The 121,896-nt window shown below is 41.1% G+C and overlaps 9 protein-coding genes and 2 pseudogenes across 11 annotated transcripts in view; 7 read left to right on the plus strand and 4 right to left on the minus strand.

The window, feature by feature from the left end:
- Positions 1-23,135, plus strand: part of mast1a (microtubule associated serine/threonine kinase 1a) — a 50,407-nt gene extending 27,272 nt beyond the window's left edge. The window contains exons 4-28 of one of the 2 annotated variants that reach the window (XM_087799647.1): positions 2,625-2,713; positions 3,124-3,199; positions 3,270-3,342; positions 4,766-4,926; positions 6,140-6,215; positions 6,616-6,825; positions 6,914-7,015; positions 9,414-9,546; positions 9,725-9,792; positions 10,043-10,119; positions 10,769-10,977; positions 11,613-11,751; positions 12,038-12,170; positions 12,654-12,819; positions 12,905-13,006; positions 13,327-13,449; positions 13,571-13,680; positions 14,614-14,777; positions 15,727-15,971; positions 18,542-18,793; positions 19,037-19,269; positions 19,560-19,682; positions 20,049-20,185; positions 20,430-20,617; positions 21,158-23,135. In XM_087799647.1, coding sequence (XP_087655773.1) covers positions 2,625-2,713; positions 3,124-3,199; positions 3,270-3,342; positions 4,766-4,926; positions 6,140-6,215; positions 6,616-6,825; positions 6,914-7,015; positions 9,414-9,546; positions 9,725-9,792; positions 10,043-10,119; positions 10,769-10,977; positions 11,613-11,751; positions 12,038-12,170; positions 12,654-12,819; positions 12,905-13,006; positions 13,327-13,449; positions 13,571-13,680; positions 14,614-14,777; positions 15,727-15,971; positions 18,542-18,793; positions 19,037-19,269; positions 19,560-19,682; positions 20,049-20,185; positions 20,430-20,617; positions 21,158-22,650 — 4,882 coding nt within the window. In that variant the 3' untranslated portion in view covers positions 22,651-23,135. Of the gene's footprint in view, positions 1-2,624; positions 2,714-3,123; positions 3,200-3,269; positions 3,343-4,765; positions 4,927-6,103; positions 6,216-6,615; positions 6,826-6,913; positions 7,016-9,413; positions 9,547-9,724; positions 9,793-10,039; positions 10,120-10,768; positions 10,978-11,612; positions 11,752-12,037; positions 12,171-12,653; positions 12,820-12,904; positions 13,007-13,326; positions 13,450-13,570; positions 13,681-14,613; positions 14,778-15,726; positions 15,972-18,541; positions 18,794-19,036; positions 19,270-19,559; positions 19,683-20,048; positions 20,186-20,429; positions 20,618-21,157 lie in introns of those variants that run through there. The other variant, XM_087799641.1, reaches the window with a different exon arrangement.
- Positions 182-1,801, plus strand: LOC148088714 (uncharacterized; annotated as a pseudogene).
- A 3,677-nt stretch (positions 23,136-26,812) lies between the features above and the next one.
- On the plus strand, positions 26,813-33,661 carry atg4da (autophagy related 4D, cysteine peptidase a). The gene is made up of 11 exons (XM_087799705.1): positions 26,813-27,082; positions 28,090-28,329; positions 28,697-28,780; positions 28,923-29,096; positions 29,952-30,303; positions 31,048-31,112; positions 31,193-31,338; positions 31,414-31,492; positions 32,535-32,611; positions 32,755-32,874; positions 33,002-33,661. Exons 2-11 carry the CDS (start codon positions 28,164-28,166, stop codon positions 33,176-33,178), a joined length of 1,440 nt encoding a protein of 479 aa, XP_087655831.1. The 5' UTR covers positions 26,813-27,082; positions 28,090-28,163; the 3' UTR covers positions 33,179-33,661.
- Positions 33,662-34,757: 1,096 nt separating this feature from the next.
- smarca4b (SWI/SNF related BAF chromatin remodeling complex subunit ATPase 4b) lies at positions 34,758-56,702 on the plus strand. 2 transcript variants are annotated; one of them, XM_087799063.1, is made up of 33 exons: positions 34,758-34,982; positions 35,053-35,185; positions 35,991-36,509; positions 36,588-36,686; positions 37,728-37,983; positions 38,476-38,602; positions 38,679-38,852; positions 39,069-39,242; positions 39,299-39,472; positions 39,548-39,595; positions 40,230-40,360; positions 40,485-40,542; positions 40,606-40,715; positions 40,876-41,023; positions 41,438-41,601; positions 41,669-41,735; positions 49,690-49,800; positions 50,140-50,382; positions 50,440-50,553; positions 50,613-50,720; positions 50,997-51,083; positions 51,141-51,187; positions 51,253-51,419; positions 51,800-51,963; positions 52,036-52,296; positions 52,378-52,455; positions 53,295-53,513; positions 53,599-53,861; positions 54,001-54,109; positions 54,224-54,325; positions 54,506-54,638; positions 54,723-54,862; positions 55,842-56,702. In XM_087799063.1, exons 1-33 carry the CDS (start codon positions 34,773-34,775, stop codon positions 55,875-55,877), a joined length of 4,974 nt encoding a protein of 1,657 aa, XP_087655189.1. In that variant the 5' UTR covers positions 34,758-34,772; the 3' UTR covers positions 55,878-56,702. The 2 variants fall into 2 exon arrangements, with proteins under 2 accessions (XP_087655189.1, XP_087655199.1); XM_087799073.1 differs by having other exon boundaries at positions 53,602-53,861.
- Positions 56,703-57,743: 1,041 nt separating this feature from the next.
- On the plus strand, positions 57,744-65,243 carry ldlrb (low density lipoprotein receptor b). Its single transcript, XM_087799084.1, has 18 exons — positions 57,744-57,916; positions 60,217-60,339; positions 60,550-60,672; positions 60,988-61,359; positions 61,447-61,569; positions 61,643-61,762; positions 61,847-61,969; positions 62,146-62,274; positions 62,333-62,504; positions 62,735-62,962; positions 63,037-63,155; positions 63,221-63,360; positions 63,466-63,607; positions 63,676-63,828; positions 63,893-64,015; positions 64,259-64,336; positions 64,391-64,551; positions 64,607-65,243. Exons 1-18 carry the CDS (start codon positions 57,850-57,852, stop codon positions 64,643-64,645), a joined length of 2,535 nt encoding a protein of 844 aa, XP_087655210.1. The 5' UTR covers positions 57,744-57,849; the 3' UTR covers positions 64,646-65,243.
- A 3,715-nt stretch (positions 65,244-68,958) lies between these two features.
- Positions 68,959-73,987, plus strand: ap1m2 (adaptor related protein complex 1 subunit mu 2). The gene is made up of 12 exons (XM_087799095.1): positions 68,959-69,145; positions 69,952-70,108; positions 70,174-70,241; positions 71,161-71,291; positions 71,719-71,866; positions 72,000-72,126; positions 72,190-72,332; positions 72,439-72,510; positions 72,574-72,732; positions 72,807-72,932; positions 73,065-73,140; positions 73,227-73,987. Exons 1-12 carry the CDS (start codon positions 69,104-69,106, stop codon positions 73,250-73,252), a joined length of 1,275 nt encoding a protein of 424 aa, XP_087655221.1. The 5' UTR covers positions 68,959-69,103; the 3' UTR covers positions 73,253-73,987.
- A 1,137-nt stretch (positions 73,988-75,124) lies between these two features.
- On the plus strand, positions 75,125-77,125 carry cdkn2d (cyclin-dependent kinase inhibitor 2D (p19, inhibits CDK4)). The gene is made up of 3 exons (XM_087799116.1): positions 75,125-75,264; positions 75,544-75,686; positions 76,210-77,125. Exons 2-3 carry the CDS (start codon positions 75,546-75,548, stop codon positions 76,546-76,548), a joined length of 480 nt encoding a protein of 159 aa, XP_087655242.1. The 5' UTR covers positions 75,125-75,264; positions 75,544-75,545; the 3' UTR covers positions 76,549-77,125.
- Positions 77,126-78,772: 1,647 nt separating this feature from the next.
- On the minus strand, positions 78,773-82,898 carry LOC148088720 (volume-regulated anion channel subunit LRRC8E). The gene is made up of 3 exons (XM_087799106.1): positions 82,820-82,898; positions 82,279-82,437; positions 78,773-81,813 (listed from the first exon to the last, which is right to left on the minus strand). The coding sequence occupies exons 2-3, from the start codon at positions 82,417-82,419 to the stop codon at positions 79,525-79,527; spliced, it is 2,430 nt and encodes an 809-aa protein (XP_087655232.1). The 5' UTR covers positions 82,420-82,437; positions 82,820-82,898; the 3' UTR covers positions 78,773-79,524.
- Positions 82,899-95,393: 12,495 nt separating this feature from the next.
- Positions 95,394-110,474, minus strand: keap1b (kelch-like ECH-associated protein 1b). Its single transcript, XM_087799128.1, has 7 exons — positions 110,393-110,474; positions 107,977-108,775; positions 101,061-101,306; positions 100,296-100,972; positions 98,722-98,927; positions 97,639-97,815; positions 95,394-97,569 (listed from the first exon to the last, which is right to left on the minus strand). Exons 2-7 carry the CDS (start codon positions 108,286-108,288, stop codon positions 97,331-97,333), a joined length of 1,857 nt encoding a protein of 618 aa, XP_087655254.1. The 5' UTR covers positions 108,289-108,775; positions 110,393-110,474; the 3' UTR covers positions 95,394-97,330.
- LOC148088722 (uncharacterized) lies at positions 101,918-103,014 on the minus strand (annotated as a pseudogene).
- Positions 110,475-112,756: 2,282 nt separating the features above from the next.
- On the minus strand, positions 112,757-116,323 carry s1pr5b (sphingosine-1-phosphate receptor 5b). The gene is made up of 2 exons (XM_087799139.1): positions 116,206-116,323; positions 112,757-115,372 (listed from the first exon to the last, which is right to left on the minus strand). Exon 2 carries the CDS (start codon positions 115,228-115,230, stop codon positions 114,010-114,012), a length of 1,221 nt encoding a protein of 406 aa, XP_087655265.1. The 5' UTR covers positions 115,231-115,372; positions 116,206-116,323; the 3' UTR covers positions 112,757-114,009.
- Between the last annotated feature and the right edge of the window lie 5,573 nt (positions 116,324-121,896).

A 121,896-nucleotide genomic window follows, 5' to 3' on the forward strand; every position in this document is an offset into this window, starting at 1 on the left:
ACCCTGAAGATTTTCTGGATTAATGAGGGTTGGTGTGCATATGTCAGATTCCAAACCTGGAATCACTGATCATAAACTGTCAGCCGGTTTTATTCGCCGCGGGAGTTTGCGTCTTTCATAATAGCTGCTGTTTACATCACCAAGCTGCGCCAGCTTTGCAGGATTAAGGAGGTTCAGGAGCATGGACCGGGACCACTACAACCAGGCCCGAAACTCACTGAACAGAGACATCAGAGCAGACAAGAGGCACTACTCTGAGAAGTTGGAGAACAAATTTGCATCCAATGACCCTGCTTTAGTGTGGAAAGGCCTCAGAGACCTGATCAAAACCTTTGCTTCTGAGCTGGCATCTGTCCTCACCGGGATCTTCAACAGCTCCCTGGAGAAGTGTGAAGTCCCCTCCATCTTCAAGCGCTCCACCTTCATCCCGGTTGCCAAGAAACCCCTCATCACTGACCTTAATGACTATAGACCGGTGGCCCTGACGTCTGTGGTCATAAAGTCCTTCGAAAGACTTGTGATGAACCACCAGAGGACAGCAACAGGACCCCTGCTGGACCCCCTGCAGTTCGCCTATCGTGCCAACAGGTCAGTGGATTACGCAGTCAACCTCGCACTGCACCACGTCCTGCCGCACCTAGACAGCCCAGGGAACTACGCCAGGATCCTGTTTGTGGACTTAAGCTCGGCGTTCAACACCATCAAACCCGGCAATCAGCACCGGCGCCCCCCAGGGATGCGTCCTGTCACCACTGCTCTTTTCACCAACGACTGCACCTCTGAACACCCTGCTGTCAAACTCTTGAAGTTTGCAGATGACACAACCGTCATCGGCCTGATCGTCTTGAGGTCGAGAGACTGGTTCGGTGGTGCAGCAGGAACAACCTGGAGCTCAACACGGTCAAGACTGTGGAGATGACGGTGGACTTCAAGAGGCATCCCTCACCCCTGTGCCCCCTCGCCATCAACACCAGCTCTGTGGACTCCTGATAACAATAATCTCCCGGGACCTGAGGTGGGAGGCTAACATCTCCTGCATCCCGAAGAAGGCCCAGCAGACGATGTACTTCCTTCATCAGCTGAGGAGACAAGGCCTGTTGAAGCATCTGTTGATTAACTTCTACAGTGCAGTCATTCAGTCGGTGCTTTCCTCCTCCATCACTGTGTGGTTCGCAGCGGCCACACAACAGGACAGCAGGAGACTTCAGCGGACTGTGAAGACTGCAAGACGGATCATTGGTGCCCCCCCCTGCCCTTCATTCAGGAACTGTATGAGTCCAGGGGATCATTGGTGCCCCCCCCTGCCCTTCATTCAGGAACTGTATGAGTCCAGGACCAAGAAGAGAGCAGGGATCATCATCAAAGACCCGACTCATCCCGGATTCTCCCTCTTCTGCCCCCTGCCCTCAGGTAGACGCTACAGAGCCCTACGGACAAGAACCAACCGCCACAAGAACACTTTCTACCCCTCTGCCATCTCACTCATGAACATCATGATGTTTTTTGCACTGTATTTATTAGTATTATTTTTATTTCTCTTGTATATTTTTTACATATTGTTTATACCTATTCTAATTTTTGTTACAAATTCTGGAGTCGTCCACAACCACGAAAAATTCCACGTATGTATACCAATATGTACTGGCGAATAAAGCTGATCTTGAATCTTGAAAACAATAGGATTATCTAATTTATATTTTAATGAAAGTAACTTACCATAATGGTAATTGATTAATCATTCTTTTTATATCTATCACTGTTGTAATCTCTGACAGTTTTTCTGAACTGCATGAAAGCATAAGCAGAATTTATTGTTCTTGTTCTTCTTTTTTTCCTTTGAATTCATGAGAAAACACACAAATCAATTTGACTAGGTTACGTATTTAAACAATTAGATGGAGATAAGACGCTCCTAAATCAATGTTTAGGCAATTATAGTACAGAGGTGTTTAGAATTTTCACATTTGCATAGTATTTTAAATCCTCTTAAAACGATGCGTTTTGTTACAATACTTAGGGGACAATTCAACAGCGATGTTCCATTAGACGTCGGCTGTAAAGCAACACATTTCCTGTCAACAGCTGCTGTGCTAAAATAATTTAAACACCTGTTTTTTTTTCTTTGTGCAACATTGCAAATACAATCTTTTCAGTTAATTCATTTCTGCTGGTCATGAAGTCTATACGATCTGAAGCAGGGGTTCTTTATTTGGCTACATCAACATGCAGGGCTGTGGTAAATTAATTCTTTAGTGAAGCGTTTAAAGTATCTTCCTGTAGCTAATGACATGCTATGTCTGGTGTTTTGGTATTTGCTGATGTAGTTAAAAGAGTGATTATTCTTTGTTTCTATTGCATCATTCCTTCAGCCTTGTTGGGGCAACATTTTTGCAATTGTCTGCAGGAAGGGTTTTCAGTTGCATGTGGACTGATGTCACTCCTGCTCACCAGGATTAGAATACAGAGCTGTTTATTTCATCTTAGTCCACTTGTGATAATGGTGAGACACACACAGAGAAGACACACAAACTCACAGATACGTTGTTCATTCCGTTCATCAGTGATCAATCTGGAAGTTGGTGGGCCTGTTTCAACCGTTGTTTTGTGTTTCTCCTGTGGTACAGTTGCAGAACCAGCAACAGGAAAAGTCTCATCATGACCAGCACATCACCGACCTTGCCACGACCTCACTCTCCACTGCCTGGACACATAGGTCTGTTTCTCTAGATTCATAGATAGAAAAAGCATACACGTTGTCAATTGAAATACCCTGACTTGCTGATGAAGTGTATTACTATAGTATACAGTGGTATGAAAAAGTTTTGGCACCCCTGTACATTTTCATGATTTTCCTTTATAAATCATTGGTTGTTTGGATTAAAAATCCCAGTTAAATATATCTTATAGGAGACAAACACAGTGATATTTGAGAAGTGAAATAAAGTTTATATGATTTACAGAAAATGCTCAAGAATTATTTAAACAAAATTAGGCATGTGCATAAATTTAGGCACCCCTATATCTTATTGATTTCAAACTTTTTCCTACCACTGTATATACAGTATAGGCGTATTATTGTGATATTTACCATAATAAACTGTCTATTCTTGTGTATTTGCCTAGGAAGTAGCCCATTGGACAGTCCGCGCAACTTCTCTCCGAGCGGTCCCGCCTACTTTTCCTTCGCCTCCTCAAGAAGGTTGGAAAGTTTTCACAAGTTTGTCATTTAAATTTTACCTGAATATGTGAAAGCATTTTTTGGTTTCCAGACCTGATGGCCGAAGATGGTCATTGGCTTCCTTGCCCTCCTCAGGGTATGGCACCAATACACCGAGCTCAACGGTGAGAAATTTCAGTTCATTGTTACACTTGTGTAATTTGTGTGAATGAAAGAAGATTGTGTGTTTTGTCTCGACATTCTGGGCTTGTCCTTGGTCTCGGCCATCAGAGCACCCAAAAAAATATTTATAAAACAAATATAACAATGTACAATAATAGTCAGCTAAATAATAATTTGAGCATCTTATTTAATTGAATTAGGTTGGATAAAATCTTTATTTGTCTAACTGTGTAGTCACACTAGCAAAGTTCAAAGGGGAATACGGAATACATATTTCTTTAAATCATATTTGTTTTGTTGAAAATACTACAATGTGAAAATATGCAATAGTACAACCCCCCATCGAAGGCCAAATCTATAGTACTTCTAGTAGTTATTTTCTTATAAAACAAAATGAAGGTGACACTCAAAGACTCTCCAGGCAGGTCGTCCAGCAGTAAAGAGCATCAAATCATAGCTAGAGAGAGTTCGACTGAGACGGTTCAAAATAAACCATCATTGCAATACATTGTTTCTATTTCATGTGTTATTTGGCCATGTAAGTAATTTTGGTTTTAATATTTTATTGAAAACCACTCAAGCTTTGTGCAGAGTATAACATACACAGTATAATATCATATACAACATGATTCATCCCCATGACATCATGCAAGTTGACTCTTGCTTCACTCTGAAGTGATTACACAGCTCAGATTCAAGCTTATCAAAGCGGACACGCGCACATTAAGCACACACATACACGTAAACAAGAACATGTTTAAGAAGTGCCACGGGTCTATATACAGTATATTAAATCAGTGGCTAAGATATTATCAACCAGATTCTAAAGATTAAAAGCAGAACCGCTGTAAAGGAAAGTCATAATTTTAGCCTTTAAGCAATGAACAGTCCCACGTGTTTACATGAAGATAAAGTGACTAGTGCAGCAGAAGAGGATGTCGCGTTTCAAAATCATCGAGGAAAGGTCATAGACCATGTACTAACAAGTATGTTGTTTTTTGTCTTTCCTGGATCTGCTCCATATGTGATGTGTCAGAGTCTAGATCAAACAAGACTTGAAAATGAGTTTTCTCGTCCTGGATCTGAAGCTATAAATAGTCCTGAAAATCTATACAGGCATCGATGATGAAACCAGAAGATGGTGTAAACCTCTTCGGTGGAGGATTTTCCATGTGTGAGCTGAATCTGTCTGCAGGGAAGAGCTGAAGTCATTCTATTGACTATGACGTTGTGCTGCTGCTGTGATCCCACATATTGTGTCTTTAGACTCCCATTGATCCAGTCTCCCCCTTGACTCTACAGGAAACTTCTAACTGAGAACCCATCAGGCACCGCAGGCGATCGATATTTTTATTCACTTTCTTTCCACACTGTGATCCATCTTGTCCTCCCAAACTCACATGAGATCTCTGTGTCTGCCTGCAGTCGTCTAGCTCGTCTCAGGAGCGTCTGCACCAGCTTCCCTTCCAGCCCACCATGGACGAGTTGCACTTTCTGTCCAAACATTTTGGCAGTACTGAGAGCATCACGGACGACGATGGCGGGCGCCGCTCGCCGCACATACGTCCTCGCTCTCGAAGTCTCAGGTATGAGAGGCACAGGAGGTTCACGGTGATGTAGTTCATATTTTCCTGATATTGTTGCTGTGATTCAACCTTTTGTCTAAAGTCACTATTAAATAAATATGTCTCATAAAAAATGTCAGAAAAAGATGTCAAACATATATTAGTATCACTACTGATTTGAATGTTTGAGTGTTGTAATGAATGAGGCCTTCAACTCTTTCTGCAAAGTTTGTGGACATTTTGAGGGCTAAACTGTTGAGTTTTTCCCAATTGGACATGTGTCCAGATGCCCAGTTGACATGACAAATATGTCTTATGACAAAGCTAGGCAAATACATTTTCTCAGAGGCCATATTATAGGATTTAATAAAATTAAATGTAATATATTTTAAAATTTAAAATTAAATACATCAAAAACATAAAATAAGTTATTAGTTATTATAGTAATTATTAATAAGTTATTGATTTAATTTAATATAAATTCAATTTTTAAATGTGATAGAAAAGCTCTTCATTTGATAAAAATGTAAAACATTACCTAATATCTTTAACAAGTTACATGTAGAGCTGTAGTAGTAATACAATTGTTACATAGCTGGAATCAGTGTTTGACTTAACAAGAGGGCCACACTTTGCCTAGGTCTGTCTTATGAGGTTCCGCTTAAAGATGCACAAAAAAGTAATTCTTGTCTGAATATGCCCCCCAAAAAATCCATCCATCCATCCATCCATCCATCCATCCATCCATCCATCCATCCATCCATCCATCCATCCATCCATCCATCCATCCATCCATCCATCCATCCATCCATCCATCCATCCATCCATCCATCCATCCATCCATCCATCCATCCATCCATCCATCCATCCATCCATCCATCCATCCATCCATCCATCCATCCATCCAGTGCAGGCAGGTCACATGGGAAAAAAGAACGTCACTTGAGATAACTGTTATGATAAGACACTTTAAATTAAATTTAATCGAATGGAAAGGTAACTTATTATCATAATGACTATGCCAAAATTTGAAGTGAATCCTACAAGAAATACATGAAGAAATTCTTTCATTTAAAATGTAACAGTTGATTCAATTGATGGAACAATGGGATCACTACATTCATCTATCCACAGAAATGAGGAATTCACTCCTCGGATGAACTGCAGAAGATTGATTTTCTTTTTCCAGTGCTTTCATGTTACATGGCTGCTTTGTGTGTTTGTCTCTCGGCAGCCCGGGGCGCTCACCGTCCTGCTATGACAATGAAATAGTGATGATGAACCATGTCTATAAGGATCGCTTTCCCAAGGTCAGCTGCGCACAAACAAACACTGTACAGTGATTAATTCCGTTTACCTGGGATTTCATTGGATCATTAATGTTTCTTTCATTTAAAATGTTCACAAATATCACATTGCCAAAGACAGTCAAGTAGAAACCAAAAGTACAGGAAATAAGGCTTAATGTATTTCTGGAAGCCAAGGAGGTCTTTCACCTTGAACCAGCACAAGGGATACCTCAAACACATTTGTTTTCGGGGCCAGTGGGTCACCTTGACCCAGAGATAACACAAGGGTTAAAGGGCTGTAATGTGATGTGAACTACTTGAATGCAACAATATATATCCAGTCAGAATAAACTGTTGAATAATCCCTGCTGAGTAAGTTTTCTTACTCTACTAAAGGTTTTCTTTTTTCTTTTTTTTTAAGGCCACAGCTCAGATGGAGGAGAGGTTGTACGAGGTCATCCAAAACTACTCTCCGGAAAATGCTTTACCTCTCGCTGATGGGGTCCTCAGCTTTATCCATCACCAGGTGGCAGAGCTGTCCAGAGACTGCCTGACCAAATCACGCGAGGGTCTTATCACCGGTGTGTACTTCTGTGAGCTCCAGGAGAACCTGGAGAGGCTGCTGAATGATGTGAGCGGAGAGGCTTCCTTCCTTTTCCTGTTTGAGTGAAAACAAAACCAAAATAAATATCACGACCATCGTGTTTTACCACCTGCAGGCCTACGAACGCTCAGAGAGTTCAGAGCTCACCTTTATCACGGAGCTGGTCAAGAAACTCTTCATCATCATATCACGACCTGCCAGGCTGCTGGAATGTCTTGTGAGTCACGCATGTCATATTTTACTCTTACTGATTATATATACAAGTGGGGCAAAAAAGTATTTAGTCAGCCACCGATTGTGCAAGTTCTCCCACTTAAAATGATGACAGAGGTCTGTAATTTTCATCATAGGTACACTTCAACTGTGAGAGACAGATTGTGAAAAAAAAAAAATCCAGGAATCCACATTGTAGGATTTTTAAAGAATTTATTTGTAAATTATGGTGGAAAATAAGTATTTGGTCACTTCAAACAAGGAAGATCTCTGGCTCTCACAGACCTGTAACTTCTTCTTTAAGAAGCTCTTCTGTCCTCCACTCCTTACCTGTATTAATGGAACCTGTTTGAAGTCGGTATCTGTATAAAAGACACCTGTCCACAGCCTCAAACAGTCAGACTCCAAACTCCACTATGGCCAAGACCAAAGAGCTGTCGAAGGACACCAGTAAAAGAATTGTAGACCTGCACCAGACTGGGAAGAGTGAATCTACAATAGGCAAGCAGCTTTGTGTGAAAAAATCAACTGTGGGAGCAATTATCAGAAAATGGAAGACATACAAGACCACTGATAATCTCCCTCGATCTGGGGCTCCACGCAAGATCTCATCCCGTGGGGTCAAAATGATCATGAGAACGGTGAGCAAAAATCCCAGAACCACACAGGGGGACCTGGTGAATGACCTGCAGAGAGCTGGGACCAAAGTAACAAAGGTTACCATTAGTAACACACTACAACGACAGGGAAGCAAATCCTGCCAGACGTGTCCCCCTGCTTAAGCCAGTGCATGTCCAGGCCCGTCTGAAGTTTGCCAGAGGGCACATGGATGATACAGCAGAGGATTGGGAGAATGTCATGTGGTCAGATGAAACCAAAGTAGAACTTTTTGGTATAAACTCAACTCGTCGTGTTTGGAGGATGAAGAATACTGAGTTGCATCCCAAGAACACCATACCTACTGTGAAGCATGGGGGTGGAAACATCATGCTTTGGGGCTGTTTTTCTGCTAAGGGGACAGGACGACTGATCCGTGTTTTAAGGAAAGAATGAATGGGGCCATGTATCGTGAGATTTTGAGCCAAAACCTCCTCATCAGTGAGAGCTTTGAAGATGAAACGTGGCTGGGTCTTCCAGCAGGACAATGATCCCAAACACACCGCCCGGGCAACAAAGGAGTGGCTCCGTAAGAAGCATTTGAAAGTCCTGGAGTGGCCTAGCCAGTCTCCAGACCTGAACCCCACAGAAAATCTGTGGAGGGAGTTGAAAATCCGTGTTGCTCGGCGACAGCCCCAAAACGTCACTGCTCTCGAGAAGATCTGCATAGAGGAATGGGCCAAAATACCAGCTACTGTGTGTGCAAACCTGGTAAAGACCTATAGTAATCGTTTGACCTCTGTTATTGCCAACAAAGGTTATATTACAAAGTACTGAGTTGAATTTTTGTTATTGACCAAATACTTATTTTCCACCATAATTTACAAATAAATTCTTTAAAAATCCTACAATGTGAATTCCTGGATTTTTTTTTCACATTCTGTCTCTCACATTTGAAGTGTACCTATGATGAAAATTACAGACCTCTGTCATTATTTTAAGTGGGAGAACTTGCACAATTGGTGGCTGACTAAATACTTTTTTGCCCCACTGTACACTGTATATAATTTTTTTTTTTTTTTTTATCAACCACTGAGATTCAGTTGTTATCACTGGAATATAAATAGGAATAAAAACATACCCTAGAGTTAGGTATAATGACGGACAGTGTGACGTTTAGGTTAAATATTATTTCAAAATATCATATCAAAAATGATAAAAAGTAGATATCTTGCTGCTTTGTATTTAACATGATCCAAATAATACATAAATTTAGATTTTATTTTTTATTTACCTGCCAACCTGAGTTGTAAACAAAACGAATTACATCCTTTTTGTTAAAGCCTGTGTCTGTATACTGTGGAATATAATCCAGGAAACGATTGGCTACGAGAAAATATATTCACTACCTTTTTTTTTCTAGAGGACGAAGGTATGAGAGAAAACAATATGCTCTACCTCAGGCATTTCTTTCAAATCAAAGTGATTTTCATCATCAACAAGAGTGAGGCTGGTTTGTCACTCGGCACCAAAGGGCTTGCTGCCTAAAGATAAACATGTCGGAAATCCATGTTTTTTTGGATGCATATGATGTAAGATACATAATTTGAAAACACTAGGGAACACTGGAAAAACTAAAAGAAAACAACACAAATAACAAATATTTATAATGAGTTGTAAAAATCAGTTACATCAAACAATTTGTATAATAATAGGTCATTTTTAAAAAGCCAAATGCTTCTGTGTTTCTATCGAAAGTTTTGAAAATGTAATTCTCATGGCATTTTTTTTACCCCCAATGACAGGAGTTTAACCCAGAAGAGTTCTATCATCTGCTAGAAGCAGCAGAGGATCACGCCAAAGAAGGACAACTGATGAAGGCTGACATCCCACGATACATCATCAGCCAGCTGGGACTCACCAGGGACCCTCTGGAAGGTAAAAGAGACTTTGAGGACTGGGACACTCAGACCATGGCGCTAACATAATCTCTGCAGTGATAGTCTTGTTGAGAGGCACATTGTAAAACACTTGAACTCTGTTTTTTTGTCTATAATGTGTTGCTCCACTCAGTAAAAGTCTAATGTTCCTGCTTCAACCTGCTTTCTTATTGCAGAAATCGTAAGTCCTGACAACTACGACAGCGAGGTTCCGCAAACTCCAGAAACTGATGACTCAGCAGAGGTGAAAGAGAAAACACTATCTCAGAGCTGTAAATACAAATTAGACTTGAACTACACTTTTTGACACTGTACAAATGAATGATGCTCCTTATTGGAGTAAGTTATAGAAAATGTACTTTTATTTTATTGAATTTAAAACATAAGATTTAAACTGATCTGAACTCTTTATTTGCACCTTTATATGCATGTTTATATATGTTGTATTTGTATCCATATCTTATAACCAGCTTAACGTATCTTTCTGTCAGCAGGGAAGGGGGAACCCAATGAAGCCACCTACTGAGGAAGACTTTCAAAGCATCAAACTGATCAGCAATGGAGCGTACGGGTAAGAGGTTTAGAGCGGGAGAATACAAACAGATCCAAAGTAAAAATAAAAACCATGAATTAATTTAACACAAGACATAGAAGATCATAAAAAATTTCAAAACGTTTTTTTTTTTAAATATTGTATACTGATATGTTTTATTTTTAGAATGTAACAACTATACAATAATCTTGTCTGATTTCATTGTATTTCTTGCATTTAAAAAGCTACAAGCATCATTATAATGAGAAATTTCAGTGTGATGCTATATTTTTGTTGTGCCTGAGATATGAGGAGTGATGAAATAACTGCTTTTCCCTTAAATGCTTCAAACTTTTATTCCTCTTGTTTTGACATGCTATTCCTGCACTAAATATAAAACAAAAATGCTGCTATTCTATTCAGTCGTGACATTTGACATTTAATATTAACTGATTAAGCTCTGACCTCTCTCTGACCTCTCATAACAAATAGTTGACTCTCGAGTCGCCCGTGATCTTATTATTATAACTATGATCCTCATTGTTATTATTCCAACTAACAAATACTATATGGTTAGTCCTACTTTTAATCCCAACTGGAATCATGTTATTTGAGAATACAGGTCCATCACTTTCTGCCGTGACACTGAGCAGTGTTGTACCGACGCTGCTCTCTACTTTCTCTCCAGCGCTGTCTACTTGGTGCGACACCGGGAAACACGTCAGCGGTTTGCTATGAAAAAGATTAACAAGCAGAATCTGATCCTGAGGAACCAGATCCAGCAGGCCTTCGTTGAGCGAGACATCCTCACTTTCGCTGAGAATCCCTTCGTCGTCTCCATGTTCTGCTCTTTTGAAACCCGAAGGCACTTGTGCATGGTCATGGAGTATGTAGAGGGTAAGGTTATTAGGTTAAAGTTAACAATTAGAGACTACAATCATCCATTCATCCATCCATTCATACTTTTTTTTTTAGTAAGTCGGGAGAGTTGGGTTTTCACATTAATTGCCCTTTCAAAAAGAGTCCGATGCTAAAAGACTGAAAGGTTTTAAGATTATAGTAATGGATTACATTTACCGTAAGTGCTTCAAATAAAAATAGAAAAGTATTTTGGAATTTAAATTGAATTTACCACTATAGCACCCAGCACTCCTGTTATAATTAAAGCTATCTAGCTGTGTGTTTTTTGTTTTAAGAAAATCATGTCCTAAGTAAATGTATTGCAATATTGATCATTTCTTAAAGTATAGAATGTTATTTAAGGGTACTATTTAAAAGTTAAAAATGAAAATGTGCTATATAACCAAAAGGTCAATATATACAATCGACATTTATTATTATTAAATAAAAAGGAATTGAAAAAGTATCAAATGCTTTCAATTAAATATGTTTGTGCTCTTCTTTTGATTGTATTATTTAATATCATTAACTTTGAGTTACATCCCAATGGCTCATTACTTAACATATCACTTTGATGAGAGAATAAATGAGATCAAATACTTTCTAGCGCATGCAGTTTCTGTGATCTGCAGGTGGGGATTGTGCCACTTTGTTGAAGCACATCGGAGCTCTGCCCCTGGAGTTGGCGAGGATGTACTTTGCTGAGACTGTTCTGGCTCTGGAGTACTTGCACAACTACGGCATCGTGCACAGAGACCTCAAACCTGACAAGTGAGACGAGATCCAAGTCTTGTGAAATATTCCCAGATGTTGTGCCGTCCTCATTTCACCTGATTGTCGTCATTATGTTCCTATTATGAGTGATTTGAGGTGGAAAAGGTGTCCATTGACAACAAGGGGTTGTTAATTGTTGTTAAAAGTCCTGCAACGTAAATGACTGTGTTGAGTTCACTGTTACTGTGTTATTGTGGGTAATGTATTAAATACGTGATTTTATCAAGAATAATTTATGACCTACAGAAACTTCCTCAATGCTGTATTCTGTTACATCTTTCAGCCTGCTGATCACCTCCATGGGTCATATCAAGCTGACTGACTTTGGATTGTCCAAAATGGGCCTGATGAACTTGACCACTAATTTGTATGAGGGACACATTGAAAAGGATGCAAGGGAGTTTCTAGATAAGCAGGTAATGCAACCAGAGAAGATTAAATTATTAAAAGTTTAATAATTGATTATAAAAAAAGGTTAAAAAAAACAAACTTCTATTTGACATAACTTCTAATTGATGACTAATGTAAGACTTCTGGAATTCTTGTCTTTTATCATCATTGTGCTTTAAATAATATAAGGAAGTAAGTATTAAAAAATCTAATGAAAAGTAATCATCCAGAATTAATGATGGAGAATCGTGCAGGATAAAATAATAGATGTTAAAATAAGCCATCAAATCCAAAGTGAAAAATACAGATATATAAATATTGAGACATTCATATGCTACGTTAATAATGTGACGAACTCGAAGCAGCACAGGTCTTACAAGTCACATTGCTGTAATCGAAAACATATTAAAGGTGTTTCGGCTAATTCTTCTAGAAGTAATCAAACTGACAAAAAAGAATTGCAGATATTTTGTCCACTGTTCTTATCCTGTGTCTTATGTCTACTCAAGGTGTGTGGAACTCCAGAGTATATAGCTCCTGAAGTGATTCTCTGTCAGGGATACGGGAAGCCAGTTGATTGGTGGGCGATGGGCATCATCCTGTACGAGTTCCTGGTGGGTTGTGTGCCTTTTTTTGGAGACACTCCTGAAGAACTTTTTGGACAGGTCATTACAGGTGAGAGAGAAAATGGAATCTAAAACATTTATCAATCGATAATTGATACAACCTGCCTGTCATTGCTCTTCTTTGAATCTGCCAGACGACATTGTTTGGCCTGATGGAGATGAAATGTTGCCACCGGACGCTCAGGCTCTCATCTCGGCCCTGCTGCAGACCAATCCTCTAACCCGTTTGGGCTCAGGTACGTCATATATTGAGATCATTACTCATCGTCATAGATGCATGTTTAAAAAAAGAAAGAAAAAGCTTAGCTTAGGTTTGAATTGTCTTGTAACTTATATTTTGTAAACAAAAAATAGGAGCTGTCCACATAGTCTTGAAGATAATGCAATATAAATCAAAATAATATGTCCGAGAAATTAAAGTTTCTGTTCAGTTGTATATATTTCAGAATTTTTGGGGGGACATTTCCCTTCATTGACAGAAATTTCTGTTTTTACATGGCACATGGGCACATGGGATATATTCAATTGTTGGTGTGTTTTCTACTTTGATCAACAGGGGGAGCATTTGAGGTGAAGAAAAACTTGTTTTTCTCCGAGTTGGACTGGAACAGTTTGCTGAGGCAGAAGGCTGAATTTGTCCCTCACCTGGAGTCGGAGGAGGACACCAGTTATTTCGATAGTGAGTGTGTGGATTCATGTCTCCGTCATGCTCGTCATGGCTCAACAAAGATTCTGTGTTGACTCTCACAAGAAGTGACGCTGCATATATTTGAAGCCTGCCTCACCTCCTCTTCTGACAGCACGCTCCGATCGCTACCACCACATCAATACATACGACGAGGATGACACCAATGATGACGAGCCGGTGGAAATCAGACAGTTCTCCTCCTGTTCTCCTCGATTCAGCAAGGTGAAACTCTTCCTCCTCGACTGCTCCTGACATCTGGGTCAAAGCAAAGATTTCAGATAAGGGTTTTTTAACCTGTACTCACGACCGAGTCAGTGATTTAGTGTGAAGTTCATTCTGTTTCAAAATAGCTCGAGGTAAGGGAATGTTGGGACTTGACAGACACAAGTGGCTTACTTCGAATGGGTGTATTTCAGGCTTTTTCCCCAAATCAACCATGTAAACTAAACGTAAATTAAAAATGAAAATGTATTGTTAAACAGGGTTAATATAACAAAAAATAAGATGCTGATGTGAAGCAAAATTGGGACACGAACAATACTTTGTTAGCTGATACCTGAGATAACACGAGGGTTAAAGTCATTGACAATATGCAAATAAATGCTCTCCTTCTTAAACATCCACAAGCCTCACGCATGGTGACTTTCAAAATAAAAGCTCAAACATCCAAAAAACTTAAATGCACTTCCAACTTCACAATAATAAATAAATTATCCAAAATCGAAAACAATGTACAACAACACTTAGATACATATACACATACATAATACACTGGGGCGACACAAAGGTGATCAGTAAGATGGTTTTGCTCCAGTTAGCAGAGTTGAGGCTCTTTACCGTGGTCACTGGTAAATATACGCAGTGCCTCCTACTCATGTCTCAGTCAGAGTGCTGCTCATGTGGTTGCAAAATATAATGGCTGCACTGTATTAAACTAAAGCTGTCTAATGGAATTACGTTTTCTTTTTTAACAGATTAAATAAACATTTTGCACTACTGTTGGCAATAAACATTTCTTACACTAGAATCGAGGGTAGAGAAGTAGCTAACTAATAATCTACTTGAGAATGTGTGGTCAGCACTTTGTTTGTTTTCAAATATTTTTCAGTGTGTGTGAACGTCAATCATTTCTCTCTCTGACTGTGACTCGGGCAGGTTTACAGCAGCATGGAACATCTTTCTCAGCTGGAGCAGAAAGCCACAGCTCCTGTGTCCCGGCGGGAGCACAAGAGTGCCCGTGAGGATCGGGTCACCAAACGGGAGAGCCTTGGCAGCTTCAGCTTGAGGGACAAAGGCTGGAAGACCGGGTCTCCTGAGTTGTAAGTCCCAAGAAATAAGTGTTAGTTCACCCAAAATTCGAATTTCACTCATGTTCTACTCACTAAGGGTTGGGATTATTTTCAGTAGTCCATTCCCTTTTAGAGTTATAGGCAAAAATAAAAAACAAACAAATACCTCCGTATTGCTTGTCTGTAACGTGCCTCTTGTTGTGACACCTTGACAATCCCAACCCTTAGTCCATATGATGATGAGTAGAAAAAAAGTGAAATTTGAATTTTGGGTGAACTATCACTTTAAAGTCAAAAGATTAGCTTTCATTTTAGCTCTTTGTTTTATGTTCTTCACCTCAAATGTTGTCTTTTTACAGCAGTCATGTTTCATATATATACATTTAATAATAGACATAATGGTCTTGTTAAGTTTCTTCAAAATAACATATTTTGGGTAGTCTGATGAAGTCACTGCATCAACTCTGAAGAGATTCACAAAAGAGATTTTTTCTCTCATTTTTGTTTCTCACATTCCTTTTCTTCTGCTGTCATCACACATTTTCTCCAGTCTCTTGATAAATTATAGAAATATTCCCGCTTTGACCTACTTAAGTTGTGCGCGGTATTTGGGTTGCACATGTTTAGTGATGGATATAAAACAACAGCTTTTCCTCATTATTTGACTTTCTTCACACTAATTAGCTGCACTTCATTTAGAGATGCAGTTTCGTTCTCACTGATGTCAAATATTCACCCACAGCAAGGCACCCAGCGTCATTAAAACCACGCCGGCATAGCAGCTTAGAGGGATGACGAGGATCTGCTGGGTCTGCACTGACAGCTGAGATCAAGCAGCTGCAACAGACAGTTGTCTTCGGCTCAATTCAATATGTATCATCAGGAAAGCTGCTTTGAAAGAGAACGCTCATATACTCTGTGTTTATTTTAATATCTCGTCCTTACATAAACAGTTTGATGTTATGGCCTCTGATTGCAGGAAGCGCTTGTCTTGTTCAGAGTCCATCTATACTGAGGGGGATTCCAGCCCTCCTCTGGGAGCTCGTAGACGCTTTTCAGCCCTGATGGACACGCACCGGTTCGCCTCGCACGTTGACGGAGAGCCGGACTTCCTGTCCCGCCAAGCACCCGTCAAGGTTCGGGGCACCTCACTGGACGGCAGCAATGTTCCATCACCCAGTCTGCTCTATCAGAAGAACAGCCTTAAAGAGATCAACGGAGCCGGTGAGAGCTGCTTAGAAAATCATGTGTACTGGTGATGAGACAAAGAACTCCTCCAGCAGAGCCTGAGTCAGTCCTTCATCAAGCTTTATTGTGGTTTAACTCATAGATCTGAGTTTAACGATCATAACATCCTAGAAGGCTGATATGTTTGTATGAGATCAATAATGTATGTTGGTGTTACCATGTAAAGCTTTCAGGAGTTTAAGTTGTATTCCAAATTCTAGAAGCCAAGGGAAAGAGGAGAGCACAGGAGAAATGTGATCACGCTTCTTAGTCTTAGTCAGAACACGAGCTTCAGAGTTCTGAATTGATTGGTTGATTGATTGATTGAGATCTTTATTGACAACAGTTAGATGTTTGAACATACATAGACACACCTGCTGCCAAAGGGATGAAAACACAAGAAAGCCAAGGCTTATTTCCAGTGTGGTCCCTTTGTGTGAGAGTGTTAGTGTGTGTGTAAGGTAAGGTAGAACTTTATTGATAAATAAATTGTTTTTTTCCAATAGCCACATGACACACGACACATAGGACACATCAGTGTCCGTGAGTGTCTGCAAGTGCATGTGTATAATGTCAAGTGAGAGAATATGTGTGTGTGCCTCCACAGAGAAGTTGGGGTAGGGAGACAATTACAAAGTGCAATAACTATAAAACAATATTAAAATATTAAATGAAATAACAGTTTCTCATATTTCTTGATCCATAACGTGCTCCCAGCAGGTGTCGATAGTGTTCCTACAGCTGGTTGCAATCATCGTTAAATAGAAGTAGAAGAAGAAGCTGTCGTGTAATTTCCTGTTAGTACATAGCGGCAGTGTTTGATTTGAGACATACTATCTGTGGAGAATTTGCGTTCTAGTTAGTATGGACACTATCCTGATGCATACTAACTGCCAGTGCACTGTCTAGCGAGCTTCTGCGCTTATTCTCTATAGTAACGAAATAATGATTACGATTATTTGCTACACTTATGTTTTCAGTTGTACTGTAAGTGAACCTCCTCTATCTAGTTGGATGTTTTTAGCTTTTAGTTTTAAGCCTGTTGCTATACCCGGTTACATTTAGACACTCTCATAACTGACGGGGTTAGACCTGTGTTCCGATATTTTTTCATTAAAAAATGCTGTCTTAGCTCTCTTAATGAGTCTGTTCACCTCATTTCTGAGGGTCTTAAAAGCTTTAAAAACCTGTTCATCCTTATTTTTCCTGAACTAAGAAAGAGTATAATTTCTTAGCTTAAAAGATCTTCTGATTTATTCAATTACCCAAGGTTCAGGTCTAACTTTCAGAGGAAGCGCTTTAATTGGAGCCATTTCATTAACCACAGTTAGAAACATTGTTTTAAAAATTATTTACAGACACACATCTGATAACCCGAGACCAATCCATATTCAACAGTTTTTGGTTAAGCTCCACTGTAAGACTTAATTTATCTTATTCTGACTGAGTTATGCTAGCCCAGAGCTGATTTCTGGATCTTACTCGTACAGAAAATTAAGGAGTGGTCACTTAGCCCCAAATCAATAACCCCACTATTAGAAATGTTGTATTTATCTGTCACCAGCACCAACTCAACCATAGTACTGTATGATTTAGTTATCCAAGTGGGCATCTGCATTAACTGAGTAAGGTTAAAATTGGAGCAGAGATTTTGGTGTGCCTTGAACATGAAGTGGTGCTCATCCGAAACATCGGTGTTCATATCGCCTAGTAAACACACCTCCCCAGTAACACAATCATCAGACCTATTAAATACTTCCTCAAGGTGGGAGATGCCTTTTGGTGTTGTTGTGGTCCATTTTTTGATTGTGTTTATACTGGATAATGGTGTCAAACCATATCTAATTTCCATATCCAAAGCGTTTACTGACTCTAAAGCTCTCAGCATTAATATTATGATACACTGGGTGAGCCTGTGCTCTTTTCTCAGATATGCTATAATTAAGAACATAACTAGTATTAAAAAGTGTGAAAATAAAACCATATGTTAAGAGATCAATGAATATTCCAAGGAAACCTGCTGTAATATCAGACATTAAGATTTGGCCACATCACTTACTTTGCAGTTATTCTGATTCTCCAGCCACAGATCTAGGCTAAAAACGAGTCACACTGGACAAGATCAGGTGCTAGGCTTTAAAGGTTGAGACCATGGCCAGACGCTTGATGGATCTAATGGTCCGTAGCTGTAGCCGTAGCCTGGTCCACATGGTTGAAGCTGAAGCCTAGGCTTGGTAGTCGATGGCTAGAGCCTGGGCCTGGTTATCGATGGCTGGAAGTGTCAACAAGCGGAAAGATTCTTCTTCCGTTTGTTGACATCCTTTTTCACTCACATGAATGATACTCAAGATAATCCTGAGAGAAGAGAGTCACAGTAGTCCACCCTGGGCTAAAAAGCATAGATGAACTTCTCATCAGCGTCCTAGGGAGAGATATGCATGATTTTTAAAATGTTACGAAAATGGAAATAAGCAGTCTGATGTCTTATGTTGTTTTATGTTTATGGGTACAAGACAAACTATGTTGATCATATTCTAAGAGCTTATACATTGATATCATTCTCACAGACAAGTCACCAAAGCATGGGGAGACACCAACTATAACTAACTCCACGATATCTTCGAGCCCAGCAGCTGTGGCCAGTGATGTCATCACTCCATTGTGTGACCCGGTGGGTCCACGTGCTACCAATGACCTGGTGCTACGCAGGGCTAGGCACCAGCATTTGTCTGGTGATGCAGATAAGCGCAATTCTAGACCAGGCAACAAGGTCATCAAGTCTGCTTCTGCCACAGCACTGTCAGTCATCATTCCTTCAGGTAAGAAGACAACCCTTGCTTTGGATTTAGAAGGTACGAATAAACGCTACGGGTTTACACAGTCAGTATGAAAGTACTATAAATACTTGGCAAAGGTCTGTATCTAATTTATTGGGTATTTTTCTACTTAACATAATGTAATCTTTAAATATACTGTCATTTTTAGATTTTCTATATTGAATTAATGAAAACATATGTTTGAAAAAACATCCGTGTTCAGCTGTATCTGCTCCTTTCTTTCAGTTGATCAACATTGTGGCTTTTCTCCTCTGGCCAGTCCAATGTCTCCTCACTCTTTCTCCTCCAACCCTTCATCGCGTGACTCTTCACCCAACAGAGACTTCTTCCCAGCGGTCAGTGTGCTTCGTTCCCCGATCACCATCCATCGGTCCGGGAAGAAGTATGGATTTACACTCAGAGCTATCCGAGTGTACATCGGTGACAGTGACATCTACAGCGTTCATCATATTGTTTGGGTAAGAATTGTTTTATATTTTCAACTGGATCTTTTCCAAGTTTAAACGCATACAGGATTATTGTCTTGTTGTTTTAAAACAAGTGAAAGACAAATATAAATGAAAGGTGTGATTTTTCAGGTGCCATCACTAAACATGCCCTCACATTCATGCTTTTGTTTTCATTATATTTATTAAAGATGTCTTTTCAACATGGAGGATGAGTGACTTCACACTCGTCTATATGAAGGTCACTGCTAAGAATGAAGCTATATTCGTTTTACCTTTCACATCTGATGTTTGTGTCTCAGCATGTGGAGGATGGTGGGCCCGCCCAGGAAGCTGGACTGTGTGCAGGGGATCTCATTACTCACGTCAATGGCGAGCCTGTCCATGGTCTGGTGCACACTGAAGTTGTAGAGCTGATTCTCAAGGTAGGCATGTGTTCAAGTGTTTTTTAAATCCTTTTGCCAATCTTGGTGTACTTTTGAAAGCTCCTCTGCAATATTGATCATTTTTTAGCGTCAGATGTTTCATTTTTACTTTTTTGTCATGATGTTGCTTGTGTTGACAACTTTTTAACTCCTTTAAACACTGTTGGTTAGAACTCTTTCAATTACAATGTTGGATATTTCAAGGAAGTTTTCCTGTGTAAAGAAATTGTAAATCTGTCTTAAAATTAACTTTATACGATGTTGCAGTGAACTCTTTATGTCTGGGTTTCTAGATTTTAGTCCACCAGAATATGTTGCAACAACTAGACACAGATGAATGACTAGACACTTTCCTTGGGTTTACAGAGCGGCAACAAGGTAACTGTCACAACTACTCCTTTTGAAAACACGTCCATCAAAGTGGGTCCAGCTCGTAAGGCGAGCTCCAAGTGTAAAATGGCTCGACGGAACAGGAGGACAATGGGCAAGGATGGCCAAGACAGGTACACCTCCTCATGTGTACTTTATCTTCAATTCCTCTATTATTCTTGTTTTTAAATAAGGTTTTTGATAGTTTTATTAAGTAAGTAAGTAGGTAAGGGTTATTTCTACAGGACCTTTCTAGACTAGGGTCACAAAGTCTTATTATTCATGCATAGTTAATTATATTAATTTATATACTGCCAATAACCTTTTACTGTTTCATATAACTTTATCAAACAAACATGGATTCTCCTTCTTCTGCAGTAAAAAGCGCAACTCACTGTTTCGCAAGATCACCAAGCAGTCAAACCTCCTGCACACCAGCCGCAGTCTGTCTTCACTCAACCGCCCTTTGTCCTCAAGTGAGAGTCTTCCTGGCTCGCCGACTCACAACCTGTCTGCCCGCTCGCCCACGCAAGGATACCGTTCTACGCCAGAGACCTCCTATCTTGGTGGGACAATCTACACAAATCACTCACATTGATCTGAAATTGACAAGGGTCTGGAAAAACATCAGGGATCATATCACTGAGACAGAAAACTGTGGCAGAAATTTGACAAGCTGATTTAGGAAATGAATCATGATATTATAACGTACATACGGTATATTTAAACGCATGGATAAACCAGAAATAAGTAGACAGGTAGTGATTGTACCATAGTGGCACAAGTTCAGACTTTCTTGCATAGTAATAGACATTCAACATGTATTTGAAAAATAGAGCAATGATTCATAGCACCACCTCTCACCTCTGAACTTCTATGGCCACACGTCTCAATTTAACCACATAATAATTCAGACAAAATTAGACATGCTTAAAGTTTCATTAGTCCCGGTTTGGTACTGGTCTCTCATATAATTCTCTGTTATTTTAAGTGTCTTCGAGGTGTATAGGTTAATCTTTTTGGATCAAAAGCTTAATTTTATTTTTATAAATATGTTGTATTTTTGATCGGTTTTATGCTTTGTTCTTTTTAATTTGTCTTTGCAGCTTCTTCACAGAGCAGTTCTCCAGCCTCTAGCACCCCAAACTCACCCGCTCCCTCTCAACACATGAGACCAAGCTCACTCCACGGACTCTCCCCCAAACTCCACCGCCAGTATCGCTCGGCCCGCTGCAAGTCTGCGGGCAACATCCCCCTCTCACCCCTCGCTCACACACCCTCGCCCACAAAGTCGTCACCGCCACCCCTGCCCGGCCACACTATAGGAAGCTCCAACACCACCCAGTCCTTCCCCATCAAGATGCATTCCTCGCCTCCGGTGGTCCGACCCAGACCCAAGAGTGCAGAGCCTCCCCGCTCTCCTCTGTTGAAGAGAGTGCAGTCAGCAGAGAAGTTGGGTTCACCTCTGACCCAGTCCAGTTCTACAGGAGGACTGGGCGGGCCGCTCAGGAAGCATAGTCTGGAAGTGCAGCATTCAGAGTTCCGTAAAGATGCGTTCCTGTGCGACCTCGGGCTTCAGAGTTTGCTGGAGACTGATGGAGAAACCCTCCCTCCCAACCCCCCATTGAAGCCAGTGAGACGACTGGGAAGACAAGAGTCACCACTCAGCAGAGAGACAATTCTAGCTGGAAGAGAGAGGGAAGAAAGAGAACGAGGGAGGGACAGGGAGAAGAGGAGGGTGGAGGACACTGAGACAATCCAGGAGAGACTCAGCAGAGTTGAAGCTTCAGCATCTCAACCAGCCAGGAAACCTCACACAGGGCCCCCCTCCAGGATAGGAATATCTGACGCTCCAGAGGGCCGTCATGACTTCACTAGCAAACATCCAGACCTGAAATCCCCCAAAGGTTTGTTTTCTAACAGTAAAAGTCTTCAAGAGGAGTTGTCTGAGGCACATGAAGAAGAGAACAGGACTGTTCCAGCTCGTTCTAGTTTGCCCTCCAACGGGCCAGGAAGTCCATTAATTAAAACTTTTAAATCATTAGGTTTGAGTGAGAGAAAGATGGAAGCAGAGAAAGAGACAAGAACATCAGATGTTGGCTCAAAGAGTCCCAAGCTTCCCCCTCGGGCGCTGGCTCCTGTCGTCCCACCTCATGGGCAGCCGCTACTCCTGGGGAAAGTCAGACCAGGACTTGGATCTGGCAACTGCTACCGTGGCACGCTTGACTGGGAGGACAAATGTCGCCTTGAGGTGGTTGAAGAACATTCTCCTTCTCCCTCCCCCTCGCCAACAGGAGTCACCCCCTCCCTCTGCAGCCCCTCTCTGTGTAAAACTCGTCTGATGTCACCTGGTGACAAGACTAGCTTCGTCAGTCAGCTTACAACTGTGGCCAAGAACGTACTTGGACCCATCAAGCTTGGTTCTCAGGACAGTGGGATCAGAAACAGAGAGCAGCAGAGTAAAGCAGCAGAAGAGAAGCATCCAGCACTGAAGGAAGCTGCAGTCACAAGCCGTGTAGATCTTTCTGGTGCTGCTGAAAATCCCACAAGCTCACCAATAGAAAAGCCTTCAGGTGGCAGGACCCCTCCAAATATTTGACACCTCTGACCCCTCAATCTGTGTGTCATTTGTTCATTTGAGCTTTTTTGAATGCAAGATGAAACTGAGCTGTATTTAGAATCAACAGTCTTCTTCTTCTTCTTCTTTTCCTTTCGGCTGCTCTTTTCAGGGGTCGCCACAGCGAATCAACCTCCTCCATCTAACCCTGTTCTCTGTATCCCCCTCTTTCACACCAACCAACTTTATGTCCTCTTTCACTACATCCATAAACCTTCTCTTTGGTCTTCCTCCAGACCTCCTGCCTGGCAGTTCCAACCCCAGCATCCTTCTACCAATATACTCACTGTTCCTCCTCTGTACATGACCAAACAATCTCATTCTGGCCTCTCTGACCTTATCTCCAAAACATCTAAAATGTACTGTTCCTCTGATTGACTCATTCCTGATCCTATCCATCTTCGTCACTCCCAAAGAGAACCTTAACATCTTCATCTCTGCTACCTGCAGCTCTGCTTCCTGCCTTTTCCTCAGTGCCACTGTCTCTAGACCATACAGCCTCGATGGTCTCACCTCTGTCTTGTATATATTTCCTTTCATTCTGGCTGATACTCATTTATCCCCTGACACTTTTCTCCACCCATTCCACAAGCTTGAACACGTTTCTTCACCTCTTTTCCACAATCTCCACTGTTTTGGATTGTTGACTCTAAAATCCTCCACCTCCACCTTGAACTACTGACACACCTACAGCACACCTCAGCGCTGTCTCACAGTTGGCATACATGTCCTGCACCGGTCTAACATACTTCTGTGCTACTCCCTCATACAGGACCATAGTTCCTCTCTCTGCACCCTGTCATAGGCTTTTCCAGATCTACAAAGACACAATGCAGCTCCCTCTGACCTTCTCTGTATTTCTCTACCAACAATCTTAAAGCAAATACTGCCTCCGTAGTAGTCTTTCTAGGCATGAAACCATACGGTTGCTCACAATGCTGACTTCTTCTCTCAGTCTAGTTTCCACTACTCTTTCCCATAACTTCATTGTATGGCTCATTAATTAGAATCAACAGTGTTATTAAATAACCTGTTTGGTCGACCTTCATCTGGCCTTGTCAACAACCCCTCATTGACATTTTTAAAAACAATGTATGACCCTATTTTCTATATGCCTCTCTTTACTCAATTCTCCAATAACACTTGATACACAGATGTTTGTGAGTGAAACTATGCCTTTATTTGAAAGACAACAAACGTCACCAAGTGTACATTCCAGATTTAGAGAATAACAAATTATTTGTATTTATTTAAATCACAAAATAGTTCTACTCTAGAGTTTAATGAACACTGTTTTTTTTATCGTGATATATGATGTATGAAGATCTATTTCAGTTTGTGTGTGTGTGTATGTGTGTGTTTGGACATGTTAACCAGATACACTGAGGTCAAAAGTGCTTGAATGAAAACCAAAACTTGAATTTCTGCAGCTGCAAAGTGAAATCAAGGTGGAGTGTTATGATAAGCTGGCGTCACAGGTCATCGCTTGTCTGAACCTCCTTAGAAATGACAGAAGGCTCGTTCACTTTAGCAAGCTGTGTTCTCAACCTTCAAAGAAATGGACAGTAGCTCTATCCATCAGCTCAACATGTCACTTACACACATGTAACAGTTGTCAATGAAATCACACAATGTAAAAACAGGAGCTCTTCTAAGAGTTAAAACTAAAAATGGCATTTCTTAGTTTTGTACCTCAGACCTAGGTCTAAAAAGATGATCAACCTGCCAGGTAACCACACTGATCGCTAGCTGAGATTTGGGACACCTTGTGATCGCACCTGAAGCTTCATGAAAAATCATATCACACTTATAAATTATATTGATGTCTTTGATTAGTTTTTCCTCAAAGACTGTTGTTAAAAACAAGAGAGAAATCATGTGCGTGTTTAACCTAAGTAAATATGCATCATCAAGTTTCAAATATAGAAAATACAGCCTTCATAATTGATAAAGGAAGTTTTACACACAAAAACAACGTGGCCTTCATACACAGTGATGTGATGCCACATTGAGCTGGAAGTTAAGGTGCTGAAAGTCTGGTGGTCCACGTCTCCGCTTTAATTCTGACCCTCTGGTAATATATATATCCACAATAAATGTGTCTTTTTTACACTTAAAGTATGTTTTTTAAGGTGTGCACTAGTTGACCTTGAAAATAATTCACAATATTTTGTGGCAGCGGTCTCATGTTCTGATGCTTGTGATGATGCCTCCTCTGTTTCTCTGTCTGCAGCACACTCGCATCATCACACTCCGACAATTAGTCCAACAAATAGTGTACTTGTCTCCTTCAAATTGAGCTGCAACAGAGTCACAGATGTAGCACAGATTCGTTCAAGGGCTCAACTGTAAACAATGCAGAGGTAATTGGGTCATTAAGTGTTACACAAGACTGTATGTACCCACAGTGACTGTGTTGTCAAGTGTAAGTCGAACAGTGAAGATTATAATGTGCATCTTGTAATATACTGATATCAAGTCAAAAGATTTATAGATGCAAGGCACGTGCCTCTTCTATCCACATACATGGTAGCAAGAATTTCTTTATGCAAACCGTTTACAAAATTGAAATAAAATGATCATTTAGCGCAGTCGTGAAGTTCTGTGACTTTGTCAAATATTCATGTTGTTTTATGGTTTATATATAAGTTTATCATAATTTCAGCCACAGAAAAGTTACAGTTTCTCATTAACTGCGACTTACTTTATTAAATAAGTGGTATATCACTGCCCCCTAACGGTCACCACATGCCATTGCTCGTCACGATTATTAAATAATAAATATATATCGCTAAAACGAATGTTTAATAAATAAAATAGTTTCCCCGTCCACATTTGGATTTTTGTTTAGAATTTGCACTTTTTTCCATGACATTAGTTCCACCATTGAGAAATTTGCATAAGGATCAGATAATCGTTACAAAAAGGAAAAAGTGATCTATGATTTATAATACCAGAATTAAAACATTCACTTGACTGTTATCCACTGGTGCTGGATAAATGTTTGGATTCATGTCTGAAGCAATTTAATGAAATATTAATGCACTCAAGCTGTCAAAGTAGATCACCTGAAGAACTTAATACTATCTGTAAGGTAAGGTAAAAACTTTATTGATTTTGAAATTGTTTAATGTGTTTTGAAATTGTTTAATGTGTGATGTAAAGGTTTGAGCCTTTTTTTGTCATTGGTGATGAACAATCAAGTTGTTTTGTGGGTTTTATTCGAAATTTGTCTACAGAGGTTATATGTTGCTTTTATGGCGGTTCATAACCAGTGTATTTACAAACATTCCACTTTTCCTGTTCACTTAAAGTGTATTATTTGTACAATAGACTCTTTGTTGTGATTGATATAATTCAGTTGCAAAAAAATTGAATTGCAGTAAAAACGTATTAAAGTTATATCCATTCCCTTTTTCTCTGTCTCTTGATCTCAGACTCTTTATCCACTGCATCACTGTAGCCTGAAAAGAACAAGGTGGTTATATCTGCACTCCAGAGGCCTTAAAGGTTAAGCCATGCTCACTAGGAAGGATAAGGGGTCAAAGTTGTGATGGAGACTGGGTACCAGTTTAAGCCGATCCGACCCCAGCTTCTTATAAAATGACTCTTGGGGCATGTATTGTCCACGAGGAGGGTTGTGGGGTGAGGTTGGGTCATAATAATAGTTACAGTTTTACTAACCTTAACACATAGTTCATGCTCTAGCACTGATCTGTTCAGAGGTGTTGCAAGATTATGTTGTTTTCAAACCCTTCATCTTGACCTTTAAAGTATATATTTTATTGAGTGTTGTTTTGATTGTTTAAGCTCTTTGTGACCCTGGAAAAGCGTTATATAAATACAAATTACTTACATCATGAAGAAAGCTGTTTGTTGGTGTAAAATAATGTGATAATCCAATACGATTTTTAAAAAGTAATCAGGAAGAGCATCATTACTTGTTTAAATATTGTTTAAAAAAAAACAAAAAAAAACACTAACTGTGAGTGTGACATGTACTGACGTTTTCGGTCACATTCCATAAGTGCTGAGGCCCTCATTTGTTGACGTCATCTAATCACGAGATTATTAACCAATCGCTGCTCTCTTAGGATGTTCTGACCAATCAGATAGCGTGGGACAAGGACAACAGGAAGTGAAATATACCAAATATGACGACGGGGACTGTTTTGTGAGGATTGTTGTAGCAGCTGTTTGAACAGCTTTGCAAGTTTTCTTATTTATCCTCGTGTGGTTGTTTTCTGTTCATCAGTCCTGGTTATGACTCACTGACATCGGCCCTGACTGATCGTTTCTGGGCTAACTGTAGTGAAACACCGGCGTCAGGAGCAACGGCAAGCTAACATTCATGTAGCAGCTAATCGAAGAAACCTTGAAAATGACTTTACCTGGACGTCAGCTTCTAGAGCAGGTATGTATTCAAACCTTTTATTTTACCTTAGTGCTCACAGTTTAATGTTAGGATCATCAACAGATCATTGACAGAGGAGATGCAATTGTTAACCATTGACATCTCATATGACATGTCTGCGGTCATTCTATTTTAGTTGAAGTGAAAAGCTGTAGTTTCTGTTCCTGTGAAGCAAAAAGGGAGAACCAATAAAGAGATGGCGAAAGATAGTGTTGAAAAAAAGGGAATAGTACCATAGAAAACATTGTTTATATTGTCCAATATCACGACGACTAGTAATCGTTTATTATGTTTCTCTTTATTGCACTTTTATTAGATGGATCCGCAGCATCTTTCTGACTAACCAGATTATGTTTATTATATTATAAAACATTTTATTATGTTGTATGTTATTATATATATTGGCTGATTATACCTCTGTTGGTTGTGTTGTAATGCAGTGTCTAGACGCAATTTCTTGCACATTTTTACATGTTGTACAACGACAATAATGACTTTTGAACAGTTTACTTGTAAAGCTCTGTGATCAACCATTAGTTACGGTGCAGAATGTGAATTACGTGGACTCCTTTAACTGTAACTAATGTCAATATCCAACTTTTCTAACTCACTTGCATATTTTAAATGGCGATCTTCTAAGAAAAGGTTGCACTTAAATGTAAGTAAAGGGATTAGTAGAAGGTATGTCACTATCATCATGAAAACATGAGGCAGGGGAGAATTGAAACCTATTTAGCTTAACTTGGTACGTTTTTCCTGATCTCAAGAACTTGCAATATATGTTTTGACATAAATACGTCTGGGGTCCATTAACTGTATGTTTGGACATTGATTAACATATTTTCTAGTATAAAATATCAATACAAGTGTATGGCAAAATGCTGATAAATCTGAAAGTGACCCGTCAATAAATTGATTCCATAAATAAATACATATTAAACCAGAGCAGAACTTTTGTTGATCTGTATAAATTATCATTCTAAAAACCATTTCTTCTTTTTTTGCAGTTCTCTACTTCAATGAGTTTCAAGAAGTTAATTTTCAAGTTTCCCTGAGCGCAGCTCAGTACATCGGTGGAACGATGCAGTCCCAGTTAGTAGAGAATAGAAGACTGCCGGAACAACAAGGAAGCTGTGGCGCCAGGCAACCGCAAAACCCAGACCCAAGCAGGGAAGCAACTGGGGAGCCCGACGAGGTGGACAAACTTAAAGCCAAACTTATGTCAGCGTGGAACAATGTTAAATATGGTCAGTGTTTGTCTTGAAACTTGATACAAAGTTTTTACAATTGCACATGTTATAGTAAGTCTAGAAAGTAAACCTGCTTTAAATGCATAATGAAACGTGATTGTTTGCTCCTTGATTGTATTTTTTCCATCCTGGAACCTTTATAAGTTAGTGAGTAAGTAAGTCATTACTAATCTAAAAGCGGTTTTCTCAGACCAGGTTAACTCAGCGCTTAAACAACAGAAGAAACACAGTTAAAATACATGGTTTATAAGGCTAAGACAAACATAGCAACCCCAAGACAATTAAGAAAAATTCTGCTCAAATAAATAGGTCTTAAGATGCTTCTAGAAAATAACTTGAGAGTAACTTTATTCTTTCCTTGTAGGATGGACAATTAAATCAAAGACCTCATTTAACAAGATGTCACCAGTCACCATGCTTGGACACAGCTACCTGCTCAATAGTGAAGGTGAGAACTAAACTTTCGAACCAGATTACCTGTGAGAAAAAAGCTATATTAATAAACCTTGTTTTAGATATAATATATTTACTTTCTTCAAAAAAAATAAAGTAAAAATGTGGTTTCTTCTGTGGTTTTTTTTTTTTCTTAGACGAGGTGCAGCGGTTCAGTCTGGACTTCATTTCCAGGATCTGGTTGACGTACCGGAGGGAGTTTCCGCTAATAGAGGGCTCTACCTGGACCACTGACTGTGGCTGGGGCTGTATGCTGCGCAGTGGTCAGATGCTTCTGGCTCAGGGACTCCTTGTCCACTTGATGCCTCAAGGTTTATTTCTCTGCCTAATACGGTGCACTTTATTATTAGATTAAGTGTGTTGATTAATGACAATTAATCAGTCAATGTTAATGTCAATCGACTTACCTTGTGTCACCTTGGGTGGAATCATGTTCACTGCCATTCAAAAGCATTATTTATAGCACTGTATTTTTGAGAAAAACCTGAACCTATAGTGGGCATGTTCACGGTGCTGCATGTCAGTGAAGAGGTCGATGAAGAAGATTGTTTATTGTCGTTTTTGGCTTAGCATGTCACTTTGATGTCAAATTTCTGAAATGTTTATTTTTAATGCAGATGGTTTCATTGCATTAACTATTTCAACAGTGCTAGTTGAACACGTATAATTAGTCTTAAGAAACATTTTATAGGCAATCAATTGAGCTATAACGTCAGTGATTACTTAATGCGATTCCCCTTTTTTTAAATGGTCTCAAATTTTGATTTTTTTTTTTTTTTGCTAGCTTTATTTGATTTGATACAGATTTATTATTTCCACTTTGTTGCAAACTGCTGTGACAACTAATATTTCCCAAAGAGATTAAACTTGCATAGACATTATATTAAGTCGTATAGTATAAACATTTAATAAAATAACAAACAATAAGTTTGTCAGTAATAATAATTATAATAAAATAAATACAAATAATTATATTAATATAAAAAACATCTGCAAGTACTCTTGCAGTCGCTACATAAGTGTTAAAGTGGGAGGAGCTTAAAACAACAATTACAATTAAAAAAAAAAAAATGTTTTAAAAGGAAATATTTTCCTTCGAGTCTTATTTGAGTCAACTAAGTGTGTTATTAATTTGTTTTGATTGTAAGATTCTTTCTTGTGGATAGATTGGACTTGGCCTGATGCCCAGCCGCTAACTGAGGTCGACTTTGAGCTGTTTCATCCACGCTCCCCTGTTCGAGCTGGCGGAGTACCCATCCCTTCTTTTGGCTCTTCAAAAGCACCCAGTACCCCTGAAAAGACTCTGACGGCGAAACAGGCGTCCGAATGCAGCCTCAAGAAGAGGCCTCCATCAGTGAGGGACCGGCAGGCAGAGTCCACCCACCTCAAGCTGCTCACATGGTTCGGAGATTATCCTGCCGCTCCTTTTGGGGTTCACCAACTAGTGAGCATAGGCAGAAGTTCAGGCAAGAAAGCCGGCGACTGGTACGGCCCCTCAATCGTTGCTCATATAATACGGTAAGAGTCTAAATATCAGCTTAATTTCTGACACGCTTCCTAAAGAAGAGACTAAAGTAGTAAAATATATCACCAGCACTGACATTACTGGTGTTTTGAAAGTGGCTTATAGTGGCCATGTAAAAAGAGTGCAAGTGCATGTATTTCTGTCGCTTGTGCAAACCAAACGCATGTATTCATGCACTGTAACTTTCTGTGAACAAACCAATATTAATCATGTGCAATTCTATAAATGTGTTGTTCAAGCGATCACATGAGGAAAAACTGCCTCTTGCTGCAGCTTGCACTGTAATTAGAACCCGTTCAGCTTTATTTAAATTCAATATAACTGCTGTCATGTGGTTAAGTCTGTCTCAAAAGACTGACATGGTTGAAGCGACGCAGATAATTTTGTTTATTATGTTATTTTAAAAAGCCTGTAATTCCTACGCATTTATTGCTGAATTATGGGCTAACTGATAAAAACATGCAGTATAAAACGCTCATGTGTTGCCATAATGAACAAGGCTCAGATTGAGACACATATTTATATTTATCCATATATCCACTCATTTAACTGAAAAAAATGTTTGTCTTCATTTTTGATTAATGTTGATAACATAAATGTGTCTCTGATGTACACATTAATATATGTAAACGAGACAATGTAAGCTTGTTGAACATTTTCTATCAAGTCTAAGTAAACCCATGGATCTGCGTGAAACTGGAAGTAAACCAATGAAAAGTTTGTTTGATCTTTACCAGGAAAGCAGTAGCCAGGACACCAGTCGTCCACAATCTTGCTGTTTATGTGGCTCAGGACTGCACAGGTGAGATGTTCTTCAGTTTTCATGTTAACCTGCTCAAGTTGAGTACCTGTTGTTGTTTAAGTGATTTTCTGTTTTTCTAGTGTACAAAGGTGATGTTGTGCGTCTCTGTGACCCAAGTACAACTTTACCTGGTTCCACAAGTGATTCCTGGAAGTCCGTCATTATTCTGGTGCCAGTTCGGCTCGGAGGCGAAGTCCTCAACCCGTCCTACACGGAGTGTGTCAAGGTCTGATCAGCCTGTCGACTACACCTTTTCGTCTTGCTGCCTTCTATTAACTGAAGGAAATATCCTTGCCTACAGAACATTCTCCATCTCGAGTGTTGTATTGGGATCATTGGGGGGAAACCAAAACACTCGCTCTACTTTGTTGGCTTCCAAGGTGAGAACCAGCTGATGGAAATAACAGGTTCTACTTTTGTGAAATCACGAGAACCTCAGGCAGAAAGTCTGTACTCATCCTGCTTTGTCTTGTTTTTCTGGTTCACTTGTTTGAAAACCCGTTGAGTCCCACTGCTCCAATTAAACTAGTCAAATGCATCAGACACACTTGTGTTAACACATAATCTGTACTCTTCAACTGTCACTCATCGTCATTTGTGTTTACCAGTGAAACCTTGATTCCGAAGTTTAGTTTCCTTTTTTAAACTATAAATCTATGTCTACACTATGTGTGACAAACAAACAACATGTTGTGTTAGTAGTGACTTGATGTCAAAGTGGAGGCTGCAGTCATATTAATAACAATTATAATTTAATGGTCTTTGCTTTCTTTCATGATATCTGAAGCTTTTCCTCCAACCCAAGAATCAACAAATGGGCGTCGATAATGATTGATTTATCCTTCTCTTTCAATGATTCTCCAAAAAATTCCTGGGGTTTTTCATTTTAAACATTGAAAAATAGCTGCCATTGTGAGAGAATGTTTAACTTCTTACTGTCACTTTGCACTGAAGTGGTGTTTGTTTTTTTTTGTTGCTGGAATCAATATGACAAAATCTGAACTAACCCTTTTTATCTTGCATAAATGTCTTATATCGGCTTTAATATCACAGTTAACTGATATTTAACCTGCTGTGTCATTTAAAAGTTGATTTGTACACTGATGTGATAGATGGCTCAATGTCAAAATTAGAAATCACATCTACAATGTTCAAAAGTCTAAACATTTGAATATGTATTTATGCAATGATCTTTGCAACTTTTCCTGGTTTTGTATAGGTTTTAAAGCAAATGAACGATTTGCTATAATAAATAATACATTTAAAATGGTTTCTTTGTGTACTTTTGGATTTAAGATTTGTAAAAATTAATTCATGACATGTGTGTATTTTGTTTTGGTGTTATGAAGGGATTGATGGAAGCATTGATGGATTTCTTGACGATGATCTGATCATGTTACTTTTACCGTTTTTATCTATCAGATGAGCAGCTTCTCTACCTGGATCCTCACTACTGTCAGTCAGTGATGGATGTCACTCAGGCCAATTTTTCACTGGAGGTTTGTGTCTCTGCTCGTCCCTGTCTTATGATGCATGTTTACAAAAATGTGTTTGTCATCATTTATCCTATTGTGCATCTGCACAGTTACAGGTTTGTTGCGTCATATTAACCTTTGTTATCTTCCCATCCACCTCTGAACAGTCCTTCCACTGTAGCTCTCCTAAAAAGATGCCGTTCAACCGCATGGATCCCAGCTGCACTATCGGATTTTATGCCAAGAACAAGAAAGACTTTGAGTCTCTGTGTTTAGCAGTTACTTTGGTGAGTTATTGTTGTCATCATTATTTCATAATATTAAGAAAAAAAAGAGGTTCAAGCTGAAAACCTCAGGGCTTCACAATAGTGAGAATTTGTTATGTTAACTTTTTATTTTAATTCCCTCTTGCAGGCTGTCTCATCATCCATGGAGAAGTATCCCATCTTCACCATTGTGGAGGGTCAAAGTCAAGACTATGGACTCGAGGGACTCGGCTGTCTCCAAGCTGACCCCCACATTCTGCCCGAGACCATAAAACCGGCCATGAGCAACAACAGAAGAAGCAGCGATGAGTTTGTCTTCTTATGATGAAGATGATGAAGGTGCTGGAAGATGCACACGCTCCAGACTCTCTTGACTTTATTTTGGTTCTTGGAAGATCCTGGGTTAGAAAATTATTTTTATTTAAAAGGGTCCACACAGATTAGATGAAGGACACAAACGGCTGTTTGTATGTAGGATGAGGTGTTAACCGTGAGGGCTGGATCATGTACTGAGATTGTGACTACTACTGAACTTTGTTTCTTAATCATATTAATTCGGGTAATGAATGTGTAGTGAGTATTTTTGTGTAGTCTTTGTCCACAGCTTCTTCTTTTGGTCTTCACTGTTGAGTAGTGTAGCTCAGAGTCTTCACACATGGTCCTGATTGGGCATTTGTGACCCATGAACAACTGAAAAAAACTGACCTGGATGTCACTCTGTCTTTGACTACTGCTGCTGCTGCACTACAACTGTTATCGACGGATTAAACCTCCAACCATGGAATAAAGACCTCATCCTTTACACTGATATGTTGCAGTACCTGTTGTAGTACTTTCAGTCTATGTTACTTTATCCATTATAATTTCTTAATGTGATGAAAACTGCTTTCGTCTCAGATACTAAGCACCTCTTGTCAAATGTCAGTGGTGAACACAACCTTAAACTCTCTTAGGAGACCTCCCGAGGGATCAATAAAGTTTGATCTATCTAATTTGAAACTAATTTTAAAACATCTCATCACTAGCCTGGATTAGCCATTCTACCACTTACGACATACACTTGTTGTTTTTTATAACACAATGATATTAGTGATCAAATAAAAGGCTTCCATTTCTTTTCCTGTTATTTATACTTTATACTCAGAGAGATGAGAGGTTTTCATTATTATATAAAGGAAATAATAAAAATATAAGATATACCAATATGGTTATAATAAGATATACATGTTGGCTTATTTCTCATTTTACTTTTATTTCAAGTTCTATTGTATTACTTTAGTGGTACAGACACGGTGTAGGCGCATGCGCACCGCGTCCTCGCAGCATTCGGTCATGAGTCGGTGAAGAAGGGGGGTGCTCCGGGCACGGCGGGGAGACAGACCAACGCTTGAAGCCACATCACACCCTAGGGTGAGTAGACTTCTCTCCACGAACGCCGCCTCGTTTCTTAAAGCCGTCCTTGAAGTGGGAACACGCCCACCTACGGTGGTGTCCTCACTGAACCGGCAAGTCAGTCGCACCAACACAGTCCGCCATTGAACCCTTTTTTCAATCTTTCCTAGACTTGTGTCGCAGTCAGGGATGTAGGAGGACGTCATTGGTGCTGGTGCTTCAGGCTTGTGTGTTATGTTTGAGGACATTGCAGGGCTCGCATCTGCAGGTTTGGTGCATCGCAGCAGAATAGAGGGGGTCAATCTCTGACATGGGGGCTAATAAAAGACCACTGCTCAGTTTGATTGTGTCCGCATATTATGACAAGTATCATGGCATATTTGACTTATTATTTTTTAATAAAAGCATTCATTCTACCTTATTGGTAATTATCTGCACCCCAAATAAATGGTGCTCATGGACTAATAATCTGTTCAAAGGTGTGTCTTAAATTATCTTATTCAGGCAGAGCAGGAAGGTCGGGGGTCATGTCCTCATCAGACGCAACGCTGGGAGGCACACCTCGTGCAGGACCTTCACCTGGACCAGGACCTACACCGGGGTCTTTGCTGGGCCCCAGCGCTGGTCCATCTCCTGGTTCTTCTCACAGCATGATGGGTCCCAGTCCTGGTCCTCCAGCCTCTGGACATCCATTAACAGCTGGATACACGGCAGACGCGTTGAACACGTTGCACAAAGTAACGTTGTTGTTCATCAGCAAAGTAACATCATTGACTTGAACCCCAAGTTTGTTCTTTCCTTCTGCAGAACATGGAGGGTCTTCACGAAAAGAGCATAAGTGATGAAAGTCGCTTCAGTCAGATGAAAGGTCCGTCCATGAGACAGGGCGGGCACAGTGGGATGGGACCCCCGCCCAGTCCTCTGGACCAACACTCTCAAGGTGCGAGGTCAACACGTGTGGACGTGAAGACTTGCCGTGGTTGTCACAGTTGTGAAGTACATTTTCATCCACATGTGTCACTTGTGTCCCTTCATCAAACTGAGGATGTCTTAATAAACATGGACTGTGTTTTTATAAATAAATGTATGTCTAAATGATAAGTAAACATGCTTTTATCTGATCTAAAAAATGGCATACTCTGAATCAAAATATATTATGATCAAGGAGGTCATATAAGACTTTTACTAAATGTAAATTACTTTCCTAGATTTCTTTAAAGATAAATTAAATGATGACCAGTCTCTTGCCTTTGACTCTTGAGTCAGCTTTTTATAACTTTTCAAATAGATAAGATCTTTAATGTCACCAAAACTGTATTTCAGCATTCCCTTCATCTATTTGTTTTAGACATTAGTTACTGCTGTATTACATAGGAACCATTATTTAAATGACTGATTAGCAAACATTCACCCTACTTTCAGTTTCAACCCTCAATGTCCTCGTGGTGGTCCCGCTTGTGCTCTCTTTGCTACAACTGGATTAAAGGAGGCTCACACTAAATGAAACTTCAGAATTTCGCATGCGTCTGGTCACTTTATTATCTTTTATCTTTAATACTTGATTGCTTATCTATCTTTTATTTGTATTTTGGTTTCCTTTGGCTCTTGATCCTGAGGGGTAGGACAAGAAGATCTTGTCTCTGTCTGTATGTGATCGTATTGTTTATGTGGTTGTTTTTTTAAATAAATAAAAAAAGAGCTAAATGTAAATGATCTTTATATATTCCATCTTGTTTTGTCTTTAGGTTACCACTCTCCATTAGGTGGATCCGACCATTCTAGTCCGGTCCCTTCCAATGGCCCTCCTTCCGGACCTCTGCTGCCATCATCTTCTTCTTCGTCGTCCTCTGTTGGTCCTGGCTCTGCCTCCACACCTCTTGACGGTTCTAGCGGAGAACAACACATGATGGGATCCAACAACCGTCCTCCTGGCCCTCCCACTTCCGGCTCAGGACCCAGCCCCGGGCCTAGCCTAGGATCAAATGTGTCAAACATGGGATCTGGTATTGAAGTGAGTAGCTTACCTGGACCCGGCGGACCTGGTGTTGCCACGCCCTTCAATCAAAACCAACTGCACCAGCTCAGAGCTCAGATCATGGCTTACAAGATGCTGGCCCGGGGACAGCCTCTACCAGACCATCTTCAGATGGCTGTCCAAGGGAAAAGGCCGATGCCAGGTATGCAGCAGCAGATGTCAAGTCTCGCTCCTGTAGGAGGACCTGTTGGACTAGGGCCAATAGGCTCCAGCTATGGTCGAATACACGGTAAGACTTGCTCGGTGTGTGTCGGAGGGAGGGATGTCATGTCAGCTACAGTTCGACCTTAACATCTCTTCTCTCCAGGAATGATGGGCCCCAATATGCCTCCTCCGGGACCCTCTGGTTCCTCACTTGGGATTCAGGTCCAAAACCCCAATGGACCTCCTAAACCCTGGCCAGAAGGTTGGTTGTAGATCAAAGAAGATGGATGCCCCTGAAAGTCATCCTTCAGAAATAATGGAATTTCTTGGCATTTTGATAAGCAGTGAAACCTAGTTGCCAGTTTGAACAGATATCAGCTTTGATTCCTCAGCTTTATAACATGCCTAATTCAATTGTTTCCATCTCTATATGACTAATATAGACAGCAATGCATTTAGTTTGTGATCCTTGGAGTCATTACAAGCTGAAACCACTCAATTGTAATATTTGGATATGGGCATCTATCATGACTTTTTTCATATTGTGCCCAACAGCGATTGTGTTTTAATTGAAGGTCATTTGTGGTTGTTTTGATCCGCTGAATATATACAGCAAATATAACTCTGAATGAATGTAGTACAACTTGCGGTTGGAAAGTCGTTATCCTAGGAAGTCCAATTATTTGTAAGCAAGTCTGGCCTTACTTTTGTTACATATACACCTACTAAATTGTTCGCCAAAGATTTTTAAGGGAAATTATTTGTTAGTGGATGAGCTATTGATTAATAATTGTAAAGGAATTTTGATAGAATTGACATTTTAACTAAATGCATTCTTTCAATCATGGATATGGGGAAATTGTTCCAGGGATCTTCTGTTATATCTTTTGGTAAAGGTTCTAACGGTTTATTGGCAGATCAGGTTTTGATGTTTAAATAGGTTTTGGAGTAGTTTGGAGAAATAACGTATCAAAACCATTCACTAGCAGTTTTTATTGTCTCCCTTTCATTAGGATAAAATAATGATAATGATTAAGAAACATGATCATATATTTTGAAGTATTGATTTTATTTACAGAAATGTTTCCTCAATTATTGTCAAGAAATTGTGGATCGTATACGATGGTCCTGACCACCACTTTTCATACCTAATATACCCAAGTGTTCTCTAACAGCTACAAACAAAAATAATAGTTGTTTATTTTCTGCTTGTTTGTTACTTTTTTCCCACGACTCTGAATATCTGCTGAGCCACAGCAAGATAGACTGCGTCACACAGTAATGTGTACTGTCATGCTTCTAGGTCCGTTGGTTAACGCAGCAGCGCCCTCTACTGCCGCACAAAAACTGATCCCGCCGCAACCGACTGGTCGTCCCTCCCCTGCTCCACCCTCGGTCCCTCCTGCTGCCTCCCCTGTGATGCCTCCTCAGACCCAGTCGCCTGGCCAACCTCCACAACCTACTCCCATTCCCTACCACACCAAACAGAATCGAATCACACCAATTCAGAAACCCTGTGGCCTTGACCCAGTAGAGATTCTGCAAGAGAGAGAATACAGGTGAAAAGCTCGGTTGAAAGTCTAGATTCAGAAATTCAGTTTTTTTGTTTGTTATTTTTTTATCTATAGTTTCTTATTTCTCAACAGCACCGTCACCACTGGAGATATAAAGAAAAAAGTATTCATTAATTAGTCGGAAAATGTAAGATTTTGAAAGTACTGTTTCATGTTTTTAAATGTGACTAAAAAAATGAAGTTGTAGAGAGTATCTCACAAAACCTATTTAGACCCAAACAATGAATCAAAAACAAAATTAGGCTTCAAGGTGGTCATGTCTTGCGAGAAGATGAAACACTTGCTTTCATTGACATATTAACAATCAGTGGTCGGCAGGATCAGCTAAGAGCAGGTGGAAGTTGTCACAGCCAGGAACAGTGGAAGCTGAGGGACAGAGGAGATTCTTTTTTGATTTATAAAACTAAACATTGTAATGTGCTGTTTCGTCAGAATGTAATGATGCTAATAACCATTACAAATATATTGTTTTTCTAGATTACAAGCTAGAATTACACATCGAATTGCTGAGCTGGAGAACCTGCCGGGGTCTCTGGCAGGAGACTTACGAACCAAAGCTACCATAGAACTTAAAGCATTGCGACTATTGAACTTCCAGAGACAGGTGTGGTATATACGACCACTCAATGTAACTTTTGTTGAAAGACGTGATTTATCAATTTCATATGTGTTTGGTACAGCTGCGCCAGGAAGTTGTGGTGTGCATGCGCCGCGACACGGCTTTAGAAACCGCCCTCGACGCCAAAGCATACAAGAGAAGCAAACGACAAAGTCTGCGTGAAGCTCGCATCACAGAGAAACTAGAGAAGCAGCAGAAGATCGAACAGGAGCGCAAACGTAGGCAGAAGCATCAGGTACAGCAGTGATCCCTGATTGACAGACACTTGACTTGTTGACTTGACAGTCGAGCTTACCACTGAACGACTAGATGAACACACGTCCCATGAGGTCCGTGACAAATGAACACTTAACTGGGTACTTTGAAAGCTTAGTTAAATCTGTATGTTTAAAATAGATGAGACACAAAGTTGTAAACTGAAATGCATAACATCTGATTTCTGTTGTTTTAGGAGTATCTGAACAGCATCCTGCAGCATGCCAAAGACTTCAAGGAGTACCATCGGTCCATCACAGGAAAAATGCAGAAGCTGACCAAATCGGTAGCGACGTACCACGCCAACACTGAGCGGGAGCAGAAGAAGGAGAATGAGCGCATAGAGAAAGAGAGGATGAGGAGGCTTATGGTATGTTGACAATACTCGTCACTTATGAACGCACCATCACTTGCATGTGTCTCCAGGCTGAGGATGAGGAGGGTTACCGAAAACTGATCGACCAGAAGAAGGACAAGCGTCTGGCTTACCTCTTGCAACAGACCGATGAGTACGTGGCCAACCTCACTGAGCTGGTCCGCGCTCACAAGGCTGCACAGGCGCTGAAAGAGAAGAAGAAGAAGAAAAAGAAAAAGAAGAAGGTGAAAACGGCACAGCAGAGAAAAAATGTGGTGTTTCTGCTGCCAGTGTTGCTCAATTGTCATTTTTGGTGGTAGATGGAAAGTGCAGAAGGACCAGCTGCTGCTATGGGACCGGATGGAGAGGTGGGAGAGGTTTGACAAAACAAAACCATGTTTCTTAGATAATAATAATGAGATTATACGTCATAGTAATTCATAGTAACTTTTTTTATACTCCATTGATATAATTGAGATGTATAGGAACTGATTCTGATATATGTCAGATGGTATGATCATCTCATAAATGTTATCTATAATATCGTAAAATTGAAAATGGTTTGACCTCTGGGGGCCCCATGGTCAGTTGAGTTTTAAGGCTCTTCCTTTTAATATTATGCACATATGAAAATACAAAGAGATTCAAATTCAGAATTCTGTCCAACTGGACTAGGCATAAGTATGCTTGAAACATAAATGTCAAACTGGAGTAAACTGCGAATGTAACCTCTTAGGAGATTTTCAACATTTTATTCCATTTATTTAGTATTTAGTAGTATTAGTTTAAGGACAATAATCTCATCACATAAATTAAATGTATTTTTGTATTTCCTTTTTCATAGTCAATCCATTAGTCACGCTTGCAAAACAAACTTTTGTGGTTAGGAAAATGTCTGTTTGAAGGTATATTTCAGCAGCACATTTACTTTTGCTTATATTGTTCATGTTTTCACATTGACTTGAGCTTAAACTAGCCTTGAATGTTTCTGAATCTTCTCAGCCTCTAGACGAGACCAGTCAGATGAGTGACTTGCCCGTGAAGGTCATCCATGTGGACAGTGGGAACATCTTGACTGGGATAGATGCTCCTAAAGCTGGACAACTGGAGACCTGGCTGGAGATGAACCCTGGGTGAGGCTGTTCAAGATGTGGTTGAACAAGAGTTCAATCTGTTAGCCGCATGGTTCTACAGCAATGATCTAAATAGACAGTATCGGTAAAAGAGGAGAGGGTGTTTCAAGACACGTCTTTGCAGATATGAGGTGGCACCTCGCTCTGACAGTGAGGACAGCGAGGAGGAGGAGGAGGAAGAGGCCAGTAGTTCTTCGAAACATTCCTCACTTTGGTTGTGATGTAAAAGTGATGATCTCACACAGGAGGAGGAAGAAGAGCCACAGCCGTCAACAGCTCCAACAGAAGAGAAGAAGAAGATCACAGACCCTGACTGTGAAGACGTCTCCGAGGTGGACGTCCTACACATCATCGAGTTAGTGCACTTTTAAATGTACCAGGATCTGAGAGCTTGTTGTTGTCTTGAAGCTAATGAGGAGGACTATCTTTGGTTTTTACACTTGCACTAGTATTAGCTGCATTTTGTTCTGAGTCATGTGACTGTAGTGACTTGACATACATTGTGGAACACACAGGAACGCGAAGCAGGATGTAGATGATGAATATAGCGGCGCAGCATTCGCCCGAGGCCTCCAGTCGTACTACGCTGTGGCTCACGCCGTCACAGAGAAGGTAGACAAGCAGTCCACTCTGTTGATCAATGGCCAGCTCAAGCAGTATCAGGTAAACATGCACATGCAACCTTTTCTGTGTTGGTACTGGCTACATTATTTTTTATTATTAACATACACCTGTACAAATTGAAGGGCATTACCAATAAAAAGGACAAATACAAGCAAGAAATGATGACAAATTGACAGCGACCTCATGTACAGTAGATGGAGTCCCAGAGTATGTTGCCCAGGTCTGATATAGATGGACTGTAATATTTGAAAACTTGAATGAGAACTAATCCAAAAATACTAGTACAAAATAATGATTATACAGAGAAAGACAACTGTTCATTACTCTGAAGGCTGAGGGAAAGACTTCTGCTTTCGATGTTCTCCTTCCAGAAGTCTGATGTTCCCTTAACATGTTCTGGATCATATACTGTATGTAAATGTAACTGCATGTTTATTCTATTCTTTGCACCAGGTTAAAGGACTTGAGTGGCTAGTCTCTCTGTACAACAACAACCTAAATGGGATCCTGGCAGATGAGATGGGGTTGGGAAAGACCATCCAGACTATTGCCCTCATCACATACCTCATGGAGCACAAAAGACTGAACGGACCCTACCTCATTATCGTACCTCTCTCGTGAGCACAGCTTCTTTAAAATAAAGGTGTTTTAAATGCAAAGTTCATCACTGTTTCTGCCTGGCAGGACTCTTTCTAACTGGGTCTACGAGTTTGACAAGTGGGCACCAACAGTTGTAAAAGTGTCCTACAAGGTGAGGTTCATTTTTTCTGGTGTCTCAAAGGAAAAGATTTTGTGCAGTCTGCAAAATGTCTTAATATGCTTTATTTATTAAATTAGCTTCCATTAATGTAACTAGGTAAGTAACAAACATATTTTATCAAGGGTCTGATGTGAAAAGAGCCAAACTGCCAAAGTAAATCAAGCAAAACCGCACTTTTTCCTTTTCACTTAGCGTATGTTTTGGCCTATGTCTTTAGATGACTTTATTAAGGTTACATTATTACTGCACTCAACCACAGAGGCAAAAAACAAGAAATCCCCTGAGTTAACTTCAGGTTCTATGAATTGGTGCGAAGCCCTCTAACTGCTTCGCTTCTGGTTTACCCTTGAGGCTCTACCTCGACTGAGAAAGCTTATGAACTCACCACCGCACTTCCTCCTACTGAAAACTCAGCCGAGAAAAGGCGTCAGAGGGCTTCGCTCCCCGAACCAAGGGAAGTCGCGGAGAGGGAAAGGCGAAAAATAGCCTGGCCGGCCTCGAGTGGGCCAACGCGTCCACGCCTAGTGGTGGGCAGTCCGAGGCCCTGGACCAAAGAGGAGACTTGAAGTTCTCCTTGGTGGCGAAGAGGTCCGCCACCGGGTGACTGAACCGAGACCAAATCTCGGCCACCACCAACTCGACAGACCCCATTCCCCCTGGATAGCCCCCCTCGACACTCTGTCTGCTACTACTGTATATTCAGCTCGCCCAGCACATGCTGAGCTCTGAGCTCTGAGCCAAATCTTCTTTGCCACACTCAGAAGGGCTGGGGATATGACCCCACCCTGGCGGTGGAGCTGTTTGACAGTACCAGGACATTGGACTGTAAAAGTTGGGGGGGAAAGGTGAAGCAGGACGTTGTGAATTGCTTTCAACTCTAGCCAGTTCATGTGTCTGTACACCGGTCTGTTCCAGACCCCGCTGGCATAAGTCCGACCTGAGGTGCCTCCCCAACCTGTCAGAGATGGGTCTGTGAACACCTGAGTGTGATGAAGGACGCAACCTAGTGGAACTGTCCACCTGAGGTTGGCGAGAGAGTTCCAAAACTGGATTTCTGCAAAGCCAGAGCGGGAAGTAAGTAAGTAAGTAAGTTATGGTTATTTCTAGGTGCACTTTCCTTTCCTTGGTCCCGCTTGGTCTAGCTTGAGAGGACCAAACTATCTCTGGAGCTCCCACATGTGCAGCAAGCCCAGCCGCACCGCCGTGTGAGCTGCTGCCATGAGCCCCAGGAGGGACATAACAGCGCCTGCTGTCGTAACACGAGCAACTGTGTTGTCAGTCTGAGAACGGGCTGGATACGCGTGTCCGGGAGGCTAGAGTTAAGACACCACTTGCTCTCATTGGTTCCAGTGATGCCTCTGCGCACTTGGTGAAGTATTGAAACACCCGACCCTTGTGGGCGAAACGCAAGTATTTCCGATGCCTCTTAACTCGGAACGTGAAATTACGCGTCGGTCAGGGTGATAGATGTCATCCAGTCTCCTGGACTTACACCTGTCAACATCCGAAACAGGCGGGTAGCTATGAACGTGTTTTCTTTGGCACTCGAAAGTACCAGGAGTAAAACCAACTCATCATCTCTGCTGCTGGAACAGGCTCTACCACCACCTTCTGCAGCAGAGTAGAGACCTCGTTTTTTAGGCATTCATTTTTCCTTCTCCACAACGTGTGTCCAGAGAATCCCAGAGAAGCGCAGGTCGTCCCTGTGACTTTCCCGGGATGGGCCGATGATGAAAGGGCATCACAAGAGCTGCGTCTCTTTCTTTTGAATCAACAGAGCATGTCATCAACCTCTACTCTCGTACATAAAATCCGGCTGTGTGGGAAAAACGCGTGAGCACGCATGGAGAACCTCAGACAAGCGTTGTGTGTGTACCCTCTTCCCCCCGGAATTTTCCTTAGCTCCCCGAACATCTCTTAAACGCCAGTCTTTGTTGATAATGCTGTGGGGGAAGGAACAACCTCTGGTCAACATAGACATGTTCAGTCTATTTTCACTCACCTCATCAGGACGTCTCATTCCGGAAGCGGAAGTAAACACAGCTGACTGAACTGGCCTCTTGGATATCCGTTTGTTTGGAAATAAATCAAATGTGGTTGAAGTCTGTCCCTCATCCGTGTGGAAAGACTTTATAACAACTGTTATTGCAGTCTCGGCATGACCCGGACGAAGGCCTTTAAAACCGCCTTTGAACCCCGTATTGAGAGAAAGCAATCGCCGTCTATGAACAGGAGCACGTTAGCTTAGCTTTAGTGGCGAAAGCTTCTAATGACACCTGAGAATATGTTACTCTCAAAGGCGGAACTACTTACAACACTACTAACATCACTCTCAGAACAAATCCCAGAAACGTCATGCGTTCTATCATTTTTATTCGCATAAACGAAGGAGTAGGGAGCCCCTGGAAAGATGCCTTGCCGCCTCTGCTGTGCGATTGTTGCTGCTGATGAGGCGGTCGCCGAACCTGCTGCAGCTGCTGCCGGTGCTGACTTCCTGTCCGCTGCCTCCACAGGAAGACAAATTAGGATTTCTCTCAATGGGGGATCGTGGCACAGGGAACTTGAAAGAACAATTTGGCCGGAAAGGATGACCCCCTGGGCAGGAAATTTGCCTTAAATATAGCGATGTTTCTACAGTTCGGGACCAGTCTGCCCGGGGCTATTGATCTGTACAGTCTCCGGGAGATCGTGGGTCCGGCCGATCGTAATTGAAAGCTTATTACGTGTTTTGATCCTTTTACCATGCAGATGATTCCGGAGCTGCACTGACTCCTGATGCAACGCCTCCTAGCAAGCCACGATCTGCCGGGGCTCCGTACCAAAAAGATAGTCCTGCGCTGTGGCAAATGCCGGTGGCCCAGCTGTCCAGCGTAGCCGAGTCTCCCTCCCAGGATCTTATATGCCTGCGACATCCGTAGGAGAGCGGCCACAGAGTCCTTGACCTCTCCCACATCTGCTGGTCCCAGCTCATCACATTGGGACGTGAGCTTATCGAGCTCACCGCATAGGAGAGCCATGTTGTTTGCGAGGCACGCCACCTGCATCCCCCCGTATATGCTATTTAACAACGTCACCGTCAACCAATCTTCAGCTCAAGGCAGAGCTACAGGTGGCCTGGCCAGAGCTGAGCTCCAGGATCGAGGGCGGCTCGCACTGCATCCAAGGGTTCCGGGACCCCGCGCCTCCAGTCCACCCCATCCACACAGCAGTAGGACCCGTAGGTTGCTACGGGAGGCTCCACAGCCATGGAAGAGACGGTAGTCTCAGATCTCATCCATCTTTGGGCAGACCAAATCCGAATTTGCAGTTTTGCCATTTTTCTTTTATTCTTCCTTTTCTGCTGAACTTCGCCTTATCCTCCTGATTTTGGCTATGTCAGCTCACATCCAGGCCACGTACTCACAAATTGTGGAGATGTCAGTCCACATTCTAACCATAGCATAGAGTAGTTGTGTTGGCCGCCCTCGCGCCGGTTTGCTCGGCAGCAATCTTTCTTGTTTTCAGATATAGAGCGAAGATCCCAAATCCCAGGACGTTCATTGTTCATGAATGAAAATACGTACACCTCCTCGACATCCTCCACATCCAATGCAGCAAGGCACAGGACTCTCCACTTTTCCTAACCATCCAGGGTGTAACCGGACATGAAGATGTAGGCTCACCAGAACCTGCACGCCTTGTTGAAAACACTGTCAATGGCATTCAGTGACCAGCTTAGTAACTCCATCGTGAACCGTGTGGATTTACAGGACTCTCAGACGGGCTTTTCTGACACAGTAGTGTCACAGTCTATTAAACCCAGTTTATCTTGACTTTCATGAAACACATCATGTAACATCCTGTCATGTACAAACTGTCTCAGGTTTCTCAGGCTCAACTCATTGTTTAGTTACAGAATATTATTTTGCTATCCTCTCATGCCTTCTCAACATCGTGTCTGATTTGCGTCTCTGACCTTTATCAGCCATCGAGTATCATTCTGTATCGGTCAATGGTTGAATTTTTTTACTTTTTCTTGAAGACATTAAGTGTTGCTGAATGTTTGACATCCTTTTCTAGTACATCCCATTGTTTAACACCTGTGATCAATATGGAAAGGATTTTAAAGTAGTCAGTATCTTTTGTCTGAAATTCATATTTCCTGTTAAGATTCTGTTTATTTTCTTTGTCATGAAAGATCCTTTGCACGTTACGAGGGAGGCTTTTTTTTGCGGCCTTGTACATCATTTGTACAGTGTGATAATTTATCAAGTCATTTAAAATGTTGGATTTGATATATAATTGACTTGTGTGTGCCCTGTAGCTTGCATAATGTAAGAATCTCAAAGCTCTTTTTTGAAGTATTTGCAAGGAGTGTTTGGTAAACTTGTATGTATTACCCCAGATTTCAGTGCAGTATTGGTGGTGTGGAGAAATTAGTGCACAATACAAAAATGGAGAGATTTTTGTTTAATATTTTCTGTGCCTTCCATAATATGGAGACGCTTCTGGCCAACTTACTTTTTAAATGTCTGATGTGTGGCTTCCAAATTAACATTTCATCAATTATAGCTCCCAGTACTTTATTCTCACAGACCCTTTCAATATTCACTCCATTTACTTGAATGTTGACACTTTTGTTGAATCCTTTTTTCCCGTATAACATGCATAGTTTTTTCCTAGATTTAATTATAATTTATTTATATTAAGCCACACATGAAGCTTGGCCATTACCTGATTTATTGTTTCCATGAGTTGGTTCAAGTTACTCCCACAACAGAAAATATTGGTATCATCCACAAATAGTATTAATTTCAGAATAATTTAAACTTTGCATATATCATTTATGTATAGTATAAAAGGTTTTGACCCCAGAACCGAAATTTGTTGGACACCACTGACTATGTCCAAACAGGTTGATGTATTGTCACCTATTTTAACATATTGGGATCTCTTGTGTAAGTAGCTCTTGAGCCAATAATGCCATACCTATATAGTTTAGCTATTAAAATATCATGGTTAATGGTGTCAAATGCTATTTTCAGGTTTATGAAAATTCCTATTGAGTATAGTATTTTGTCGATGGCGTCGGTTATAATTTCCACAGATTCAGATTTAGATTTAGAGATAGGGCAGTCGAGTGATTCCTTCTGAATCCATACCGGCTGCCATAAATCAATTTGTTTTTGTTGATGAAATCTTGTAGCCTATTGTTAAATAGCTTCTCTAGTATTTTTGACAGTTGTGGCAGTATTGAGATTGGTCTGTAGTTGGTAAACCCATGTGTATCCCCATTCTTGTGGAATAACTTTGTCCGCTTTCATTTTGGTGGGAAATGTCCCAGTTTGGAATGAGAGATTGAAATTGTAAGTTAGCGGCGCAATGATACCAGGTAAGAACTTTTTAATCAGTTTCATTATCATTAATTTCAGTGGATGTTTTTGCTGCACATTTGTTGACCAGGTGTCTAATCTTGTGTCCTTCACTGGAGTGAGAAACATGGAGCTTGGATTCATAGATAGATTGATGGAACTTTATTGATCCCTCTGGAGGTCTCCTTTAGGAAATTGTTTATCCAGCACACAGCAACATAGATCAAAGAAAATACAAAGGATACAAAGGTTAACATGGAACAGAATCATCTTTTCACTCCTACCCCCAAACTCAGAATTATACAATCTTATGGCTTGAGGAACGAATAAGTCCCTGAGTCTATTAGTGTTGCATCTGGGAAGGAGCATTCGTGCACTTCATCTGCTTCTCTGCTCACTGAGTGTTCAGAGGATGACTGTCATTATCCATGATGGACAGTAGTTTGTCCAGTGATCTCCTCTCTGCAACTGTCACTAGTGAGTCCAGCTTCATTCCCACCACAGAGCCAGCCCTTCTGGTCAACCTGTCCAACAGGTTGACACCCCTCTTGGACACATTCTCACCCCAACACACCACAGCATAGAACAGGACACTGGCCACCACAGACTGGTAGAACATGCAGAGGAGTTTCCTGCAGATGTTAAATGATCAGAGCCTCCTCAGAAAGTACAGTCTACTCTGAACTTTCTTATACACATGGTCAGTGTTGCAGTACCAGTCCATTTTACTGTCTAGCCACACACCAAGGTACATATAGTTGTCGACTATCTCCACCTCATCACCTCTAAAGCACACTGGATGTGGCTTTGTCCTTGACCTCCCAGAGTCCAAGACCAGCTCCTTTTTCTTTGAGGTGTTCAGCTGCAAGTGGTTCCTCTCACTCCAGTCCACAAAGTCACTTATCAGACTTCTGTACTCGTCCTTGCTGATGTCCCTGATGCATCCATTAATGGCAGTGTCGTCAGCATACTTCTGGACTAGACTCAGCTCTGAGTTGTAGCAGAAGTCTGAAGTGTAGATGGTGAAGAGGAGAGGGGCCTGTCCCCTGAGGTGCTCCTGTATTACACACCACAGTGTGAGACGGGAAGTCCTTCAGCCTGACATACTGTGGTTGATCAGTAAGATAGTCCAAAATCCAGAATACCAGGCCAGGGTCCACATGCATCTTTGTTAGTTTGTCCTGCAGCAGAGTGGGCTGGATGATGTTAAAGGCACTAGAAAAGTCAAGGAACAGGATCCTCAGTGAGCCACTCCCTTTATCCAGGTGGGAGTAGGTGCGATGCAGGAGGTGAAAGATGGCATCTTCTACATCAACCGCGGGCAGGTAGGCAAACAGCAGGGGTCTTGCGCGTGCTGGACTTGTGGCCTGAGATGTTTGAGGACCAGCTACTCCAGTGTCTTCATCAGCTGTGAAGTAAGTGCCACTGTCTGTAATCGTTCAGCTCGCTGAGCCGGATCTTTTTCAGGACTGGAACGATACAGGAAGTCTTCCACAGGGTTGGCACTTTCCCCAGCTGAAGACTGAGGTTGAAGACATGCTGGAGCGGCTCAGCTAGTTCACGCAGCGCAGGTCTTTAGCAGTCGAGCAGACACGTTGTCAGGACCAGCAGCCTTCCCTGGACGAATCCTCCGAAGTACATCATGTACCTGGAATGAGGTGAAGTTGGGAAACGGTTGTCTGGAGCTGAAGGGGGCACAAGAAGGTTCGATAGGTTCTGAGGCGGGCAGCAGTGAGGGTGAGGTGACCTGCTCAAAACTGTTGAAAAAGTTGTTTAGACTGTTTGCCTCCTCCACCGTGTGCACTGCACACCATCCCAGACCTGATCCCAGATGGTTGTATCAAAGTGGTCCCAGTGTAGGGGTGAGACCAGAATATCCTTGGCTTGCTCCGGCCAGATGTTCATAAAAATTAATTGTATCTGTTTTATGATTTCTGGCTTCTCTTCCTACATGTTGTTGTACTTGAGGTAGGGGGGGTAACTTGGTTTTGAGCGTTTACTGTCAGTAACATCATTTAAAATATCCCATTAGTATGACTCATGTTTTCTGCTAATAAATTGCTGTGGTATTCTTTCTTGTGTTTATTTAGGATACTGTTTAGTTTGTTTCTGTACCTTTTGTATCTTATTTCTGACTGGATCGTCCTAGATTTTATGAACGTATCATAATGTCTTGCATATAACAGTTTTAGAATTGTATCAATGCTGCTATTGTTTGTCTACTTCATGTGTAAGGAAGGAATTTGGGGAGTTTTCTCTGTGTCAGGAACTAGACTGAATATAAACCACCCGTGACCTTGAGGGTAGAAATCATCCAAGTGTGTTATTGTATGGAACCTTTGGAACAAATAATTGACGGCTTGTGCAAGTTGGGATGGGTCATAAAATAGTAAACTGACATGTCATTCTTTCGGAAAGGAAAATTGTTTAAAGCGTTAAGTCAGTTTTTAATCTGACAAGAAGAAAGGATTTAGATAAACTGGCAAAGATATCAGATGAAACATGAAGCTACCTGGAATGCATTATCCTCCAATGATGACTTATTCCAGACCAGACTGAATATTTTTATATGTTTTTCTTCTGTTGGGCTCCAGGGCTCACCTGCTGCCAGGAGAGCCTTCGTCCCTCAGCTGCGAAGTGGAAAGTTCAATGTTTTGCTCACCACTTATGAGTACATCATTAAGGACAAACAGGTGTTGGCAAAGGTGAGTCCAACGCTCAATAGAAAGTTAACTTTTATCTGGTGTTTGCTCCTTTATTGCTACTTCTCACAAACATCCCCAGCGCTCAGAGCTGCTTCTCAGTGTTCTAGGTGCAGCCAAACTTGACTAAATGTACTCTGGTCCTTTCGTTGTCTTCTTTAACATCATGCTGCTGTGCTCTCAGTTAGACCACTAGACCATGCTGCACGTTCTTCATCTCCTGCCTCTAGATTTTAGGTTCGAGCAGAGACATGAGGAACATTTGGGCTGAAGATCCCGATCAGGGACTGGATTCGTGGCTCTCATGCAGTTTCTCTTCTATTGTCACATGATTCCTGCTAGATCCGCTGGAAGTACATGATTGTGGACGAAGGCCACAGGATGAAAAACCATCACTGTAAGCTGACTCAAGTCTTGAACACACACTACCTGGCACCAAGGCGGGTTCTGCTGACGGGGACGCCTCTGCAGAACAAGCTACCGGAGCTGTGGGCGCTCCTCAACTTCCTCCTACCCACCATCTTCAAAAGTTGCAGCACGTTTGAGCAGTGGTTCAATGCTCCTTTCGCCATGACAGGAGAGAAGGTTGGACACTACACAACATTCACCCTCAACATTACTCACAGCTTCTTGTTTACTCAGGTGGACCTGAATGAGGAAGAGACTATCTTGATCATCCGTCGTCTCCATAAAGTGCTTCGTCCATTCCTGCTGCGCAGACTCAAGAAGGAAGTGGAGGCTCAGCTTCCAGAGAAGGCACATGAAGGCATCATCAAATCGACCACCTCGATAGTGACAACTTTTATTTTGTGTAGGTGGAATACGTGATCAAGTGCGACATGTCGTCTCTTCAGAGGGTTCTGTACCGACACATGCAGGCCAAGGGGGTCCTGTTGACCGACGGATCAGAGAAAGACAAGAAGGTTAATATTGTTTCACAAGTTAAAGCAGCACTACATACATCATTTCTTCCACTTGACTGTAATGATAGTTTATTGACTCAGTATAACTCTCTTTCCAAATATTTTAACAATGTTATTCTCTATGTGACTTTTCCTTGACGATTAGTGAGCAGCAAACTTCTTAACAGCAGTGACAGAGAGATTCACCTACATCATCATCGAACCATAAATAAATAAAAGCGGTTCTGAGGCTCAGTTAATTTGTTTACAGTGTCACCACTGTGTTCTCTGTTGTAGGGAAAAGGCGGGACAAAGACACTGATGAACACCATCATGCAGTTGAGGAAAATCTGTAACCACCCGTACATGTTTCAGCAGATAGAGGTAAACTGTCAACAATAACCGGTGACGTTGTTGAAGGACACTCGATTATGTCTGCAGGAGTCCTTCTCAGAGCATCTTGGCTTCTCTGGTGGAATAGTGCAGGGGTGAGTGCTGCATGGATGGAAAATCATATGTCAGTAATCTGTGCTGAGTTCTCTCCGCCTCTTAGCGCGGACTTGTACCGAGCGTCAGGAAAGTTTGAGGTGCTGGATCGAATTCTCCCAAAGTTGAATGTCACGAACCATAAAGTGCTGCTGTTCTGCCAGATGACATCACTCATGACCATCATGGAGGACTACTTTGCCTACCGCAGCTTTAAATATCTCCGTCTGGATGGTAAACATAGTTGTGTTGTACTCGCAAATCTAAATTGATTTTAAACATCATTGTTTTTTACAAACAAATATTTATTGACTTTCATTTTCTAGTTGTTGTGAGTTAGGCTAAGATGCTGTGGTTTCATTAGAATAGAACAGAATCTCTTCATTGTCAAAGTAGAAGATTGTTGGGAAAGTGCTGTACAAAGAAAAACAGTTTCCATAAACAATTCAATAGAGTATGAAAAATGATATTTAAAATAAAAACAAATATAATTGGAAATAATTAAAATAATAATAGAAAATATTTACAACCAAAATACCATTAAATATACCAATATTTAACAGTGCAATTAGTTCCTTTGCCCTTTTAATTGTCATCCTCCGTTCCACTGTCAGGCACAACGAAGGCCGAAGACAGAGGGATGCTTCTTAAGACCTTCAACGATCCAGAATCCGACTACTTTATCTTCCTTTTAAGTACTAGAGCTGGTGGTCTGGGCCTTAATCTGCAGTCAGCCGACACCGTTGTGATATTCGACTCTGACTGGAACCCTCACCAGGTCAGCTTTTCTTACCGAACTCAGTAGGATTGAGATGTCATGTTTCACTTCTCGTTTTAAAATGGATCATAGGATCTGCAGGCCCAAGACCGAGCTCATCGCATCGGCCAACAGAATGAGGTGCGCGTGCTGCGTCTCTGCACGGTCAACAGCGTGGAGGAGAAAATCCTGGCTGCTGCCAAGTACAAGCTCAACGTGGACCAGAAAGTCATTCAGGCTGGCATGTTTGACCAGAAGTCCTCTAGCCACGAGCGAAGGGCCTTCTTGCAGGCCATTCTAGAGCATGAGGAGCAAGATGAGGTCTGGGGTCAGGAAGTGTGTATCCGCATCAATGTGAGTTCGACCACCTGCAACACACAATGAATATAAGTACACATTTTTATACTCTCTTTACCAATGTTTACTTGTATTCAGGAGGAGGACGAGGTGCCAGACGACGAGACGGTCAACCAGATGATTGCTAGAAGTGAAGAGGAGTTTGACCAGTTCATGGTGAGCATGTGTGTATGTGGTTAAAACTGGCGATCTCAAGATCAAGAATGTGTTCAGCCAATAATGCAATAAGTGGCTACTGATGATTTCAGAGCATAAGGGAGAAATAAAGCTGAATTTACCATAAATACAACAGCCTGGTATGCGAAGATAAAGTACACAAACTTAAAACTCCGGACATTTCAGGATTTCCACCAGACAGACACAGCAAAAAGAGGACTTTTGGGTAAAAGAGGATGGTCAATCTATATCCTAAAATTGAGAAACACATGCAGCAGTTGTGAGCTTGTATTTATAATAACGTGAATCCAACATGCGTTATTTGATCGACGGTTAACTTAAATCAAAGTATTTGACTCAAAGGTGAACTTAACTGATCTCGCAAAGCCTCGAGCCAGCGCCACTTTCCCCCTTCTCCAGTTTTACTGTCAGTGACACTGAAAATATGAATGCAAAAAAATATAAATAATGCTTGAACAAAATAAAAAATGGAGTAAGACTTTTGTTTAATGAACCAGCAACACAATAGGACACTAAGAGATGTGTTCTACCATTTGAGCTATGAGGTTCTGCTGTCGTAAGGGACAAGAGATGGATTGGTGAATGTACCGTAAATACAGTGGTCTGTGATTCTATTCAGAACTTTTTTTTTGGATACATAACATTTTTTTCTTCCAATTAATCTTAATGATACTTTATCGATCATGATGGATCATGCTGCCCCCCCCCCAAAAAAAAAACGTTGCTAGAAACTGCCACTGGTTTAGGCAACAGTTTCGTGCAACTGGTCTGCTGCTAACAAAACCTTCAAAGTGAAATTTAAAAATTTGAATCCTTAGCGTATGGACTTGGACCGTAGGCGCGAGGATGCTCGTAACCCCCGGCGTAAACCACGACTAATGGAGGAGGACGAGCTCCCTACTTGGATCATGAAGGACGATGCCGAGGTGGAGCGCTTGACATGTGAGGAAGAAGAGGAGAAGATGTTTGGTCGAGGTTCCCGCAATCGAAAGGAGGTGGACTACAGCGACTCCCTTACTGAGAAGCAGTGGCTAAAGGTTTGTTGTATAAGCCGATCGAGGATCACTCCTGCCGGGTCGTCCTCTCTCTATCGTCTTTAAGTTGCCTGATTTCTTTTTGGAGCAGGCAATTGAAGAAGGCACATTGGACGAGGTAGAAGAAGAGGTCCGCCACAAGAAGACGACACGCAAAAGAAAGCGAGGCCGAGAGATGGACCTCCCTGCACCTTCCTCATCAAGGGGCCGAGCTGCTCTCGAGAAAGATGACGATGGAAAGAGGCAGCGGAAAAGAGGGAGACCACCCACCGAAAAACTTTCTCCAAATCCACCTGGTCTCACAAAGAAAATGAGAAAAATAGTGGACGCCATGATAAAGTATAAAGACAGGTAATATCTGCCATAAACAATGATGGATCGTTAATAATATTTACACAACCAAAGATAACATCAAAGACCATTCAATAATGAATAGATCCAGTGTCAGAGGATTTCAATCTAAACTTGAAGCTTGTTTGTTTCCCTGCAGTGCCAGTGGACGTCAGCTGAGTGAGGTTTTTATTCAACTTCCATCTCGTAAAGAGCTTCCAGAGTACTACGAGCTCATTCGCAAGCCTGTGGACTTCAGGAAGATCAAGGTACGTTCACAGATGCTGAATCAATTATAATCTAATGATAATATTATTTATTATTATAGACACATCCTTTCGCAGGCATAAACATTTAAACGCAGTTCTCCTTTTCACCACTAGGAGAGGATTCGTAATCATCGCTATCGCAGTTTCGGCGACCTGGAGAGAGACGTCATGCTGCTTTTCCAAAACGCCCAAACTTTTAACTTGGAGGGATCACTGGTGAGATAAAGGATTTCTGCTGCAGCATTTTAAGCATTAAAACCTTAATCACTTTTTTTCAAGTGGCCATGTTTACTCAACATTTTAACAACTTCAAATAAGACAAATGGCCACAAGATAACTTCCACAATATTAACTTTGTCAGCATCAACAGAGCTTCTTCTTGTGTGCTGTGTGCAGATATATGAAGACTCCATCGTGCTTCAGTCTGTGTTCACCAGCTTGAGGCAGAAGGTGGAGAACGAGGAAGAGAGTGAGGGTGAGGAGAGCGAGGAAGAGGAAGACGAGCTGGATGAAGGTTCAGAGTCTGAGTGTAAGCCAGGATACACTGGGGAGTAGTGATCATCGCAAGACTCACCTCAGCCACACGTTTCTTTGTCGTTTTTGCTGTGATCAGCACGATCTGTGAAGGTGAAGATTCGTCTCGGCAAGAAGGAGAAACCTGGAGATCGAGGGAAGGGGCGGAGTCGACGTGGGGGGCGCACTAGAGCCAAACCTGTTGTTAGTGACGATGACTCCGATGAAGAACAAGAAGAGGTATCCATGACACTCTGATATGTGAAGATCTTTGGATTGTTATCGTTTTATCTCATAAACTAGACTGAAATTAAGCATATTTTTAAGTCAGGCCTGCAGGGGGCGCACTTTATTGAGTTTCTGTACGGGTTGGCCATCCCTGTTAGCTGGACAATAGTTATGTCTTGTTGGAGTAACAGGCAGAAATGCATGTCCATATAACAGTCAATTCTCATTTTTATAAAGACACGCAACACAAATCTAATAGCATATCTGTAACACCCCTCTTGTAATAAAGCCATAAAAATCATGAAAAAAAAAAAACTATGTTATATGCATGTTTGGAGCAGAAGCTACATAGGAGCTTAAAATATACTTATTTATATCTTATGTATATATTTATATATATTATCAAATTTAAATTTTGGGTTAACTATCCCTTTACCTCAAATGAACAAAAGTGGAAGAACCTGAGGATTACTTGAGTAAATGAAAAATTCAACATACAACTTTGATATTGAAAAGCTGAGAGAAGGTCGATTTTTTTAAACTATGAAACTATTAAATATTTATTCTGGTGAACTCAAATGTAACTAAACTACTTGCAATTTAAAAAACAATTTGCTATGTGATATGCATTACGTGTCTGCTCTACACTGTGTGAGCAGTGATGCAGGTTTTTGTTCCAACCAATCAAAAGGACTCCTTTTAACCCAATCAGGAGTCTTCAGACTGTAATCATTTGACTGTCAGTCTGGTGTTGCTCGTTTCAGCTGAAACCTCATTGGTTAAACTGCACATGCTTGGTCGGTTGGAACAAAAACCTGCACCACCCCGGCCCTTTGAGGACCGGTTTCGATACCCCTGACTTTAACACTTTTAAAATCTCATAGATGAATAATGTTTTTATTAGATACACTTCCAGAAATAATTTGAGAATCTTCAATAATTATGCCTTAAGAGTCATCAAGTGATTTTTGCTGTGATTCATCTCCTCTAGGAGCGATCTCTCAGTGCTTCTGGCGAAGACTCCTGAGCTGCTGGGAGGACAGCCTTGAAGCGACACGCTACGTTGCACAACATCAGAAGTAAACCACCAACTGTCTCCTCCATCAGTCTTCAGTCAAATCAGTGTGAAAACAAGCAAAAATCCAAAAGTACAGTCAGCAGAAAAGATGCAGCCCGGGTCTTTTTGAGAGCCCAACCTCACTCACACATTGACTTGTAAATGTATCAACCAACTGTTTCAGACTGTGGGAGGACGTGGAGGAGTATCCCGGAGGATACAAATGCAAGCACAGATTGAAGCACATCTGAACTCCCCCGACATTGACTGACCCTGCATTGAATCATTGAATGTAAACTAAGAATTATTTAATGACGCCCTGTGTTCATGTTTCACCTTTCTGTTGGTTTCTGTACGTTTAGACCACCGGGTGTTTCCTCAGAAGCTCTTGAGCTACGCGTGGAAGATATTTGCCTGAGGTTTGATGGAGGATTGAAAACCACCTGCTGCAAAACTTCTGTCACTTAGTTACTCTTCTTTCGACTGCTTCCTCCTCTGTTGTTATGGTGTGCACAGATTTCTTAAATTACAACTTGTTGTTCTATATTAGCGCTTTTATGGTTTTAGTTAAAAGATAGAAGACATGAGGGTCTCGTGGTGACTTGTGGCTGACTGGTGTTTGATATTCCATATAGACTCATTAGGATTGCAAAGTTGTCTAAAAGCAAACCTGAACTTCACATACTATGTTTGGTAGCTGAAGTCAAGAACCAAGGCATCAATGTACTTCTCCTCAACGTGTTCTGTTTGTTATGTTGCTGCAATTGACGTAACAATAAATAACAATGAATGTGAGGTGCCTTTTTCTCTTAACCTGCTGTTCTCACTTCGAATAATGCAATCCTTGAACACAAAAAATATAACATTTTGTCAGAAATTAAAGACATTAATGAAGCACTTGACGATGTATAGGATGTAGATAAAGCATTCCTGAAATACTTTCAATGGCCTAATTCCCTTCTTAAACTACTGGCACGAGATGCTCACATGGCGGGACAGGAGCAGCAGCTTTAATCACGGCTGAGGCCAATCTTGACCTTAGAAAACTCATTTAAAAACTCATTTTTTAAATCACTGCTGTATCATATTTAATTCACTATTGGATGCGAGCGTCCACATTGGTTTAATGTTGTGACAATGTTTGATTTGCTAATGTTCTGCCTTGAAAACAAACGGAAACGGATGACATCAAATCTTACAATCATGTCACAAATGAGATTCAAATACTTCCTCTATACTCTACCTGTGCAACTTAATTGCAAGTGTTTCTTGTTCCTCTATGATTTAAAATATTTAACTTCTCAATGACGGATAAAACTGTTAGTAAACCTTTTACCTGTCCAGACTTCTTTCAGTCTTTTTCAGATTTTGAGCATGTCCTGATATACATGTGGCCATTGTTATTTAATATTTTGATTTGACATTTAAATACTGCTCCAGTATGTCTGCTGACGTAGTACTACTGATGGTTAGTTGTTTATGTTTGCTTTAAACAAACTTTTTGTTGTTTGCTTGTAAATATGTCAAATATTTGTAACTTTTCCTAGTAAATAGAGAAACAGTTTCCGTTGTTACACGTCAGTGTTTAATTCAACTGACGACACATTTCCGAGAGAGCAGATGAATATATATTTATACTATATTAGATCTGATCATTCATCTGAACTCGAGCTCAGATAGTCAAGTGTGGGGATAAAAATAACACATCTTCAACACGCACGCGCGCACGAGTGGGTAGCCTCGCCCTGAGGACACGCCACTCAGCATCACGCCACAGTGTAAGCCCCGCCCCGGGTGATATCAGCCCACGCCCCCTCACTCGTGGAGGTGCTCAAATGCGCGTAGGTCTGGTCAGTACCTCCACTCGCGCGGGCCGGCAGCACGCACCACTTTCCACGCACGTCTTCGAGAGAGAGAAACGCGAGCAGCCAGGAGGAGAGCCATGTTGGGGTCTTGGAGGACGCTGAGCACATGTTGCTGCCTGTTGATGCTACTTCATTCATTCGCCGGTAAGACTCGTGCGCTTCCGGTTGGGCTCGTGCTCCGTGGAGCCGTCATCTCCAGCCTCTCGTCCGAGGCTCTTAAACAGGCTGTGACCCTGAATGGTGGCCCCTGTGAAGCCCCACACTGGACCCACGCCTCGTGAAGCGAGCGGGTCCTGGAGGCGCAGGAAGTGGTTCACAGATGTCGTTGATGAGGAAGGGCGCGGCTTCACCTCTGATGCGAGGATGCTGGGAAATGTCATTCCTCAAACTAACCAACTAACTAAACTGAATTAACTAACTCCAATCTTAGTGATACTTTTGCACATGTTTTAAGGGAGATTTTCTTTTATTTTTTGTCGAAATTGTTTTCTTTAGTCAATTTATAATAATATTTTATTTAAATAAATGTTTAAACTAAATACTGGCAGGACAAATAAAACGTTTTATAGTAGTTTCAAAGGATGTATTTTATTTTTACTACGCAGTACAAGGCGCCAACTAGAAAATGTCTTTTTTAACTTAGAATATCTGCACAGGTGTTGCTGCAGTTTAAACTATACGTACCTTGTCCGCAATAGTGACCCTTTTTTAAATTATTTATATATTTACGAGTGAACAATGTAATAGGCAATCTTGGTGTTTTATTGTAACCTTAAAATAATTTCAATGTCAGTCCAGTTGGTTATGATGGTGACTAAGTTAACTCAGAATTTAAGTGTCTTCTGGCCTCCAGGAGAAGTGTGTTTAAATCTTCATTTACACATTGGTTTTGAGAAACTACTGTCAGAAACCATTTCTTAATCTAAGACCAGCACAATATAGGAAGTGTTTAGAGTGAGTTTTGACAAGACCACTAACCTTCTGCAAATGAATGACCAGCACCAAAGGGTGTATGTCGTCTGCTTTATGTTCAAGTCGATAAACGCAGATTTGTGCATTGTTACTGACTCATGTTGTCATTTGTTAAGGTGACTCGTCGCAAAAGATTGTGTGCAGCGCCTGGTGGTTGAACCACCTTAACATCTGTTGAACCAGTTTAACTTCTGTGACGTGCTTCAACTACGACGGTTTCATTCAACAAATTCCTTTATTTTTTACTAATGATGAACTTGAGGGAAAACAATGTGTCAATGTCAGCATAATGCAATGTTTTCTAAATCATAACATTTTGAATTATAGTTTTCCATCAAAACTTGATTTCTTTTACATATTTTTTTTTTTACCATGGTAAATTGCTGTTCCAAAGGAAAGAATGATCCTATGAGCTTGTTCAACTGTAGGAATTGTGTTCCCTCCTCAACCTCAAATTTGATTTGAGTTTTAGTTTTCACTGTCCCCTATTCCTGGTAAGCGTTGCCAGTCAACTAGTCCAACCTACATTTACAATATACCCGGTATCCTCCCAGTATGTTGACTATTCAGATAAGTATGGATGACTTGGTGTTAAGTCATATTATCGAGAAGGTGCTATTAAAGTAAGAACCATTTTACCTTTTATTCTTAATGGACTGATCAAAATGGTAGCCTAAGTTGCAGAATTCTCCCTTTGAAAGCCACTAAGAGTCCTATGTCATTCTTTATTACGTTTTTATGGCAGATGAGGTAATGAAAATGTCCTGTAGTCATACACCCCAGACTGCACCTGAAAAACAAACGCATGCATAAACTTTTCTTTTTTTCCCCTCCTCCCTTGATGCACTTTCAGGTGAACTTTTATCACAAGAGAGAACCTTAGACTTGAGAACATATTCTCATGCAAAACTGACATTGCTAATGTAAAAAAGGCTCAACAGACAAATGCATTTCAGTTTTTCTCGCTCATATAACTAGTCCGATCCAAAGCAAACTTTATGCTAACAAAATGGTCAAACATTTATTCTTTGAAGCTTACCATGTATATTATTCAACACAACAGACTGGCGACTAGCATAGACTTGTGTTGGTTACACAAGTCTATGCTATCATTGCCTCAAATCGATTTTAAGTTGCGCAAAAGACGAAGGAAGTGATCTTCACTTAAGTATTCATTTAAATAACATGTTTTCTACAAACTTGACTTGGTAGAAAATCTGTCTGGCAATTAAAATCTGTTTTTAGATTAATATTTGAATTTACTTTACCTTCATTTGTAGCGAAATGTTGTCTCCACAGTGAAGATTACAACAAGGCAGTCATTTAACATTTTTGTTTCGCTCTGTGTTGCGGTGTAGACTAAAAGTTCTTAAGCTTTATCAAATGAGCTAGTTAGTCTGTGATTAAGGGAGTCAAATCTGCAGGTGCACATGACTTGGGTTTTAACCTCGGATATTTTTATTTTCCTCCAGATGCATACTCGTGCAGCTCCAATCAGCTTGAGTGTGGAAACGGACGGTGCATCACTCTCAGATGGATTTGTGATGGAACAGACGATTGTGGAGATGGAACTGATGAGCTGCCTTCAAAATGCAGTAAATAATATTGAATCATTTTTGTCAAAGCCGTTTTTTTTTTCTTGTTTTTTTTCCTTTAAAAAAATTATACGTTTGTGTACTGAATGAGTGATTGACTTGTTGAGACCATTAGAAAGTGTGGGCATGAGAAACAAGAAATTGTTATTTCTGATAATTTATATCTGTTTAAAAAAAAGATTTACTTCAGGTGTGCTTCTGTCTCCCCAGTGAGCAAAACTTGCAGAGAGTCAGAATTCAACTGTGGTGCACCTTTGAATAAGTGCATACCATCAGGCTGGCACTGTGACGGAAAAGAGGATTGTGAAAACGGAGCAGACGAGAAGAACTGCAGTAAGTTTTTATACAGACGAGAATATTTGGAAAGCTGCAACAAAGACATTGTTCATTTGTTTTAGTTTTTTAAGTTCAAGAAATTAAAGGGTCCGCCTAGTATTGTTTGTTGTGTTGCTGCTGTGTCAAACCAGAAATATTTTAAAACGATACTTTATATATTCAGTCAGTGTATTTTTATTTAAGGTTTTGTTTTTAATTTTCTTTCAAGAAATTGAAACTAATAAAATGGAAACTTTGACCATTTATTGTAGTCAGTAATTGGATGTGTAAATGTTTCTCATTATTAATTGTGTTCTTTGACTGTCCTTGTAGCTAGCAAACCGTGCACACCAGATGAGTTCCGTTGTGCCAGCGGTCAGTGCATCTCTGTCAGCTTTCTCTGTGACCGAGACGATGACTGTCCGGACGGATCTGATGAAAGATCGTGTCCCGAACCCACCTGCAACACGCGGTCGTTCCAGTGCAACGATTCTGTGTGCGTCCCTGCAACCTGGCGCTGTGATGGAGACCCGGACTGTACCGACGGCTCGGACGAGTGGCCACAGAATTGCGCGAGGATGCAAAAGAAGACGTCTACTTGCAGTTTTCAAGAGTTCCAGTGTGCTGATGGTCAGTGCATCCACAGCAGATGGCGCTGTGACGGAAGTACTGACTGTCAAGATCGGTCTGATGAGGTGGACTGCAGTAAGTCTTCTTACTGGGTCCTTTGAAAAAAATAAATCTTTTTTTTGACTTGACTGTGTTGGCCTTACAAATGGTATCGTTCTCCAGATCATCCTACTTGCGGTCCTGATGAGTTCCAGTGTGGTGATGGAACTTGTATCCATGGCATCAACAAGTGTGACTCCATCTACCATTGCAAGGACCACAGTGATGAGAACAGCTGCCAGAAAGGTTCCACAGAACAACATTCACTGCCAAATGGATCCGGTTTTCTTTTTTTTAAAGGTGTTTCTCTATTCAATAGAAAATGCATGTGAAGGCCAGAATAAGTTCAAGTGCAGCAGTGGTGAGTGCATCAGTTTGGAGAAGGTGTGTGACAACAAGAAGGACTGCAGTGACTGGTCAGATGAGCCTAGCAAGTGTGGTGAGTTTCATTCTTATTCCATCAATATTACTCTCTACATTAGAGTATAATTTGGCCCCCGTTAAGCATCTTCTCTCTTTACAGATCATAACGAGTGTTTGTCTTCGAATGGTGGCTGTTCTCACATCTGCACTGATCTGAAAGTTGGCTTCAACTGCACCTGTCTTCAGGGATATATGCTCAGGAGTGACAAGAAGACATGCGATGGTGAGACAAGTGCATGTTGTGTCAAAACGTAATGTCTTGACAGCTGTATTTTAGTTTTGATGATGCAAGTATGATGTGTGCGCTGACTGAGTTTGAGGCTGGGAACTGAATCACTAAACCCCTTTTGTTGAGTTTGACTCATTGTCATGATTTTCTTGTTTTCTTTGCATCTCCAGATATTGATGAATGTGCTGATCCAGACATCTGCACTCAGGTCTGCACCAATTTACCTGGAAGCTACAAGTGTCAATGTGATGAAGGTTATATGATGGATTCAGTCAGCAAGACGTGCAAAGCTGAAACTGGTAATTTGACAGACTGTCAACTGTCCAACCAGCACAAGCTAACTGTCGTTTGTTCCAGGTATGATCCCCACACTATACTTCACAAACAAACACGAGATAAGGAAGTTGTCCGCGGACCGCCGGGAATACGTGCGTCTAATTCCTCAGCTGAAGAACACTGTGGCTTTGGATTTGAACATTCCCAACAAGGTCATCTTCTGGTCCGACCTCTCTCTGAAGAAGATCTTCAGGTTGGTGTTTAAATGCATCTTTGGTAACTCTTAAACCATGATATGAGGTGACATGCAAAATAAGCAATAGAAAAACAGAACCAAGCACCAAGGCGTCCCTTCTGCAGCACATTCAAACTTGTATTTATTTGCGGTTTTATCACTCTTTAGTAAAAATTGAAATGGTGTTATTTCAAAGATGGAATTTGTTTCTGAAATCAAAAGGCTAAACTACACTCCTGTTTTCCCAGCTCAAAGCTTGATTTAGCTGGTCACTTTTCCAACCATGTGGCAGTAATTAGCAGCGGGCTTGAAGCCCCAGAAGGCATTGCGGTTGACTGGATCCATGGAAACATCTACTGGACTGACAGTGCCCTGAAAACCATCTCTGTAGCAACAACAGACGGGGGTAAGAAGAAGACCCTGATCACCGAAAACTTGCAAAAGCCCAGAGCCATCACACTGGACCCAGTCAATAAGTCAGTTTTATTTTGTCTATTTACCCGAGTCATTGTTGGGTTTTCTGTCGACTTCATTCTGTGTTACCGTGCAGCTTCATGTACTGGACCGACTGGGGTGACCAGGCCAGGATCGAGAGAAGTGGTCTGAATGGGGCCAGTCGTACTGTCCTGGTGTCGGACGACATCGCTTGGCCCAACGGCATCACTCTTGGTATGCTGGAAGTACATGAATGAAATCAGTCACTGACTGTCCTCGTCTTCACATGGTTGCTTCAGACACGGTAAATCAGCGTCTATACTGGGTGGACTCCAAGCTGCACACACTGTCCAGTGTGGATGTGAACGGTGGCACCAGACACCGGCTGATCCACAGTGAAGACAAACTGGCACACCCAATCTCTCTTGCCGTGTTTGAGGTGAGGCAAAACGTCTTCAATCTGACTGGATAAACTTCTATTAATACAAGTTTTTATCACTGCTGTTAATCATGTGTCAATTTTCTGCCTTGATCTGTGGCTCAGGAGAAAGTGTTTTGGACGGATATCAGTAATGCCGCCATTTTCAGTGCCAATCGCCAGACAGGAAGTGACATCACAGAACTGGCAGGAGACCTGAACCAGCCAGAAGACCTCGTTCTCTACCACAACCTCAAACAGGCGCCAGGTACATCAAAGCGTCTTTTTTTTCTATTTTTGTACCACAGGATTGAGCTCACTATTCTTGCCTTTTAGGGACCGACTGGTGCAGAGAAGGCAACAGTATGAATGGAGGTTGTGAGTTTCTGTGTCTCCCTGCTCCAGCCACAAACCAGTTCTCTCCTAAATACACTTGTGCCTGTCCTGACTACATGAGCATGGGGGCGGACCTGAGGAGCTGTGTGGCTGGTAACTATCACATGCCTCTTCTATAAATATTTATCATAGCTATGACGTGACTTTCTCTCGCTAGGCCCAGTTATCCCTGACATGAAGCCCCCTAAACCTGCCGCAACAACTGAAGTGCCCAAAACCACAACACCATCAGTCCAGCCGGAGAAGCCCAGCAGGTCAAAGTCTGATGCAGCTGGTCAAGGTATGATTGAAAGGTGTCAAGAGGCATAGACTAATGTGACATCAGCAAATGAAAACCCCTTTCAGACTTGAGTAATCGGAAAAGAAAATTGCACTCTAAATAGGAAAAAAAAAAGCTGCATGTGCTTTAGTTGATGTAATGGGTGGGTAAGATTAAAATTAACTAATTGCTTAAACTGTATTTTCTCTAGTCAAAAATGATGATGAAATGCACTCCAGGCTCAAACTCTTCAATTCCCTCCAGATTCTAACAGGCTTGCAGCAGTGCCTGACGATTCTGGGTCATCCCACTCCATCACCCTCTATGTGGTGGTGCCCCTTGGTAAGTCTGATGTCACAGGATTGTGGAGCTCTTACTCAACCTCTTTCTCTCTAGTCATGGTGTCGCTGCTGGTTGGTGGCGCTCTGTTGCTGTGGAGACACTGGCGGCACAGGAACACAAACACCATCCACTTTGAAAACCCTGTGTATCAGAAAACCACGGAAGACGAAGTACAGATCTGTAGGAATGATCCTGAAGGCTACGTTTACCCTGAGGTAAGTCCCAAGGTGACCGAGCGTGAGGCAAGATCTAACGCTTTCTTTCATGCAGAGGCAGGTGGTGAGCATGGAGGACATGGACGCTGTGTGAAATGCATCCGAAAACATTCATAAATGGGAAGGAAAATCTAGTGCTTGACAATGAACGCCCCCCCCCCCCCCCCCTTGTGGCTAATATTTGACCTCACTACTGTGCCGACCAGGTTACCTGCAAAAACTTGATTTAGTACTTAACTGCTGGTCCGCAGTTTATATGAAGGCCTTGACTCCTATTCTTGATGCCAGGAAGTGCTTTGAACCTCAACGTTGTTGCCTGTTGCACACAAGGCACTTTCCTTCAGCCCGACTGGCTTCATGTTTGTATGTTGTACAGCTGCTCTACTCCGTCTCTTTAATGAAGATTATACAAACTGCTGTAAATATTTTGTAAACTTTACTAGTTTCACCTTCGTCCCCTTTTTTACATTCGTAAATATGAAATCAAAATATTGTAACTAAAATATATTTATTAACATAATTGTTTGAAGGCCTTTTGAGTTCCTGGTGTTTTTTTTGTTTGTTGTGGATCACTTTAATTTATTTTCCATCGATGTTTTTGAATCAACTTGAAGGCACACAACTGTAGTGCACAAGAATGTCGTCTGATGCACATTTTTTGGTTTTATAAATAAATCTTGTGTATAAATGTCTCTGTGGACTCTCCCTTGATGTGTAACCGTTTTTAGTCAAAGGGATGGTGAAAGAGTAGCTCAGGTCCTGGAGGTTTTGGAAATTCAACAGATTTGAATTTGACCTCGTCTTCAATCTGTGTCTCACAAACATGATGCACACTTGTTTATGTCTAGAAACAAACATTTGATCATATATGCATTTTTATTTTTGGTCTTGCCCAGTGTTTCTCTAATCTTCTCCCCACAAGCTCTTATTTCTGAGCCTCTCCACCGCTTGTATTTTGTTGGAAACTGAGCAGGTTGCACTATTGTCAGAACTTCACTTTCACACCTGCTGCTTCTGTCTCAAATCAGCCTCCACACTCCTTGAACCCCTATTTTTAATTTCTGATATTGATCTGCGACGGTGACAAATTAAAGCACCAACCAACATGCTTGGCCTTCATTTAGTAATCCTGTATGTACTGAGATGAATTTTGCAAAAGATCCAGGTTACATTTTCCACAGATTCTTATATTGATCTCATTTAGACCATTTTAGAAATGAGTGACCAAATCAATGTCAAACATTGTAGTGTTTTTTCTTAATACATGGACTGACAACTTCACTAATGACAATTTCCACTCTGACATACTAGTTTAAAAGTAACCCAACACTGGGTCCACAAGGGACGGAGAACAATGCTGGGTTGTTTGAACCCAGCGTGTTTGGTAAATATTTAACCAAGCATGCTTGGTTGAAGATACTTGTGTTAAAACTACTAAGAAATGGGTTATTAGTATAGATATTGTTATTTTCCTATTCCTTGTAAATCAATCACATTTTAAAGGTCATGTTAATGCTACTTTCAAAACTGTAAACATTATTTTACAAAAAGATTAAAAATGAATTCTAACGGATAATTGACCACAATGTATGGGTAGTTGTCCGAAATGAGGGGGTACTGGGTTTAAGCTGGACAAACGGACCCCTCCTCGACCCCAAAAGAAAGACACTCTCAGCATTTTGTACAACAGCCATATATGGCTTGAATTTACTGGACTGACTTTGCCCTTTTACTCACCACCTGAAAATAGTGGCTGTTCAGCCTACAAGCTTTAAACTGTGTACAGTACAGCTGGGAGCAGAACAGGTAGCAGCAAGAAAGGCGATATCCCCCTTCTTTAAAATGTTACATAAAACATTTATGATTTAACATGACATTGCTTAAATAATATGTTCCCCTTGCTCGACTGGAATGAAGGCCCAACAGTACCACGAAGAGCTAATAAAATGAAAAGAGTGAGATTTTTCTAAATTGTATTGTCATTAAAAGAAAGCCTTTTTAATGTTTATTCTACCATAAGACAGATGTCCTCAGCTACAGCGTCATAAAACCGCCATCTTTATCAATACCATATAATTAACATTGCTAAGATATGTTTTAATTTTCAATTTCTCTTAAAGTCTACATTGAAATGTTATGTTTTGGGGGATAGTACTCTAATACAGAAGGCGTTCAATTGCCACCTGCAATGACTGATTACAAAAGACTGTCATCTGAGTCAGAGTTGGTATTTTTTGCATAATCTGTGGTATGTTGTTAGTCAGGAACTGGGACCCACATTCCAGATGGTGGACTAGTCCACACCTACCAGGAATCACCTGAGAGCAGTGCTGTGTCTCAAATCGCATACTAGCGTACTAAAAGTTAGTATTTTTAGTACGTTAGTGTGTCTCAATTCTTAGTATGCGAAATTTAGTTCGCCATGCATACTAAATTGGCATACTAACACGCCCACAAAACTAGCATGGTTCGATGGACACTAACCATATTAAACAGCCGCCATTTTAGTGACGTTTTAAACGGAAGTTACGTCATATATAAATGCATATATATGCATATACTTAAATGTGTATTTTCAGCAGCAGTAGGAGGATAAACACGTCTTCGCTGCTGATACCAGCTTAAATATCTCGCGATTATTTAGATTCTCATATTTTTTCTTTATTTCTTTTTCCAAAGTTGCAATACGTGCTGCCAGCAGGTGTTGGCGATAGCGTTCAAACAGCTGCTTGAAACATCGTTAAATAGAAGTAGAAGAAGAAGCTGTCATGTGATTTCCGGTTAGTGTGTAGCTTCAGGGTTTGATTTGAGACATACTATCTGCGGAGAATTTGCGTACTAGTTAGTATGCATACTAAACTGATGCATACTAACTTCTAGCATACTAAGATTAGTATGCGATTTGAGACACAGCACAGGATTTGAATGTCACAGGTGGATGAGTGTCGAGGCAGTCTTGTTGATCGATTGAATCCTAATGAGATTTTGTGTCACCATGACATCCAAGGGATCCACAAGGTGCACTTGTGTCTCAGGTGACTGATGCAACGTCTTCCGTGTCCTTAGCTCTGCTGCACAACCATTGGTCCATCAGGGACAAAGAGGAGGAGTGAGGCTCACGCCACCGAGATGTCAGCATACAAGGAGTGTCCAGAGTGACTGAGAATGAGGAAGCCGAGTCTTACTTCTACTTGACTTCTGGTTCCAGACAAAGGCCGGATGAGAGTAATGTTTCTCACTCAACCACCCCATGATGTACTCATCCTTCACCCCCCCTCTAAAAGATATTTTCCTGTCAGCATATCCATCAGGTGTTGCAATAGCAGGCCACCCTTCCCCACTTCAATCTAGCCTGATTATCCACTATAGTCTTCATTCATAGTCTTCGTCTCACCTGTTTCTCACCAGTCCAACTCTGTCTCTTCAGATGTTCAAAACGTTGACTGTTTTTAATTGTTTTCTCTCTTTATTTCTGTACCTCTATAATCATAAACATAATGGACATGATAAACCTAATGAGTTACTGGTTCTAGGACTCTTCTGGGATCTTCACTTGACCCTTGGCAGTAGAGTGTCTGCCAAAAATGAACATTTTATTTAGTGACTTTAAATAATGGCTGATAAGTAAGTAATTGAGGAACAAAACACTGCTGCTATTGTGGCAGTTAAAGTTCTGAAAGGAGAACATAATAGGTGTAGTTGTGGTACTAGTGACAAAATATTGTTTAAAAGTGTTTTGAGAGTGTCTTGAACTAATAATAAATGAGATCACCTTTTTTGCCCAGCAGATAACAATAACCATTTGTACATCAAAACTGTGATAATGTTGGTATTATTTAAAGTAGAAATTAGAACAACTTTAGCTTCACATATACATGAAGGAAAGTTGTGTTCAATGTATGAGTCGTAGGCTACTTCAGATGTAAGTAGGAATCCAGTAAATGTTTTGTTTTTTTTGCTGAAAACGTTTATTACAGTAAGAAGATTTTACCAATTTGATCATTGTAAAAAAAATCCCTGTCTCTGTAATAGAACATTGCATTACATACAGCAGTACCAGATCAAATTAGTAAAAAAAAAAAAAGCGTGTTCAACACAAACACAAGGCAGAGTATACAAAGGGCCCTTGGCAAGATAGAAAAGATAAATATGTATTGCAACTTCAGCCACTAAATACAGACAAAAATATACATAACTACAGATCATCACATACATGTTTGTCTGCTTCATCTTCTGTCTATTTACACGTAAGTAATGATTTACAACGAACGTTTCCAAGGGCTTCCACCGATATTTACAGATCCACGCTGCCGTCCAGCGGTCGCGCTGGGCATCACACTTATACACACATATTCTGTTCCTGCGCAGGTAGACCCTGGTGAATGTTTTACCTGGATGTGGTGACGTCACTGAACGGCACAGAGCGACTCTGTGGACGCCATGACCCTCTTCCGTCGTGACATTTTCCACTGTTGACGCCGACACAGATAAAGGAGCGAAACATAAATTACTAACTCCAATAGTTTAACTTTGGTTTCCAGAAACTTCAATAATGTCTGCTTCCGCCATCTACGTGTTGGACCTGAAGGGAAAGGTAGGATCTCACGTTACTTTGGTTCCGCAGAGTCTTAAAAAAGCATTTTATGTGGTATTATTTAACAACTTCGCAGTGTTTGTGTGTTACGTGCTATTTCAACTGATTTTCCGAGTGTTGAACAAAATAGTGTTTAAAAAAAAAAAGAGAAAAACTAGCAGGAGCGACGATCCAGAGACTTCCTGCTTCCAGGAGTGACAATAGATACTTCCGGTCAAAGGGTGAACATACCTGTGGCCGTAACACCTGTCCTGTTTGCTTTGTGTTGAGATCTACAATTACAAAATAATTACAACTATTTGTATAGATGTTTCTGTGTACCTATAGCTGCTATAGTGTTTCTTCTATGTTTGAGTATTAGGTAAATACACTTTATTTAACAGTTTAAACAGTCTCTGTTGCATATTTATGAATGTACTGCAACAATATGTCCATTTGTTCCCTTGTCAAATTAGATGAAGTTTAGTTATGTAATTTCACATTTACATTAACATCAGCATTTCACTTTTTTTTTCTCTTTTAGTTGTATTTTCCCCGTTGACAGAATTCCCTTTCAAAGGTCTACTTTAATAGATTGTAATGTTCGTTTGGTGTTTTCATTTGGCAGTTTAATGTTCTTAACTTGGTTTTACTTTTTAATAAACTTTTTTCTTTTATCCGCCACTTTTATTTTTCTTCGTTGTCATCGCTCGTCAATTTGTCAAGTTATTTTTGTTTATTCAAATTAATATATTTTACATATATATTTCATTATTATGATGAATGAGACATGTTACTTACAGGCCTGTGTTCACTTTTGTCTTCAGGTACTCATCTGTCGGAATTACAAGGGGGACGTGGACATGGCAGAGATCGACCACTTCATGACTTTGCTCATGCAAACGGAAGAGGAAGGCCTGGTCTCGCCGGTGATGTCACATGGCAACGTTCACTTCATGTGGATCAAACACAACAACCTCTATTGTATCCTTTTGGTTTAAGTGAGAGGATGAGAAGGAATGTTTCAATGCCTTAACTCTACTCCACAGTAGTGGCTACCACAAACAAGAACTCAAACGCTTCACTCGTCTACTCTTTTCTTTACAAGCTAGTTGAGGTATGTTGCTTCTAGAAAATATAAAAACACATTTTTTGAAATCGAACCCTTCTGTCCCTCCCTGTGCTGGCTCATCGCTTATTAGTCGCCTAACTTTATTAGAACAGTATTAATGCCTTCATTCTAGTGACATCTGTAGGCCTTGGGGGGGTAAACTGTCCTGGCAAACTATTAGTGATGTAAAACTTACAATTTCTAATTGGCTTAAGGTTAATTTTATATTATTTGGGGGAATTCCAAAGATGGCTTAAATGGACAGGGATGCTGTCGGGAGAGTTAATAAACAAGTGAACATGTAGTCAACTAGCCTGACCATAATGTGTGCAGAGAAAACATATGCAATTTGTTACATTTGTCCTAAACTCAAGGGTAATTCTTAGGGATGACCTTAGGAAAGACTATGTATGACCTTCAAATAAAGTGAGAAATAAGAATGAGAGAATGACATGATGTTCTTAGCCCAAAAAAAGAAACATTATAATTATTATTTCAACACTACAAAATAAAAATACAAATGATTTATTATCAAACTGTACCAATTTTATGTAATGTATGAGTCTGTAACTGACTGACCAACAATATTTTCTACGTTGAAAAAAAAAAGAAAGTTTTTCATAGACTTTACTTTTTGTCTGCAATGTGTCCAAATCTGAATGTTTTCTCATGTGTGCTCTTTCAATCCTCCTCCAATGCTCTCTCTAATATGGTCCATTTACAGTCCCAATAATATGCGAAATTAAATGTTCAATTGAGGCCAGATGTTGTAAAGTGAATGCCGTGGGGAGCTTGTTATCTGCGTTGTATGCAGTATAGAACCGAAGATTTCAGTTGGCATTACACATTGTGTGTCATTATATTCGCCCAACTTGAAATTACATTTTAAAAATGAGCAAAAACTGAAGTAAAGGGGATTTTGCAGGTGTTCACGGAGTATTTCAAGGAGCTGGAGGAGGAGAGCATACAGGACAACTTTGTGGTCGTCTATGAGCTGCTGGACGAGCTGATGGACTTTGGGTTTCCTCAGACAACCGATGGGAAAATCCTCCAGGAGTAAGAGTTACACCTGTAAACTAACTCCCCCTCTTGCTCTCTGTCTTCCCTGGAGCCCCAGTGCTTCACCTCATTTTAAGGCTCTTCCTCAGCATGCTGTTGGACCAGGATCTACGGGTCCAGAATCTTGTCTGAACCCTGCTGCCCCTGCTCTACACTGTTCTCTTCTCCTTTTCTCCTTCTCTGTCTTATTTTCCTGTCTCTCCTCAACCTTCTTGTCCTTCTCAACAGGAGGCCATTACACTGTCTGGTTGTGCTTGAGTTTTCTGCCTGTTAAAATAAAGTATTACTTTATAAGTGTTGCTCACATTGATTCCCTGGGACTTCTCTTTCCTACACGGTGTTATTTAAACTCTTCAAATCCCTCTGTTTTGATTTGAGTGAAGATAAAAGTCTTTCATGTCATTTGTCTTCTTCCTTTCAACAGATACATCACTCAAGAGGGCACCAAGCTGGAGGTGGCCAAATCCAGAGTGCCCACCACTGTCACCAACGCCGTCTCCTGGAGGTCGGAGGGCATCAAGTACAAGAAGAACGAAGTTTTTATTGATGTAATCGAGTCCATTAATGTGCTGGTATGTTGGAAACTGAAAGACGGTTTGAGGTGTTTGTGATATGAGGATGTAGTTGATCATCAGTGAAAAGGAATATGAGTTGCTATCATGATCTATTTATTAGTCGTTTCAAACATGCATTTGTCTATATCAGGTTAACGCTAATGGGAGTGTGATGAGCAGCGACATCGTAGGCAGCATCAAGCTGAAGACCATGTTGTCTGGGATGCCGGAGCTGAGACTGGGGCTCAACGATCGAGTCCTCTTCGCCCTCACCGGACGCAAGTTCACCTACTGTCTGTCACTTGAGGCACGACGGGATGCTTAACCTGTTCTGTGTCCAGGTGACAAGGGGAAGACGGTGGTCATGGAGGACGTCAAGTTCCACCAGTGTGTTCGACTCTCTCGTTTTGAGAGCGACAGAACGATCTCCTTCATTCCTCCGGACGGAGAGTCGGAGCTCATGTCCTACCGCATCAACACGCACGTGAGTTTGACGGACCAGGAGCTTCTCACATGAACTTTTGAATTTGATACATGACCAGCAGCACCAGCTTCTGATCTTTTTGTTGTTCACCTTTCAAATGCGGCAGGTGAAGCCTCTCATATGGATCGAGTCAGTCATAGAGAAGTTCTCTCACAGCAGAGTGGAGATTATGGTCAAGGTGCTGAAACTCTTCACTGAGCTCTGTTAGAACAAGGATGACTTTCTCAACTGTGACTTTCAGGCCAAGGGTCAATTTAAAAAGCAATCCGTGGCTAACAACGTGGAGGTGCGGGTCCCGGTTCCGAGTGACGCCGACTCGCCAAAGTTCAAGACCAGCACCGGACATGCCAAATATATGCCCGAGAAGAACCTTGTTGTTTGGACCATCAAGTCTTTCCCTGTGAGAAACACTCTTGACAATATCCGCTTTGATCCTTCAACCCCTTTTGTTCATGCGAGTGTTGGTGGTTTCAGGGAGGAAAGGAGTTTCTGATGAGGGCTCACTTTGGTCTGCCAAGTGTGGAGAATGATGAACTGGAAGGAAAACCTCCTATCACTGTCAAATTTGAAATCCCATATTTCACAGTGTCGGGGATACAGGTAGACTTGTCGTTGTTACCTTTCACACACAAAACTTCCGCCTGACAAAAGATTTACTCTTGTGAGCTCAAACCGGCTACTTAGTGCTTCTTGTCCCGACAGGTTTGTAAATGAATCTTTATTGTTCAACAGGTACGATACATGAAGATCATCGAGAAGAGCGGTTACCAGGCGTTGCCCTGGGTGCGCTACATTACACAGAGCGGAGGTGGGTCATCAAGGACTTCCCTGTTAATTTTACTGTATTTCTGCAGAAAATCCAAACAATAACACATTTGTCTCCTTGTGATTCAGATTATCAGCTGCGAACGAACGTGTGAACGAAACAATGAAGACATTGAATTACCATAAACCGGACTGAAGGACTGACATTTTATCTTAATATTTAATACGACTCGGCGGTTTACAAGAATTTCAAGTTGGTTGGTTATATAAACAGAATTATTTATCATAAAAATATGAACTTTTTTTCTAAAGAGAAAAATATTTACATTATTTAAAAGTAAATTTTCTGCTTGCATGTAACTTAAACAGAACTTCTTTCTAAAATATTTATGGTTTACATTTGTAGCAGCAGGTAATTCTACCAGAATGGTGGTGCCAGAAAATGATATATATTTTTACTATTCAATCAAGGAAATAATTTTAAAATGTTAAAACAATGGCCCCAAAAATATATCCGAATCAGAACGAGACACTTCCCGGTGTTTTAAACACTGGAATATATTTATTTATTTGATATTTCAAATTGAGTACAAATTGAATGGTCTAGACACAAAAGGCACCACCAGTTTTGTAGAATAACTTGTTTGTGACACTTTTGATGTACTTTACATAAATACAACACAAGTTAAATGGGTTAACATTTTCAATAATAATAGTTGCCCCATTTCTGATTATTTTTTTTCTTGAATGTACATGTCACACTTGTTTTTCAGATCATCAAAAACATTTAATATTAGTAAAAGATGACACAATTGAACATGATTTTAGTTTGAAGTTTAAGAGATTTTAAAAGGACCTCTTTAGAATTAAGGGGTAAAAAAAAATCCAAACCCACTGGTGGGTGTTGGAGGGTGGGTGGGGGGGGGGGGAACCGTAACGAGGCAAACAATGAAACTTTTTCAAACCAATGTATATTAAATAAGATCTTACTCACTTGTACGTTTTTCTTTATTTGCTACTCAACATGAATTTGCCCTGAACAACAATAACACGAACAAAACAAACGAAGGTCAACATGCTTCTTTTAGCAGTCAACATTAAATTCTATCCATCATATATAGTGGCAATGTATTCAGGCAAAATTATATTTAGAAAAAGTATTGCCAAAAAGGAACAAAATCTGATCTTATTTCGCTTCCAGTTTCTTTCAGGATCAACTTAAAAATTCTGGTTCTTACTTTCAGAACTATTCATGGTCGGGCTCCTCCTTATATCACTGATCTGATCCAGCCTTACACCCCAGCTCGGGCTCTGAGGTCTGTGGATCAGAATCTACTGATGGTTCCACGCACACGGTTCAGGACCAGAGGAGAGAAATCTTTTCAGGCTGTTGCTCCTAAGCTATGGAACAATCTTCCTCTCTCTCTGCGCTTGATGGATCTACTGACTCCTTTAAGAAACATCTTAATACGTTTCTATTTGTTCAGGCTTTTCCTTGATTTTCTGGAACTCCTGTTGTGTTATCAGTTTTATCTTGATATTTAAAATATATACTTTATTGAATATTGTTTTGATTGTTTAAGCGCTTTGTGACCCTGGTCTGGAAAAGTGCTATACAAATAAAAATGACTTACTTACTTATTTATTTTTCCATATACAATACACTCTGTTTAAGGGAAATGGCTGTTGTTGTAAATAGACAGCGCCATCTACGTGTGATAAACTCGAGACTACAGGTGTGTTTTGTTTCAGTGGCTCCATGACTTCAGTTGAGTCTCGAGTCCCTTCAGTCTGTCAGACTCTGTGAATGAGATTCCTTTGAAGTCATCAACGTATACAAATCGCCCGCTCTCTCCACCGCCTCCTGTGATTGGTCAACCGCCACTGTTGCCACCGTGACAGCAAACTAACGTTGTCGCGACTCTGCCCCTTTCTTACCATATAAGGCAAGACCCCGCCCCGTGTTCTGCGCTGATTGGCCGAGACCAAGGTTCTCTCAATGTTTGTAAATTGTAGACCGCAGATACCGCTGTTTGATCTCAGCGCGCAAATGTATTTGACTTATGTTCTTATTCTGTTTTTATCCGGAGTTTATTTGAAAGATAGCGAGTGTTGGACACCCCGGGAGTAGCATTGGCGGAAGTGTGGAGCTCAAGGCATAGTCGAGGTGGGCTTTTCTACTGTTTAGTGGCTAGTATTTGTGTTGTTAGCGGTTAGCCCGGTTAGCTAATCTGGCATAGCTGCTTACTATTGCATCATTCCCGCTCGTTTCTATACATTAATTCGATTTTTACAAACACTTTAGAGCTCGTGCTGTAATCGCGTAAAAACGACTGGTTTGTGATAAAAATAGCAGGACGCGAGTGGAAGTTGCGCTAGCTGTAGCTGACTTGTGTTCGCCTGTCTCTCCTCCTCTGACGCACAATGGCTGTCATGTTCGAGGTAGAAATGGTCCAGAGTCAGATGGACGTCGGTAAAGCGTTAACAGCGGCGGCGGCTCGAGGAGACACGGCGGGGGTGCAGCGCATCCTGGAGGACAGCAGGGTGCACCCGGACACGCTCAACGAGTACGGCAGAACAGCGCTGCAGGTAAACGCTCTTTAAAAAAACGTTACTTATACTCTTGCACGAAGATGATGGTCACTCATTATTCCTCATCGTTTCTGCAATGAATGACATCAGGTGGAGTTGATCAAGTGTGAGCTGAGTCAGAGTGATGAGGGTCAAAGAAGAGTCAGAAGTTTAAACCTTCAACACCTCTGGGTCATGCTTGAAAAAATACGATCATCAGTTCATGCAGCTTTGCTGTTTATTCAGAGATTTGTTTTTACTACAGTGAAATGTCAAATAATGGGATGAGCAATTACTCATCTAATGTTTGTTATTTTTTGCTCAACAGAGAAGGTGAATTGTCCTTCAGAGCTTTTTCCACATGTAACTGTAACAAAGGAAGACTGAAAGTATTTAGCTCCAAAGCTTGGGAGAAGGAGTGAAATGATGAGCGTATTTTTTAAGTGTAATGTGTCATCTCACTTCTCTGACATGTTTTATTTATTTGTCATGTCACATAAATGGATCAAGCAGACCCTGCACTGACTCTTTGTTTTATCAGGTGATGATGATGGGGAATTCTCAAATTGCATCTCTGCTGTTGAAGAAAGGAGCAAACCCCAACATCCAGGACCGTCAGGGGATCACTCCGGTCCATGATGCTGCCCGCACAGGATTCCTGGACACACTGCAGGTCATGGTGGAGTTTGGCGCTTCTGTGAACATCCCGGACCAGAACGGCACTCTGCCCATCCACATCGCCATCCGGGAAGGTCATCGTGAGGTGGTGGAGTTTTTAGCCCCGCGCTCCGACCTGAAGCACTGCAACACCAGCGGGCAGACTGCTGTCGACGTGGCACGAGCCTCGAATATGCCCGATATGATTGACTTGCTCAGATAATACACCCCCCTGACCTCTGGATGACCCCCACCTCTGTGGGTCATCTTCAGACCTGGTGACTTGAATTTCTTGCTGTGTAAAGGATTTTTTATTGATAGTGGCTCTACATGAAAATGTGAATCAAGACTTCTGTCTTGGCAGCTTCTTCTCAGTGGGCGACTATATACAGTAGACGCCTCTTTTGCACAGTGCGATTTAGGCACCTTATTTACATTATATTTCCCCGATACCTGGGAATGCACATTTGTAGATAGTTCACAGCCCCATTGTTTAGTATTCGTTGTATTTTTATGAATTATAACCTGATGAATTTAATGTTTTGCTTTAACAAAACTTGAAGTGCACTTGCGTTGCTTTTGTGTAGTTGTCTTTTTTGTGCTAGATGTGTTGATAGATTAACTTAGTTATCTGACTCTTTATTTATTACTGATGTTTATATTTCTGTGATTCATTGTCGTCAATACCAGCATTAATTGTAACTTGTTAAAAATGTTATTTATACAAAATAGTCAAGTGAAATGCTTCACTTCACTGTCTGAACACGAAAGCACACAATAAACTGTGAATGTTGATTAAGTAGCCACTTTTGTATTTTGTTAGAACCTGTGTTCACTTAAAAACCCTGTTGAATGACAAAGACTTGTCTTTATGTGTCAACCTGCATCTAAATTAACACCAAATTCTATTTTTAGCCAACTATATTTGAAGATTTTGCAGGTCAGAATGAATGCCGAGCAGGCTGTATCTGCCTGTGTGGGCCTTGTGTTTGACGAATAGACACTCACTTTAAGCTTTACGTTTAAACAAAGAAGGTAGAACCACTGAGATTACTCTCAACCATGTTTACACACCTACTAGTAGAGTCACACGTGAAAAAAAAAGGTGACCTCTAGATCTATAGCTCAACAGGTGGAACTTGTCTCTGTGTGCTCGTTCACAGTGGAAGACAATGTGCTGCTTTGTTCATAGGATGGAGGGAACATAAGCAACTAGTCGGTGTGAGCACAAGATCAGGTGCACACACGCGTCCAAAAACAAACACTAGTCGGAAACAGACAGGGTTGGTAGAAGCTAAACATCTGAAAGTATGTGAACGAATGCAGGCTGGTGAGACAAAATATGTCGTTTTTGTAATGATCATGTGATGACACTTTTATTACGATCTTTCGCTTCTGGTCAAAGTTTCTCTGACGGATAATAAATGTAGGTGTGTGTGTGTCCTGGAGATCTGGTTGTAAAAGAAATCAAATCGACACCAAGTAGATCTAACACTTTGCGGTCCATATTGGATGATCAATAATACCCACCATCGAACCAAACTCATCACAGTTTGTCACGTTTAAATCTAAATGATTGTATTCTGAAAGAAATGTCAGCAGTGTATGCATTTGACTTGTTTTTAAATTACCACAAGAACAACATCAGGAAAATGATGAGTGGTGTGATGTCAAGCACAGAGATGGGTGAAAACCCCTGAACCACTTCCTTCTAAATGAAAACTTCAAGAAATGATTAACAAACAATCCTCCACAGCAGAGTCAGAGAGTTCCTGAATGTTCCTGTGGGACAAGAATGTCCATTTAAAAAAATGGGGAACAAGCTGAAACATGAAAATTCTGAAGCAGGTTTGTGTGAGGCAGACAGTAGTTTGAATATTATATAATATACAATATATTATAATTCCATTAAACGTCAGGTCCATTCAATGACAAGTCCTTAAATCAACAGAAATCTAACACTTAAGAAAATTCTGTAATAGGTAACTTCTCAGGATTTGTAACAACTGCCTTCATCTCTGGATGACTGAACCCTCTTGTTACAAAGAATGAAAGATCCTCCCTTCGACGTTTGTCAAATTGACGAACTGTCCAGGAAGCCATTCACATGAACACAGCAGAGCAAAGAAGTAGTTCAACAAGGTAAGTATTTGAACAAGCCCAGAACTCTGTTGACAAACTATCTTAAAACAGGGAGGAAAATGCCTCCAGGTCACGACAGTCAGCTGAGCTTTTACATGTTTGTTTTCTTGCATGAGCAGTTTTACACGTTATTTCTTCTGGAATAAAAATCCTGACTTCTCTTCCAGTAACAGATACTCGCTCATCAAGGATCCTTGTTCAAAAGTAGCTTTTTAGGAGGAGCTTAATGCACTGATAATGATGAAGAGTAAATGTTTTTTTGAGCATTTCCCACCTTTTGATTTAATACACCAATTAGATGCAAATTAAGAATTTATGAAAACATTTATTCAAACAAAACACTTTTGAAGTAAAACATGTCTGGCAGAATAGAACTCTTTTATACAATAGACCATACAAGTAGCTGAAGATCCTCATTTATTTTAAACAGGAAGCATAAATTGTAACTTAATTAAGAACAGCATCGAGAGGATCCTCGTCAGTAGTTTAAATGATTTTGCTCTGGCTTGAACTGTTTTTGAAAAACACGTCACGCAGTTGCAAGTGTTCCTGGTAGCTCCATAAACAACTATGTCACTGCGTTGTTGACTGACTGGGCGTGGCCTGGAATAACGAGTTCCGACCTTTGTACGTGGGAAAACTTTCATAAAAGAAAGGAATAATTGTTAAATTACTGACACAATGTTAGCTGAAAAAAGCTACACTATAACAACATTATCCATATTCTGTCTAAAAACATATAAATCCTTGTGATATTGTTGGAGGACATTAAGGCAGCAGTAGCATATGACCATGCTGTAGTAAATCTACAAAATAAGCTCTTGTAGAAAAATATGAATGTTATTTGAAGTGAAAATTTCTACTTCTGTCTTAACTCACCTCTCTGGCAGGACGCCGATCTGTCTTCTGTCAGCTGAGGCAACAAGCCAGTGTTAAGAAAGGGAAAGCTTCTTCTGAATAGGTTGGATGTCAAATAGAAGCAACACGACCCAAGTCCCACTGTACTGACAGTGAACAACAGTGCAGTTGTTGCTCATAGCTAGGGTGGCGCTTTGAGTCAAGAACTGTTTTGTACATTTCTCAGACTGCTACGAATGTCTGGAGGTAGCAGATCCAGCAAACTGTCCTCCATGATGAGACCACTTTGGCTCAACAGGTGGCAGTCGCCAAGCTCCTTCGGTAAAGAGTCCCATCGGTTCCCCTTCAGTTCCAGATGAACCAACTGCGCCAGATTAGACACTCTGGAGCTTAGAGCTGTCAGACGATTGTTTCCAAGAGCCAGTGTTTTGATCCTCTTGCATGAGAACAACTCCTCCGGCAGAGTCTCTAAGGAGTTAAAAGCAGCGGAGAAGAACTGAAGGCTCTGCAGGATGCCAACCTCAGGCGGAAGACTGGTGAGTTGATTATGAGAGACGTCCAGGTGTCTTAGTTTGGTGCAGTAGAACAGTCTGGCAGGAAGTTTTCGCAGCTTGTTCCAGCTGATGTCCAGGATCTCCAGTGTGTGAAGCTTACTGATGTGATCAGGGATGTAGGAGATTTTGTTGTACCAGAGTCTCAGAGTAGAGAGGCGCTCGCAGTGTTGCAGGCTGAGGATCTCCTCCACAGTCGTGAGTTTGTTTTCTTTCAGGTCCAACTCCTGAAGGTTATTCAGGCTGAAAACTGCACTGGGGATGCGCTCCAGCTCACAGGCCACCAATTCTAATGAGGTTAGGTTTGTTAGCTTCTTCAGGCTGCTAGAGGCCTGAAGCCTCACACCTTCATTGTAGATGGTCAAGCGCTGCAGCTGGTACGCAACATCCACAACGCTGGTTGGGATCTTGGTTAGGTTGGATCGGATGGTCAGGGTTCGCAGCGAGGAAAGATGTCGTAAAGAGTCAAGAGAAGGATTCCTGGAGACGTCATTGATTAAAGGGCCATTGAGGTGCAACTCCTCCAGTCGGTTCAGGTTGTACATCCATGAGGGAATCTCCTCCGGAGTCTGGAAGGACAGACGAAGGACTTTAAGATTCTCCTTGAGATGATTGAGGGCAGACAGCTGGAGCTTGGCAGGGCAGTAGATCAGCGAGAGCTCCTGGAGAGCATCTAGCTTTGCCACACTTGGCGAAATGGTGACATTCTTAACCTGGTCAAGTTTCAGCGACTGCATCTCAGTGATGTCAAACACTGTGTCAGGAAGACCAGGAAGCATCAACAAGTGCAGCTCCAGGTTGTTACTGGCATTCTTGGTCAGATGAGCACGGAGCTTTTTAACTGTCCATTCATGGTTGAGATTGAGCTGGTGGAGGCGACTCTCGCTGACCTCGGACAGGAACACAGCAAATCTTTTGGAGTAAAGTGCGTCATATTGGTCCACAAGGTGCAAGAGGAAGGCAAAATCATTCTTCACATCTGGAATATCATTAATGCCCGTCTCTAGTCGCACCTGCTCGAAGGAGTAAATCTTCAGAGGTCGATGAAAGAGCCAGTAGAGCGTGTAGATGCAAAGACTTCCAAAAACTCCCACGAAGCTGATGTAACAGTAGGCCAACTTGGAGAAAAGATGGGCTTTGTTATGGTTACAACAGTAGATTTCGAACCCCGTCAGTTCAGGGGGAACCTGACATCGAATCACAATCTGAATGTTGAGAACTAGCGCTGCTGTGTAGATGACGATCAAAATAAACTTGAAGACCTTAATGCACGTTTGAAGAACGTACATCAGATACAAGATGTCTCCTTCCTCCACGTGAGTTCTCAACTTTTTGACTTTTTCAAAAAGGGCTTTGGCCTGTTCACCTTCCTTTTTGTCCAGTACTGTTAGGGCCGACGGAGGCTCTGAAACAGTCTTCTCAGGATTTGACTTCACTGAAGCGGACCGAAGAAGACCCACCGCCTCCTCCTCATTTCCTTGTGGATCAGGAGATTCTTTGTTCATAGTCTTTCTCCTCCAGCTACCAAGTTTCTCCTCTCCTCTCTCCTCCGACACTTCACTCAGGGCCCGTGTGGTCCAGGGCGAATCAAAGCATTTCCCAAGGATGGTAACAAAGATGTCAATCTTAGACGATGTACCAGGGAACTTGAACCAAAAGCTGCTTGTTATCATGAATATCATTGTGTGGATAACAACCAGGTAGGGGAAGTACTTTGCATACCAGTGCACAAAGCGCTCATAACAGTAGTGGTTGACAAAAACATACTGGTGAATGTCCAGGTTGTTCTTACGGCCAACCACCTCTCTGATGACCGGGGTGGTGGAGTGACCCTGTGACTCGTTCTCAGCGTAGTTACGGATGTAACTGCAGTCAATCGCTTCAGGGTTCGGGCTTGTGAAGGGACTGGGCAGACAGGCGATCTTATCTTGAGTCAGCTAGAAGAAAAAAGGTTAATTTATTATATATTGAGAAAGGTTTATCAGACTCATTGATTGACTGATAAGCCATGTTAATACAAGGAGATTATTATCGATTCCTAAAAGATTAAAGACAAAGAGTAAAAAAGTTAATTCCAAAACTCAAAAAATAGCCACACAATGAAAGAGAGAAGCAGGTGTGTGAATGTGAATGGGGAAGGAGTGTATGGATTCACAAAGAGCCCGTGTTGTAACCTCACTGTAGTCATCAGAAACCAGCACTGCCTTAAGTCTGGCAGCTTCAGACACTTTTCTAATCTCCCCAAGTGACACCCACGCTTTTGGTCACACATCCCCAACATGGTCTAACTTCCTGGTCTACTCACAGAGTGAACCGGTGAGGCGGATAATAATCATGTCACAAGAAGTGTGTCCAGCACAGGCAGCAGTTATCATACCAATGATGACAGAGTAGCTCCGTACCTGTAAAGTGCATCCGAACACTCCAATCATGAGCATGGCGAGGCACATGTACTCCGAGAACACATCCCACCACGGCTTTAGGACCCGATACTTGGCATTGAGCTCGGATCCCAGGTTTCTGAATTCCCCCACTGGGATCATCCTGGCTGCTTCTCCACTCTGAAAACAAGCAAGAAGTCAGGTTTACTACAGATAGGGTGGAAAGAAAAGCTCTCACAAGCGGACAAACTAGTTTGACAACAGCCCCCCCACCCACACACACACACACACACACACACTAACAGCAGTATCAGTTCTCACCAGCTTTATTTACACGTTGTGTAACATTTAAGTGAAGAAACATTAAGAATGAACTGCTAAATAAAACAAAAATCCTAGAAAAAAACGATGACATGTTGTGGGGCCTGACAAGTTGAAAACAGGCGTTCAGGTACATGTCACCTCGACCCAGGTGTAACAATCCTATGACTTTTCAAACATGTAAACTTCTACGACACGAATCAACAACAGCAGAAAAAAAAGAGTGATAGATTTCAGATACCTGTGTCTGCAGCGGATCCACGAAAGTCTAATGGGAGTTGGAAACACTTTCGTCATCGGAGGACCTCACCGGTGTCAAGTTACCGAGTGGAGCTCGAAATGATCGGTGACAACCTTTCAAAATAAACTTCCAGTTTAGAGGATTTTCAATGACGTGGATGACAAGTTAAATAAGTCTAGATGTAAATTGTCATTGCAGTCATTGGACCTATTGTGGTCATCAGTTTGTATCGGTTTGTACAAAACTCACTTTTTATATTGAAATATTTAGAAAATGTTCTTAAGCCCCACCTACTCAAAACGCTTCACTTCTCTGGAGATGAAATCTCGTTTACCCCAGCCTCACCCACTCTACTATAAGTGGTCAAACATCAAGGTATGTCACCAAGTGTAATCAAGCCTGGAAGTCTTCCTCCAACGGAGTTGTTGTATAAACAAAGTAATTACAGCTGGCTGGTGTTAGAATTGAAGACCATTATTCCGTCATAATGGACTCCACTCTCGTAACCACTTGTTGGCCGATATTTCAGACAGGGGAGAACTTTATGAAGTAATAACTTTAAAAAATAGTCAAGACGAGGTTCTTTCTGCATCTTGGGGAGTAAGACTTCAACACTTGAAACATGTGAGTAGGAAGTCAGGAACGTGTATTGTGCTACACTTTTGAAGTTGACTCAAATGCCTTTTGGAAGTTGATTTAATGTTGAATAACTCTGTTATTCTAGTATTAAAACGTATCAGAGAAAGTGGAGTTTAACAGAAAATGTACCATATGGGGCTGTGATGTTTAACAGTGTACAACCGAGGTGTCACAAACAAGAATGTTAGATTCATATGAATAAAAATGATCTTAAAGCTGGAAGAAAGCTATATCTGGTCTTTAACCAAGAATATTTTTCATAAATGTATGTTGGAACTGCTCTTTCTCATTTTATTTAGAGCATCTGTACATTGACCTATATCTGTGTGTACCAGGGCCGGGTCTAGACAGGCATGTATGAGGGGGCAGCCACAAATCTTGAGGGGTCATTGTGCTGTTACTTACTTACTTACATGTAAGTTTGAGGGGGCACAACATTTATTTGAGGGGGGTGGCCCCCTCTTGCCCCTGCCTAGACCCGGCCCTGGACTGTGTACTTGACTTAAATCTGCGATATCTGACCATGAGCAGTTAGACTGGCCTTTACTTTTAAGTGACAGAAAATTCGATGGTGACCGCCATAAAGGGTTCAGAACTTTGTCTTAACCCGCAGTAAAACTTTGCGGTCAAGTGAGCCGCGATCCAGCCGCAACTTTAAAACACTTGCGCTTTTGTGAAGGTGTTACGGTAGTGAGAGAGAAGTCACGCGGAAGGATCTACGACACTATCACTGATAGATCCTCAAAAATCCTCTGATATGGTGACATTAAAGTATCTTTTCTCTCAATAGATTCCAGAGACGCTTCTGTTCTAGATTTGAAGCGACACGTGATGAGACCAGAGTCTGCATGTATGAGACTGTTGTATCTAATATATTCTGCTGATCTGGGATCATTTCCCGTTTATTCTTTTTTTTTTCTTGCGAAATAATTAATCTACGGTTGTTTAAATAATTTAAGTACTGACTTATGACGTTCTTTATGCTAAAAAAGCTGTTTGTGCACAATGTATTTTATTATAAAACATAAACCTTAATAGTTGACAAAGATCTGACTTTATTTTCATTTTCAGCAGGTTTTGTACTATAAGTGAACAAAGTTTAATGTATTTTTACTTTAGAAATATTGATTTATTGTCAATTTAGTTCATTGAATGAATGTCACTGTTAATTAAGCAAAATATATTTTAATTGATGTAAAAAACAAAAAACGTAATAGTTGACAAAGATCTGACTTTATTTTTATGTTCAGCAGGTTTTTAACTATTAATAAACAAAGTTTCATGTATTTTTACTGTAGAAATATTGATTTACTGTCAATTTAGTTCAGTGTATTAATGTCATTGTTAATCAAGCACAATATATTTTAATTGATGTAAAAAACAAAAAACGTAATAGTTGACAAAGATCTGACTTAATTGTCTTGTTCAGCAGGTTTTGAAGTAAATTAAAAAAAAGGTTGGTCTGATTAATTACAATTGCTGTTTTAGTAAAAATGTAACTGATATTTACTAGGATGGACAGGATACTAGTATCAGAATATTTAGTTATAAAGTTATGGCAAATGACGAGCATAATATTTGAGAGGAAGGGATTATTAAATCGGATAATTATTGATTATAATTTCAAATTCTATGAAAAGGTATTATAATTATTCTATGATTTAAATATGAAATCCTTTTGAAAACTCCCTTCAAGAAACATCTTAACACATGTTTATTCGTGCAGGCTTTTCCTTGATTTTCTGGAACTCCTGTGTTGTTCTGTGTTATCTTGATCTTTAAAGTATATATTTTATTGAGTATCGTTTTGATTGTTTAAGCGCTTTGTGACCCTGGTCTGGAAAAGCGCTTTATAAATATAAATTACCTAACATTGTATTCAATCATTTTTAATTCATATTCGTAGTGCGCTTTTATTCATTCGTTTTTAACATTCAGAGATAAGGCAAAATTAATGAACTAATGAATAATTAAAAAAGATCACAAACGTGAATTTACAATATTTCACCGTGATATTGAAGGCGGCGTTTGGCTGATGCTCTTATTTTGAAAGTCTGAGGTTTATTTCCTCCTGAACGACATGGGAATTTATTACACAGTTTAGCGATAACTTTCTAAACTAACGTACAGCTGACGGCAGGAGAAACCCTAACAACTGATAGATTGACAGCAATGTTGTTTAGTTCTATGATGTTAAATCCCACAGTTTCTGCCTGGGTGAGTAGAGATGATGAACTGATAGTAACGATGACTTGTCTCGCTATTGATCGGTTGTTATTGCGTTATGGCTATAGTGATTGGTTGATTTAAGTTTATATCATTAAATCTAAAAATATATAGTATTTAATCGGTAAATATAAGTAAATAAGCGTGAGAAATGTCAAGTGTGACGTGTGGTGTGAGAGTGGGTCAAATTGCATGACTATTAAAACGCTTGGAGAGGACTAAAATTAACTTTTTCATCAGATACAGCCGTGGGAAATGTGTTTATTTTTCATAGATATGATTATATCAGAATATATAATGAGTATGAGAATAAAAGAAAACCAATATGAAGTTTTTTTTTCTTTTTTATGAATATGGACAATTTAACTGTTTGGCCAACTCCCACAAACATTGAACCATAATTTGGACAAAAAAACAGTAGTGGGCAACATGAGAATCTCAACGAGAAAAGGCAAAAATAATCAGATTTTAACTCAACGTTTGACTATGAAAAAAAGAGGTCTAACAAAATATACTAGAATTACCATTGTTGACACAAAATCGAATGTAAATTTAAAAAAAATGTGTTGAAGTTTTCAATTCAAGTTTTTAGTTTGAAGTGTTTCTTTTCACTTCTATACCACATATAATCAGCACTGAGGTTCTAACTGACAACAGAATATCTCCAGTTTTAGCTACACTGGCTCCCTATGTATATTTATGATTGACGTAAGAGTTTATTTAGAACGTTTAACTCGGGCAAGCACCAACTGCAATTAAGATTTGCTGACCCCCTACATGTAAGCCAGGACCCTCACAACATAGTGGGGTTGTAGCTGGACACCTACATCTCATGACGATTGTTCGCTATCACTTACCTCTGGATTAGCTTTCATGAGATGTAAAAATCTAGGGTGTTACACAAAATGAAATAAAAATGTAAATATACCAACAACAATCCGAGTCAATCTTTCAGATAAGAAAGGGCCTTTTTGTTTAGATGTCAAGGGTCCACAGGTCAAAGAAGAGCAAAAATGTTAATATTTGCACCTGGAGTATTTCTAATACAGCATCTTTAATGTACACAATTGTAGAATATGCACATTTCATTTCTTTGGAAAGGTAAGTGGAGATGCACATTTGACTGAATAAAAAAAAGGGATTCATACAGTAATTGACATCATACTTTTATGTTACAGGCAAGAATCTGTACTAAAAAACACTCGGGGAGATTGATAAAGTCATTCAAGAGATTTTGTAAACCTAGGTCCAGGATAGTAGCTTACAGTGTTCACAAAGACTTTGGTCTTTGGAGAAGTTTTTGTGATAATTTAAAGATTCCATATCGTTTGTTGAATCGGAAGAAGGTTATAGAGGCTCTTCATTTCCATCACAAGGTAAATTATAAATATATACAGTGTATGTGTTGCACACATTCAAACAGTACATTTTAATATTAACAGACAAGCTGTAATAAATAGTGATTAAAAAAATTATACGCTGCAAACAGATTTTTCTTCACTTTTAGGTATATTGGAAAGTAATTCTGAGTGTTGTCCTGGATCAGGAAATAAAATACAGTGATGACCCCAGCAGATGAACCTGCCTCCCACTTTGGGGTTCCCAGGATCCTGCTTTGAGCTGCAAAGTACTTCGCTGTCCACCAGACCTGGGCGAATGTCTTAACCAGGAGAGTCAGGCTGCTGAACCGTCCTTCATCCACTAGGTTTCGGACAGCAGCACCGGCAGGTGGCCTCCGACACTCTTGACCTGGTGGCTCTTTCTTCACATGAGCTCTTGAGAGTGCAGCAGTGAATGATTTCTTCTGCATCTTTCCAACACTCTCTAGTAATTGCTGATACATTATTTGCAGACTTAATTGGCCACTCATCAGCTGGTAGGCTCAGGAATTTTGGTCTTCACTGCCATGATGAATTTTCATCCAAATCTCGTGGACCAGCCCCACAAGTAATAATATCAGCGATGTTCAGTGTTCCAGGAATCCACCACCAATCCTGACGGTGTTTGCCGCTTTGGATTTCTCCAATCCTGTTGGCGAAAAAGGTCTTGATGCCGTAGCTCTTGCGTAGAATTGCACCAAGGACTGTTTGGCTGTAAACAAAGTGGTACCACTGTTTGACTTGAACTCGACCATGTTGCTTAAAATACTTTTTTTAAATGGGCAGCAAACACTGCTCCACAAAGCTCTGCCTTGACTGCTTCCCATTTGTGGTCCAGGGGAGTTAGCTTAGTGTTAGACTCCACCAGCCTTACTGTAGAACCTTGGTCAAAGGCCCACCGCAGATACAGAACAACACCATAAGCATTCTCACTGCCATCAGAGAAGCCATTCAGAAATTTCCCTGAGAGTGTCATCTCAAAGGGATCAATAAAGTGCAGTCTAAGTCTAAGTCTAAGTCTAAGGTGATGGCATCAGGTTCAGCCTGTGTGCCTGCTGGTGTCAGGGCTCGATGAAACTTGACCTCGCTCAGCTGAGCGTATTCTTCAAAGAGGACGATGGCATCTTCTCTGAGCTTTCCAGAAAGCGCAAGCTCCCAAGTGTCTTTGATGGTGCTACACTGGGATTGGTCTTCTGAAATGCTCTCTGAACCAAAATGGCCCCTTTTTGCTTTACAGGCGTCATTAGACAAATCGTGTCGTACAACCCATGAAACTTGACTGAGTAACTCTCGTCGTGTTAGTGGTTCTGGCGTATGAGCTCTCACCTGCTCCAGTGTAAGTTCTTGTCCGATTGTCAATTTTCTCTTCCTATTTGAGAAGTTTATGCCAACCATGACAGGAAGCTTTTCATCTCCCAGGGTGTAGCCAAGGCCAAGAGCTTTGTTGTCCTCTTTGAGCTGGTTCGGCAGAATCAAAGTCCTTGAAGTAGTCGCCTGCCCCCTTTTGACCAGAGAAGACCCACGGTTTCAACTCGAACCCTCCTGCTTTCAGGATCTGCTCCACAGGTCCAAGTTGTTATTAGAAGTCACGAGGTCACCTGTAGCACTCGACGCTCATCCACAAGGTGGCTGAAATAGGGGAGATTAGCGGTCTATTTCATGGATAGATGAGCAATACAACCTGCTGGCTTGTCTCCAATGTTAACTTTTGTGACTGCATATTTGCCAAGCTCCTCCTCCTCAGAGTCACACCACAGGAACCTATGCAAATTATCTGTCCAGCATTGGCCGTTACCTCCAACAGAATCATGATGATTGGCCACTCCGCTAGGCCGCTCTCAGCCAGAAGGCTTGAGTGACTCTTTTCGACATGGGAGGTCCTCAATGCTGTGTTGCAGAATGCGTCCCGGCATTGTTGGGCTAACTCAGGTGAAAGCTGACTGAAGAATTCTTCCTGGGCCTCTGTGTAAGTCCCCTTGTTGCCACCTCCCACTCTGCAGCCTTTGCTCCTCCTCTGGGCCGCACTGCCCCTGGATGCTTCAGCGTTTGAACACAGATAAAAGTGGTGGTCTTTGGCTCTCTTGTCCTCGCACTCAGGATTTTTGCACAGGAATGAAGCTTTGCAGTGGCTCTCATCATCATGGACCTCCAGACAATTCCAGCAGGCTCCCAGTTTTTGCACTGCATCCTTCTTCTCTGTGAGCTTAAGCTCACAGATTTTTCTGCAGAAGTACAGCTTTTTCTTATGCTTAATGTCCCCACAAGATACATCCTGAGAGATGGTTACTTGGCTGGTTTGAGGCTCTGTTTCTGGTTTGCCTTTGCTCAGGTCGGATTTCATTCCCTGGAGGCTCTTCATCCCTCAACTGGTCCAGTCGCTCGTAGATCTACTCTTGAGGAAGGTCAGAAGATTGTCAAAGCGTTTCTCTGCATCAGCACTGCGCCTGTCAGCTGCATAGAGAACCAGTCTTTCTTCAACGCATCCGGAAGTTTGCTTTCTATTGACTTTGTCACCAGAGGGTTTTTTACAGCGCCAGTGTCCTTAAGCTGGAACTTTTTGACTTCTCTTGACCCAGTGGGTTCTCCTTGCTTCTGAAGGGCCTCCAGCGATGAAAGTCTTGCCTGATGCCAGTAAACTTGGGAAGGGAGGTTGGCATCAGTCTAATGCCTGATGTTGGGTAGCTGATGGGGGCTACACTCACAATTCTTTCAGAGTCCCTTTTAGATTTTGCTTCAATGAAACCCACTTTTATGGACATGAACTCGGGAATACTCTGCTCAAGCCCTCGTACCCGCAGCTGGAAGTCTTTCTGCTCAGCTGCAGGGGCCCAAGATGTGTGCAGCTCCTTCGCCCTCTTAACCAGTCTTTCCATGTAGTCGAACATGAAGTCAAAGTCCTCTTTATTTCCGTCAGGTTCAAAGAAAATCACACTCTTTACTTTATCCTCTGCAGCTTTTACCGCCATAGTCAGTTCCTCTTCTCCAAAGTTGGCCCAGAGTGTCTTTTGAAGGAGGTCATTCATTTCATCTCATTCAGCTTCATCTCACACTCGCCTGCCGCTTTCCCAATATTGGCCTTTTGCTGCTCGCTCAACCCGGCAACTTCATCAGAATCTGCATCCGACTCCACCTCCGCAAGATACTGGGCCTCTACATCATCTTCACTTTGTTCGCCTCAGTTATGAATTTTTTTAAACTGTCTTTGAGCTCCTTTTCAGGCATTATGGTTTGTACCCGGGCAATGTTGTTTGGCCAGCCGGGAGAATTGCCGCTTTACAGATGTCCTATTGGCTTTAAGCTGCTTTAGTGACTTTAAGTCAGCCATTTTCTTTTCCAGTAGGATTAGGAAGGGTGCTGTTCACCGGTTTTTCACTGTCAAGTGCCCTCACCATTGCAAGGTTTCAGTGTGCAAAACTCCCCACTTGAAAAGGTTGCTCATTTCAGGAAGACTTTTGAAGATTCCACTCATCACAACCGTGCTTTCTTTTATTTTAGAAGTTTGATGCAATGTAAATAAGCAGGTGAAAAACCTTTTAACACAAACAAACACCATTTTACAAACAAGATAAACACATTCAGTTAAATACTTAGTGTTTAAGTAACCAAAATTAACCTTATAAATAAGTGGCAAATGTTGACGGTCAAGAAACTGCTCACAGTTGTAAGTCCAGGAGATTGGATGACATCTTTCGACCTGACAGACACGTACTTTCACATACCAATAGTCAAGAGACATCTAAAGTACTTGCGTTTCGCCCTCGAGAATCGTGTGTTTTAATACACTCGACTCCCGTTCGGCTACTCTCTGGCACCCAGGACCTTCACAAAGTGTGTGGAGGTGGCACTGGAGCCATTAAGAGTGAGATCTTGACTCTGGACGACTTGTTGATACTTGCCAGGTCAGAGACAGAAAGTTACACTCACACACAGAAGGTGTTGAGCCATATTGCTACCCTGGGGTTCACGGTGAACCTCAGCAAGAGCGCTCTGACTCCAGTTCAACAGTTAGTTTACTTGGGGGTACTGTTGAACACGGAGGAGGGATACGCACGCCTCCCGGACGAGCCCATTCTCCAACTGACAACACAGTTGCTGGAAGCTTGGCGTCATTTGACGACCGCAGGCAATGTTATGTCCCTCCTGGGGCTCATGGCAGCAGCTCATACGGTAGTTCGGCTGGGCATGCTAAATATGAGGGACCTTCAAAGATGGTTTGGTTGTCTCAAGCTAGACCTCAAGCGGGAACAGGGTCGAAAAGTGCGCCTTCCCGCTCGGGTTTTTCAGGACATCCAGTTTTGGAACTCTCTAGCCAATCTCAGACGAAGAGTTCCATTAGGTTGTGTCCTTCATTACACTCAGGTGTTCACAGACGCTTCTTTGACAGGTTGGGGAGGCACCTCGGGTCAGGCCTATGCCAGTAGGGTCTGGAACAGACCAGTGTACACACACATAAACTGGCTAGAGCTAAAGGCTAAAACGTCCTGCTTCACCTCTCTCCCCAACTGTGACGGTCCATCGTCCTAGTGCTATCCGACAGCTCCACCGCCGTGGTGTACGTAAATCACCGCCAAGGTGGAGTCAGATCCCCAGCCCTTCTGAGTGTGGCAAAGAAGATATGGCTGTGGGCAGACCGTCACCTTCTCTCTCTCAGAGCTTAGCATGTGCCGGGCGAGCTAAACGCAGTAGCGGACAGACTGTCGAGGGGGGCCATCCAGGACGAATGGGGTCTGTCCGAGGCTGTTATATGAGTTATGGTCTTGGTTCCTCTGACAGCGCCCCTGGTGCTGGGCCTGCCTCTCAAAGTGTGGCTCCTGCACGGGACGAGCTGAGTGGGACTTTGGACCCGGGCGTTCTCCAGCGTGTGGCCCCTCCGACACGCAGGCTTTATGCCTCAAAGTGGGGGATTTTCTCCCGCTGGTGTGCAGACAGGTCCTTGGACCCCAGCTCCTGCTTGGTCTACACTGTCCTGTCTTTCCTGCAACATTTGCTGGATAGCGGACGGACTGTGGCCACACTGAGAGTGTTCGCAACAGCCATAGCGACGGGGCATGTTGGATTTGAGGGTGCTTTGGCTCACGCCTACCCTCTGGTGGCGCGTTTCTTACGGGGTGCCTCCAGGCTTCGACCTCCTACAAGGCCTTCCAGCCCTCAGTGGGATCTCCAGTTGGTACTGGACTCTCTCACAGGCCTGACCTTCGAGCCTCTTGACCAAGTCCCACTGGATATCTTGTCTTTCAAGGTATCGCTCCTTCTGGCACTGACAACCACGAAGAGAGCGAGTGAGCTTTGTGTTCTCTCCACTAGCCCTGAGTGTCTTTCCTTCAGCGTCGAGGAGTCTTCGGTATCATTGCGTCCTAACCCAGCGTTCCGCCCGAAGATTCTGAGTTCTTTGTTCCTGGCGACGACCATCACGCTGCGGGCCTTTCATCCCCCGCCCCACTTGGACCCGGGTCAGGAACATCTTCACTGTTGTGTCCAGTGAGGGCTTTGGCCTGTTACTTGCGGCAGGTGGCTGTGTTTAGGCGCTCTGATGCCCTATTCATCTGCCACGGTAGATGCCGACGGGGTGAGGCGATCTCCTCCCAGAGGTTTTCTCATTGGGTGAGATCAGCCATTATCCAGGCCTACCAAGCAGCGGGTGGATCTGCTCCTAGCGGACTGAAGGCACATTCCACCCATGGTGTGGCAGCATCAGTGGCTCTTTTGCGGGGTGTGGCAGCAGAGGACATCTGTTCAGCTGCTTCTTGGGCGTCCACGTCAACCTTTGCTAAGGCCTATCTCCTCGACGTGACGGCGGGATCAGTAGCTCATACGGTTTTGAGTGCTGCTGTGCCCCCCTCGGGGCCCACGGCTCCAGTAGACTTGGATCCTGGGCCGGCTGGGCCCTAGCGATGCTGCTTCAGGAGCGGCGTCCAGCTGGGGATACATTTATCCCGTCGGGCTTTGCCTTGGGTTTAAACCAATAGCCAAGCAGTTAGAGGGCGGAGCACCAATATGAAGTAGAACATCGTCGCCCTGCAGCCGCATTTCTCGCTGAGTTTTCAGTTGGAGGAAGTGCGGCGGGTGTTTCCCACCTTTATAGGAAGTGGACTGCCCCCTGCTGGGTGGCAAGTTCATTAAGCTTTCTCAGAGACGAGGTGGTGCCTCGGGGTAAACCAATAGCGAAGCGGTTAGAGGGCTTCGCACCAATTCGTAGAACCTGAGATTATGAAGATAACTCAGGGGTTATTGTTTGTTTAAAAACATGTTCGACAGGTTGTAGGTAAAATCAACAGGTAAACTCTTTCTTGTAAAGTAATGGTAAAATTCTTCTTAGAAGTCTGTCTTGGTGCATATCCATCCATGTTTTCTTACATGATAAGTAAGAAGTTTCTGCTTTCCTTTTGACAGTTCCAGTGTGACACCAGTTCAAGGTGGTCTCACAGAGTGTGCCAATGACGACGGCACAATTGTTTGTGCTAAATAAGGATATAAGTTTGTGTTACAGTGTGTGTGAGAGCTTATAATGTTGAGATGTTTATTTTAAAAAGGTTATGAGTGTTACATATGTCTACATTTTCTAACAGAATATTAACACTGTTATTTGAATATCAATGTGAAGGTCTACTTCTACTGTGCCCTCTAGTCGTGCTTTATGTTCCAACCCTAAGGCTCTGAGAAAGACATTGAACTTAATGTCCATTAAAGACCTCCACCTTACCTTTAGCACCCTCTCCATCTTCTCAGTGTATAACAAAAGTTTTTCACCTGGCTGCTGCTTATAGGGTTATTTGGCTTGTGTAGGAAACAAGACATCACACACACCAAGGTCATCTAAAATGAACCAGCTAACCACTGTGCAAGGCCATCATAGATTTTCGTAGAACTGGGGTTACAATATGCAATATATAGAATGTTTATTAACTACCCACAAATTTGTTCATCATAATGAAAGCTGAATTGCAGGCCGACTCCTTTCCTTTCAAGGGCAACACAGATGACAGCATTGATATGCATGATCAACCTATAACCAGCAGCATTCAGAACAGGTGACTCCATCAAAGTGATGAACATGACATGTATGCACTACTGTGTTTCAATTAAAGTTTGATCTGTTTTTATAGGAGACCCAAAACCATCCAAGATTCAGGATTATTGGAATTGAACAACAAAGGGAAAGGAGTGAAAACTGAATTTCTTTTCAATCTCCCTCCTCTCTTTACTCTTTCACAGATGCATTTGTTATACCTGTATTGTATGGTACATTGATAAGCTCACAATAAAATTAAGTGAAAAAAGAAATTCTTGTTCGCTTCGACTTTCCCTCTCATCATTTTCGAATTAAGCTTTGTAAACTTTTTTTGTATGGAATAAAATATATTAAATAACAATAATACAGTGTACTAAAATGAGAATAAGTCAATTTTACTACAGTAAAAATACATTAAACTTTTGTTCAGTTATACTTCAAAACCTGCTGAACATGAACATAAAGTCAGATTTTGGCAACTATTAAGGTTGTTTTTTTTATACAAGAATTAAAATATATTGTGCTTGATTAACAGTGACAATAATAAACTTTACTAAAACAAAAATAAATCAATATTACAGTAAAATACATGAAACTTTGTTCAGCTATACTTCAAAACCTGCTGAACATGAAAATAAAGTCAGATATTTGTCAATTATTTAGGTTTATTTTTTATAATAAAATACATTTTGCACAAACAGCTTTCTAAGCAAAAATAACGTCAAAGGTCAATACTTAAATTATTTAAACAACCGTAAATTAATTATTTTGCATGAAAACATACGCAACAACACATAAGAATAAACGGGAAATGATCCCAGATCAGCAGAAGATATTAGATATAACAGTCTCACACACGTCTGCAGACTCTGGTCTCATCACGTGTCGCTTCAAATCTAGAACAGAAGTGTCTCTGGAATCTATTGAGAGAAAAGATACTTTAATGTCACCATATCAGAGGATTTTTGAGGATCTAACAGTGATAGTGTCGTAGATCCTTCCGCGTGACTTCTCTCTCACTACCGTTACACCTTCACAAAAGCGCAAGTGTTTTAAAGTTGCGGCTGGATCCTCCACTTCCATTTCGTCTTGACCAGCGTTGGCGTTTTTAAGCCAGCAGGGGGAGCCAATCACCAACCACTCTCTGCTAGACGAGTCGCATTGTAATTTTGGGTTCTTTTTCAGCCTTTGTCTGGTCATTGACGATAACATTTATCTGTGTGTAAGAGAAAAAAAACAAGTCTGTATGAAATCACACTTTATCTGTAAATATTAGGGTTGGAATAAGAAAACTTAAATATAAAGTGACACTTAACAAAATATTTTAAATAACATTTTATTTTACAATGGATGGAAGTCTGAATCTTCTTAGTTGTGGGCAGTGCGATCTAAACCATGTCTTTAAAAAACAGTTCTCAAAACATACATACACAACACAAACATTTTATTCAATAAGGTCATGCAAATGATTCAACCTCTGGTCACACCAAATATCAGTATTGCAGAGCAAGAGTCTGTACAAGGTGTTTTTGAATATTAATATACAAAAAAAAAAAAACCTACAAACATTTGCAGCTTAATTTGCTGATACAAATACTTTTGTGTTTAGAGCTTGTCAGCATTAGTATACATGTACAAGAATACTAATGCACAGACGTGGTCTTCTGTTATTGAGGTCTGGATTTGTTCTGTTTTGACGGGCACCAGTCAAATGCCTTCAATAAATATTACAAAACAAGATCACTTCCGTCAAGTGCATGTTGTTAAAATCCTTGTTTTTCGGCACACTTGAGCTGTTGTGAATTAAAACAAGGTTCCCTTTAAATGGTAACAATTTCATATCCAGAGATTGTGAACAGAATGCAGTGAGATAAGCGAGTAAACTTAAGAGACCCGAGCTGGTATTTTATATTATCTTAATTCACATTCACTGACGCTAAATTTAGGCTACCATGGTAGTTGATTTTAAATTGGCACTGTGTGCTAATGCCTCTGTGCTAACTTCGCATTGTAAGTATATGCCGCACAGCAAGTAACTTCGCATTGTAAGTAAATGCCGCACACTGAGCTAACTTAACGTTGTGCGTAAATTCCACACACAGACACCAACTTAGCATTGTGCGTAAATACCGCACACAAAGCTAACTTGGCATTGTGCGTTAATGCTGCACACCGAGCTAACTTAGCATTGTGCGTTAATGCAGCACACCGAGCTAACTTAGCATTGTGTGTTAATGCAGCACACCAAGCTAACTTAGCATTGTGCGTTAATGCAGCACACCAAGCTAACTTGGCATTGTGCATTAATGCAGCACACCAAGCTAACTTAGCATTGTGGGTTATTGCAGCACACCAAGCTAACCTAGCATTGTGCATTAATGCAGCACACCGAGCTAACTTAGCATTGTGCATTAATGCCGCACACATAGCCAAAGTAACATTGTGCGTAAATGCCGCACACAGAGCAAAGTTAGCAATGTTCGTTAATTTCGCACACAGAGCCAAGTTAGCATTGTGTGTTGGTACTCCAAAGAGCCAAGTTGTGTGTCAATGCTGCACAATCCTACAGGCTGCAGTTGTGCTGAGAATACACAGCTTTAGTTCATTGATGTTTGCTTAAATAATTAAGCGATCATTTGACTGATGTATATATTGCAGTAGCAGGTCGTGGGAGCAACAGCCCTAGCATCGCATCACATCTCAACGTGACAGGTACGCAATGACGCAGAACTTTGTAAAGTTTCTTTCAGGTTTTTGAGCATCGTGTCTTGATGTAAAAATTAAGTAGAGTTAGAGTCTATGTTAAATCAGAAATTTGCCACCAATAATATGCAACACCTGATCAATGCAACATTTTTATGCAACAACCCACAAATTGTTTTGGGTTACATGATTAACATTAAAGTTACGAAGATCTACATCTGAGAAAAACTGTTTCATAAGCCATTTGAATTAAGAGTCGTTTTGAAAATAGCTTTGTAACCAATGCATTAGTTCAATGTCCTTTAAAGTGTTTTTTCATTTATAAATAGTTATCATGCTCTTTATAAACACATGATTGTTACATACATTAAAGTCATTTTGGGTTTGGTTAAGAGGTACTGGTGGTTTATATTTATAGATCCTCAATTCAGAAGAGAAAACATTGAGTTAAATAAAAGTTGCCATAACAACATGTGCTGTCAAAGGGGTAAATGTGACAAGTGTTTTGATCTGCAGGCTTCTAAGCTCTTCCTGTGCAGGATTACCGAGCTGATGTCATCCGTTATGGTTCAGATTCTGTTGGGCTCCAAACCCGGAGCTGACAGAGTGATGGTTGGATGAGTGGACCTTCTCATCCTTCTGAGCAGGCGGCAGGTCTTTCTGGCAAGGCTCCATGGTGACAGCCACACCCACACCACTGCGTCCAGATGTCATGTGCGTGACCTCTGACCACGTGTCCTTCTCAGGGTCGTAACATTCTACACTGTCCAAAAAAGTGTTCCCATCATAACCCCCTGTGGAAGTGAACAGACATCAGATCTCACTGCTTGATTATAGAAGTTCTGATGGACAGCTCAACTCACCCAGTACGTATATGCGGCCGTGAAGCGCCGTGACACCCAACGCGCTGCGTCTGTGCCTCATGAAGGCAGCGAAGATCCACGAGTCAGTCTCCACATTGTAACGCTCCACCGAGTTCAGCTGGTTGGTGCCGTCATAGCCGCCCATGACATAAATGAAATTTCCAAGAGCACATACACCTGCCAGAGATGGTTCATTCATGAATAACAAGGTAAGCTCCTGCTCCACTGGATGACAGTCGTTCACTCTCATCACAGAAAAGGGGTGTGAGAAAATGTCAAAATGTTTTTTAAATAATCACAATATTTTTTATAAGTTGTTTTACGGTTTATATTTCAATAAAGTATGTATAGAATAAAATTATTATTTTTTAAAATGTACAATTAACATGCAAACATACATTGACAGCGTTCATTTTTGGGTTGAATTTAAATTACATAGAAAGAGGATCTCCTTAGAGAAACTGATGTGTTGATTTAAGTATCATTTAAACTGACCTTGGACCCCTATTGTACTCATCAGAATGTCTGTTTGCACAAAACTATGCTGCGATTGGTCAAGCAATGAGGTTTGTCATGCAGCATCATTGAGTCTCCACCTCCAAGGGACTTTTTGTAAAAACAAGGGGGCGGGAAGACTTCAACAATTGAAACATGTGAGTAAGTCGGGAGAGTTGGGTTTTTACATTAGTTGCTCTTTAAAGGATCCATGAAATTCAGCAAGATCACAGCGATGACTGAGGATGAGAGGATACAATAGTCTACAGCAAGTTTTAAAGCTGATGTTTGGACATAATTTATTTTTAAAACGAATGAAGGCATTTACGACCTCTTCATGAGGTCTGTAGATTCTGCAATGCCAGAGTTAAGAACTTGGACACTACAAATGTATTCTACAGTATCACAATACACATGGTTGCTCCTGTATAGAGAAGTGCATCATATTGCCCGACTCTTACACAACCCTACATCACAAATCGATTCAAACTCAGTTATTCTAGAAATAATACTGCATCCAGCCAAACCAGTCCAGCCATGAACAGGCATTTCTTTTACACCTGAAACCACATTCTGACATCTTCTCACCTGCCCCGGAGCGAACAGTGTTCATGGAGGACATAGTTCTCCACTCGTCCCTCTCAGGGTTATAGCATTCACAGGAGCTGAGCCGGTTGGTGCCGTCAAACCCGCCCATGGCGTAAAGCAGCCGGTTGATGACGGCAACACCAACACCGATGCGTCGAGTCAGCATGGGGGCCACCAGTTGCCACTCGTCTCTTTCTGGGTCATACCTGTTGATTCATTTTGAGGGAGAAGAAAATGAAGACCTTTAACTTAATCATTTAATTACCGTAAATTCCGGACTACAGAGCGCACCCGATTAAAAGCCTCATGCTCAAATTTTTAGAAAGAAAATCAATTTTGTAATTATACAAGCCGCACCGGATTTTAAGCCGCAGGTTTAAACAGCCAAAAAAATGAACTACCGGTAATTCACGTCCATTTCTTACATTTAAATAAATAAAGCACTGTGTTATTCTTCTTAAGCATTGTTCAGATATTTACAGTCCGAGGAACCAGCGACAAAAGCACGAGGCAGGTGGACAAACTGTCCGTGTCCTTCAACCGGGGAATTATTTCTTCATCACGCCGGCAACATGGATGAGTACCGGTAGTTTGCTTTTTTCCACCTGATCGTAACGCAGTGATTGCGCGGATAAACGCAACTTAACGGCGGGCCGTCCTGCGTCCCTGCGCCTCACCTAGGATTCACTTAACGCAGCCTTTTTTCTGGACAATTATGGACTTGAACATTGGACACTGATCGCGGGGATTTGACTGTGGGGTGTCGTGGGTGTTCGTTGTTTTGTTCATGTTTGATTGATCCTCCTTTAAGGAGCGTTTTTTGTTAAATGTTATTAAGTAAATATATTTTGATTAACTTCTATAACGGCTTCATGTGTGGTCAGTGTTGTTATAATTAATGCTGTCACTCTGGAGCGTCACCAAGTCCGCACCAGAGCTCCGCCCCATGAAGAATGTGTGTGTGACGATCTCTCGAGGAGTTATCTGAGAAGGTCCGTTACAAAACGTCAGAGGTACTTCATCCATATTTATGATTTCATCTGGCCCGATGGAATTCTCCGCTATCTTTGTTTGAGTGAATGTGCGGAATGAAGTAAGTTTCTCCTCGTAGTCGGGAGGGAGCTGCTGACACAAAGTTACTCATTCATTCTATTGGTCTATGGTTGCTGAGCAAAATGTTTTTCTCGCCACGGAAAAAAAATGAATAAGCCGCACCGTAGTATAAACCGCAGTGTTTAAAGTGTAGGAAAAAAGTAGCGGCTTGTAGTCCGGAATTTACGGTAATTTCTTTGTAAAGTTAAGAGGTATGCACAATTAAATCAAATGTACAATAAAATTACATTTAGTTTTTTCTTTTTGTCCCATGTTTTTTTCTCTTAACTTGTTCCTCTTCCTATTAGAACATCTTTGTTCATCTACTTTCCTTTGACTTGTGTGAAACACTAACATGACAGATTAGCATTTCTTTTATATTCTGGTTCATGCAGAAATCACAAGTGTTGACTTTGACAACATTTTGATAATATACAAGATTAATGAAATATTTACGTTGACTGAGCTTTTCGTTTACTCACCGCTCCACACTATTGTGATGAATGCATCCATGTGACCCTCCAACTGCATAAATCATCCCGTCAATGACGCCCACACCGATTCTATTTCGGGGAACACTCATGGGGGCACATGGCAGCCAACAGTTGTTCATGGGATTGTAGCAGTCAAGCGAGTTAGAGTCCATGTTGCCGTCAGGTGCGTTGTTCCGTCCACCGACAGCATAGAAGAGGCCACTGATGACACATGCTGCAAGGCCACTGCGGGGTACCTGGAGGTCCGCCAGCCTGAGCCAAGATGCTGAACAAGGGTTGTAAGCCTCGAGGAAGCTGAGAGACTGACGGAAATAACCACCCGCTGTATAAATGAGTTGCGGCACCATTGGAGTTCGACAAGAATTTACTTTGGTGGGTTTGTGAAGGGTTAGGTCTTGGAAGATCTGTGCTAGGTAGTCTATACACTGGGGGTCCCAGTCCAGGGTCTGGAGCTGGGCCTGTAGAAAGTTGGGCGTCAGGGAATGACATCGGACAGCCTGGAGTAAAGCCTGGACATAAGGTCTTCTGTTCTCCTGGTCGTAACGCACCCACTCAACGCAGGCCTGGAAGACCTCAGATTCACAGCGAACGTTGAGCTCATCGCGACTGATGAGGGTCACCAGTTGACAGTGAGACAAGTTAAAGAACTCTTCCTGAGTGGCCACCTGTGAGAACAGACAGAATTTAAGACAAGGTGTCCACCGAATCCTGTTCAGAAGCCTGACATTGCTGAGTGAGAAAGTGTGATTGTACCTGGCTGAAGTTCATGTAAATGTATTCACGGGCCTTCTGGTGCAGTTCTGTGCAACCGATCTGCTCAGCGAAGTTAGCGATGCCAATGGCGTTACTCGGGTCGAGCTGCTGCACCAGAAAATCACAGCAGGCCTTCACAACGCTGTCTATCTGGTACATGACCGCACCGTTCATCACGTGAATCACACACTTCTCCCCGACCGAGATGCTGGCTGTGTAGGCAAATTCGATCAGCCGGTCCATCACCTGCATTAGGGAGGAAAAGAATAAAGAAATTCATAATGAATTGGCAGGACGGAGGGATCATGAACTTTTTTTTTTTTATAAACTACAACTTATTAAGGTTGTCAGGAAAACTTGAACACACCTATATATTTTTACATTTGACCATTTTGTAATTTCTCCATTTTTCGTTATTATTTCTGTAAATGAAGTGCATTTATGATAAAAATGCATTTATTTACAATTAAAACTAGAAGTCCCCAGGAAGAGCCATTTGGCTTTTCGCCCTAAAATGCCCAGGCAAGAGCCGATTGGCTGGAAACAACTACACTCATTTTGTTATGCAAGCGTTGCAATAATGGTCACACCACAGGAGTATTCCCTCTTACATGGTAAGAGGGAATGGGAAGGCAGTGGGGGAGCTCTCTTCTTTGGTTGAGGAGCAGTGGTATCTCCCTTCTGCATTTGCCACATGTGTATCTGTAGCAGTCAACACATCGCAAAGTGGCATTCCAGTGGTTCTTACATTTATTTTTGACCTGACACGTGGCTCTTTTCCCAGGAAGGTGCCGAAGAAATTGTTCCTCTTGTGCCTTCTTTCACCCCACATGATGGTTGGTCAACTTTTTTGCAAGCTAGACCTGGCAGTCCACCCGTCTCTCCTCCCTACTGATGCATTCTTGATACAGCACTTGTACATTAAGTGCTGCCATATCAATCATGTTATAGAACACAGCGACAGGCCAGCGTTGTGTTCCCATGCAATGTACTCGCGCACCATCTGGTCCATCACATATACGCCGCACTTTGTAGTGTTGTAAAGGGTGACAGTGTTTGGCTTCCTTTAGTCTAGAAATCTTTTTTCTGTTTGGGCGCAAACACCGTCAGCGTGGCTACAGTGGTTGTAAAAACCTGAGTGGTGAATTCATTGCGGTCGCTCAGTCTAGTTGATTGTCGTTTTTTTTTGCAAATCTTGTTGAATGTGCAGAGGATGGTGGTTTTCCGGCTAAGCAGTCGTTGCGCAAGTGACAGCGATGTGAAGAAAGTATCCGTTGTAACATTTCTTCCCTTGTCCAGGAATGGTTCCCTCAGCCTCATAACTACGTTTTCGGACAGTCTCTCCACTGGGACAACTGGGGTCCTTGCCAAGATATGGTAGGACATTGCAGAGGTTTCAAGTAACAAGACACCCAAAACTTGATCCCAAACTTGTCAGGGTTCATGCAATGTACTTCAGGAAACAGCAGCAAGTCTTTTATGGGAAAAGTCAATGGTGATGTGTTGACCAGGGCTGTTAGATGTGATGCAGTTGGTGACAAACGATCCCCACAGATGGGAAATTGCAGCAAACTTATCAGTCATTCTTCGCTCACTGCACGTGTCCCCGTCATCAAAGCCTAGGTGTTGTGATGTGATGTCAGGCCCTGCATGATGATGATTGTAATAAAGGCCACTAGTTCAGGGGAGGGCAATGAAACAATCCACATGCTCCGTTTGCTTTGGATGTTGAATAGTACACTCTCGAATATCATTCTCAAAATCTCTAAATAACATGCTAATGACCTATGTGACCATAATGACACGTGACTGCAACCAGCCGAGTAGTTTTGGTATATTTATATATGGTATATATAAATATACTCGCTCCAGCTCTCGAAGGTCGGTTCTTTCCCTTGGAGGACGTGGAAGACATCTACCCATTTTCCAAGTTCTTGGAATCTCAAATGCAGTACAGCGTCGCTTGAATGTGACTCTGACTGAGGTGCTGACGGAACATGGACGGAAAGTGGATGCCATTCTCACTCAGAGTGGTCGGCTGGCTGCATTTCATGACCTCGTCCGCTCATCAGGTACCATCTTGGAGGAAATGTCCGCTCGGCTTGAAGCATAATTCGTCTATTTGGATTGACAGAGGCCAATGAAAAGACTCAAGTCTGTGAAAAGTTCCAGCCTGTTCCGACATAAAGTCTTATATCTCAATCCAAACTCCCCCAGTCTGGCCAGCTATCAAATGTTCTCCTTGGAAGACACGTCGACTGACGCTCCGCTACCATCTCTCCCCACCATGGACTCTGAAGACATTTTGGGAGAAATATGGAGACAAGTGACTCACACTGCAGATGAGGAGACTGCTCCCCAACCAAAGAAGAGAGCTTCTTCAAGATGCAGTAAATTCCTTAACATGACAACGGTCCATTCTGAAGTTATATTGACAAACCTCAGGTGAAATCTAATAGAAAACAGTGTAACATCTTCAATATTAGAGTTTTTTTTATTATTTTAATTTTTGATGTTTTTGTTACTTTTCCTTTAATGATGAGCATGTTGTATACACATACATATGTATAAATGGGAAGCCAGGATCAATATAGGATCTTTGATTCACTGTACAGCTCTACTACTACATAATAGATTTCTAAGGGGTGTGAAAAAAAAAAAGATTCACCACGGGACTGTATCAATATTCCACAGCAGTAAATGGATTTAAATTGTGCATTCTTTTTCCATACATTTCAAATCAAGTTTTATTTTTCATCTCATCGTTTACATTTCAATAACATGATTTAAATAAACATGCCATCACAGTGTTGGTTAATTTTTATATGGCAATTAAACTTTTGGCCACTAGATGGCAGCAGTCAAGTAGTATGTCAATTCTGAGTCAAGTTCTCTGGCAATACTTGTGTGATATCCTAGTTCCTGCAGTATCACAATATACCACAGTACAGTATTGTATTAGTTTTAGGTGATTATTATTATTTACTAATCTTATTACGCTTCCAGCGGCGCCGGTGATCGGCACCACCTAAAGTCGGCTCCTGCGACTCTGTTTAGTATCAGAAAGTCGATTTATACAATTTTATACAATATCATTTATCAGCTGTAACCCACGTGAATAGCCTTTGAAAAGTCCCGCTGTGCTCCACTGTCACTGCCTCAGAGACGTCATCAGGGCTGCATATCAGCCTGTTGAATGCTCGCTCCATTGCAAATAAATCCTTATCTCTGAATGACCTCTTCACAAGAGAAAGGTTGGATTTATTGTGTCTTTCAGAGACATGGCAGAGAGAGGAAGAGTTTATTCATCTTTATGAACTCCATTTTGCTGGCAGCGCTTTTGAACTGAAGCCCTGTCCCCGTCATTGTGGGGGTGGTTTGGCTGATGTTTTTAGAGAGAATGCACATTGTCATTTTAAATAAATAAACTGAAACTGAGATAGTTGTTTATGCAAAGTGATTCAGACACAGGAATTCACTTCTTTTGAGTCTCAGTTGATCTTGGTTGGTTCTACAAGACCTTTCTAGTCTAGCGTACGCCTGGTCCTGGGGCAGTGTTCTTGAAGGACTTTTTATCTTCCATTATTCTGCACATTTCTAATGTATATGTTCTTGATGTCCATCTGAGTTGTCTTTCTCTTGTTTTGTTTAACCTGGACTTCATCCCCGAGTCCAAGCCCTTGAAAGTTAGGTCTCAGACGCGTGTTATCTCAGGCGAGACTGCAGACAGTTTTTCTGCTATGTTTGACCCTCTTTACCTCAATGATTGCCTTAACATGGACAATTTGATTCACCGTTTCACTACTCATTGTGTTGAAATACTGTATCAGGTGGCACCTATTAAATCGAACTTGCCAATTCAGAAAAAAACAGTGCCCTTGGAAAAATTAAGACCTCTGAAGAGACCTTGTCGAAAGACTGAGTGTCTCTGAAAGTCCTTCAGACTTGTACACGCACACATAAAAGTTTATAATAATTATATAATAATAATAATTATGGCCTGACGCTAACAACTTAGCTAGATTAGCATACGGCGAAGATGGACACGTTTAAACTTGTTTGGAAGTTCCACGATCTTATAAGAACGCTGAAAACAACTGAGACGAGATGAAAAGTACTTACAATATGTTGCTTTAGCAAAGGGGGTTGAAAGGAAGTAAGTAAGTATTTTTTATTTGTATAGCGCTTTTCCAGACCAGGGTCACAAAGCGCTTAAACAATCAAAGCAATATTCAATAAAGTATATATTTTAAAGATCAAGATAAAACTGATAACACGACAGGAGTTCCAGAAAATCAAGGAAAAGCCTGAACAAATAGAAACGTCTTTAGATGTTTCTTAAAGGAGTCAATAGACTCCATCAAGCGCAAAGAGAGAGGAAGATTGTTCCAAAGCTTAGGAGCAACAGCCTGAAAAGATTTCTCTCCTCTGGTCCTGAACCGTGTGCGAGGAACCATCAGTAGATTCGGATCCACAGACCTCAGAGCCCGAGCTGGGGTGTAAGGTTGGAGCAGATCACTGATGTAAGGAGGAGCCTGACCATGAATAGCTCTGAAAGTAAGAACCAGAATTTTAAAGTTGATCCTGAAAGAAACTGGAAGCCAGTGAAGAGTTTTAAGGATCGGAGAAATGTGAGTTCTTCTACTTGAGCGAGTTAGAATTCTCGCTGCAGAGTTCTGAATCAACTGCAGGCGAGGCAGCTCCTTCTTGTTAAGACATGAAAACAAACTGTTACAATAGTCCAGACGAGAAGAAACAAACGCATGGATTACAAGCTCCAGATCATGTTCCGAAGTTTAGAGATTTTTCTCAGTTGAAGGAAACAGTTTCTGGTCAGTTTTCTGCAGTGTTGAACAAGAGACATGTCTTTATCAAATACAACACCCAGGTTTCTCAGGCTCAGTTTGACAGACTGACCTAAGTCACCCAAGTACTGACTCAACCCTGGAACCTTATCATCATGAGCAATCACCAGAGTTTCAGTTTCGTCCACATTTAGCTGTAGAGTGTAGAGAGAAAGAGATAAAACGGCTGACTGGATCACTAGCGTTTGAGTAGCGCTCATAAGTTAGTCTAACTTCCATGCTTATATTAAGCCGCCGACTAAGTCAGCACACCGGCAAGACGTGTCGCCAAAGCAACCGAGCCTAGCGAGTTGCGCAGCACAACTCACAGACCGAGAAGACGAAACGACAACGAGACATAGAGGTACAAATTGACAACTTTACAGAACGTGACACTGTCAAAGTGCGCATTTAAGAAATGCTTGATTTATACAATAATAAATTATTACACGTTTTCGATATGCTTATCGCACGTGCCAATATCAGAATATCAATATTTTTCTATATATCGTGCAACCCTATTTGACACAATCAACTCTCTTGTGTATCCTGCTGCTCCAGTCACACCTGTCTCCTGTGAAGCTGACAGCAATTCATTGTTGAGATTTTCACTGCCAAAATTAAATTGATCCAAGAGAAAATCCCTCCCCTTTTGTGTGGAACCTTGGCTGTCACTTAGCCCGTCTCCACCACATGGACCTGCTATAAGACTAACTCTGGCTAATATTTAGGCACTGGTGAGCAAGATGAAACTCTCCTCTTGCTCGTCCAACTTCCTTCCATGTAGGCTCTTCAGTGTTCTAAGTGTTTGATGTAATTGGCCCCTGGGTTACCAAAATGTTTAATATCTCCCTTTCCAAAGGGTTTTTTCCCCACTGCATTTAAACATGCCATTGTGGAGCATTTACTCAAAAAGCCAGGCTTGGACCCGACTGACCGCACTAATTTCAGGCCTATTTCTAAGCTTCGATTCGTGTCCAAGATCTTGGAGAAGGTGGTGTCTGAGCAGCTGTCGTTGTTCCTGGATCAGAGCGACATTCATGAGAAGTTTCAGTCTGCCTTCCACAAACATCACTCTACAGGGACAGCCTTACTGCAAGTGTCCAGTGACATCATGATGTCAGCTGACTCAGGTAAATACACTGTTCTGGTTCTCTTGGATCTGTCTTCAGCCTTTGACACAGTTGATCACCAGATCCTTCTGAGAAGACTGAGGGATGAAGTGGGAATGTCTGGGTCTGTGTTACAGTGGTTCTTGTCATACCTTTCTGGGCGCAGTTTCAGTGTATCTGCCATTCAGATAAGGTCTGAATCAGCGTATACTGTATGTTGTGTGGAGTCCCTCAAGGTTCTGTTCTGGGTCCTTTATTGTTTTTGCTGTACTTGATTCCAATGGGTAAAATCATTCAGAGATTTCCTGATGTTCTTACCACATTTTTGCTGATGACTTCCAGCTCTACTGCTCATTTGATCCAACTGAGCCCAGAGGCTGAACAGCTTAGTCAATGTTTGCAAGAAATAAAACAGTCGCTAAGTGCAACACGCAGTACAGCCAAATGTGGACAAAATTGAAACTTTGGTTATGGCGCCTGATGATAAGGTTGCAGTACTTGGGTGACTTAGGTCAGTCTGTCAGACTGAGCTTGAGTAACCTGGGTGTTGTATTTGACAAAAGCCCTTCAGGCTGTTGCTTCTAAGCTTTGGAACGATCTCCCTCTCCCTCTGCATCCCTCTAGAAACATTAATATATTCTTATTTGTTCAGGCTTTTCCCCGGTTTTCTTGGACTCCTGTGTTTGTCTTATGTGTCTTGGCCTTTTAAAACATGTATTTTAGCTGTATATCGTTTTTGATTGTTAAAGCGCTTTTTGAACCTGGTCTAGAAAGGCGCTTTACAAATAACCTTTACTTCAATTTGACTTACTATATAGTATCGCCCTGAACCGTATCACCAGATTATTGCCAATCCCACCCCTAATATAATAATCAAAAGCAGGGGAGGGGGGGAAATAATAAAATAAAAATAAAAAAAATCGACAAAGCTTGCAAAAGGTAATATGACCTGAAACTCACCTTGGGGTGGATTCCCTCGATGGGCACCAGCTCCATCCCACACTCTTTGAGGCCATTGGTGAACATGGCCCTGAAGACCGGTGAGGAAGATGCCAGTACCACCTTGTGTGCCACAAAGTCCACGGCCTCCAGATCCTGGTAGCGGACCCGTAGTATGACATCGCAGAGCTGGCGCTCCAGACGCAGCTCATTCATGATAGCGAAAGCGGCGGCGGTGTGGCTCTCGAGCGTGTAGCTGAAGACACGGTGGCCGTTGTGTGTGGATGGAGTCACCAGCGCTTTGCATTCTGTCAGACACTCTGTCCTTTCCATCTTTTACCCTCAACAGTCCTGCACGTGAGTGGCCATTCTTTGTAAGTTTCAATACTAGAAAAGAGTTTCTGTCTCAGCTTAGCCCTTATTTCCAGGAGGCCCAGTCATCTGGACATGATGACACACTTCTGTGCGACGCTTGATTCTCTACATGGCTGGGAATGAGGTCAAATACCTTTGGTGCAACGTGTTAAAAATAATTAAAACAAAAAAATATATATATAATAATTGGACCAAGTGAAGAAAAGGCTAAAATAAATGTTAATAATATTCTGAAAATACTAACCTAAAGCTACAATAACTAGAGAATAAACATGTACCGCTATTTTAAGCAAGTGTTGGAGTAAATAAACAAGTGTGTTCTACTTTGACGTGCTCAGTGTATCTTGAGGGGAAGGAGTCGAGTGACTTTCTCTGAAGCTGGAGTCCGGGCACTTGAGGAATTTGTTTGCTTTGCCGTGTTCACAGGGAAACTGCTTTCCAACATCTAGAAGAGAAAAAAAAATGGACATAAGATGTTGACCACTTCCATTAGTCACTCTAATGTCACATTTAAAACATAATAGATCAAGATCCGACACGGTCCTTCAGTTCGACACATCAGAAGTCAATCACAGCATTTACTTTTGCACTTATCCACTTAAACACTACATTCTTGAAGTTATTGAATTTTCATGTTGAATCTGAAAACACAAGTCAGAAACGTTTTAAAACATACAGTTTTAGGAGATAAAATAAGGATTATATTGGATGTCATATATTGATATTTACCACCATTTTAATTTACTCTGAAGGAACATGCACCAACTATCAGTTTCACATTCATGTGTTATCCACCTTTATAGACCACTTTAATTCAAAGTATAGTTTCTGGCACTACCTGGTCTGTGAAAGGTGCTTTACAAATAAAACTTTCATCGCTGTGCTGGAGATTTTTGGGTCTACAGATATAACACTCTAAACTTCCTTACACAACTAGCACAAGAATATACAGTTAATAATCTGTCTGTGGTGTTCTATTCCACGATTTCTCATACTGCTTTATGTAAGAGAGCTCATACACATAGCACACACACAGTAATGATTAGCTTTTGAGGTGATAAGACGACGCAGCTTACAGGTGCCAACTGAAGTTCCTTTTTTATATGAACAAGGAGGAACTTAACGCTCATGCGGGAATTTTTTATCAACAATGATACATCAGTGGAATAAGTTTCCTGATCAACTTGTTTCAACTCCAGAGAAGAGCATTTTTTCTACAGTGAACCTTTTTAAAATGTATTAATAAACTGTTAAATTTAAAAGTAAATGTATAAGGAAATTAATAGTCAAGTTAGGGATTCATTTCAACACAAATAAAATGTGTACTTTAAAATGTTCACAGCAAAAGCTTAAGAATATTCCAGGTGTTGTACACATTTGAAATTGTAAAACCTGTCATGGAATCCGAGTAAGAATGGAATAAAAAAGTGGAATACATGATACATAATAGTAATAAAATATCAAACATCCACAGAAAGATTATAAAGGACATTTTGACATTCGTTTTTTGTTAGTATATTGGTACTGACTGTTAGATTAATGGGATTTTACATCGGCTATTATTTTCGAGTTAGCCAGAGTTGCATTGGTTCCACCTGCTGGATTCTAAAGACAGAGGGGACAGTGGAACTAAATGTGGGGGTACAGCTGAAGTATATTTAAAGCAGGTCGAGGGACAAAAGGCAGCCAAGAACGACTTTGGCAGAGGTTTCCCTTCGGTCCGTGAACTCTCAGGGAGGAACACACACTGGAACTGGTTGAACCAAAACATGAGCCATAAGAGTCGAGATCTTACATAAGCCTGTTCAACTGTCCACCAGATATGTGCACGTTTCACGCACACTTTGTTTCCTGTCCTCACACAGAAGCTAATATCAACAATAAAACATGGTAAACATAGTTTATGTTATGTTGTGACATCACGCTACCAGAACACAAACCTGCAAACAAAGAGCGCTGAGAAAACATCAACATTATCAAACATCAGGGATCAGGGATTCCAACACATTGCAGCAGACCACGGGTACACAACAAGACTACATTTTGACCAGCCAAGACTGACCTCACTCAGCTGGAATCTTCCTCCAGGCTTGTCGTGCGGCGACACATATGCAGCAGGAGCTCGAGCTGTAACTCACCATGACTAAGCATTGTGCCGCGCTTCTGCCGCCTTCACAATAAGAGCCGGGGAAAACAAACCAGTCTCGGTCGCGCGTTGGTCACTGAACACCCTGAAGTAGGAACCTTTTATTTTGAAAAGACGTTTACAGGGGGGGGGGAGAACACGAACCGGGAAATTCTATTTCCGCAACATATTACACAAAAATTAATTCTAAAAATGTGTCATTCGGAGGGATTGTGAAGGTTGGATAATCCATTCTTCAAGGGCGTTCACAAATAACCTATGCTCAAATAAGATATACCGAACAAACGGTATTTTAAAAATATAAATAATTTATCCCATACATAAATGTGGTGGAATATCAATAATTACAAATAAAAAGATAGTGGGAGTAAAATAATTTAGTTAATAATTTATTACAAAAAATATGGATTTTCAGTTTCAGTTTATGACCACTAGATGGTGCTCAAGGTACATAGTAAAAGCAGAGGTCTTTCGACGAACCAGTTTTCTGTCAGTTTTTTTGGTTAAAAACGACTTTTGAATGAAGGAGTTCAAGGTTTCAACTTGTCTTTCAGCCGCAGTGCAAATTATTAAAAAAATAAATACTCTCACTCTCACTCTCACTCTCACTCACACACACACACACACACACACACACACACACACACACACACACACACACACACACACACACACACACACACACACACACACACACACACACACACACACACACACACACACACACACACACACACACACATACACTCTCCCCCCACTTGAGTCGGTTTACCTGTGTATTATATACATTTGCAATCGGCCTGATCAGTGTGAAGGAGGCCTGCTGGGAGCCTGGTCCTTTCAAGGTTTCTGCCAGTTTTTTTTGTCACAATAACGTTGTTATCATAAGCTCTTGGCAGGGAACTAGAGATGCACTGGTAGCAAGTTTAAACCAACAATGAAAATAATAAACCATGAATCCACAGATTAAATCTTTGTAAATAATACAAATATTACTCACTTATACACAGATAAATGTTGCTGTGCAGCTCTGGTCCTATCAGGTCCAATATTTAATGAGCCACAGCAACAATTAAGCTTAAATTTGCTATCTATGAAAAACTGTTGTTGGACAATGGATAGTTCACCATAGGATGAACACAATACTATTATACCCTATGATTGTTATTTTTCTTTCTTGTCTTTTTGTAACTGGTGAAGGTATGTTAATATAATATATATATATATAATTAAAAAAAAGATTGTACACAGAAAAATGTTTGGAGTGCAAAAAAAAAAAATTGATTTGAGAAGGAATTCATGACCATTTCAAAATTTATTTTTGACCATTACAAACATGATGGATTCTTTTGAACTCGTGAAACGCTTTGGCAATCCATCTGGATGCACTGTTAATCATGAGCATGTTCAGTATTTGACTTACCTTGGAATGAATGTCACAAGAGGTTTTTAAGGTTTAATTATGTACATTTTATTCTCAAATTAAAAATTGAAATGAATAATAAAAAAAGGAATTTAGAAAAATACACGAAAAACAAAATAAAATGAAATAAAGTGAGGTAAGATAATAAAAAACAATTAAAAAATGAAATAGAATATTAAATGTGCCAAGCTTTCATTACTTTTTGAGGATTTCATTCCTCAAAGTGATGATAAAACAAACACAGCACGGCTGGACAGACAGCTTGACGTTGAGTGATAAGTGTGATGAAAGATGTGCGTTGCAGATGGAAGTAAGTTGCCGGATGGAAATAATACTTCTGTCTGTAGGAATAACGATGGTAACATCTGATCAACATCTGTGGTTTATATTAAACCATTTGTTACCAAGTTGCTTAGGGTTGTGGAGGTCAAATGAAAATGAAAAGACTTTGTCTTATTTCGATATAATGTTGTTTAACTAGGAGTTTGAGAACATTATTCTTCCATTTTCCTCTGAAAAAAAGAAAATGATGATGATTTTACAAAATGTTATTATTTCACCTTTCACGGGCTAAAAGTTGAGAACAACAAAAGAAAATAGCTGGAAGAAAACAAATCACCTAAGTTACACCGTCCTCCAACTCAGCAATGTTTGGACAATACTGACAGAAATAGACTTGAGTCTCGAATAATAGGTGTATTGTGGGATGTTTGGGTCGACCTACAGCGTTCCAGGCATGTAATGCAGCACAGTATGAAGGTAAATTTCTTTACCAGATGTCAGACAAGAAAGCTGACTTCCTCTACTGCTTTAACATACTCAAGCTTAAATCAGCACAACATATGCTTGTATTCAAAATTCCAAAAAGAAGTTTATTCATTTTGCATTGTTACAAAATCACTTACATAAAAGGTGTAAAAAAAACAATAACAAAAAAACCCATCAAACACTTCCAATATGTATTATTTACAGAAAGACAATTGGTTCAGTTCTAGTCTAAACATTTGTATTCGTGTCACACTTACTCACGCTTTACAAAAACAGTGAGTCCATTAAGTCGCGTTAGTGTTACTAATAGAGAGAGGAAGTTTACTTGGAGATCCTTTCAGTATATCAGTATATTTGTACTTTTGCAGATGAATTGCCTGACTGCTGTAAACAAAGAGGTAAAAAATAAAAACTTCATGGCTCATTTTATTCTTTACATTATTTGCAACATCTGCTTAAAGTAATACTGAAGTGTTTGTTTTCTTATTCCTGTCTTGATTTGAAGAAAAAAATTATTTATTTGGTTTTTCGAAAAAATGAATTTTGGATTTGCTCACAGTGAAGCCACATGATCGTCCTCTACAGGAAAGTTCATTGTCGCTCTGTGATGAATCCAAAAGTAATAGTAACACCACCTTCCGTTTCGTACCAGCAAAATCAGGATTTTATGATGCAGAACTTTGATTCTTATTGTTTAATGTTCATTAGTTGATTATAAGTATCCACGGGAACAATAGAATCAAAATCTTCACTTTATTATTTATCAGTGCAAATCAATAATGATAGTTAGATCACATTTGTGAAACCTTAAATACCAATGATAAAATAGTAGAACATATGATATGAAAAATGCATTTATTTTAGTCTCTATATGTGGATCTTAGGTTGAAAGGTAATCACGTATGACATCATATGATATAACGGCTCGGGGATTCAACCGTGGGTGGTGCTATTGAGCTTCTGAGGAAATATTCCTTCCAACTTTTGTGTTGAACAAATATTTGTTTCTTTATTATGTTTATATCCCAAACATCTTTTTGTTGCTGCGTTTGAGTTTCTCTTTGAGTCAGTTTTTAAACAGCTACATGCCTGAATCATTAGTGCCAACTAGAGTTTATTAAAAAAAAATAGTCACAGTTTGTACATCGTTGCATTGGGCATTAAATTAATGTTTATGGTTTTGTTGATTGTGACGCTCATGTTTAAACTTCAGTGTGATGTATAGAAACAGCTACAAGTCTCAGACACAGATGCGAACATACCACAGAAGTTTGGAACCTTTTTGTGACGAGGACTGTTTAGATTCCTGCCTGAGAACAGAACACAGACTTGTCCGAGTGCTCTATGATTTGAAGATTTTGGGGTAGAGGGCTTTAACGGGGGATGGAGTGGTCACATTCCCAGTGGACACAGTTGTCTCTAAGCCACCATCTAACTTCTGAGATGCGACCTCAGTCTTGCTAAAGCTGCACTCGAGAAAGGACATCCCAAGCTTCTTCACCTGACCGTCCCTGTTCATCAGGCAGGGCCGGCACAGCAGTCTCAGAATGGCCCTCCTCATGTCCTTACTGGTGAGGGTGTAGATGATGGGGTTGAGGAGCGAGTTGACCATGGCTACTCCAAGAAAGTAATCTGCCTTGAAGAGTAGACGACAGCCACGGGTTGGGCAGAAGAAGTCCAAAAGCAGCAGGAAGAAGAGCGGCAGCCAACAGGCAATGAAGACTCCCAACACGATGGTGACCGTCTTAAAGAGGGCGATGTATTTCTGGGATTTTCGCCTCAGTCCTTTCCTCATGCTGCTTGATAAGCCCAGATGATTGCGCTGAGTGTTGGCGCGGACGATGCGGAACACTCTCACGTACAAGACGACGATGGCGAGAAGCACAGCGCTGAAAACTGTCACACAGCAGAGGATGTAGCTCTTGGAGTAGAGCGGGAGAACAGTGGAACACTCGTCCAGTCTGTAGATGCAGTTCCAACCCAAAATAGGCAAGACCCCCAGAAACCCTGAGAGGGCCCAACTGGCGCCGATCAAGGTCAACATCCGGCCACGCTTCGCTCCATGATACGGCCTCATCGTAACCATAGTGACATGTCGTTCGATCGCAATAGCCAGCAGGCTGATGATGGAGGCCGTCAGGGTGATGAAGACTCCTCCCTCCCTTAAGAACCACAACAGTGGAGTCAACTTCAATGTGTTGGGTCCAGACATGATGATGTTTGCCATGTAGGTGATCCCAGCGAGCAGATCGGAAAGAGTCAGGTTACCCAGGAGGTAATACATGGGCACATGGAACTTTTTGTTGCTTCGAATTGCAAGGAGGACAACAGCGTTCTCCAGAACGATGAGGATACACACCACCAGGAATGTAATGCCCTCAGGTTTGAGCCCTTCACGGTACCGGTCACCCTGCAGTTTGCCAGTATAATTGTAATGCTCCACAATAACGGAATTGTCCTGGTACTTCCAGAAGAACTGTAGGCAGCCATGAGAGGAGGACGGGGAGATGCTTGGCATCACTGTTGTGGTGTGGAGAACATGAGCAGTCCTCGAATACTCCATGCTGATGTTGTTTCTCTCAGTCAGCTATCTTGTCATACCTTTTACCTCATTGACCCTTTTTTTTTTATTTATAATTTTGCAACATTCAGCATGCAAAGGCTCCAACAGAAGAGAGCTCTATACATCCCACCAACACTTGATCCTGCAAAAACAAATGAAAAAACATTCAATTATCTTCCATCTTATCTCTTATAGAGAGATAATATTCATGTAAACACATAGACATTAACATAAATATGATGAGAAAACAGTCACAACATGCACTTGCACTTTAATAATGCATTTCTCCTTTCGCCATATTTTCCTAATCTAGTCTGTTTGAAGTTTTCCAAGCATGCAAACCTAATTTAATAATTAGTCTCTCGGTGAACTCTTAGGAAAACTCTGAACATATGGTCATCATTTGAAGGCAGAAATCCTATGATCTAAGTTATGAGGGATATTTGAGCGACATTCCTAAGAATCATGATGGTCTCGTGCGAGGAATCACTCCTCTCACACTTCAGCCATCATGTGGTACTATTTAACAAATTCTCTGCATATTTGTAATTTATTCACGCCTGCTACGAAAGGGGAAATTGATTCTTTAAGTCAGTTTAGCGTTAGAGTTTCTTTATAACCAGCATGTAAATAATCTTTTTATGTGCTTGTAAAATACAGAGTTTAAACTTTTATTGTTTAGTTTTAGTATTTTTTTAGTTTTTGGATAAAATACATACACTTTATGTTATAATTTTTTTAATTGTTTTTTGGGGATCTCTCTCTTTTTACATATTTGTGTGTGTGTTTTATTTTAATCAAGCCCAGTCCCAAATGCCCTATAAAAAGAGATTCAAATCTCATGTAACAATATGTAAAGTGTACATTAACAACAACCATTTAAAAAAAAAGATGATCTACCCTCAGATCTCTAAGCACATGAATAGAGAAAATGAAAACCAAGCAACAATATGGTTTGTTAAAAAAAGGCCTTACCTTAAAGGGGCCGAAACATCTCAGAACGTAGAATCCAGACAGGAACTTGAACTCACTACGGTACACTGACGACTGAATGTAATGACAAGTACTCACGAGTGAGTAAGAAAGGGAGACATGCAAAGCTGAAAAAGGGGCTGGGTCTCCCCCCAAACCCACCCACTCTCCCCTCTCCACAGTGGAACCAGCGACAGTGAACATGTAGCGACAGATGAAATGATTTCTTCTGGCTGAATGAATTCAGGCCTGACAGAACTGTGCTGCTTGTCACAACCAGTGACAGTGAAAGTTTCTTCAGAAACAAGGATTTATTATCAGCTTTTTTTATGCCACCTCCTAACTACATGAGCAGTTCATTAAAAGTCAGGAGAACAGATATGAAAAGGCTTTATCTTTCAAGGCTGGGCCAGTGTTCACTCCTTCAGAGTCATCCCGCAGTAGTTATGAAGAATAATACAAGAATAATATGAATGATTAGAAAATCTGACAACATTGGTTCTAGTAAGCGATCTGGAGTTCAGTCCATGTTTTGCTTTTGCTACCTACAGTAGTTTGCTGCAGCAGGATTTCTATAACCTGTATTTCACTCATTTTTTCACTCATTTTAGATGAAGTCCTGTCAACAGATTAAAACATTTGGAGATTAAGGAATTCATTTCAGAATAATTAAGTAAGACGGTTCACTAATTCACAGTTGGCTTTGAATTGAGCAATTGAAAATAAGCATCCCATGGTAACAGTCGATATTGTATCACAAAACCAAATGTTGAGGGTAATTTGGCAACTTGGAAATGGGGAGCCCCAAAAATCATACACGTCAATAGTAGTCGTCCAAATCTTTCTACGAGAAATGACATAATGTTTTAATCCGAGAATAGTTTTTCGATGCAGGGCCACATCTATTTCGTCCCTGTTCCTGGTCATTGGCCTTCGGATTGGTTAAAAGATCTCGATGGACTTCTGCCATGACCACGTTTGCTTGTCTGATAGCTTGTCTGTAAACTACCTAGATTTCTGTCCCTGACTTCGAATCTTCAACTTTTAGGTCTCGCTTAATCTCTTTAAAAGAGCGTGCCCACGCCTGCAGCAACCCTGTGGCCCAGAGTCTCCTCGTCCTAGAACATTGCAGTTCTGGCCCCACCTGATCCATTTTTCATCAGAGAAAAATACCATCTTTTTGTCAAAACAAAACATATTTTTGTCAGTAATAATTAATAATACAACAAACTAACGGACAGGGGGTTTTGAGGGGGCCTCTGAGCTGAAGAATATTAATGATCCTAAAGCATTTTGATGATTTCATTAAGAAGGAAGTTTGTGTTCCCCTACTCAAGTGTTAAATAGATGTTTTCAGAGAATTATCAGTCGCAGCGATGAAGTCATTCTGCTGATCTGTGGTGCTGCGGGATTCCCGAATATTCTTACTGTTGGGGAGAGTTCTGCAAGCTTAAACAAGCTTCCCTGGCTCGCCTACAAATCTGCCGCGGGGCCTGAAGTATGTAAGACAGCACGAAAACCCAAAAAAGCGTTTTCTGAAGAAAAGTGTACCATCCGGATCCTTGATCCTGTTTCAACCAGAAAATCAAGTCACTCTGTATCGTCAGGTAGTTTTAATTATAAGATGATAGCAAAGGGTTTTCACACACATTTCTTGGCAAATATTTGCATGTAGATCAAACCGTCAAACCACTTAAGCAAATATTTGATCACATTCTGAATGCTTTGTCACCTTATTAAAATGAAGGTAAACAGATTTGTTTGAACAGTACAATTAGTTTAAGAGAAGTTTAACATAAAGGGTTCAGTTGAAAGAAGGATCAAATCAAATAAATAAAAAAATAAAAAAGAATAACTAATGAATAAACACATGGTAAGGAAATAATACAGGTAGTATTTGATAATTTATTTGAAATAGTATATTTTGATAACATTAAGAAGTTAAAGAAAATAAATAAAGCAGTAGACTTAAAGGAAATGAATACATTAATTACACATCAATACAATATAATTTAATTAGATGTAAAAAGGAGAAGAATCAAAAGAAATGACTGTTTTTTAATTTGAATAGATTCACAAGTGTGAACATTGATACAATAAATAAGCATGTTTTGGAAAATAACGGCAAATTTATTTTTGATTGCTTTAAATCATTGTATCTCTAATACAATTACAAACCAACCAGAAGAAGACACACAAACAATTGCTCGTGAACAAAACTAAGGATTAAACATTAGAAAAATGTCACTCATGAAAAGTACAAATGACCTTTTTTTCAAATTCATGGTTCCTCGCTGAACTCACCGTACACAGAGAGGCCACTATCAGCCCCGAACCCCACTTTTTCTGAAGACAAATTTGGTTTTCCAGATTTTCCAAAGTTGTGTCTGGAGAACGTTGAAGATTAATATCCTGCCCGGGATGAAAGGCTGACTTGAGAGGCTGATATTGAATTTGACGTGACACAGAGGGGCCTCGCTGATTTAAATCAACCCACATGAAAACATATCAGGATGCCTTCTTTGTTCATTTTGAATTTTAAGGTTATGTGGTGTCTTGCTGAATGTCTGGGAAGTCTGGACCACCTACAGCCCAGCGTAGCATGTTTGTCTTTCTCGTTTGACTGTGAGAAGAGGTGGGGGTTCAGAGTGAACTTGTGCTGCTGCCTCACAGTGGGCTAAGGAGGACGTGTGATCTATAGTGCTTTGAGACAGACTCAGTCTTGGCTGATAAGGAAACATTCCTTCTATCTTTTTTTCTAAAAACATTTGTCATTGTGACCAATGGCAGACCTGGAGGTACATTTCACAAACACACTCATCCGAGTGTTTGTTTGCATGCTTTGCGTGAGTTACCATGGTTTGAAACCCAGAAGCCACTTATTAGAATGCTTTTGAAGTTCCTTAAAGTGCGGCAGCTTCAGAAAAAACGTTGTGTAAAGAGGACAGTTGGTGAAATGGCGATATGGTCTCAGCTGATAACAGCTGGAGGATGCTTTGAGATGCAGTGAGAAGAAATGACTCATGGCAATTAGACTTCTTCTTACAGGAAATGACCCACTATTGCGGTTATTACATTGATAAGAGCAGATAAGGTCTTAAATTAAGGGAAACTGAGAGAGTGTGTGCTCTCATGCATGCCGGTGTTTGCAGTACACACACATATGTGTTGTGCTCTTTCATACCCCACAGAAGGTACATCTGAACCCACTCGCAGATTCAAACTACATTTTCTTTTCTGTAGAGGTCCAGGTCATTAAACTTCTTTGGTAATGTGGTTCCTCTCTCCTGGCGCTCAGGGACTTTTTTGGTTGAATATGATTGCAGTCTGGATGTGTTCACTACTAATGCTGTTTTAACTAGACCCAGATGTTCAAGCATCAAGATACACAGCAACACCTCAACTGCCACTTTCCCCTTAAACTAGGTTTTTCCTGCTCAGCCGGTCTTCCTCTTTTGCAGGCAGACCCCCATACGCAGAGTACACAAAAGCTTTTTTACCATAACCAGCTCCACACACCATTTTAAAGATTGATTGGGTCGACAATCGAAAATGAATGTCTGTATGGAGTAACCAACTTGACTGCTGGGATTTAAACGGCATATAAAGTATAGATGAAACAAAAGATGTTCCAGATGTTCAAAATTATGACCTATCTAATGAGACTCCCAACCCATCTTTGCAAAAACCCACCAGTTTTCCTCTTAGTATGACGTGTTCAAACAATGGTTCTGTGAACCACTGATATGTAAGATTGACATGTTGCACTTAGAAATGTGATTGGTTATCTACATTAGCGTCAGACCAAGAAATAGTCTATTGTTGATCACACATTTAGACAACACACACACACAACACAAAATTGAGCTTTTACTTGCCTTGTTTTGATGCAGTAGTAGGAACCTGTGTACCAACACTGGTACAGAATAAACACACAAAGTCAGGTTGGTTAGACTCAAGCAGGATTTGAACCAGGGACCTTGATGCTGCGCAGTTGCAGCATTAAATCAACCATTATAATGTGTGTTGACCAGGGCCGGGTCTAGACAGGCATGTATGAGGGGGCATTGTGCTGTTACTTACTTACTTATATGTAAGTTTGAGGGGGCACAACATTTATTTGAGGGGGCCAGGCCCAATCTTGCCCCTGCCTAGACCCGGCCCTGGTGTTGACCCTTCTAGTTAGTTAACAACTAGAAGACAGTATTGTATTGTGCTGCATTATCTAGAGAATTATCTGGCTCTGCAGAACAAAAGCACTTCATTTTTTTCCTGGATGAATATCTCCGGAGACATGATGGTAATCAGAAAAGATGGGCAGACAAAGACATTTCAACCACACGGCAGCCGCTCGGATATCTCTCAAACTCTCACTCAAGTAATCTGTTTCTTGAGTCATTCCTGCTCTGTTTCTCCTTGGTCCCTTGAAATTCCACTCCGACTCTGTTCTTACCACAAAAAAAGCTGAAACCAGTAAGAATGTAAATCAATGCCAGATCTCCCAGTATTGGCCCCACGCTACCAAAACAATTTTAAAGTGAATGCACAGGCCAGAACAGAACTTAACCTGAGAGCCACTCGTCAAGACCTCATGCCACTTCTGTTTTCTCCTGTTTGACATTCACAAATGTATTTTCAACACAGTGTTTGGGACTGATTCAGTTTGTACACAGAACAACGAGTAAGTCTGGATTGAATTTGACTTAATGTGGTTTTTCTTCAGTAACTTAGGATCTAAGAAATATTGCTGAACCAAGCTATACAATACAATACAAACAAACATTTAATATCATTTTTGACATTCACAGTCAGGGAAATATAGTCACCCCTGATCCTCAAAACATTAAATGTGTCAAGAAGAATCCCTTTGTTGATCCAGAGCTTCTACATCCAAATGTCTATCATTTGTTAATTTCCCCCGCAGGCAAAAAACACCACCGCCTCCCTCACTTAAGGAACCTCATTTCCAAGCTCTTATTCCATTCCCTTGGTATAAGACTTCAGGTCACGAATGCTCAGCTGGGTCCAGTTAAGTCTGCTCGAGTGCAAGTATCACTATATAGTTTCTGGAGGTGTTTCAGGAGTGGACACATGCCGATATAAACCACATGGCCCACTTTTAATTTGATTTGAGTTGTAAATGTTTCTTAAGTCTGATTCGATGTCAGGGAAACACGCTTCCAAATTTCACCCTCAAACTTTAGTTTAGTTGACAGAAAACCAAATGATACGGTTTCTCGTGCATCTGCTAAAAATTACTGCGGTCTTGATTTTATTCTGTTCCTATCCCTTAAGCTAAACCCGTCAATTTCAGTCAAAGCAATCTCCAAATCACCTTCAACTTTCAGGCAAATCAAATTTCAGAATAATCAAATAAACTCATCCAATTAATCCATTCCTTTCATTTAACAGCGATTCCACACGGACATGAAGATGTTTTCCATGCATGGCTTGACAATATAACATAGTTTTCCATCACTTCATTACATTTAGACATAAGTGTGCTTCAAACAGTTGCTCCATCGGGAAGATGATAAGGACGTCCTGAAAAGTGTATTTTGTGTGTTTACTAAAGACCTGATGTGATGCAGTGTTGACTACTTCTTGATAATGTTATTTAATTGCTTGCTCTTTGCACAACATAGTTGAAACACGCGTGTCATGGTATTAACCTTAAGACTGTTTTATATGAAT

Source organism: Callionymus lyra, chromosome 1, assembly GCF_982586985.1.
Source record: "Callionymus lyra chromosome 1, fCalLyr1.hap1.1, whole genome shotgun sequence".
NCBI classification, from domain to species: domain Eukaryota; kingdom Metazoa; phylum Chordata; class Actinopteri; order Syngnathiformes; family Callionymidae; genus Callionymus; species Callionymus lyra.

What these genes read in the sequence shown, in the direction of transcription:
- atg4da (XM_087799705.1), top strand. Translation starts at nt 28,164, where the DNA reads ATGCAGTCCCAGTTAGTAGAGAATAGAAGACTGCCGGAACAACAAGGA. An exon ending in ATCGTTGCTCATATAATACG is followed by an intron (nt 30,304 to 31,047) that starts GTAAGAGTCTAA and finishes GATCTTTACCAG; the next exon opens with GAAAGCAGTAGCCAGGACAC. An exon ending in AGGCCAATTTTTCACTGGAG is followed by an intron (nt 32,612 to 32,754) that starts GTTTGTGTCTCT and finishes ACCTCTGAACAG; the next exon opens with TCCTTCCACTGTAGCTCTCC.
- smarca4b (XM_087799063.1), top strand. Translation starts at nt 34,773, where the DNA reads ATGTCCTCATCAGACGCAACGCTGGGAGGCACACCTCGTGCAGGACCT. An exon ending in TCGCCATGACAGGAGAGAAG is followed by an intron (nt 50,383 to 50,439) that starts GTTGGACACTAC and finishes TTGTTTACTCAG; the next exon opens with GTGGACCTGAATGAGGAAGA. An exon ending in AAGTGTGTATCCGCATCAAT is followed by an intron (nt 52,297 to 52,377) that starts GTGAGTTCGACC and finishes ACTTGTATTCAG; the next exon opens with GAGGAGGACGAGGTGCCAGA.
- ldlrb (XM_087799084.1), top strand. Translation starts at nt 57,850, where the DNA reads ATGTTGGGGTCTTGGAGGACGCTGAGCACATGTTGCTGCCTGTTGATG. An exon ending in TGAGAACAGCTGCCAGAAAG is followed by an intron (nt 61,570 to 61,642) that starts GTTCCACAGAAC and finishes TCTATTCAATAG; the next exon opens with AAAATGCATGTGAAGGCCAG. An exon ending in AAGGCTACGTTTACCCTGAG is followed by an intron (nt 64,552 to 64,606) that starts GTAAGTCCCAAG and finishes TCTTTCATGCAG; the next exon opens with AGGCAGGTGGTGAGCATGGA.
- ap1m2 (XM_087799095.1), top strand. Translation starts at nt 69,104, where the DNA reads ATGTCTGCTTCCGCCATCTACGTGTTGGACCTGAAGGGAAAG. An exon ending in TCGAGTCCATTAATGTGCTG is followed by an intron (nt 71,867 to 71,999) that starts GTATGTTGGAAA and finishes TGTCTATATCAG; the next exon opens with GTTAACGCTAATGGGAGTGT. An exon ending in TCACAGTGTCGGGGATACAG is followed by an intron (nt 72,933 to 73,064) that starts GTAGACTTGTCG and finishes ATTGTTCAACAG; the next exon opens with GTACGATACATGAAGATCAT.
- cdkn2d (XM_087799116.1), top strand. Translation starts at nt 75,546, where the DNA reads ATGGTCCAGAGTCAGATGGACGTCGGTAAAGCGTTAACAGCGGCGGCG. An exon ending in ACGGCAGAACAGCGCTGCAG is followed by an intron (nt 75,687 to 76,209) that starts GTAAACGCTCTT and finishes TTGTTTTATCAG; the next exon opens with GTGATGATGATGGGGAATTC.
- LOC148088720 (XM_087799106.1), bottom strand. Translation starts at nt 82,419, where the DNA reads ATGATCCCAGTGGGGGAATTCAGAAACCTGGGATCCGAGCTCAATGCC. An exon ending in TGTTCGGATGCACTTTACAG is followed by an intron (nt 81,814 to 82,278) that starts GTACGGAGCTAC and finishes TTTTTCTTCTAG; the next exon opens with CTGACTCAAGATAAGATCGC.
- keap1b (XM_087799128.1), bottom strand. Translation starts at nt 108,288, where the DNA reads ATGGAAAGGACAGAGTGTCTGACAGAATGCAAAGCGCTGGTGACTCCA. An exon ending in CATCACAATAGTGTGGAGCG is followed by an intron (nt 98,928 to 100,295) that starts GTGAGTAAACGA and finishes ATGAATCAACAG; the next exon opens with GTATGACCCAGAAAGAGACG. An exon ending in CACTGTTCGCTCCGGGGCAG is followed by an intron (nt 97,816 to 98,721) that starts GTGAGAAGATGT and finishes CATCTCTGGCAG; the next exon opens with GTGTATGTGCTCTTGGAAAT.
- s1pr5b (XM_087799139.1), bottom strand. Translation starts at nt 115,230, where the DNA reads ATGGAGTATTCGAGGACTGCTCATGTTCTCCACACCACAACAGTGATG.